The sequence below is a fragment of the Aptenodytes patagonicus genome, chromosome 14 (genome assembly GCF_965638725.1).
Source record: "Aptenodytes patagonicus chromosome 14, bAptPat1.pri.cur, whole genome shotgun sequence".
Classification (NCBI taxonomy): domain Eukaryota; kingdom Metazoa; phylum Chordata; class Aves; order Sphenisciformes; family Spheniscidae; genus Aptenodytes; species Aptenodytes patagonicus.
Genome location: NC_134962.1, coordinates 12,044,857 through 12,161,283, shown reverse-complemented (window position 1 = coordinate 12,161,283; position 116,427 = coordinate 12,044,857). Strand labels below are relative to the sequence as shown.

The following is a 116,427-nucleotide window of genomic DNA, read 5'->3' as shown; positions in this document are numbered from 1 at the left end:
AAATTCCTGGGCAGAGGGGTAATATTGGCCCGGAGGTAACCCTGGCAAACCTGTTCACTGGAGGCAACAGTGCTGAGCTTGATTAGCCTAAACAAAACGCAGGCTGCTCCTTTAGTCAGTGTGCTTGGGGAGAGGGGGGACTGGACCGAAATACGTCCCTTCGGGAGGGCTGAACTGCTGCTGTGTCGAGAGGAGCCCCCCACCGCTGCTCAGCGAGGCGCCTACACAGCTCTGAGCACCCGCTTCGGTGGAAGGTGCGGTGGACTTGAGCTGTGTGTGTCTGCCCTCCGTTAGACGCCTGCGGTGCTTCGCGTCCTGGGGCTGGCTGAAGTGCTGTGAATGACTCAGGACAGAGTCATCTGAGGTCACGCACCCCCGGGAGCTGAATGCGATGCTTTTGTCATTGGAAGCGAGGGACAGTAGGAAGGTATTTCAGTGAATGCTCTTCCTGAGTTTTGACTGAAAACAATTGATCTTTTGCTCAAAAAAGATTCTTTAAGAATGCAGATAGAAATCTTTAAAATACCGAGTTTCCCTGTTCCCTGTCTTATTTTACACAAGAAAAGAGCAGAAAGATGTTTGATCTCCATAAGAGAAAAAAACACTCTAGAATTATTTTTTAAAAAACCTTTCGAATGTATAACAATACTTTGTTGCATGTTCTGATGGGAAGCATCAGCAGTGAGCTCTGTTCATCTGCTCGGACGTAGCTGTCCACTCTTCTGAAAGGGGGGAAGGCTTATTAAGGACTGGTGCTCATGCAAGTGGATCCGATCGTGATACCATGGAAGTTAATAACAGTGGCAGTGTCAGAAGCTCATGGACAGACATGGGCAAGGTAGTGCACTAAGAAATAGGGTTTCTTATCACAAACTCATTCTCAGCCCGGTCCCTGTTTCCAGCTGCTCGTGCTCCCAGCCGGGGGACCAGCAGCTTCCCCTGGGAGCAGCACCGTTGCTCCTGGCTGCAGCAGAGCTTCTTGCAAACACATGGGTGGCATCCCCTACCTCCGATACCTGGTCTCATACAGCACCACTCTGGTCCCTCAGAGAGCCAAGGAATGCTCAGAAGCAGCAAAAAAGTGACTTTGAGAGAGACTTACAGGGCTCCTGGTTTTAGGGCAAATTTCCTGCTGGTTTTTTTTTTTTTTTCTTCTTCTTTTTCATTTGAACTTGAAAAGGCATGCCTCTTCCCCTAAATATCTCCAAGACAAATCCCAAATCAGAACTCTAGAAGTGATCTGAAGCATCTGCCAGGGGGTACCAGGAGACTGTGGCACCAGCATTTATAGAAAGTGCCAACCAGGAGATTTAATCAGTACCAGGAAAGCTGCTATGTGAGCTGAGAAGTGAAATATCAATGTAAATTAAAAGAAAACCTAGTCCAATGTTGTCTGCTTCCCTTTTTTCTTCCTAGGATATGGCCCTTATTACCACTTTCTTTCTGTATCTGGTTTCTCTTCCTTGAATGCTGGATTTTCCTCCAGAATCACTTTTTGTCCCTTTGAGATTTTTTTCCTCTTCTCTGCTCTTAGTTTCTTTCTGATAATTTTTTTTTTTTAAGTTTCTGGTTTTGCCTTTCTTCCCCTGTCTTGCTTTGTCTTCTCTCCCTTCACTACAGTCTGCTGTTTGGGTATCTCTGTCTCCCTTTTTCCCTCGGGAAGGAGCCTGAAGTGAAAGTCCTACACCCCTTCCCCGAAGCGTCTACTATTTCAGAGGAGAAGCCAGGGAATTGAAGTGTCACCCTGCGTACACACAGCTTGACAGCTCTGCAAAACCTTGTCACCTTCGAAATTCTCCTGAGGTGAGGGACACCTTACTTTCCATTCTGGCAGCATGTGAAAAAATGATTAATAAATAAATTCCCCTTAAGATGAAGAGCTTTTAGCGCCATTCCAGCAGATAAAGCATAATAGCTTCATTCCATCCTGTGCACCGCTAACAGCAGCATTGTGACAATGATGTTGGAGAGATGGGGTAACTGTCTCTTAGTGTTTCTGAAACCTTAACCTGATCAGTCTTAAAAATACCACTACGTAGATGCAACAAAGCTTTTACTGTGCCTGCAGTTTTATAAAGTTCAGACTTTTATACTATGAAATACTACATTAGAAAAGCAGAAATCCTTTTAAGGATTACTCTGCCTCGCCGTAGCTGACTTCGCGTTACCCGTAACACACTGTTGCGTTTCTCCTCGCACTTTGGTTTGGCTCAAACACAGGTTTACTGATGGGTGGGTAAAACAGCATTCATTTTCCAGGGTAAAAGGAACTCGCATCAGTATAGCAAAAGAGGAAAACTGTGCTATGGCTAGTAAATGTCTGACATGTTTTTGCAAGGCTCATCTATAGTATTATTCTATTGATTTGCACTTATCCTATAGTTCAATTATTGTTTCATTCTATAACTTGGTACAAAAAATCTTGTATGGTACAAAGGATATTGCACCTGGCAAAGCTAATTACTGATGCCAGCTTTGATTGCATTTCAGTGTACTTTAATTGTCTCCAGTTTCCAAATAGACGTTATCTTGTTAAATGCACGTACAGAGACTGACACTTACCGTTCCCTTGGAAAACAAGCTCTTCCAAGACCGGCTCCTGCTCAGGTGTTTCCTTCCCCTGTTGCAAACACAACTTCTTCTTCTCTAGAGCTGCCTCTGTGAACCCTGCTGGGTCTGTCCCCTCCGCGCGGTGCCTGGGCAGGACCCGGGACGCGTGCTGAGCAGGGAGGACACTCTCGGATCTGCCCCCAGCTGTCCTCTGGCTGCCAGGGAGGTGCATCTCCTCTTTTTATACCTGTGCTCCCTCAGGAGTCCTGTGGGCTTCTACGCGTCAGAGAATCAATTATCCTCCTGAATTTCAAAGGCTGTGTTTAGCATCCTCTTTTTTGTGTGTGCAAGGATGCAGGCAGGGAGGTTGCTGGGAGAGAGTTATGCCTGTAGTCGAGGGTCATTTGCATGCTTTCTCTTTATCGTTCAGAGAGTGAAGAGCAAATAATAACAACGATAATCTGGCAGAGTGAATGACAAATTTGCTTTGCAAGGTAAACTTCTCTTTCCCTTTGCAATTGCGTTTTTTCCTTCTACTCCACAATGAGAGAGAGTTAACCATTAATACTTTCTCACACTGCCTGCTCAGGAGGGTTTATCTTTTTGCTGTTTTTTTTTTTCTTTGATTATCAGCCTTTTCCTCCTTCTCCTTTGTTACTCACACCTGCTAGCGTTAGCAGGGCAGTTCATGCTTCAGTCCCTCGCAAACATCACAGCTTCACATCAAGCACACAAAGCAGCTGGAGAGCCCTGCTCCGTTCATGTGCTCTGGAAAAAGGCAAGGGTCTTTCCTGGGGTGCTGCATGCGCTGGCAGCTGTTTTCATTCCTGGAACAAGGTTTATGAAAGCCCCATTAAAAAGAACACATAGCCTTGGTGCCAAGGAGACCATGACAGTTCAGAGGAGTTAAAAATGAGGTGCCAGCATGAGGTCCACCTGCCAGATTTTTAGTATTGACTTTATAATGCCCAGAATTGATGGGGACCCAGACCTTCCTGTCTCGGGGCTTGTGTGACTCGATGTTGGGAAGAAGTTTCAGCAGGTGAGATGACTCATATCTGCCTGCTGCAGAATACCTTCACCTTGCACCAGAGCGCTCGTCGCAGCTATCAGTGGCAGAGATGGATTGCAGGGAAGGACAGTGCATCTGGTGTGCATGTGGGTGCCTGCGTGTGCAGGTGGTCAAAAGCATTCAGCGCTGGTCTAATTCTCTGCCGTTGCCCCTTTGCTTCCTGCCAAGGTGAGAAATCAGCACTGTGATTATGGCTCACTTCTTGGTGAAGCAGTATCCTCCTTCCAAACCGTGGGCTCTCAGTAAGCAGTAACCCAACAGTCGGAAAGGCTCGAGTGAGCTCAGCATACCAAATGACTCCGTGGAGTTAAATAACAGTCGCTCTGTACCTAGACGGATGTGTACCGACGCCTTTGGGCTCTCCCTGCTTTGAGTGCTCCAAGGGCGCACGTTCCCTTTAGTATCAAATCAGGACCAGGACACTTCACAGAGAAATCATGAAAAAGGATTGAATGGGCCAAAGCAGGAGCTCGAGCTGACCCTGAACTGAGCAGCTGACCTTCTAGCGTAATCCAGAAACAGAACAACAGTGTGAAGAGAAGCAACAACTACTGCCTTCCTCCAGCTGTAAAAAGAAACGGCACCAGCCTGTTCAGGGGGAGAGGAGCTGCCGTGCAGATCAGGCAGGTATATCACGTGTATCATCTACCTGTGAACACTGGAGAAGGGGATTTCTGGGTAGTGCAGAGCAGGTTTTCCAAAATCCCTGCACTGGTGCACACAGCTGCACACCGTCTCTGCAAACTGGAAAGGGATTTTTGTTTGCTTTTTTGAAACAATCTGTTCGTGTTCTCTCATGTGTGAGGCTGGTTGCACCAATTTTTCAGCATGACTTATTTTTCTTCCACCGTCTTGGTGCTACACTGGCTGAACAGATGAATCAGACCATGTTGTTAGACCAGTTGAGAGCCAACACTATTTTGAGGTATTATCCTATAGCATGGTTTTGAGCTAATTCTCTATCCGCCTGGCCCATTGCCTTACACAGAGCTGCTGTAAGATACCAGGCAATATCTCTCAGATCAAGGGGAAGAATCAGTCTATAATTGACTTGTTTATAGCTGCCTGCTGCCCAGCTCAGATTAGGAGGGCTGTGATCTGCATTCGTATCTCAAGTGAGCTGCTTTCAAAGAAGGCTATATAAAGTCCTAGGGATTTCCTTGTGCCGCCTGGTTTGGGTTCCTGTCATGCACAGCTGGACCCAGCAAGACTCACACAACAAGAAGCTCTCTTTATGACTTCAGATTAATTGCGGGAGGCAGCAGAAATTTCTAAAAACCCTCCAGGCTCTGTTGGGTGTATACAGCTTAGGAGTTCTGAAATAGCATAAATAGAGCAGCTTTTCTGTCCCCGGGATTTCCTGTCCCAGCTTTAGTCAAAACCTTCATCTCTTCCCAGGACCCAGAAGGGTCATTTTTGGAGCTCCTCCACCAGACTCCTTGAGCTCTCCCTCTGGCTAGTGAGGCTACTTCTGCTGCAGCAGAAACGGCTGTGATCCTCGCTGCTGCCAGCAGTTCAGCCTCGGCTTGAGTCCCACGATGGGTGTTCTGGCTGCTGATGTCTCTGGACAAAGATGCTACAGACTGTGATAGGATCCGGTGTTGTTTGGGGCCAGTTTTGCATCCATCCGTGTTGCAGTGTATATTTGAGCTGGCAACTATGGTCTTTGTTCTCGTGGTCACTTTTTTCAGTAGGGTAGTCACGCCGATAGGGCTGGTGGCTGGCTTTAGCTGCAGTTCTGCCCTCCTCACAGCCCGAGAGCTGCTCTGTGCGTATCAGTGGCATTCAAAGTCTAAATGTACTAGATGTGTGACAGCATGCCTCATGGGGACTTCATTTTAGGGGTAGTATCAGTAATAATTTGGCACAACAGATGACAAACTTGTCTTGCAAAATGAACAGCTTTTTCTCTTTAGAATCTCTCTTGATTTGTCCCTAGGACCTTCCCAGTTTCTCCCCACCTCTCCTCCCTACCGCAGCTAGTGGTGTCAGCATCCACTGGCTCCCAAAACATGAGGAATCTAACACTCAAATTACCTCCCACAGATCATCACTTCAGGTTAGCAACATGCAGTGGGTATCTGCCTATTTGCCCTCTAAACCCAAGCCTACACCAGTGCAAGCCCGATGGAGTCTACGGCCAGGTACGAGCTGCCACAGGTACCTTCTGCAGCTGGAACTGCCGGATTTCAGAGTCACATCCACGCAGACCTAACCTCCCTAGGGTCCTTGGATGAAGCACGTGCCAGCTAGTTTTATTTCAGTGCCAATCCTTTGCTGACAAAGGACACAGTGTTAGGATCCTGCAGCAATTTCCCAGATATTGATTTCCTCTTAGCTTTACCTCCTCTGGTCTCCATGCCATGCTTTAAAAAATTGCCCGTCTGTTCCAGGTGCACAACATATAGCTTCAGATAAGCTGAGCAGCATGTGAAATGGTCCTGCTCACCTTGTGAGGTTGAAACTAATGACAGTAAGAAGTAACTCATCAAATGGCAAAAAAACCCCCATCCCGTATTCTCAGCTATCAAAAGCTTTTCTGCATTTCTCCAAAATGGCACAGACGGTGGCTGTTGGTCCCCAGCTTCTCCAATCCCCACCGCTCCTAAGAGAGCCCCACACAACTGTTCTCTCTGCTTTTCTTTTACTTGAGAGATGTGGTGGTGACTAGCTTATCGCAAATGCCCTAATGCTAAATTAAACAGAACTGCCTAAGATTAGAAGTTACATTTTTTGCCTAGGTTTGCCAATGTAGAGGTAGGATGGGACACATTTTGGTTCAAATGTCTTATCCCCAGTGGCAGAACTAAGGCACATTATAAATAAGTTGAGTATCAATCGCTTAATTACATTGTCCATTACTGATGCGTACACAGTAACTTTCATTCCTAAGTTCTTCGCAAAAATGCAATCATTTCTGTGGAAGGCAAGCGAACAAAAAGGAGATGAGAAAGACAAGATTTGGCCCATGTTGCCAGTTTCTTCTAAGGAAGAAACAGAGGACCCGAAACTTAAACCCAGCAGGTGTGGTGAGACTTGCGATTAGAAAATCATATGAGACTTGGTTTCGCCACCTCAGAAGGATAAAGTGCTGGGATTTGGATCTTCAGATCCTCCAGATTCAATCCTTTGAACATCAATAGACTTCCTGGGGAGAATTTTCCCTTGAGAAATTCAGATTGGTAGGAAGCTGAATACAAACATTTATCAAAATAATCTCAAGGAAGGAGTCCCTCTGGATGAGAGCACAGTCTGCACTATGAGTCTGAAGCAAGGGATCAGATTAAGAATAGACAAAATAAATCAGTAATTCAAAATGTGAAAGGAAGTGCTATCAGAAAAGACTGTCTCATAGAGTTAAAAGCCTGCTTGAAAAGCCTACTTAATCTTCAAACATTAATGCATCACTGAGACTACAACAGAACAAATGGCACCAGCCTGCGAGATGTGTATCTGTCAGGAGGCCTGATGAGCTCTGCGGGTGAGATCCATTTATAGAGCCCGTACCTGTCTGGCTCTGGTTATTTCCTAGCATAGCTGCTGGAGTGTTTCAGCATCGCCCAAGTGAACTGCCAAGAGTTTCAGCCAGATGTCAGCATGTTACACTCAGCTGTAGGCTTGAGAGTTACCGGTTCCTGAATTTCTGGCTCTCTAAATACCACCTCCTTCCTCTTCCAACCCTGGCAGACAGAGCTCAGATGCCAGCAGTGAATCTCAGTAATTAAGGAGTTCGTCTTTGGTCTTACCACTCTCGTTTCAGTTTGGACAGGAGCCTTGGCTAGGTTACACAGCACGTTACAGCCAGAATCAACGAACAGGGACAGCCGGCTTCAATCCTAACCCTGCCACCGACTCGCAGTGACTGGGCTCACAGAGGTCCTTCGGCTGCCGATTCTTGGGTGCCGGTGCCCCGCTTGAGGACCCTGCTCCTAATTTTTGGAAGCACTGAGACCTTCATACTCTGGGTTGGAGAGGCAGCGTAGGAAAGGGTCTGTGAACACCCACCCTCTGCGCAGAGGGCTCTAGGGACCACCCCGACGACATCCCTTCCCATCAGGGCAGGCTGGGTGTTGGTCTATGTATTTTCCGTGACTTGGTTTCCCATCAGAATCCAAACGCTGCTATTACTGCTCACCTTGGGAAAGTGCTTTGAAAGCTTCTGCTATAAAACACAATTTGAGTGCGATGTGTTACCACACATGGAGAGGGAGTGAGGAAGGCCACGTTTCCGGTAAGGGCTGAAAAATGAAAGCAGTTACTACTAATTTTTTCCTGGCTGAATAATAACATGCAACCTGAGGATGAAAAGACCTTGGTGCACAAGGATATGGTACATGTGCAGTGAATGGTAATAAATAGGTCTCACTGCAAAGACATGCAGGAAATACTGCAGTGCAAACCAAAGAAGAAATGTAGAAAGAACTAAAAAAGCTAAGGATGATTTGGATTTGGAGAAAGACTTCATGCCTGAGCTCTGGCTCTACTTAGAATTGGGTGCTGACAAAATTGCTGTTTCCGCTTGTTGAACCGATTTTAGCTTTGGAATCCACTCACATCTCATAGGCTTTGGAAAAATCTTCCCTTTTTTTAGAAATAGCTTTCTTTTTTATCATTTCACAATCGGCTGAAGCAAATGGGTCAGTGTGGTGCTGGCGAGAGGCACGCAGCCAGAGCGGGCTAATGGCACCACCTGCTTGCGGCTCAAAGGCTGAGTTTCTCCTGTGCAGAGCCGGGCATTGCTGTGAAAGTGTTTGAAAGTCGCGGGGCGGGGGGGGGGGCCTAGCGGTCCCCCATCTGCCTATTTCTACTTAGAATAAGTAGTGCCATTTCTGTTGGGGGAGAGGAGGAGAAAGGAAGAAAACGTACAGTGTTGGTTGCAATCCGAGTGTGTATTTTCCCCTTCGCCTGCAAACGTCGAACTAGAAGGATCAGAGCCCATGAGAAGGTGTGTGTGGACAGCGGCACCACCAAATTCAGTGTACTGGTAGTATTGGGAAGAATTTAATCTGGCCGTTCAATCCATACTGATAGGATTTCTCCTGACATTCACAAGAATTATTTCTCCCTCCTCAGTGTTTTTGTGTCTTAAATAGTCAGTGTGTGGGAGCTGAAAGGGCAGAATTTACTGCCTTTCCTGAGCTCTGGGTTTATCCCTTAGCCAGTACAGCCACTCACCAGGGGCAGTGAAAGCTCTGGTAATTATTTAAGAGTAATTTTTTTCTTAGGATTTTTTATGCTAGAAGAATTTCTTTGTACAAGTGTCTCTGGTCTCCGCAACTCACAGCCGTGCACATTCTTCAGTTGTCTGTAAAGTCTTCTGCACTAAAAAAGATGAAAGGTTTTTAATCCAATTGCTCGAAACCTTTGAAATTGTTTTCATTAATACCCATTTAATTCAAATGCTTGGTAACAGCCTAGAAAATCCTTTTATTACAAATGCCATACCTTACTCCCTCAGTAGATAAGTAACCGATTAGATTTTCCCCAAAGTATTTAGGCTCTCCGATAATAAAGCTCTGCAGCAAAACTAACCTGGCACTACGGGTATTTTAGGGTTAGGAAAAGGGCAAAACAAATCAGATTCTTTAAATACCACAAACGAGCAAAACAGAGCACAAGCTGGTTTTCCCTTTGTAGGTCACCTTATCGAGACATCTCCACTTCAGAGCTGGATACTGAATCAGGACATTAAAAATAATAAAAAATCCCTGGCAAGCCAGACGTGCGAGTCTTAATTGTTGCTGCCGGAGCACTTCAAGGAGCAGATCAAAACCTCGCAGATAAAGAGAAACCCGCCAGGACTGAGTGGCCACGCTGTTGATGGCGGGGATTAAAATGCTCGCGCTGGTTTAGGGGGCGAGTACATTAACCCTGAGGCGTAAAGCCCCGGGGCGCTTCGCTGCCAGAGGGGCCGACCCGGGCCCGGCCGTGGGGACCCACCGTGGGGTCGGCACCCACAGACGCCCACAGCCGGAGCGGGACCCGCGGCAGCGTGAAGCCGAGCGGCCTCAGGAGCCCTCCCGCCCGCCGGGCCGCCCGCCCGGCCCCGCAGGCCCCCGAGCCGCCCGCAGGCCGCCCTTAGCAACGCGGCGCCCCGGGCGGTTGCTAGGGGCGGGGCGGGGTGCACTTCCTGCCGGGCGGGAATCGCTTCCGGGGCGGCGAGGCCTGGCCGAGAGGGGCGGTGAGCGGGCCGGGCGGCCGTGAGGGGAGGGCCGGGGGGGGGCTCTCGGGGGGGGACCGGGGGCTGCAGGAGGGGTCCGGAGCGGCGCGGGGATCTGCCGGAAAGGCCTCTGTTGGGAGGGGTGGAGCGGCGGCTTCAGCATCGCCCTGCCCCGCCCCGGGAAGCGGGTGGGAGAGCCTCGGGTGCGGGGGAGCCTCGCCGGCTCCGTGACGGCCCGCTCCTCCTGCGGCAGCCAGGGCTGGCCGCCGCTGCTTGCAGGAAGAAACGGCACAGAGCTGGTCTCTCGAGAAGGGAGGAGGAGCTCTGGGTGTCCCCTGCCCTGAGGCGGCACGGCTGCTCCTCCTTACGGCCCCGGGCGCGGCTGGCGAACCCGGCGGCCCGGTGTCGGGCCGCAAGCCAGCAGGCGGGCTCCTCGGCCTCGCTAATGGCCGTGTTTTCGGCGGTGCGAAGCACACGCAGATCCCCCTGAAGCCAGTATGAATTGGGCAGTCTGTGTCCCGGCACCTACTAAGTCGTTTCAGAAATCCAGCGCGAGCTGGTTTTGCCTCATCCTTCAACAGAAGCTTTCATGTTCTGCACCGACACTGCTGCTCTTTATTCCCACCCCAAGAGGAAGCTCATATATATCACTTGAAGTGCTCCTGTGGCTTTGTCCTATGCTAATTATTTATATAGCGCTAGGTCTGGAAGATGCCAGCTGGGAAACGCAGGACAGCAGAAAGAAGGGTTTGAGTCTGGCTCTATTGAGATGGCCAGTTCATGGCCCTGATCCTGAAAACACATGGGTACTTATCGTAGGGCCTGATCCTGCGCCCAGGGGGACAGCCGCATCGTCTTCCAGTGGTGTCACTGAGCAAAAGCACAAGCCCGCAGCCCTGAGTGGCCCCTCGCTGGTTCTGTGGTACAGCTCCGACCTTGCTGCAGGACCAAGTCCTTTTGTGTGGGGGTAGCTAGCTTGCTGTAAAACCCTAATAGAGGCAAGACTGAATATTTTTAAGCAGATAGTCAAAATCAATTCCCATCATGCAGCGCAGCTGTTTGTGCCCTATTTCTGCTGTTATGTTCCAGTGAGATGGCCAGGCTTGTGGGGAGAGGTGGTTGCTGCTGTTGGACCAAATGAGTAAGCTGGAGGGGGGAAGCTTCCTCTCAGGGTCTGAAACAGGAGTACCAATCTTTAAATGCAACTTAAGAACAATTACTTTAAGTGTAGCCATGTTAATAGGTGAGGCGGTCTGAGGAAAAAGGTGGTGGATAACCTGTGGAGAAGAAGAGATGTTAGCTGAGGAAGAGGTGGTGAAACTGTTAGCTTCTCAGGAACAGGGAGGAAGACTCCATTATCCAGGGACCTATTGGATTAGCTGCAAGGCAAAGTGTAAGGAGGTAGCGCTCTTGGTGAGAAAACTCACGTTGCAAGTTTTGCCTTCAGTGCGGAAGGCGGCGTGCCTGGCGCTGAGCCCTGGTTCCCCACCGTTCAGCTCTGGCCTGCTCATTTGCATAAGGTTTAGCCTCCTTGCATGTGCTGGTTTGGGCTTTGTGTTAACCACAGGAGTTTTAAAAAACAGGGAAGAATTTTCCTAATATTAGTTCAGCTCCACTGATAGCAGGAAAGCTAATGGTCCGAACGTGGGCTGCCTGCTGTGGCTACTGTGCAAGCAAGGGCGCTCTACTATGGCTAGTTGGAGCATGATGCCAGGTCTTCTCTGAGCGTATTTCTTGGGGTAGTGCTTAAAATGGTAGTGGCAGCTGCTGCCAGCCTGCGTGAGAGCTCTTGATGCTGGTCATGTCGCCTGGGATTTGTTAGAAAATTACTAATACCCTCAGGGGAGGTGAAATAGAAAAGGGGAAAGGAGGGGAGACTTGTGGAGGATGAGGATGGATATTTTTTGTTTTCATTGCATCAGTTTCCTTTTCTGGTTTATTTTTGTGTGTTGTGTTTCAGGTGTATGAATCAGGATTATCAGCAGGAGTTTGTCCTGAGAAATTCCGGGTGAGGAATGAAGCAACATCCCTTCCTGCTCTGTTTGAGGAAGGGGGTGGGCAAGAATAACGTTTTCAAAAGATATCCCAACAAATAAAGTCGAGATAAAATGCAACTCAGGGGTGAAGTTTCCCATGATTCTGTTTCTTGCTTAGGAACTGCTTCTTGCCTTAGTGGATTGGGGGAGAGGGCGTTTTAAAAGTTAAAAGCAGTGAGGGATGAGCCACTTTTATGCATGCTTTGATGACACCGTTTTATGTCCGATGCAGCCTTTGGGTCTGCGTTGGGACTTGCTGAGCCTGAGTGGCCCAGCGTGTATTCCAGCTTCATGTTCAGGTCCCATGCAGCCCTTGCTTGTTGAATTTTAATCAGAATTTGAAAAATTTTCTTTCACTGAAGTACAGACCTGGAAGGGACTGCAAGAGGTCACCTATTCTTATCTCCTGATTCAAAGGCAGGATTATATATACTCACACCCCATCCCAGGCAAATGCTTATCTGATCTGCTCTTCTCAATCGCCAGTAACAGGGATTCCACAGTCTCTGTACTCCAGTGACTGGCAGTCTGTGCAGTTGGGGATTTTTTTCCTATCTTCTAAAATTCAGAATAATATCCCATACTTCAGCCGAATTAAAACAAAAGAATTATTTCTTGTAATTTATATACTACTCCTTTTAGTACATCCCCAAATGACATTTGCCTCTTATGCAATGGCATTGAGTTGTTGACTGATTCTCAAATTCATCAACTATAACTTTACTCAAATTATACTCTTAAGTTTACCATCTTTCTGAACTGGGTCACACCTGCAGATTGTAGAAATCTCCTCCTAGCCTGAGAAATACAGAGCCTGCTTTGGAGATAATTTCTAGGAGGCAGGTTACTACCATTCAACTGAAATGCGCATGCAGCACAATCTCACACCCAAGCTTTAGTAATATAGAGAATTGTAAGTATCAATAAGTAGTGCTGATTCAAAAAGTACACACCAGGATCACACAGGTCAGGAAAACTGAGTAAGACAGTAATCACAACTGAGTTCTGATGGCATCTCAGGCTAATTGAATTTCCCTTTCGGGACTTTCTGTGGCGTAGTCCAGCAATTCTGGCAGGAGAGTTCTGCGTTATCGTAGAAAGCCATTAGCCATTCATAGAATGAATTGACAGCTCCATTAGCGAAAGATAAAGGAAGGAAGAAAGGATGGTCTCGTGGCTGAGAAACTAGCTTGGGACCCAGGAGATCAATATTTAACTGTGCCACAAACTACCTGTGTGACCCTCGCAAGGTATATAGGGCTTAGTGTAACCAGCCACTAAAGCCATGCTTAACTTTATTCCTCTGTCATAACTCATTCCTCTGTCTTCAACGGATCTGCCTTCTGTGTGGTTTATTTAAGTAGTAGTTGGTTTTGTACACCATCTAAAACAACAAGGCTGTGACCACGTATACGATGTAAGTGAAAATGAGTAACAGTCATCTCGCATGCATGATCGATTTCAGGGAGAAGTATAGTATTGCTTATTAAGCTTTTCCCTTATTGTTTCATGAATATTGTTCATATTTTGTTTGTCTTCCCCTCACCTGCAAATGGACTAATACTAGCATTTGAGGACTATTTTCTTAGGCGGGTGGTAAAAGACAATCATCCAAATAAAATGCAAGTTTCATTTCCCTCTTTGTTATTGGGTCTGTAGATCAAGGGTGTCTTCAAAAAACCTGCATGAGGTAGTCTGTCATTTTTTCACAATGGAAAGTGAATACCAGAAGGCATGATGGAAATAATTGCTCTTTATTTTTTTTCCCCTTGTAGTAACCAGTCTTCCTGAGAGCATTAGAGGAGCGGAAGGGTGCATTCACGATGGCTGCAGAGTTGGATTTTTCCCCACCTGAAATCCCTGAGCCCACGTTCATGGAGAACGTGCTACGCTACGGACTCTTCATTGGAGCCATTTTCCAGCTTATCTGTGTGCTAGCCATAATCCTGCCAGTTTCAAAGTCCCATAAGACAGTAAGCAGTGCTCTTTAATATTGATATAGATGGGCAGAGTCAGAGAAAATAGGATGGGAGGGAACTTTGAGTAGCTAATGGAGACACAGCGGTCTGCCCCTGGGATTGATGACAGTTTCATTGTTCATTCTCTTTCCTTCCTTCTAGCTTTCCCACCTCCAGCTTTTGTCTTGTGATTTACCCCCAGATTAGAAAGTCGGGAACAAACACCTGAGCCAGGGGCTCTCTGAATATCAGTGGAAAAAGTGACCTGAAGCACTGGCAAGGTCTGCTAAATGTACATGCTGTCCCTGACCGCACACGAGAAGGCTTTAGTCCCGACCCTGTCTTGTCATCCTGCTGCTGATTTGCTTTATTAATTGCCAGGCAGGGCGTCCCCTTTGCAGGACCTGCCTCTCAGAAAGTGACTTTGGGCTCTAGTTTGTCTGTGATTTTTGGAAACAAGATACAGGTGAAATTTCTACTATATTCTAACGTGAGGAAGGCAGTTTTCAGTACTGACACCCAATCCTGTGCTGGCAAGTGGAGGGTCCTTTAATGCAGTTAGTACAGGAGAAGGTTAAAGCGAAAGGTTGAGGTGAGCTACAGGATTGAGCTAGTCCGGTTCCTCTAGACTGGGCCACAGCGGGATGACCTGCACCTACCTGGCTTTTCTGATAAAAGAGCTCCATGTGCTCGGTAGTGCCTGTGGTGCTGGGGACAGATATTTCAGTGTTGGTGATCAGGTGGCAAGTTTGGTGGTTTGATACAGATTTTGTCTAAATGTGTATGGTCTGTTTTCAGTAACAGCTCGGCATGGGAAGTTTTGTTTTCAGGCTATCTTTATTGCCATGTTTGCTCCCTCTTGTACAGAGGAAGCATGGAAATTTTCAGCCTGTCTGGGGAAGGGAATGCCTGAGGGTGAGGTACAGTGTGAAGGATACAGTTCATGACCCGACTCTTTCCCCTTTAACTGTTGGTGTGATGTGAAGTTGTGTTGATGTACTGGATTAGTGACTCTGCCCTGGCATGGGTGCATGCTCCCTCCTGCTAGTCCTGCCGCAGGAGCTGCAGCTCCCAGCAGGGAGATGAAGCAGGCGGCTGCCGGTCACGATGCAGTGCCATTGCAAGTCTTGCACCGTTACTCTGCAGCCACCAGCACCCGTCTGTCAGCGTCCGTGGTTTGCCCTGATAAATTTTTGAGACATACCGAGTAGCCTGATTCTTGAAAGCTGAAAAAGAGTGAGAGCTTTAGTTTGAAGTGGGAAACTGAAGACCAGCCCCCCAATTAAAATGATAAAGCTCAAGGACCTGTTACTGTTTAAGTTTGCAAGCATGCTTTGATGTTTGCATGCTCTACTTTTTATTTTCTCCATATGTATACTGTCCTCTTGATTTACTGTCCATATGACTAATTTACAAGACCGTAACACCAGAGGCTACCCCTCCAGATCTTGGGAATGATGCTTGAGCCTGGGTAGGATATTGAGGAACTTCTCTGTCTTGGAGGCTTCAGGCTTTGAAGTCTACCTTGGTTTGAACATTAGAAGGCAGCAGTGTTCACTTTACAGCAGCAGCACACTGCATCCCTGAGTAATAACTGCATGTTGCTCCATTTCTCCAGAGCCTGCCAGCTCCCCATGCGCCGATTACAGCCTTTGGAAAGCCAGCCAAGTCTCCTTCCTTGGAAAGCCACACAGATGTGAACTGTAATAGCCCAGTAACTTGAGAGACGTTTGAACCGAGCTCCTTGATTAAAAGGATACTGTCAGATGCTTGCCTCCCCCTCCATTATCTGGAGCGCTGTCTTGGAAGCTTGAAACTAGCACGTCTTGCTCAGCCATTTTTTGTGTGTCCTTTTCCAGTTGGCACGCTCTGACTGATAGAAACCAAGATGCTAAAGCAATATTTATACTCAAACGCATTTAATGAAAGGAGGCAATCTGCATGTGTGCGCTTTCTCAGATGGGACTGGCGCTGTTCCCTTGTGTTTTTACAAGATAACTAAACTTTATTTCCCATGGCTGAAATATTATCTGTCATCTCCCCTGAAGAAAACAAGCAGGATATCTAAGCATTCCTTTTTAGTCCAGGTGAAGAAAGCTTTGCTTGCAATTCCCTCCCTGGATTTTGGGCTTGGTTTAGAGGCTCTGAACTTCACATTCTTACTACTGTTTGGGGGATTTTTTGTCTTGTGCATGTTAATGATTAACACTTGGCAGAAACACCTACTGAATGTTTCCACGCACACTGGTGATTATATGGTATCTTCTCCTTTTCCTAATTTGAATAGTTTTCATTTAGTGTTGATTTTCTTCTTGCCTTTAAAGTTGGTTTTGTTTTTCTTCTCCAAAGCCTGTTTTAGACACTTAAGCTTTTAACGGCTTCTCTGGTAAGAAGCTGTTTCTGTGCATAAACTCACAGGCATCAGAAAGCACATGCGGAAGGAGCAGAGATGGTGCTGCTCAAGTCTCATTAAATGTGGACTCATAGATGTGTTCCAACAGAGATACCCAGCATTTGCTTCCTTTGGCTTATACTCAAATTCCCAAAGTGAGCTGTCAGCAAATTGTAAAAAAAATGTTACTGACTGTTTCTTAATTGATTCTTGTAGGACTCGGACAGTTTTGAGCCCAAGAATTCAGAGACAGTGAAGAAGCCAAAGGCAACTGCTCCACAGATAAGCAAGAAACCCAAGAAGGAAACCAAAAAGAAACGATAAAGCCATGACCGATGAGCCTCAAAAGACAAAATAATCAGCTATAATCATGCTTCCTCAGAGATGACATCAAAGGCAACTAACTATATTACATGGTTCTCTGGCATTGCCATGCTTTACCTTTCAGGGACAAGGGAGAAGGAACTTATAAGAGTGGAAGGGGCAGGGTTCTGCCATAGATTTCTTACAAGCAAAGAGGACTTCACATGTCCAGGACTTCATTTGATAGGATTAATGCATCAGTCACCATTAAAGTGACTTCTGTCATTTCTGATGGGTAGAGAGGCCTGTTGTCCTAGCTCCTCCATGCTGGCTAGGATTTGTGGTAAAGTCCCTGTGGAAGGTGGAGCATGGGTTTGCTACTTTGGATACCGGTTTGTGTTGTATTTTTTGAAGGCAGAGGGATCAAATGGATCAAGGATACCACACTACACAGCTTTGTATTCATCTCTGTTGTCATCTAGTCTGAAATACATAGCTGCATTTTATGGCTTAATAATAATGTCTTTGTCATATTCTTTAATTCTTTAGGTAATAACTCATCAGATTCCAGACTGCTGTAGATGAAAGCTTTCATTTCCCCAGCGTCGCTACCTCTTTCTCATTCCCCACCCATGCACTTTTCCTTTCTATTCCCACCCTTGAAAGCAGGTACATTTCAGGGAATTGAGGCTGTGGTGGGGACTGCAAGGACTACAAGGATCAGGGAACAATTTGATTCTGGAAGGTGCAGAATTTAATGCCTGTGCTAATGGGGTGTTCTTGGAAACTTGGGAAGACCAGGTACTGCATGTTGGAGAAAAGCTGCTCTGAGGCAGGAGTCTCGTAGTGCTGCATCGGTCGTGTGTCAAACAGCACTGCCTAGCTGTGCTGTTGATAAAGCCCCCTGTCAGCTAGCTGAGTCCTAACCGTGTGCTCCGTTTCAACACAGCTGGGGTTTGCTGCATTTCCAAACTCCCTCCCAGCCTTACCTGCTGTAGTCTGCTGCATCTCCTCTTGCTGAATTCTTCCTGAAGTTAAATATGGTCTCAGCCTGAGGACATGTGGTATTTTAAGATCCAAGGGGGGGCAAGCTGGCTGTGTAGCATGACTATATGGCAAGAGACATATACGCTATGTTCCTTCAGGCTCTGGCTCTCCAGGTCCAGGGGCAATCTAGTATTAGATTTAAATATGGCTAGACAGGACTGGAAAGAGATAGGTGGTGACGTAGCCACAGAGTCTCTGTAGGGCAGCTCGAGCTTCCTGATGCCAGCTCACATCTTGGTTTGTTTGATCACAAATGAGTCAATGGGAGGAGAACCTGCTCTTTTAGGCGCACCCAGGGTTCAGAGCGGCTTTGAAGGAAAGGGTTCTCTGGCAGGGCTGCAAGTCTGCGATCCTTTTTGCATACATAGACTCCCATCCTCAATTCACAAATGCCTTGTGAGCCCAGATACGTAGCAGTGTTGTGCTGTTGTTCTTCAACAGGAGTTGAACAACACGTTTACAGAAACCATCAGTGTTGAGAACAGCCACGTTCTCTGCTCACTTTGGCTTTTGGTGGGTGAAACAGATGGATCCCAGTACCAGTTTGATTCTAACCTCTCACTGCTTCCCTGCTCCAGGCTCTCTGCTTCTCTTAACCAGAATGCTGACACCAAGTTGCACTGCTTAAAATCCAGGTTAGAGTTCTGCTTTAAATTCAGCATTTTCTTTTTCTTCTTTTTTTTTTGAGCTACATGAAGGCGATACTAGGAGGACGGAACAAAGCACGGGAGACACAAGCACTCTAAAGTTGCTTTGAGTTCTCAGTACAAAGAAACATTACAAAAATTTCCCACGCAAATAACAAAGAACAATATTGTGCTATGAGTTTCCATTACGGACCTGTGTTCCTGTCTGTGATCTGCAGGGGAAAGAAAAGCATTGCCGCTGCTCTGGATAGGTACTGCAGATCACTTCTTCCATTTTAATAAATGAGGATGGTGGTTGTTTTATCTAACAACTCTGGCCTTCTGCAGGTTACCTAAAGGGGGGGGTTTCATGCTTTAACGGAATTGCGAGTATTGAAAGAGTAGCACACACGTTACCCGAAATATAGAAGCGCTTCCACAGCTAAGAACCAGTTAGCAATGAGCACTGTGTGGTTGTTACCTGAAATAGCAGGCTACTACATCAACGTCTACATCTAGCTATTTGCAGGCTGGCTTACTCATTGCTAGGTAGAAATCATGGATATTGGGGTTTGGTTTTGTTGGGGGGAAGAGGGATTAAGATAAATTTCCCACTCTGTTCCTAACAGCTTTATACCTATTTGAATGCTCTTGTTGGCTGAACTTATAGTGTGTTTTTAGAGATTACCAATATCCTATGTATTTTAGTTTCTCTTGAAATGTGTAATAAATACAATCAGAATCTCTCTGTTTAAAAAGAAATCTCTTTTTAAAGTTGTGCTGCCTTTTCCCATGCATTCATTGCAAAAGCTGCCAGAACTCTCAGACTGTAGGAACACCGGGACATAAATAACCTATTCATGAAACTGATCCATTAAGGGAAAGCCTTTCAGATCCTTTAATCTGTGAGCAATTGGTTAGTTAATAGTCAGGCATGTGTGTATCTGTGTTTGACTTGGAAATAGCAAACTATCTCCCAGTACAGCTTCAACTTCCTGGAAGGAAGGAGGAAGTGAGGCGGTGACTAAATTAATTTGCCTCTCATGAGAGATTTTGGCTCCAAGAGCCCCCATGAAGGTAGCAATAATAAAGGCATCATTTGTTAATAATATGAGCAGGGGATTAGATGGGGATTCAGTAGACTGATAACAGGGGTGTCCAGCAGCCCCTCGGTGTGTGATTGTGGCTGGAGCGCGGAGCTGTCTGGTGGCTCTTCTTGGCTGCAGTAAGACCAGCGTGGTAGCCAAGCTCTGGCGAGCGTCTGTTGGTTCCCTCGCCAGAAAACCAAAACGAGAGAAGGACTAGTGTGGTGACTCCTTTAATTCCCAAGCACTTTTCTCCAGGCTGTTTTGTAATTAACATCCCAAAGGGAGCTGAAGACCTCATTAAGTCACTTTTATTGAAGGGGAGGTTTTCAAAGGTCTGCCTCCAGATACCAGCCAGTAGGCAGCACCTCGGTGAACAGCACCTTGCTCTGCCACCCAAAGCCCAGGAGCTGGGCTGAGAGCTGGGTTTCCTCTGCTACTGTTTGTTACGAAGTTCCTTCCCCTCAACAGGCCAAGCCTCAGCTCTGAAGAAACATGGCTGGGAGCTGAGAATTCCTTGCTTTCTTTTTGATGGTGTTCAAGCAGCTCTGCCTTTCTGGCCGCTCACCTCGAGAGCTGTGGCCATCGCCGTCCCCTCGAGCTGTCCCACACTCACAATGCATCCTTGTGCTCCTCCAGTGCAAGCAGCACAATCCCTTGAGACCGGCCAATAAGTAGCTCGTGACTGGAGTTCCAGTTCACATAGTTCAATTAAATCCCTGTTAATCTTGTTCAGACCTAATTTACTTTCATTCTCATACACACGCTTCTCTCCGCTTCAGAGAGATTCTGGTGAGGTTCCCTGCTGACGGGAACCGAGGAGCCCGAGGCCATCTTTGAAGAGGACTGATGTCTGCAGAGCAGCCCCCTTGTTGAGTCAATAAGCTAAGATTATTTCCCAGCCTGTCATGAAGACTGTGAAAATACTCCTTCGGTGCCTGGATTTCAGGGAGGGTCAAGGCTGGATCTGATGATGCTCGAGGAGAAAACCAGGAAGCTGTAGGAGGGGAGGACCTGCTCAGTATCTCTGTTTCCCAGGGCACTGCTGAACTGTTCCCCTGTGTGCGTGTGCTAATTTTTGGACAGCTGAGAGCTGGGGTGCTGGACTTCTCTCTTGGGAGCCTCTTTTACACGCTGATACTTCTTTCAGGCGGAAGTTATGTTGTTCACAGCCTGTGGCCTGCAGGGATCGAGATGACTGTATTGATTTAGTTGTTTGTTTATTAATCTCATGAGGCATCAGAGACTGACTGCAGCGAGAAAACGGGATGATGAATGGAGAGTGCCGGAGTACAGAGCATGGCTGCTTGTTTGGTAATTAGGTTGATTGCCAGCTTTGGCGCTGGGAAGGGATCTGACCCTCCTCCTCTTCCTCATCCAGCCAGAAGGGATGATTTGGCTGGGGAGCATTCCCTTTCTCTCTGGCAAGAGACATGGGCTATAATCAATGTTTGCATTTCTTCTTAAATTGGCAGTTACTGCAGGTCCAAGCTCCTGCTCTTCTCCTCTGGTAGTTTGTGGCTTCTGAGCGGTTGTTGGTGGGGGTGTTTTCTGGCTTTTGGTACCCGGGCCAGCGTGCAGTAGCTGGTCTAAACGTCTCTTGCTTGGGGCTGGCAATTGCCAAGCAATGAACTCGGCTCCCTGCCTCTCCCTTGAAATTCAGCTGATTTTCCCATTTCATGTTGATTCTTCCCAATTTGTGGCTTTTCTGTCACCGTAATTCACCCCTCTTGTTGCTTCCACCCTGTAGACTCATGTCCATTGCAATTCTTCTGTCCCTGCAGCCAAATTTTACCTGCCAGTGACAGACAGCGGGTATCACCCGCTGTTACAAGGACTGATACAAAGAAAGAACACGTGGAGAAGCATCCAGGATGGAGAATTGTGTCCCCTCGTAATCAGACCCGCCAGCATGTTTCTCTTCCCTGATGATTTTTTCAACCAGCAGATATAACTGCTGGGGAAGGACAGCTCTCCGTCTTGGGAGCCCCAGGTATACCCGGGAAGCTGTGCTGTGCACATCAGCCTACCCCTGAGCCATGAAGCGTTAAAATGATTAAATACTACACTTCCAAACTCTTGCGAGAAGTGAGCACTGCGGCGCTGTGCGTGCTTCACACCACCCGTTCAGATCCTGCTCCTCGCCAGCACACGCAGATTTGTCTTGTGCAATCCCAAACCTCTCACAGTGCTCGCTTCCCTCCTCCCAGCTTCCCTGGTTTCATTTAGTGCCTGGAGGCCCCGGTGTGGCTCTGATGCTCCTTGCACCCTGCTTTGCTGGAGGCGTGACCAGCCATGCACTGGGAAACCGCAGTCCCACCGAGGACTGCAGTGACGCAGAGCAGGTGGTTGGAGCAGAGAGGCTGACGACAGGTTCCTCCATGGCTCGAGTCCAGCCTTTTTGGCTGGTAGGTACAAGGTAAACCTGCTTTGGATCACATCTTTGCTTTTTAAAAACATCTGTTGCCTGGCTGATGTCTCTTGTCGCACTTGAAGAGCTCGGCTCCCAAAGGAGGGGTGCTGTGGGTGGAGGGGGTTGAAGGGCTCTCACTTCTTCCTATCTTCAGTTCTAGGCAAGGAGCTGTGTCCCTAGTGCCATGCTCTACTGGAAGCCGTATTTACATGCTAAATGCAGCATTCCTTATTTGTGAAACCTGCACTCTGTCCCCTTGTTTCTTGCCAGAACGCTGTCGGAGCCTCTCATGTGCCGCCCCTGTAAGTGTCAAGTTCAGCCAGACCCACTTCATGGACTGGGGCCACGGAAGGCATCAGCACTGGCCTGAGACGGCTCATAGGCAGTTCCTACTGCCTTCCCTTTGGCTGCTGCTTCTGCAAAAGCCATCCCAAGCTTGTAAATTCACCTCGCCAAAAGCCAAAGTCCGGAGTACGACAGGCACTGGCGAGCTCTCGCAGGTCAAAGCCGCTCCCTCCGGTCAGGGAACCGACTCCAGACGCTTCCTGCTGTTATTTGTGCCTCTGCTCCGGCAGCGCGGGCAGGAGCCGTGCTGGAGCCGTGCTGCCGACGTGGGGCTTGTGGGGTCACGTCCCTCCTGCTCCCCGAGGGCAGCTCTTGCACATCGGCGTGTGCTGGGTGGGCCCAAGCTGTAGTCGAACGGCTGGACCACGGCTGCTGGGGTCTGCGCAGGAGAGGGTCGTCGTGCTGCGGCAGCTCCTTTGGGTGGCTGAAGCAGGTGTCCCCGAGTGTCAGCCTCTGCGGTGAAGGGAATCGCGGGGGGATCAGTTTTTGAGAGAAGGGGAGAAGCTGCAACCATTTCTGCTCCCTACCTCCCCCCTTATTTAGTTCACTTTAAACTGAGCGTGGATCCAAACGTCATATGGTTTAAATTTTTCAGATCCAGACTTTGGCCTCCCTAGCCCATCCCTCGCTCGAAGGACCAAGACTGGATGATTAAGGGGAAACACCCTTGTGTCTGCTCCGGCTCCGCTTGGCGCAGGCTGCAGCCGCTTGCGGGCCGGTGAGCAGCTGGGTGCTGGCAGGGAGGCTGCCTGGGACTCCTCCGCTGCCTGGGGAATGCCACGGCCCCCAGGGCAGGGTCGCCTGGATGTGGCTACCAGAGCTCTGCACTAGCCAGCCATCCCACTGCTGCTCTGTTAGCAAAGCAAGCCGGAACGAGGGCTATAAATCTCATCTGGATGAGTTTCCGTGGGCTTTTCTGAACCTCTCTTTTCTATTGATACTAAGACTGGCCAAAACGCAGAATTTCCACCGCTGGGAAATGCTAACATTTTGTGTGCGGCTTTTCTGCTGAGCTGAGGCAAGATGCAGAAAGCATCGGATTTTTGCCTGAATGAGCTATTCCAAGATACCTAATTCGGATTGTATCGAAACATCGTATTTTATCAGTCAGAAACCTGATGGGAAATGTTGTGTCTCCATTGAACATGCAGATAATTTCCCCCCACAGCTGTTGAACTCGATACCTCCTTATGAAAGATTTGCACGTCACCGAGTCAGTGGTTTCCCCGCGGTCCTTTCCCCCAGGGAATTCTGCAGTGACGCTTCTTGGCTGGGGCCACCTCGGTGCTGGGGTTAAGGGCCCCTTTTGCATGGCAGATTGTCACGGCACTGAGGGACACAACGGGTCCTGAGCTGTCCTGAGCCCTCCTGGTGACTTCTTCTCGGCCTCCCCTTTTTATCCTACAACCTGTGGGACGCTGGTGTTTGCCGCTCGGCTCCTGCAGCCCTGATGCTCAGTGTGGGAGAGAATGGCCAGAATTAGCATTTCTACCGTGAAATATTGCCAAATGGCTCGTACCAGGAGTTATTCTGGTCAATCCCCCTTTAGTAAATCAGCTCCTGAGCTCGTAACTGTGGCTTCCCTAACGGGGCTGGTGCTGCCGATCGGTTGCCATCACGCACTCACTATTTGCAGGGCTGTAAAGCTCAATGATCGTAAAACCTCAGGGCGAGAGCCGTGTCTGCTTCTGTGTCTGTCCAGCATCTCAAACATAACCATTATATTATTAATAGTAATAATTCGTGCAAATATATTTGGGATTTGCAGTGAACAAAATGCAGCTAGCCTCAGGAACAGAATCCATTAGACAAAACTTCTTCACGCTTGCCAAGGGGATGCTTAAAAACAAATCTGGCTGGAGATGAATAGATGTTTTGTTGTAAATCCACAGCTACGCTGGAGAGGTCAGGACTCAGATCAGTTGCTGGACCCAAAAAGCACCCTCTTACTTCGCAGGAAGATTTCAGGAGCCCCGTGGGGCAGTTTGATCTGCACACCCAGAGGGGGAAGGAGCCACGTACTTACTCATGAGTGTGACAGCGCTTTGCCCGTCGTAACTCTCATTCTTCTTTTTCCTGATGAAACTTGCATAAAGGTCAGCAAGAAAGCACAGAAATACCTGAGCACGTCTTGATTTCTTGTTAGAATATCATTTCAAGACGTGCTGCAATAACTGAGCCACCAGAAAGAGTCAGTGCTACTTTTTTTTAATTTGAAAGTACCTGGTTTTCAGTTTCTGTAACCGTCTTCCTCTCCCCGGGGCAGGTTTTATCGGTGCTATTTAAAAGTGAAGAGAAAGAATCATCCCAAGAAAATAACTTTCAGGTAAGAGACTGAAATCCCTAGTTGGGGAAAAAAAAAATAATTGTGGATTCGACTGTTTAAAGATAAATACTTGGAGTGGGGCAGGAGGGAAAGGAAAGCGGGCGGCTGGGGGGTGTCTGCCAGGCTCAGGACCTCACGGCTGAGGTGTGCTGGGTTGCTTAAACTTAAATGGTCTTAAATCACATTATCGCCAGCACTGCATGTTTAATGTCAGGGTCCTGTGAGGGCACATTCCTGAATCCGAGCCCAAAAGATAAGAGGCTGGTTTTAGAGAGCGTCTATTTGCCATTTGAAATTTGCATGTTGGCATCTCCTTCGAAGAAGAGATTATGTCGTGGACTTGGTCTGGCGTGTTAAAAGGCACAGTGCCTTTGCTGTTTGCCTTCCAGCAAGAGGCCAGCACCACCGGAGATGAAAACCACGATTGTAGGACAGCCTGTAGAAAAGGAGTTGATTGCAAAAGAGGAAAACAAAATTCAAATATTTACAAGTCATAATTGCGTCTTGGATTTGGCTCTGGATCCAGTAGAGGCTGAGTCATCCTAACCGGCTCACCCGGGGCTGGGGCCGGGTCCCCGCTCCCCCGGGGCGCTCTCCCCTCCAGCAGTGGCTCCTCATGCTGGCTCAGGGACTGTGGAGGGGGTACTCCTGGGGTCAGGAGGGAGAGGGGAACGTCGCTGTTTCCCTGTGCAGGCACAGCGGGGAGAAGGCGTGGGGGACCCCAGGCATCGACGTGCCCCACTCTTTGCCCTACGGTATGACCTAAGTATTAACGTGTGAGCGATCAGAGCGGTACCCCGGGGCTGCCCCACGCCGCACGGTTAATTCCTTAATCCCACGTCGGACATTAGGTCGAGGAATCCCTCCCTACACATCCCCACGCCAGCCGGATAGCGAAGGGGGTGGCTATGAATTAACACCCCCAAAAAGCCTCAGTATGCTCCGGGCTGCGGTTTGATGCTCCGGCAAGGAGCAAGCAGGGCCGCGACCCCCAGCCCAGCCGCTCTCCAGCACCAGCCACCCCACGGGTGTGCAGGGAGCCCGGCCGCCCTCTCCCAGCCCTGGGAGGGAGGCGAGAGGCAGGAGGGAAAGCGTCGGCTCTGCCCGGCTCAGCCCGGCTGTAGGGACCTTATCAGCAGGCGGCTCCTCCCAGGGAAGGGCCCCTCCGCGATGTGCTGGCCAGGGGTGATGGATCGGTGTGTGCGTGACTCCTTGTTCCTGGTGACTCATGGATTCGCTGGCCTTCGCCAGTGTCATGGGAAATATTTTTTTAATAACTCAAAAGAACAAGGCGGGGAGGGGGGGTGGGGGGGTGGGAAACAGAAAGAAAAACTCCGCCACATAGTTCTCTGAGACTTAACTTCCTGAACTGTTTCTGAAGTGTCAGGTCTTGCTCAGAGTAATGGGGTTTTCAGAAATCCCCGCTGAGTGGCTGCAAGGGTTGGTCCGAGGGGTGGGCAGGGGATGACGGAGGCGGTGCTGGCTGTGGAAATACAGCCCACGGGTCACTGGAGCCGGCCAGCAGCCAAGCGTGCCTCGTAAACCAGCTAAATGGGGGTTTAAGGAGCGGACTGCTTCACCCCGTTTCTTCCTGGAGGATAAAGTGACGGTGAACACCTTAGTGGATCGCTAATGGGGGAGGCGGGAGGGCTGCCAGCGCCGCTGAGCTGGTCGGGCAGCCCCGACGGGCTCAGTGCAGGCGTCGGGGCACCCGGCTGAGCCCTGAGCCCACGTGTGTGCTCCAGCACTGCTCTGCGCCAGGGGAGAGCTGGGCATTTCCCACCTCCTCCCGGCGCTGGAAGGGGAAGGTGCTGAGGAGCGAGGGGAGGGACGGCTGGAACTGTCCCTGTGTGCCCACCTGCCCGAGCAGGACTCAGGGGGACCTGCACCTCACCTGGCCCTGCACAGGGTGATGCCGCCAGCCGGGGACCGGGCACCCCAGGAACACCCACAGCTCCATTCTGCCTCATTTTGGAGGCTGGCACCGGCTGCAGGGGTGACCTGGGGGTGTATTAACCCCCCCAGGTGTTTGTCACAGCACAGGTGAGTGAGGGACACAGCAAAGACGGGGCAGATGCCCCAGCGGGACACGGCCACTGCTGCCCATCAGCGCTGCCTCCAAAGGGCCTCACAGCTACCCGGGGCTCCCCAGGGAGGCCCAGGACATGGTTTATTTTTCCCCACTTTTCCCCTACACCTAAGTTTTGCCTCCTTCTGACTTCAGAGATGGGGGAACGTGGATTGCAGCCTCCCGGGACGGCGAGCTGTCCCTCCTGGGGATGAAGATACACAGATTCAACGCGCAGAGTCTGACAAAACAGCGTTTCTCCCTGCCGTTCGCTGTCTGTTAGAACCGTTTAATAAAGCAAACCCCAAACCAGCCAGGCGTCGACCTCCTGAAAATCACTTCTCCGGCTTCCAGGCAAACACAACAACGCAGCCCGCCGGGGCGAGGAGCGCTGGGCTCGGGTGGGAGAACCCCACCGCCGCGGGGAGCCCGGAGCGCCCCCCCCCCCAGCCCCAGCCCCAGCCCCAGCCCCTCACCCGCGGGGCCGCGCACAGAGGACCCAGGCCGCCGACTCCCACGCGTGTCTCCGGCGCGACCAGGCGGTTCCCTCCGCCGCGGGCCTGGGCGCGCCGGCAGAGCCCGCGGCGGGGGCGGCCCCCCGCCCGCTGCGCGCCCCGCGGAGCCCGGCTGCCCGGAGCCTTCTCCCTTAAAAAAAAACCGACCCAGGGAGGGGAGGGGCGGCTCCGCTCTCCCCCAGCCGCCGTTTCCGGTTTGCTGCCATATTCCTCTTTTTTTTCCCCTCCCCGTGGGTTGCCCCCCCCGCCCCCCCCCCCCCCCCCGCCCCGGAGAAGGGGTGAGCAGGGGCGGGCGCGGCAGCAGCAGCGCGCCGGATCCGCGGCGCTGCGCGATGCTGCTGCTGCTGCTGCTGCTGCCGGCGGCGCAGCCCTGAGCGCTCGGCTCGGCTCGGCTCGGCTCGGCTTGGCACGGCCCGGTGCGGGCACCCAGCGCGGCGGCGGCGGCGGCGGCGGCGGCGGCGGGGGGCGGCGGCCGCGCCCCCGGCGCGGAGACAAAGCCGGGGCCGAGCGCTGGAGGCGAGCGGCGGGGCCGGCCCCGCTGCGCGCACAGGCGGGAGGTGAGCGGGCGGCGGCGGGGGGCAGCTGTGGGGCCGGCTGTGGGGCCGGCGGAGGATGTCCCGCTATGGGGCCGGCGGGGGACGCCCGGGGTCCGCCCGTGGGGTCCGGCAGGGGGATGCTCGCAGAAGGCTGAGCTCGCTGTGGGTCTGATCGGGGATGCTGGCAGTTTGGCAAGGAGGCTATGGGTCCAGCCGAGAATGCCCAGGCTCCGGTGGGGCAGCTGTGGGTCCGGCAGCGGGGGATGCCCGCAGTCCAGTGAGCTGGCTATGGGTCCAGACAGGGATGCTCGCCGTCTGGCTATAGGTTTCGGTGGGGCGGCTGTGGGTCCAGCGGCGGATGCTCCTGGTCTGGTGGGTCAGCTGTGGGTCTGCCTGGGGTTGCCACTGATCTAGCGGGGCAGATATAGGCCCAACCGGGGATGCTGAGGGTCCGGGGAAGCGGCCGTGAGGTCCGGCGGGGCGGCACTGCCTGCCTGCAACTCCCCTTTGTTGTGATCAGGGGCTGCGGGGGACCCCCGGGAGCGCAGGGCGGGGAGAGCCGGGCTGTATGTAGGCCAGGACATGAAATATTCATCGCCCCCCTGCTTTGATGTCTCCTGATCCGCTTCCCGTGTCGTGTTTGCTCACCCGTAATTCTGGGGCTCGTGTCCAGCCCCGGTGGGCCTGGAGAGCTGCGTCCAGCCAGGCTCCTCGCTGTGCTCCTCGCAGGGGCTGGCTGGCTCCAGCCTGCGGGGCAGCTGCAGAGCCCCGGGTTGCCCGATTAAAGGCTTTCTGTGGCCGGGAAGTTCCCCCATCGCAGCCTGGACGATCCAGCCCCCGTGCATGGCTGCAAACGGCGACAGTGGTGTGTCCCCACCGTCCCCGTCACAGCCCCTGGTGCCACGGAAGAGCATTGTGGGTTTTGCCCTGAGCCAGACTGGGGTCGGGGTGGGCTTTTATCCCTGCTCGCTGCCCCGGGGGAGCGTGCTGCCAGCACTGCTGTGTCCCGGTGCCATTTGGGACGGGCACGGGGGGGCAGCCTGCGAGGATGGGGCCCACCGCACAGGGCCGTGTGTGTGATGGGGACGGGGGCTGGAGGGGGGGGTGGCGTCTCATGGCGCTGACCCTGACGTGCTCCTGTCTGGTGCCGAGCATTGTCTCGGGGAGCTGCGCAGGCTGCTGCGAGACTCGCTGGAAATGTGTGGGGTTCTGCCGCATCTCCCCACGTTTTGCTGGCCCCGCACAGTGCACGGCTTCCCCGGCCCTCCCCCACCCCGGCCGCCGTGTGTGTCTGCGATGCAAAGGAAGGGACATGATGTGGTTGCTCAGTGTAGCCAGGGGAGCCCCCCAAGACAGGTCCCACCGTCCCGTGGCATGAGGAGCTGGGGGCAGTGGAGGGATGCAGCGCCCGGGGGGTTCCTGGGGCGAGCTCCTGCCTCTAGGGCTGGCACTGCCTGCGCAGCGGGGACAGGGACAGGACAGCACATACCCAGCAGTGCTGTATGCAAACTGAGCTGCGGGAAGGTGGCAACAAAAGACTTGATTTTTCTTCCTCCTGCCTGGCCGGTGCTCCCCAGAGGAGGAGGTGTACGGCGGTAGGGAGCTGGAGGGCTTTTCGAGCTCCTCTCAGCCAAGGAGGTACCCACTGCCAGCAGTGACCGGTGCATGGGTGGGAGAACAGTCATGACAAACCTCTCCCAAGGTCCAGCCACTAATGGTGGGAAGCCGTTCGTCCCCGCCAGGCTCAGAGACCCCCCTCAGCACCCAGTGGCTCAACATGCGCCCAAGCCCCCCGTGCAGCACGTGTTTGTCAAACAAGGGTGGGGGCTGGCAGGGCTCTCCAGGGAGGCGTGAGGATGGGGAAGTGCAGGGGGACATCAGCAGTCTTGCACTTTAAAGCAATATCCTTGTTGTTATTTCCACTGTGGGGCTGCTCCCAACACTTTTGCAGCCGGGCAGGCTGATCCTGGGCTGCCCAGTGCTAAGCCGGCTGTTTTGTGCCACTTGGTGCTGGCTCAGGATCCGGCCCATAGCAAAACCTCAGCCGTTTGGCGTCTGAGATGAGGCTCGCGTGCTGGCTCCCCAGGGAGCTGTGTCTCTGTAATCATTAGCCAGTTAGTGCTCGTTTGTCAGAGAGGGCACCTTTGCTTGAAAGATCGAGGTTCGGTTCTCAGTTCCAAGCTTTGACCCGGGAGCAGCAGGGCAGAGGCTCATCCGAAAGCACCTCGCCTTGGTGGCTCTGCCAAAACGCAGCCTGATGATTTTTTGGAGATGGTTATTTATGGGCTGGTGCAGCAGCAGCTAAGGGAAGTCCAATGTTCCCTGTTTCGATCGTTGGTGGCCTTGCAGTGCTCCCTGTGTGATGGAGATGCCCTAACGATAGCTCTGCCCTTTAATGACTTCGTGCCAGAGTGATGGAAAATCATGGAGGTAGGGTGGGGAGGCAGAAAGGGCCGTCCCAGCACCCGGCTGGGGAGCTGGGGCACGAGACGAGGAAAAGAGCTGCGGTTTGTGGTGACCGACCTGTGCAGAGACTCTGCTGCCGAGACAAGAGGCTCCTTTGCTGCCTTGGTGGCACGGAGGGGACATCAGCGGTCCTGAGGCGGAGATGGCCTTTAGCAGCGTACACAGCTCCCGGGAAGCAGCATTGTTTCCCCGGGCTCACCGAGGCGAGGAGGGGGCGGACTGTGGGGCTTCCGTGCCTCCGAAGTCCCGTCCGCCTCTCTCTGTCGCTGGTGCTGGGATCATCACAGAGCTAAAACTCTTATCTAATGAGACCCGAAGGACTTGGCCCATAACATCTCATTTTAACGACCAGCAAACATCTTGAAAGAGAAAAGGTAGGAGTGAGCGAACAGTCTGCACCTCCTCCCGGCATGTCTAAAGGGGGAGAGAACCCCCGAGCATCACTCGCTGTGTTCTTGGCATCGCTGGGGGAAATTTGAAAGCCTATCTGAAGCGCTATTGTTTCCTGTACTGTCTATTTTGCAGCTCGGTTCCCAACTTGTTCCTTTATCTCTCGGAACAATTTCCCATCTGAGCTCACTTCCGCAGCGCTCCGCATCTCGCCCCGGAGCCCGCCTGGAGACGCGTCCAGCGTGCATCCCTTCGGCTGCGGGAAACGGCCTTGGCAGACAGCGGCATGTCCCCGTGCTGCTCCGTGTGGGAGAGATCCCTTTAATCCGATGCCCGGAGAGCAGCTCGGACCTCTGGATGGAAATAACCATCCTTGCAGGGCTCTTCCTGGGACAGGAACGGGTATTGTTGCTGTTTCCAGTCCAAACTCCTCTTTTCGACCGCCTGTAGCTGCGGGTGGTGCGGACTAACTCCCCCGGGGCTCGCATCTTGCTGAAGTTTCCACCCATCAGTAAAAAATGTGCAGTGTGTCGTGGGGCTATTTTAAAGCGGGCCTCAGGAAAATAGTAATGCTTTTGGTCCTTCATCTTTTAAGTGGGCAGCAAGCTGTGAGATAGTCCAGTATATTGTGTGCTTAGGAGGGAAAAAAAATAATATAATTAATTGGCTGAGCATGGCTACGTCAGCGTGGGCTGCAGTCGGTGCTCAGGTGCACCCAGGCCCCCGACTTGGCCCTGTGTTGGCACAGGCGACCTCGGCGCTGGCTGCCGCGGGAACCGGTGCTGCTTTGCACATGCCTCTGCACACGCATGCTTTGAAAATAAAGCCCTGAAACAGATTTCAGGAACAAATGTGGTTTGAACCTGGGCCAGGAACCAGGACCTGCGGATCTGCGTCTTGCACTGACTTCCCTTCAGGCTACGGATCTCCCGGCTGCCCTCGCTGCAGAGCGGGGAGGTGTTTGGGAGGGCTGGGGGCTGGCGGGGCTGCCGCGGGGCATCAGCCGCTGGGCAAGGGGGGGCCGGTCGTTGATTTTAATTCAGACCTTAAAGAAATCTGCCTGAGCCCCTTGGCTCCAGGTGATCTCAGTGGAGATGCAGCATTTGAAATATCCGTGGGCTGGCGTGCGGGATCAGTGGGCTTGTCTGGGGGAATCTGGTGAACAGAACCACCTGGGCATTTAAGGCAAAAATATAAGAAATGGGGCCCGTGCGTAGCAAGCCTGCCCTCACCTCGCAGCCGGGGAACCGGCGGAGGTTTGGGCAAGGTGTGCAGCCTGGCACACGTGGGCCCCCACGCCAGGAAGGCACCGGGATGGCTTTGGGGTCCGCAGCGAAGGGCGAGCGGGCTTTACTGGGTCAGCGCCTCTGCCCACGCGTGACGTGGGGACACTTGTGACTTGGGCTGTGCTGCGCTTCCTTCCCCACGCTGCAAGTCCGGGAGGCCGGCCCCGAGTTTCCCAGCACCGTCCCATGCTTGATTTGTTGTGGACTCGCTCCTGTGACCGTGAGGTTTCGGCTGGCCCCGAGCCCGCTGTGTTAGGGCTGGATGGATGGAGGAAAACCTGGCTGCGTGCTGCAAAAATTGCTTCCACCCAGCGTGGCTGCTCCCATCCTTCCTGGCCGTGTTTGGCAATCTCGGCCACTAAAAACCTGGGCAATGAGGGTAAAAGCTCACTGCTGCCTTGCCCCCTCCACCGTGGGTGAGGTTAACAAGTCCAGCCTGTCCCGAGCCACGTGCCCCCTTCCCGTGCAGCGTCCCCCTTCCCATGCCGTGCCTGGTTTGGGGGCAGCATGATGGGGTCGGGTCAATGCTAAATCGATACTAAAAATGTCTCACCTTGGGGCACCTTTTAGCAGGTATTTGGGGTTGGAGGTGCAGCACTGTGTCTGGGTTTCAGGGCTCCACCTTGCTTCCCCACCTGGTAAGGAGCATTGCGTGCCTCAGTTTCCCCCGGGAGCACCTGGGAAGCTGCCGTCGGAGGTTGGTGAGGCTTTACACTGAGTGCGTGCCTCAGTTTCCCTCTCTCCCGCCCCTACTTCACCAGCCCCAGCTGCACTGCCCTACACCATGCACGCACCATGGGCAAAGCTCTTCCTTAGGCAGGGCAAATATAATCTGGTCTCCATGAAGTGCCGCCGCCTTCCTCACCCGCTCGGCTGCAGCCTCTCAGACGGTGTTTTTGAGGGCTTCCTCCCCAGACCGTGGCCCGTCTGGGCACTGACTTCCCTGGCCAAAACCAGCTCTTGCAGCTTGGTGGTTTTGCGGTGCCACCGGGCTGCAGCCAGTGCCGGCGGCAGCAGGGTCGGGTGGTGCCATCCTGGGCTCAGGATTCTCCCGGGGTGGAAGCGTGCGCTTGGTGGCTTCTGCAAAAAAAAAAAACAACACAACATGAAAAGGCTGTCGGAGTCGCTCCCTGCTCAACTGGGCCCTTTCCTTCCCCTGCCCATTTGGGCAGGCGTTGGCAGGGCCCTGCTGTGCTGGGGAAGGGATCGGGAAGCCTCAGCATGGCTGAGGGGGAGCTGCCGGTGAGCACCCTGCTGCGCCGGGCAGGGAGGGTGTCGTGGGATGAGGAAGGGTGTCGTGGGACGAGGAAGGGTGCATATGTAGCTGCAAAAGTCACTGCGACCAGCATGAGTTTCATGCTCCAACATCACAGACAATTGGGTTTGGAGGTGTGGAGGGTGGAAAGGCTCAGGGTGCTGGGACCCGCGTGTGTGGCTGGGGCCGGGCAAGGAGAGCAGCATGTGGGGGCAGCTACAGGGAGCTGCCTGCCCACCCCGGCTGCCTGCACACGTGCACAGCCCGTGTGTGGATGTGCATGCACGTGTGTGTACATACACTAATCCGAGCCCTTCTTGGTGCTTTGGGGATGGGAGTAGCTCTCGTGCCGTGGTCTGGGTGGGCTGGGCTGAAGCCACCATGAGCCACAGGTGATGGAAAGCAGAGGAGATGCCCTTCGTCCCTTTGCCCCTTCATCCCGTCCCTGCAGGCTCTGCCCGAGGGCAGGGAGGGGGGCAGCTCCAGCTCAGGGTGGTTATTTCGGGTAGGAAGAGCAGCACGAGCCAGGGCTGGAGAGGTGCCATGGGAGGGTGCGAGGTCCACGTGCAGCTCGTCCCACGCCACTGGCTGCTGTCGGCAGCTCAGGGCTGGTCCCATCCACCTCACCCGTAGTCCGTCTCTGCTCCCCACCACCGCTGCAGCGAGCGGTGCAGGGCCGGGAGGTGTGCGGAGCCCGCCTCTCCCCTCCAGGAGTGGCAGGGATAAAAGACACCAACTCAGCGTTTTTCTTTGTTTTTCATCTGCTCGGGCTGTTTAGAACAAGCACTGTCTGGGGCTGCATCTCCTGGCCGACTTCTCTCCCGGCGGCTCCGGCGGAGCTGCTGAGCATCCCGCTCACCCCAGGAGCGGCTGGGGAATCTGACGCAGCTTTTTGGGTATGGAAATGCTGTCCGGGGCTGGCTGACCTTCTCCGTTTGTGCCTCAAGACGCTCGCTGGTTGCTTCCTCTGACGCATCCTGAGCAAGTTGCTTTGTTTTGGTGGTGCAGATAGGAGTGGCTGTGGGAACCAGCATCTCTCGGGGCTCTGCCACCAGCGAAGTCCAGGCTCCCCAGGCAGGCCTCGGCGTGGGGTCTGACGGTGCCGAGACCAGAGCCACGGTCCCGGGCTGTGCCCACTGCTGCGGGAGCTGCTCCCAGTCCCATCCATGCCCATGGAGATGAAAGCAGGAGTCAAGCGTGCATTGCTGGAGGCTGATCCTGATCACCCAGCCTTGACCCGCAGCCACCCGCTGCCCCCATACCATGTGTGGTTAGGGCTGGTGGCCCCACAGTTCCTTGGAGCATGTGGCTTGTGTCGGGCAGATGCCCCAGAGTCCCAAAGTAACCCGGGAAAATAAGCCAATAATCAGCATAAATTTGCTGCGTGGGATCCTGCTTATTCGTTTGAAACTGTTCAGGGGTCTGCAAAGTGGGAAGTGTTGGAAAGCGGTGATGGAAGGCCCTTGGCCTCTGCTTGGCTTCTCCTTCATACCCTCCCGTTGCAGTGAACCCCGGCACATGTCCTGCCATGTCCCCATGGCTCCCGGCCGGGAGCAGCGCGATGCCCGGCCCCATGGGGTTTGTGTTGCATTTTCCCTTTTTTACCAGCGAGTGTTTCGGTTCCTGTTCTGTGTCAGGAGGGTTGCTGGGAGGTTTTCTGCCATGGGGGTCCTGCAGGACCCCTTTGCAGGGCTGGTGGGGCTGCAGCTCCAGCTCCGGAGGGCCGGTGGAGCCCCGGGGAGCTCCTCTCCTCGCTGGACTGGATGGGCTGGTTTCTCTGAAAGTGGAAATGTTTTTGCAGTGACGCTAGCGTGGCCAGGGGTGGTTGTAACTTGCTCAGATCCGGAGCTTTTCTGCCTCCTGCGTGTTCCTTGCCCCCTTCCTCCCCCTGCCCTGGAGATTTGCCGCCTGCCTGCGCTGCCGTCCTCGCCCAGGGGTGAAATTACTGCGGCGCTGACGGGTGCGGCAGCCCTCGAGCTGGGGCACGCGCGGGTGGCAGCACCGTTTTGGCCGGATCTGAGCCGCCGGTGAGTCACATCAGCCTCTTGCCGCCACCTGCCCCTTCGCCAGGAGCCAGGCGCGGGGCGGGCTGGGTGCTGTGCCACGGCCATCCCCGGGGAGCACCCAGGGCGGATGTCGTCTTCCAGAAAGCAGAAGCAAACTCCGTTTCCTGGAGCCCGAGGCTGGCCATGCTGGGAGAGGTGCTACAGAAATGGGGAACAGAAATCCTCCCTCCTCCTCAAGAGGCCAGCTCATGTCACTGCATCTCTGTCACCCCCTCCAGCAGGGACGGTCCCTCGTCCCGGTGCTTCACCTGGAGGAGGACGGGAACAGCGTTGATGTGATGGGGCTGTGGGAAACTGGAGAATTAGGTGGTGGGCGCTGGGAGCCCGTGGATGCCAGCATGCCCAGGGGCTAATATTAAAAATGTACATTTTGGGGGGCACTGAATCCTCTGTGCTGAGCTAGAGGGCTGTTTTGGGGAAGCATTGCCCTGTGGCTCCTCCAGGCAGTCCCGGTGGCCAGGAGCTCCGGCTCCTAGTGCCAGCCCGGCTCAATACCAGCGCTTCCCCGCCCCGCGGGCACTCCCGCCCTTGGAAGCATTTCCTTTCTGTTTCCTTTCCCTGGACTTGGCAGGAGGAGAGCATTGCCCTCATCACCTGTCTGGGAGAAGCCGGCTTCAGGTTAACGCAGGCCAAAGGCTTTGTGTGCCTTTGGAAAGCGTTTGGTGGAACTGGTTGGGCAATTCCTGGCTTTGGCTGGTGTCCTGGTGGGAATGCTGGAAGTGCAGACTGAGTCAGGCTGAGAGGCACCAGTAGGCATCCCTGCTCTGACCCCGAGCCGTGCCAGCAAGGTCAGGCTGCACAGCACCCAGCCAGCTTTGGGCATCTCCTGCCAGAGATCCCACCACCTCTCCAGCCCCTGTTCCTGTGCTGAACCACCGTCGTGGTGAAAAAGCTTATTTTTCCATCTCTAATTGCCAGGATGCCCTTGCAGTGCAGAACGGGATGGGGGATGCGTGCTGGCCGGGAAGCGAGGTGCTCTCCTCTCCCCCGTGGCTCCCCTTTCCTCTGTGTGTGCAAGCAGTAGACTCGAGCTGGGTTTGCAGGAACCTTGTGCTTGTTCTCTGCCTGTCCCAAAGGTCTCCCAAAGCGCTCATGCATGGGTAACGGGGGACAGTGGGGCTCCAGGAGCCTCTGATTGACTTTCGTTTCCTCCCTGACCCCAAACACTTCCTAGCAGTGCCCTGAACCCGGGGGGGGTCTCCTTTGGACCAGGGCACGGGGCTGGTGGAGCTGCGGGAGCCCTGATTTTTGGGGAGGCTTTGTTGCTGCACGGGGGTGGAAAGGGCTGCACGGGGCACCGCTGGCTGCCCATGCTCTGTCGGTGCAGCAGCGGCTCCCCGTACAGCCCTTTGCAAGGGGCTGCAGCTCCCAGCACCCACCACACAGCACGGCTCTGTGTGTGATGCCGGGGACCTGTGCTCCAGGAGCTCCTGCAAGCTTCGCTCGGTGGCGTGCTGCTCAGGAAAGGTGGCTGCCAGCTCTCTCCAGAGCCCTCCGTGCCGCTCGGCGATGAAACCCACTGCCTCGGAGGAAGCTTTGAGTGTGCAAAGCTTTGCCAGCTCCCAGGGACCTGGTGTGCAGGGCTGTGGGTGAGCACCGCGGTGGGTCAGGCCAGGCTGCCCGCATCCGCACGCCGGGGGGATCTGAAGACGTGGCCCCGTCGGTACCCAGGTCTGCTGCAGCGTGGTGATGGGGATGTGTCATGGCGTGGCAATGGCCACCTTCCCTTCTCCCATCCCTTGGGGGAGAGAAAGTCTTAAAACTGAGTGCTCGGCGGCTCGGCGCCAGCAAGCACAACTTGCCGCACGTCCCGCTCGCTCCAGGCAGCCGCTTGCATTATTTCGGGGAGATAAGGCCTGCAACTTTTTCTTGCCAGCCTTATGCAAGACAATGCTTGTGGGGGGCCTGCCGTTGGGCTTCCCCTGCCCTCGCCCACCTTTGGGGTGCTGGGGGGGTGGCGGGAGGCACTGCAGCTGTGTGCAGCTCCTGGTGTTGGCAGAGCCCCTGCCCATTGCCCCGGCAAGCCAAAAACTGCCTGTCGAGGGGCTGGCCCCGCAACGGTGGGGAGAGCTCGAGCTCCTTGCACGGCTCCCTGTGTGTGTGCTTGGTGTTTCCCAGTTTCTTGGCCAGATAAACATCCAGAACCTGCTTTTGTGCTTCTCAGGGGTTTGTTCTGGTCTTTTAAACTCCCTGTTTTGACACGTCTTTTCAGAGGCATTTTGCATCGCTCCCGACTGTGATTCTTCCCCATGCTTGGGGGGGTGAATTTGGATGATTGATTTAATTAGCCTTTCCCCTTTCGTGACCCACTGGCCCCTGCTAGCTTGGGCTGTGGAGCTTTAATTAAGATGGTTTTAAATTTAATGGGAGTTGACAGGGTTGGATGGGAGAGGCTGAGACTTACGTATGTGGGGAGCGTGTAGCCGGGCCCCTGCGCAGCAGCCGTGCTGCCCTCCCCTCTCCTCAGCCAGCGATTCCTTTCATCTGGGAGAGTTTTCCATCGGCCGGGGGGGGGCAGGGGAGGTCTGGGGTGCCTTAACTCAGGTGCCTTCGACATGCAGTCGCTGGGCAAAGCGGGGGTCCCAGGTTGGCATCGGGGGTACCTACCCATGGAAGTGGCTCCCCTCGTCCCCAGATTGGAGCCGAGAGATGAAGTGAGCATCTCCGCATCTCTCCTTTTGTTTTGGGAATCAGTGCAGGTGAGAAATGAGTGTCCTTGCGGAGGAGAAGGGCTGGAGGCGTGACCCAGGCGTGCCTTCACGGCGTCAGCCAGACAGGGAGAGGATCTGCAGCATCAAACCCTGGTTTACAGGGCCAGGGGAGCAGCTCCCCCTTTTTCACCGGCCCTTGGGACTCATTGCAGCGGGGCTGGTCCCAGCCTGGCAGAGACGTGCCTCTGTGTTCCCCATCTTGTACCGAGCAAAGCCCGATGGCATGGGACAGGGGATGGGAATCGCTTTTTCTGTGGGGGACACATTGACCTGCCATATTTGGGTGGCAGGAGGGGGTGGTGGGCTGAGCTGGGGCAGCAAGGCTTTCCCCAAAGCACCAGGGGCTGTGCTGCCGTTCGCTGGCCCCCAGCCCTGGGAAAAGGCAAAACGTCAATAGCATCCCCTGGGACCAAGGGGGAAACCGCTGTGCGTGCGTGTCTGGGATTGCCTTTCCTACCAAAATCCTGGAGGGCAGTGCAGGGAGGGAGATGGGGTGCTGGCTGTTTGGGTACCACCCTCACAGTGGTTACGGCAGCGCCGACCTAGCAGCAATTCATCACCCCCGGCGCGGAGGCCGCCGTCTCCCCGCGGCGCGGTGCTGCAGCACTGACCCCGCTGTCTGGGTGCCGCGATCGCAGGGGCAGCACTGCCGCCTCTTTGTGCTGCCTGCGCAGGGGAACGCGGGGGACGGCGAAGTGCCCTTTGGCTCTTGCCTGCCTGGCTGCCTCCAACCTGGGATCTCTGTTTTTAATGGCACACTTCGTAAGCGGCTTCTGTTTGTCCTGCACGAATCTGCCCCGGCTGGACCCCACTGCTGCTGGGAGGGGGTCGGTTGTGTGCAAAGGGGGATGGAGCGGGTCAGGGTGGGTTTGGGATCGCCGCTCTCTGCTCCTTTCCGTCCCCGGTGCTTGCTGCCGTGGGCTGCAAGGCTGCTTTGTCTCGCCCGCCATCCTGCATGCTTCATTTGTCAGTCTGGCGTGAGACAGGTGCCGTTATTAATCTCGCTGGGGCTTCGCAAGCCGGGGACGTGGCTCGGCTGCCTCCGGCAGCGGGTGGGCGCTGGTGCTTCTGGCCCCTCGCCCACCTCTCCCCCAGCACCCGCCCCATCCCATCTGCCGGCGGTGCGGCTCGGCACCCACCCGGCTCCTTAGCAGCCCCAAGGACGGAGCCTGTTTTGCTGGAGATGTCTCCCTCCCCAAGGCTCAGTGTCTGGTGTTGGGCCCCAGCCTGTCGCGGCGTTTCCCAAGGTTTCTGCTTCTGCCTCGCAGAAGCCGTACTGCTGTGTTTTGTCTGCTCCCAATCAGTGTCTTTTGTTAGTGTCTTTGAAAAGAAGATAAGATCGCTTCCCCCTCCGCCGCCAGCCCTGCTATCAGCCTGGCGTTACCACGGCCATTGTATCCTTGAGCGATCCGGGCACAGCGGAAAACAGCCAGAGCGGGACCTGCTGGAGAGCAGCGGCTCCCCTCGCTGTTGTCTTTCCAAGAGCATCTCTGCCGTGGGGAGGTAGGGCAGAGGATCAAGCCTTTTCCCGCATCCCAACTTGCCAGTTAATTTGGGGGGGGGGAGAATCCCTGGGGATGCAGGTGTCAGAGGAGCGGGGATGCTGGGCAGGTCAGGCGGCATTTCCAGCGCCGGCGGGGGAGGACGGGGACACCGCTGTCTCGCGTGCAGTGATCTGATCCAAGCTGAGTTGTGCAGCTGAGTGTGCTTCATTTTTAATTGCTTTTGGAGAAGGGAGGGTGGGGGTGGCCTCTTGCTGCAGCTCTCTCCTTGCTGCAGCCTCTGCCCCGGGCAGGGTGTGCGGCTGGGCTCAGCCCTGGCACCCTCCCCTCCGGCTGCGGCTGAGCCCAGCCGCTGCCTGGGGAGGGGGACTGGGGGGCTGGGAAGACCCCAAATGCAGAACCCAGCAGCACATGGGGGTCGCACTGCTGGAGGGTGCCCGAGCCCAGCCGTGGCCGTGCTGGCAATGTGCCGGCTGGGATCGCAGCCCTGCTACGGAGCCGACAGCAGGGCTGTGCCGGGCTGCTGCTGGGGCAGCCGCTTTCAGCCACCAAATACCCAAACCTGGGAGCATGAGGGATGCAAGTGCATCCATCCACCTGGCAGCGGCGCGGGGACCTGTCCCTTTCCCTTCGGAAGACCTTGCACCTTGCCACCCCGGTGCATGGCTGACCCCAGGCTGAGGCATATTTGGGTTTCCCTGCTCGCTTTTTTGGTCCTATTTTGTCTAAACACAGCCGTGGCCTCGCAGCATGTACCCGGGAGCCCAAGTGGCACAGCGTGCGCGGGCGGCGGGGACAGGGGCACCACATGCGTACGCGGCACAGCCTTATTTGTATGTGCTGCAGCCTGGAGTTGAGACTGCAGCTTCCCCCACCTTCCATCCCGCGGTGCAATTATTGCCAGCGAATATTAGTCAAGTACAAATTACAAACCATTCAAAGTCTTAAAGAGCTGTCAGTCAGCTGCTGCTTATTATCCTAATCAAATGCACTAAAAATAGTGACAAAACTTATTAGCAGGGGGAAGGGGAGGCCGTCAAAATAAACCTGCGGCGTGGCACATCCTCTGTGTGGCAGCCGCCGCCCCAGGCGCCCACCCAGCGAGAGGGATGCAGGCGGCTGCCTGGCATTACACCGACCCCACCGAGGTTTGCTCGGTGGTTTCCACCGTCACGCCATGGTGTTTGCAACGTAACAAGCCCGGTGTGTGTGCCATGGGGCGGCGTGCCATGATCCGGGTAATACACAGGCTGAGTGGGTCGGGGCAGCTGGGGCAGGGGAGGCTGCGATGGCAGCCAGCAGTGCTGGGGGAGCAGCAGCTCTTTCTCCTTTGCTGCCGTCTCCATGCAAGCCCTCCCCTTGCTATGCCTTGGTGGCCAAGGGCACAAAGGCAGGAGGCTGCGGCTGGTCTCCCTTCCAGGCTTGCTCCCAGCAGGGTTAGATGGCAGCGCAGCAAAAAACCTGCCTGCGCCCCATCCCCATCCGTCTGGGATGTTCCCCCTGGATGAGATGTGAAACCTGGGCTCCAGCCAGGACAGGAGCCCGTTGGGATGCTCCTCAGGGCCGTGAAGCTGGGGGTGCCACGGGGGCTGAATCCCCTCCATGCTGGGCAAGCTGGAGCCCCTCGGGCGCAGCTGAAGCCTCTGCGCGGCACTGGGTGAGCAGGGCTGGCTGGAGAGAGATTTCTTTTTCAGTATGAGAGGGGGGAGAAGTGGCAGTTCCTGCAGGATTTGGGGGCTGGAAGGGGTTGGCAGAGCTAGGCAAGGTGACTGCCCCGGCTCTGCAGGGCCCTGCCCTGCTCTGCTTTTGACTCAAAGCTCTGCCCTGAGCCACTGCTGCTGACAAGTGTCCCCCCATCACACACGCTTGCAGCAGGAAACTGTCCTTTTTGAAAAATTTGGCCAAAATGTGCTTTTCTGGCTGAATCAGGGCTTGAGCAGCATGAGGTGCTCCCAGACCTTGTGTGTGGTTCATGCCATGGCATCTGTCTTTGCTGCTGGGGATGGAGAAGGTGACTCTCATCCCTGGGGACAAGGTCCCCACTTGGTGGCCGACCCTCCCTGTCACCGGTCCTGGCTGTCTGGAGACAGAGTGGCAGGGCTGGGAATGCTGGTGTGTCCGGACGAACTGGCTTCGCTTCTCCCCCAAAAAATCCTTCGGTGGGCTGGGGGTGCCTGTGCTCCCCTCTTGCCCCGGGGCCTCGCTTGGGGCGGCTCCAGCCGCCTCCGCTCCTGTCCCTGGGTGGGTTTGATGAAGTGGAGCAGAGAATTGTCCCTTCTTCACACATGAGAGATCAGAGCGAGCGGGTGTGAGCTGCTGGCCCCGTGCTGGAGGGATGGTGAGGAGGAGGAGGAGGAAGAGGAAGGCAGCGGCAGCCCTGGGCGCCAGACTGTGGCGTGGGGGGGAGAGGGCAGCGGGGCGCGGGGACGGCGGCGGCTGCTGCTGCTGCGGATGCTGACGTCCCCTCTGTCTCGCAGGCTGCGTCGGGAGCTGAGCTGACTTCGCCGGCGGCCCCTCCCCACCCCGCGGTGAGGCTGTAGCCAGAAAGCACTGGTAAGGCATCTCCGACGGCCCCGGGGAGGGGGGACCAGGCTGCTTTGCTGAGTGAACCCACCCGGGAAAAGGGAAACCCTCCCAAGCTCCTGGGGGGGCTCAGATCTGGGGTACCAGGTGCTCTGCAACAGCCAGATTTGGCCCTTGAGCATCCGTGGGTGGGTCGGGTGCTGGGTGCAAGAGCAAAAGGCAGAACCCTCCCTTCATCCTTCCCATCCCTTGGTGCTCCCCGCGGCGTAGCCAGCCCGTGGGGGCAGAACTGAGGCCTCGCCACTCGGCACCGCGGTGGTTTGCAATTTACCACTGGTGCTGACCCCCCGGAGCAGAAACCAGGGGAGTTCCTGCAGGCTGCGACGTGCCCGGGGTGTTAATCCCCGCCGCAGGAAAGCTGCCTCCGTACGCCGCCTCGCATCAGTCGGAGGCGAGCACCGGGAATGCTGGCTGCCCTCCAACCCGCCGCCGCCTCACAAGCCTTGGGAGGGGAAGCCCTGCCGAAAGCCGAGGCACCAGCTGGGATGGGGAGCGGCGCTGAGCCCCCCCATCCCGGCACTGTTAGCTGCAAAAAGCACGGGAGTGGGGAAATATCCCGCCGGGCATCGGCTGGGCTGCCCTGGCTGAACGCTGGCGGCTCTGAGCATGCCTGCAGCCTGTACACGTAGAAATACCGTATGTTAGACATAAATACAGCATAGCTGCTGGCGGTGGGTATTTTTTGCAATCTGGCCGCTGTGATGCTCTCCCACAGCTCCCAGTGATGCTGCTGGGGTGTGCTGGGAGCTGCCGCGGCCGGGCAGTGGGTTCACCCACTGCCTTCTCTGCCCCTTGGCTCCGGGGGAGTTTTGTCGCCGGCTCTGCCGGAGGCGGGGGGGGGGGGGGGGTCTGTCCCCGCCAGCGGGGCTGGTGCGTGGCCCCTCTTCCCCTGGGGACCTGAGTGCACAGCACATTCCTGCCGTCATTAATAACTCCTCTGCCAGGCTCTTGCACAACCCCCTGCATCCTCCTGGGGGAATTTGCACCCTTTCCTTGCCGGCTGCCAAGGCAGCGATGTGGGGACTGCAGGGGATTTCTCAGACTCCCCCCTCCCCATCTCTTCCCTGGGGGCGGGTGGGGAACATCATTCCCGGGGCGGCCGCAGGGCTAAAGCTGCACGCTCACATTGGCTGAGTTACCTGGGACTCGGAGTGGGGATGGTGCGAGGCTGCCAGTGCCTCGGGGCACATTTTGGGGTTGCCAGCCTACAATTAACACTAGCCAAATCGAAACTAGTGTGTGCAGGTGTTTAGGTGCAAAGGTGTTTGCAACAGGAGAGCTTGGAGCGGGGCTCACTGCTCTGCAGCCCCTCCCGTAGAGGACAGGAGGCTCGTGCCTCCTCCTCCTCCTCTGCTCCCATCTTCGGCTCTTGCAGCCGAAGCCCTGACGGCTGGATTGGGCCCCGTCAAAGCAGCACGTCCCGTGAGCAGCACAGACCGGCAAAGCCCTTGCCAAGGAGGGTTAGCACCCAGGCGCAAGCTGGGATCTTGTGATGTGTGTTGGAGAGCTCTCCCTCCCCAAAACCACTGTGCAAGGAGGGCTGAACTCACCGTCCACGGTGCCGCTGGCCGGGACATGCCTGGAAGATGCACGTCCTGTGTCCGTGGGCTAATGGGTGTGAAGGCAAGGACCCCCCCGTGCTTTGGGGACATTGGGGAAGTGCCTGAGGCATCCACTCTCCCCTTTCTGTGCTCTGCTCCTGGCTAATATCTAGGCATATTGACTATTTTATACTCTGATTTTTCTCAGCACACTGATAAATCAGTTGCTGACCCAGGCTGGCAGCCCCGCTGGGTGCACTCAGGGGACACTTGTGTCCCCACGGTGCTGCTAAATCTGCCGCCCTGGCCGGGGTGTTTTCCTGCCTGGGGAAGTGCTGCTTCCAGGGGAAACTCTGAGCGGCTGTGCCCCTTGCTCACAGCCGCGTGGGCAGTCACAAGCCGCGCGGTCACAGCCCCGCCGTGCCCCTGCTTTTCTCCCCGCGCTGCCGCTGCCATCCCGGGAGCGCCAGCGGGTGCCGGAGCCCCGGGCGGAGGTGAGCAAAGGGCTGGCCGGGGGGACGGGGAGGTTCACTTTCCTTAGCGGTGGGGGCTTTTTCTTGTCGTTTCTAAGGTCCTGTTTCCCCCCACAGTTCTGCTTTAGCATCTTCTGCACCAGGCTTTTAAAAGCGCATTTATTTATGGGACAGACCCCTCCCCTTCGCCACGGGCTCTGCCTCCAGATTGTTGCCCGTGACAGTTTGCAAGCGCAAAGCTTATATTTGACCTTCCTTTGCTCCGAGGCCCCAAAGCCTGGCACAGATATGCATGGGCCGAGTCCCGTGGCAGATAGAGGCATCGGTCCCTCCTCGTAGCCTGCACACATAGGAGGAAGGACAGCTCCGCTCCCTGCTGGAGTGGCTGCCATAGCTGTACCCAGCCCGAAAAATCAGTTTATTCCAGTTCCCAAACCCTGGCAGGGTCTGATCCCGCTAGCACGGTTGCAGCTGAAGCAAATCTGCGTGGAAGCGGGACAGGGGACGCTGCCGGTCATCTGTGCAATTTGAGAGCTGGAAAATGGTAGATGGAAGTTGGGTCTTTTGGAAAATAAGCCCCGATCATCAGGCAAAGCCCTCACCGTGGGGAGGGGAGCTGGGAGGGGAGCAGAGCTTGTGCCTGGCACCCCTAAACTTCCCTGCGGCAGGAGCCGAGGGGCTCTGCCCCACTGACACTGGGGCTGTGCAGGCTGCTGGAGCTGCCCCGTGGCTCTGGCCCTGCTTGTGGGGGCTTGGCCCGAGCTTCTTGCAAAAGCTGGGTTAGAAAAACCGTCTGTTGGGTGAGGCTGAGCCCTCGGCAAAGTCTCCTGGGCGGCTGCCTCCAGGTCCACAGGCAGCGGCTGCCTCCTCTGCTCCTTCCCTGCTTGTTTTTTCTTATTCAAGATCTTCTCCTCCCCGGTTGTCTCTTCCTCCCTTTTCCCTCCTGCCATGTGTGATCTAGCCTAAATATTTCCTTCCATAGCTTCAGGACACTGCTGGATATCCTGCCATCTTTGGAGACTGCGAATAATTCCCTTCTTTCATTTTTATCATTACCTTGAAGGTATTTATAGAGCATGATCTTGAGCAGAAAGGAAGGCATGACTATATATAAAGCCGAGATCCCTTGGTCTTTAGCTGCTAACTGCCTGGAACTGCTCCTGATTTAAACTTTTCTCCCATTTGCTGCACGTTTTGGGCTTCACAGGAACATCCTCAGCATTTAAATCCCCATCCTGAGCAAGGAGAGTGATGCAGCTATGGGTTCTCCAAATTTCTGCTGTCAGAGTAATTCAAACTCGTGAATATTTGTCTGGGTCTTGTCTTCTCCTGTCCGTGCACTGATAGAAACCCTCGTGTAGGAGGAAACGTGGCTGTACGGAGTGCTGAGCTACACCCCATGGCAGGCACCTGGCCCCGGGGCATCCGCAGTCGCCCTCCCGAGCACCGGTCCAGGCTCCGTGCTCGGCATCCTAGCTCTGCTATCCCGTGGCTAAGCGTGCTTCCCTCCGCTCCCAAAGCGTGCTTCCCTCCGCTCCCAAAGCGTGCTTCCCTCCGCTCCCAAAGCGTGCCCTGGCACCTCCGCTCCCGGCGTTTCGCTGGCTGCTGCAGCGAGGCGGGAGGTGGCTCGGCATTAATGAGGGGCGATGCTATCCCAGGGCAAGGGCAGGATGGCCAGACTTTCCGGCAGCTGATGCTTGAAAAGGCTCCGGGGGTTGTTTCGTTTCCTAGTGGGCAGGCATCTGTCACGCAAGCCCTGGGAAGCAGCTTAATAATAATAATAATAATAATAATAATAATAATAATTAAAAAAAAAGAAGCCTTCTGCATGCGTGTCTGTCTCCTCCAGCCCGGGACCATGGGGAGCAGCAAGAGCAAACCCAAAGACCCCAGCCAGCGCCGGCGCAGCCTGGAGCCCACCGACAACGCCCATCACGGGGGCTACCCAGCCTCGCAGACGCCCAGCAAGGCGGCCGCTCCCGACGCCCATCGCACCCCCAGCCGCTCCTTCGGGACCGTGGCCCCCGAGTCCAAGCTCTTTGGAGGCTTCAACACCTCCGACACGGTCACCTCGCCGCAGCGTGCCGGGGCACTGGCTGGTTGGTGTGGGCTGGGGCTCGGCGGGGCAGGGAGGGTCTCAGTCGGGTCTTCGTGGGTTTGGTTCCATCTTCTTGTGATGATGGGCTCTCCGGCTTTTGAGGGACTCTGTCTTTGAGCTGGAGGGGGAGCAGATCTGTGTCTTACCGGCTGGTGGGAGGATGGTGGGAGAGGAGGGTCCCCGGCGAGGGTCGCCCAGCGCCATGCTGCGGCAGTGCCGGTGGCTGTGCCCGTCCTGAGCGGTCTCTGTTGCAGGTGGAGTCACCACTTTCGTGGCCCTCTATGATTACGAGTCCCGGACCGAAACGGACTTGTCCTTCAAGAAAGGAGAGCGCCTGCAAATCGTCAACAACACGTGAGTGTCCCTGTCCCTGCAGCCAAGCCCACAGGGGTGGGCTGTCACCTTCATCCCTCCTGCGGAGCCCCCAAGCCCAGCTCTCCCTGGGGATGGGTGCTTGAGGAGGGATGCTCCGGGTGATCACTGCCTGATCGCCAGCGGTGCCGCCCTTGGAGCCGCTCTGCCAAGACACACACGGACGCAGTGACTTGTCTGAGGACACCCAGCATTGGAGGCGATCATTTGCCTGCTCCTGCATCCTCCCGGCCCTGTTGCTGGTCACCGTTGCCTTGCAGCCTTGTCACCAAGCCACCTCCTCTGCTTGCTGGCCAGTCCGTGCCCTCCAATGTGGGGCCGTGTCCCCGCCAGTCCCCTGTCCCCATCAGCGCTCAGCTCCCTCTCGTTTGCCTGGACACATCTCAACTTCACGGGTGCTTTCCCCTGTGCTTGCACGGTGTCTCTGATCTCAGCTTCTCTCTTGACTCTTTTTTCTCTCCTCTGTGCCATGCTGTCGTTTAGGAGAAAAGTGGACGTCAGGTGTGTATTGCAGATTATTACTATTATTATTGTTAATGATCTTAAATGATAAAAGCCCGTCCGCTGCCCATGTTAGGGCAAGGTTGGGTGGAGCGGGGCTGGGAGGGGAGAGGGTTGCCTGATGGTTTTGCAGTTGGTTGGGTTTGTCCTCCCTGAGTGATGGGGGCGGAGCGGGGAGCGCCTTCCGTGCCAAGGAACTGCTCCATCCAGAGCTGTGCCTGCACCCAGGAGCTCTGAACCTGGCCCGCCTTCCTTGTCTGCCCCTGGCACCCCCCTGCAGTCCCTTTTCAGTTGGCTCTCCGCTCCCTCCTGGCCATTTTTGCATTTATTTTTGCATTTTTTTAATTTTATTTTTATTTTTTGTGAGTGGCTCAGGGGACTCAAGCACTTCCTTAGGGGTCTGGCTCCTGCTTGTTTGCTTTCCATGCTGGTCGTAGCAGCGCACCCATCGCTTGCCATGTGGAGCAGGGCAGCGTGACGAGCTGGAAGATGGTCCTAAACATGATCCTGTATTAAACCCACGTGTGGCCTGCCCTGACACACAGCACGCATGGTCTGCAGCATCCTTCGGCTGCGCCACCGGAGGCCTGGCTGGCAGAGCCGCTGTCCCTAGCGCTGCCGTGGGGTCCCTGGGGTCCGCAGCTCCCACTGGCCCCTCCGCTGCTGCCTTCCAACGGGGACACCCAAAATAGATTTGCAAAGTTGAAAGGTGGAAAGTACGAGGAAACATCCCAGGGCTGATATTTCTCCTGCAGTGGTCAGGCAGCGTTGCATAAATGCATTTTCAATCTGATCCTTGTTCTCCTTGTTCCAACGCTGTTTATTAATGATGATTCATTTAATCCATGAAGTGCAGGAAGTGCAGGGCTTCGATGCTGCAAGAAAAGCCTGAATTTGGGGGGGGTTTGGTGCTTCTTGCTTTCACAGCCTCAGCAGCATGCTAGCCCCAGGCTTGGGCTCTGGTTTGGGCTGTTACGAAGTGAGCTCTGCGCATTGGGGGTCCAAACTGGGCCCATAAGTGAGGGTTTTTTCTTTATGCCTTATATCACTTCTGGGCTTTCCATACTTTTTTCCTCTGCTGCTGTTTGTCAAGGGCTCGGTCAGAGGGAAGGGTCCCTGTGTGATGGGCTCTGCAGCATCCTGGGGGGCAAAAGGGCTTTTTTTGGCGATGCAGCCCATCGGTGGAGGGTGCAGGATCTAGCTGCCGACCTTCCCAGTGTCTGCTGCGGCTGCGTGGGTGGGATGTCCACAGGGAGAGAGGTGGTGGAGAAAGCTGTGCAGTTTGTGCCGTGCTCAGGGGGGTAAATCTCTCTTCTCACTGAGTGCCCGGAGATGCTCAGATGGTCCGGGAGCAGCTCAGGCTGCCACGCTTTGGGGACAGCAAAAGGCAGGCATGCGATGTCCCCTTCCTCTGGGCTCCCTGGGAGGGCACAGTCGGTGCCCTGGGGCTGTGGGGAGGGTGCTTGGCATCAGCCCAGGAAGGGCTGGCAGGTCCTGGGCACGGCGGGAGCCCGCGGGCACGGGGCCGACCGGCCACCAGCAGCTTTGCAGGGTGGCTGCAGGTTTTGGCTGCTCTAACGGGGCTGGGGTTGCGCAGGGCGAGAGGAGAAGCCTCCATGTCACTCACCTCCCTGCTCCTGCGTCCCAGCAAAGCCCAGGCTGTCTGCGGTGACCCTCGGCCTCCCGAATGGGCCAAATCAATCCACCCTGGTGCAGAAAGGCTCTCGTGGTACCATTTCCAGTGGGAGGAGGTCTCCTCCCAGCCAGCTGGCAGCCAGCAGGGATGTGGTGGGGTATTTTGGGTAAGATTGTGCAGGGAATTGTTGAAATGCTTTGTTTTGATGATGATGATTATTATTATTTTTTTTTCCCTGCTGAGACATTTTTGGAATAGTTTGTTTTTGCCGAATTCCCAGCTTGTAGCCTTGCAGCCCAAGCTGGAATAAAGCCACAAGTCAAAAGCTGGGCATTTCTCAAGCAGATGTTTTCTCCAGTCCTGTGGGAAAGGAGCCCAACCAGCCTCCTGTCCCCTTTGGAGCCACCCCAGTAAAGGTGACTGGGGCAGCGGCTCCGGCTGGGGAGCCCCAAGCTACCTGCCACGAGATGCGCTGGGACCGGCAGAAGTTAAAATACCAGCCGGGGCTGCTGCGAGGCTGGGGATGGGCTCTGGGCGGGCAGAAGAGCCTGGCTGTGTGGTTGGGAGGAGATGCCCTGAGGGTCCCTGCTTTCCCCGGCCCTGTTGGCACCAGTGCGGGGAGCCAGGGGCTGTGTCCGGCTTCTCCCAGCCGCTTCGAAGCATCGCTGGTTTAGCTGGGACAAGCAAAAGTCACAAGCTGCTGGTGTGTCTGGAGCAAGGATGGAGGTTTACATGTCTGCAGGGGTCAGGGACGGGTCTGGATGTGGTCTGATGGGTCTTTTAGTGGCGATTGAGGTTATTAAGGTTTTTCTGTAAAGTGTTTGTGGAGATCGTCCTGCCAAGTTCTTGCATCCTTGCGGTGCTGTCCCCACAAATCTGCAGTTTTCCCATAGCCTCGTCTCCCTCGTGGTCAGGATAAATTAGGTGACTCCGTCTTTGATGGGCGAGAAGATGCAGGTGGTGGGAGGAAGCCCTGCTGTCTGCAGGGAAGGGGAAGCCGCCTCCCACCGTCCTGTTGTTCTTCTCTATTTATTGTCCTTTCCTGCCCCGTCCCGTGCAGGAGCCTGCGGGGAGGAGGGCAGAGCAGTGAGAAGGCTCCCGCTCCCTGCCAGATCCTGGGGACGTGCTTGGGGCCGCTCTGCCTGGGGCAGGTGGGATGGTGGGTCAGCCCCGGGTTTTTGGGGATGGCACAGGGGCTCCCGTAGGGCAGAGCCGTGCTCGGGGCCGTGGGGCCAGCACAGTGCGTGTGTGTGGCTCCGTGCGAGCCGCACTCATGGTCGTGCAGGCGCAGCCCTCGCTGGGGCTGCAGGGAAGCTCGCGGTCAGGGGCTGCAGCCGTGCAGCCTGCCCGTCCTGGAGCTGCAAGCGGGGCACCCGAGCTGGATGGAGCCCGCTGCATCCAGGCTGGGCATCACTGCGGGGCAGGTCTCACCCCCCCCCGCCCAAACCTCAGCCCCGTCCTGTTGCTTTTCTGCAGCCTGTGTTTAACGAACTCTCTTGGGTTTTCCTCGTGCCTTTTTTAATCACTGCCATCATTCTGTTGCTGGAAAAGATGTTTCCTCTCCTTCCCCCTTGCCTGTCGCTCCTCGCTACCCTGCTGCCTTGGATCCCCAGTGCCCCTCAACCTCCAGCCAGACCCCGTTTGCATTCAGGTGGCTCCAAAGGTATTTTGACTCGCTGGCTGCCCTGCCCGATTTAAGTTTAAAGCATCCCGTATGCAGGTGGATGGCCCCAATACCCAGAGCTCACCCAAACGGAGCCACGGGCAGGGGCTGGCAGCAGGAGCCTTCCTGGCCAGGGTCTGGCTGCGGGGCTGGGGACTGCGGGGGCTGCACCCCTTCCTGGCGGGGCTCTGCGCTGGCTCGCCCCCCCCGGCCCCGGCGCCTGCGGGCGGGAGAGGGGCCGGCGGTGGGGGGGCTCCTGGCTTCACACTGAGTGTGTTTTGGTTCTCTTGCAGGGAAGGTGACTGGTGGCTGGCTCATTCCCTCACTACAGGACAGACGGGCTACATCCCCAGTAACTATGTCGCGCCCTCAGACTCCATCCAGGCTGAAGAGTAATTGCCATCTTTTAGACAGTTTAAAGACGAGCGATAGCAAATGCACCCTGAGTGCTCCTCCCTCCCCCTGCCCCTTTCCTGGGCAAAGCCTGCAAGGCCTCCGGGTTTTTCCTTTTTGTTATTTTCCCCCTTTGAATTTGCAAACCCCTTATATGTTTTCCAGCCTTTCTTTAAGGCCCATAAAGTGCAGAGGTGCGGCGTGCTTGCGCGGTGGAGGGATGAGCTGTGGCGTAGCAGGGGCCGTGGTGGACCTGATGTTTTTGGTCTGGTTTTTACTCTTCCGATGGACACGCATCCGTGTGTGAGGATGCTGCCGGCTCCGCCAGTGCAGATCAGGCTGAGCGCAGAGGCTACCGTCACACGAGGAGAGCAGGCAGGGGCAAAGCCGGCCCTAAGTCCCAGAGCTACATCCCTGCAGCTCGTCCCCAGCCAGCAGCACAGCGTCCCCTCCAGAAAGAGCTCGAGGGGCTTCAGGGCGCCCCAGAGCCCCTCATGTGGGGGGGCGTTTAGAGTGAAGGCGTTTCGTGGTCCGTGGTGCAGGGTTGCTCCTTGGATGATGCCCAGCCCGGGCTGTATGGGGGGCACGGCACACCCCAGGGTGCCCGAGCCCAGAGGCACAGCCCGTGGGCTCCGAAACCTGCAGCGGGGAGGAGCCGGGGCTGAGCCCACTGCTTGGACAGGCAGTGGAGGGGGCGAGCGAGTGCCCGGCACTGAGCCGCTGCCTTGCTCTTGCAGGTGGTATTTTGGGAAGATCACTCGCCGGGAGTCCGAGCGGCTGCTGCTCAACCCTGAAAACCCCCGAGGGACCTTCCTGGTCCGGGAGAGCGAGACCACGAAAGGTGAGCGGGGCCAGGGGGGGCCATCCTGGGGGAGCCCCTCTCCGGGGGGCAGGGGAGCATCCGCGCAGGGACCCCGGTCCCCCTGGTCACTCTGCACGGTCCCGGTTCCCCCAGCTTAGGCGCAGGGAGAGGGAGAAGGAGAAAAGTTTCGTACCTTGTAGACAGGAGCCAATGTTCAGAGTCGCTGAGCGATGCCCCTCAGCACGGGCAGCCTCCTGGAGTCTCCCCTGCCGGTGCTGGTCCCTAGAGAGCAGGTGCTGACGCACCCGTTAAATCACCGGTGACATCTCTGTGCCGAACACACCGTTACACCAACAAGCCTCCCCCTCCATGGAGGGACGCGGCTGCTTCTCTCCCGTGCTGCCTGCCCAGTGGTCACCCTTCAAAGAGATGGTTCAGCTCGTGGCAGGGTGGGAGCCGGGTGCCCCACCAGCTCTGGCAGGACCACCAGGCAGGATGCTCTTTTTTCCTCTTTTTTTTTTTTTTTTAATTACACCCCCGAGTAGGTGTGTTTTGTTTTTTCCTGGTCCCTATATAGTGGCAAAATCTTGAACACGTGCTTCCTGGGCAACCAGGCAGAGGTAGTGATGAATCTTTAGGTCCTTCTTTCAAGTCTAACAACTCTTTATACTTGTTTTGTGCCTCCCAAAAGTGCGAGCTGTGATCTTCACAGTTCGGCTGCCTGAGGATGCTGTTTCTCACCTGGAAATGCGGTTTAGTTTAGCTCCAAATGCACCTTTGGGAAAAGCTCCTTGATGTTCCTTTCTGTTTTGATGCCTTGAACTTGCCACTACTTATTTTATTCTGGTGGAAACAGCTCATTCAAGCAGCGGCATGAATCTTCCTTTCTGTTATTTGTGGCCCCAGCAGTGTGGTGTTGCTCTCGTGTGGGTAGAAGAGAAACAAGCTCCAAAACGATGCCCACGGTGGGATTTGTGGAGGAGGGAACCGGGCCCACCAGCCCCTCGGTTCCCCTCTGAGATGCCAAGGTGTTGGGGTTGTGGGTCAGCAGCTCCCCCAGCCTGCTTCCCGTCCAGTCCTCTCCCCTGCTTCAATGTCCCCTCTTTGCCATCAGAGCCATGTTCATCCCTGTGCCCCCAGGGCTGCTCGCCCTCCCGCCCACTGGGCCCCCCCAAACCCAGTGGGCTCTCTTCCTCGGTGCCAGCCTCGGGGGCACGGTCCATCCCCGTGGTGCTGGCTCCTCTGAGCTGCAGTGGCCCCTGGGTGTCCCGGCCAAGAGCAGCCTTCGTTGCATAGGAAGCAGCAGCGGTGCTGTGCACCATGCGTTGCCGGAGAGAAGGACCTGGCAGGGCTGGGGGGCCGGAGGGGGTGGTGCCCCTTGTTACCGCATCCTGTGGGGATGCTGAGCCGGCTCTTGGCTGCCGGGGCTGGAGGAGCAGTGGGAATCACCCGTGCCCAGATGACTGACCCGACAGCCGCCTCCTTCCGCAGTGGGAGGGGTCTCCTGGCTGGTGGCAGGGCTTGGCAGAGCTGCCATGCAAGTGGGGGCAGCTGGAGATTGTGATTACTTGGCGTGGCTGTAGCCGGGGGTATCTGCCATCCCTCCCTGGCACGAGGTGCCAGCTCGTGCAGCCAGGAGCTGCTCCCCATCCTCTGCTTTTGGGTGAAAGCAGCAGCCTGCATGCCCAATCCTGCTCCCCCGCGCCCACCCCCCCCCCCGGTGGGACCCCGTGGGGAGCACCCGTCTGTGGCGCACCTCCCCCCCAGCCCCTCGGTCCTGCCCGCAGGTGCCTACTGCCTCTCCGTCTCTGACTTCGACAACGCCAAGGGGCTCAACGTGAAGCACTACAAAATCCGCAAGCTGGACAGTGGCGGCTTCTACATCACCTCCCGCACCCAGTTCAACAGCCTGCAGCAGCTGGTGGCCTATTACTCCAGTGGGTAGCCGCTTGGGGTCCCCTTGGGGTCTGGGTGACACCCTGGGTGCTGTGCCTGCCCTCGCTGCAGGATGGGTGCTGCTGGGAAGCCAGTGTGGGGCTGGGGGACCCCAAACCAGTTGGGGGGAGACCCTGGTGAAAAACTGCTTGGGTTTTAGGGAAGAGGGTGAGGGTTTGGGTATGGGTCCCCAAGGTGTTTTGCGGGGAAGATGTGGGTTAAAGACATCACGTGCCTAAATGCCCAAGTGTCACCCTGGTGTTGTCCCCTCCTGTGCTAGAACACGCCGACGGCTTGTGCCACCGTCTCACCAACGTCTGCCCCACTTCCAAGCCCCAGACCCAAGGCCTCGCCAAGGATGCCTGGGAAATCCCCCGGGAATCGTTGCGGCTGGAGGTCAAGCTGGGGCAGGGCTGCTTTGGAGAGGTGTGGATGGGTAAGGACAGCTCCCACCCCGCTGTCCCCCCTGTGTCACCACCTGCATCCACTCCCCAGCCATCTGCAGGTGCCCGGAGCCTGCAGTGGCGTGGGGGAGCAGGCAAGGGGCACGGCTCCCTGCCCTGTAAATGTGTCCTGAGCAGCCTGTCCTGTGCCATAGGGACCTGGAACGGCACCACCCGGGTGGCGATCAAGACTCTGAAGCCTGGCACCATGTCCCCAGAGGCTTTCCTGCAGGAAGCCCAGGTCATGAAGAAGCTCCGGCATGAGAAGCTGGTTCAGCTCTACGCCGTGGTTTCAGAGGAACCCATTTACATCGTCACCGAGTACATGAGCAAGGGTGAGCGCGGGAGGGATGCTGGGGGGGCGGCCGAGGGGCTCTGCTCCTCCAGATCGCCGTGACTGTGGTCTTCCTCGCAGGGAGCCTCCTGGACTTCCTGAAGGGCGAGATGGGCAAGTACCTGCGGCTGCCCCAGCTCGTGGATATGGCGGCTCAGGTGGGTTTGTGCATCCCCAGGCCTCCCGCATCCCTCTCCAAGGGCACTGGCTGCCCGAGCACCTCGCTGGGCTGTCGTGGCTGTCGCCTGTCAGGTGGTGGGGTTCTCTGCAGCCTCACTTGGCTCGGGTTGGGTGCTGCCGTCCCCGCTGGGTGCTCAGCTCAGAGCTGGGTTGCAGTCAGGGACCATCATTTTGCCCGTTCCCGTTGCTGCCAGCTCTCCCTGGCCAGCAAACCTGCGTCTGCGTGGGTTTTCTTGAGCAACCAGCTGCTCCCATACCCTGGGTTGGGTCCCGCTGTGGAGCCATTCCCCTCGGCAGTGCCAGGTGCTCCCTGGGGACCCTCGTGTTACCCCGCCAGCCTCGGTGCCCCATGTCCTGGTCCCCACAGATCGCGTCTGGCATGGCCTACGTGGAGAGGATGAACTACGTCCACCGGGACCTCCGGGCAGCCAACATCCTCGTGGGGGAGAACCTGGTGTGCAAAGTGGCTGACTTCGGCTTGGCACGCCTCATCGAGGACAATGAGTACACTGCTCGGCAAGGTGCGTGCCCGGGGCTGCCGGCACCGTGCCCAGGCAGGTGGCACCGGAGCAATGGCCACTGTGTGGTCCCCTGTCCCCAGGGGTGTGCGTTGCATCTTGAGCCAGCACATGGCCCTGGCTGCGCGGGGGTCCTGGAAGCACTCACAGCCCGTGTGCCCTCGGGCACTGTGGGGCAGGGAGCAGCCCCTCACCCTGCCTCTCCATCCAGGCGCAAAGTTCCCCATCAAGTGGACGGCCCCCGAAGCGGCTCTGTACGGCAGGTTTACCATCAAGTCGGACGTCTGGTCCTTCGGCATCCTCTTGACTGAGCTGACTACCAAGGGCAGAGTGCCATACCCAGGTGAGGGCTGGCACCCACCAGCAGAAACCCCATCCCCGTCGTGGTGCCCTGACACCAGCCGCCTTCGCCCAGCGCTCGCCCCTGGCACTCCGTGGTCCCCAGAGCCATCTTTGCAGAGGAGCAAACTGATGTAAAGTTTCTCCTGCAGTTTGGGCAGGGAGGGTGGGCTCGGGGGAGAGCTGCCCCTGCCCAGGTCAAACCCTGCCCTGCTGGAGCAGGGCGAGCAGAGCCCAGCTGGAATGCAGGGTCACAGCCGCCTCGTCCTGCTCCGGTCTCCGAGCAAGGTGACAGGCTGACAGGGACGAGTGCTGTTGGGCTGGGGGTCCCTCTTTCCCTGGGTCCAGTCACTGGGGTTGCCTGTAAGGCTCGTCCCAGCACGATGCCCTCGGTGTCCCCTCTGGGAAAGGCACAGTGCAGGATCTGGCCCATCTCTCACTTGGCGCTGTGTCTCTGGCCGCATGCAGGGATGGTGAACCGGGAGGTGCTGGACCAGGTGGAGCGGGGGTACCGCATGCCCTGCCCACCCGAGTGCCCCGAGTCCCTGCACGACCTCATGTGCCAGTGCTGGCGGAAGGACCCGGAGGAGCGACCCACCTTTGAGTACCTGCAGGCTTTCCTGGAGGACTACTTCACCTCGACAGAGCCCCAGTACCAGCCCGGCGAGAACCTATAGACCCGGAGCTCCTCCTGGCACCAGGGACGCTGCTGTCCTCACAGCGGGGCGCCGAGGGCTAGCCTCCTCGCCGAGGGGCCGGTTTTTTGTGGAGCAGCCCCGGAGCGGGACGGGGCATCGTCTCCAGATGCAGCCAGGGGAGGTGCTGGGTTCCCCCGTCGTTCATTAAGACTTCTGGCCTGTGTTTAATGAAGCGGTGCCGTCCCGCTGGTGAGAAGAGCCTGAGGGTGCTGGCAGAGCCGGCTCAGGAGAGCCAGCGGAGCATCTCCCTCCAAGAGACTTGGCTTTCGGGAGACCTTTCCCACCCAGCAACTCTGGGGTGAGCCCGGAGGAATTGGGGGACGGCATCACCCCACCTCGGACACACAGCCCCGGTCTCCTGCACCCCCTTTCTAAATCAGCACAAATTCCCCTGCCCCTTTGCCCTCCCCGCCACCCCCCCGCCCTTGGCTCCGGTTCTCCTGAGGGTGCTGGCAGAGACGGTTCGCCACGGGGAAGGCACAATCCCTGGCTGGTTCGGACGGGGCGATGCGCCAGGGCAGTGGTGCCGGTGTGGGGGGGCAGCGGAACGCTGGTGGTGCCCCTTCCTCGGGCATCCCTCTGGCCTCACTGCAGCCTCGCCGGCTAGCGGGTGCCAGGAGCATGAAATGTGGCTGCTCGTGGCTCTGGTGACCGACACTGTCCCATGGGAGCACCTGGGCGCACGTTCGAGTCTTCCAGCTGCGTCTGTCCCCCCAAGGGACTCATCTCGTCTCTCCTGGGAGCAGCACCGGGGGTGTGCCGGCAGACCCCTCGCCCTGCCTGCGGCCAGACCCGCCGCCCTGGCTGCGCTTTCTCCCACCGAGCGCTCCCAGTCTTCCAGCCGGCCCCCTGGGAAGGGAAGTGCACCACAGTCCCCCAGCCGCCCTCCCCGGCTCCGCCACCAGCTCTCCCACTGGCAGAGTCCCCCGGCCTGGCCCTGCCACCAAATCCGGTGCCACCGTGGGGCTTGGGTGCATGGCACGTGTGGCTGTTCACGGTGTGGGAGTGTTTTGGGGGAAATATTTATCTTTCACAGATGTTTTTGTCCACCCGGTACATTTTTAGCTGCCTCCCCCCACCCCTCGCATCTCAACTGCTGGGCTGCAGTCCCCATGCAGTGGGAGCATCCCCAGCCATGGGCCACCATCCTGGAGGAAAGTCCTGGGAAGCACTGTGCCGCACGGGAGACATTTGCATCCTCATCTCCCCCCTGCTCACTCTGAAAGGCCTCAGCCATGTTTCGGCAGTGGGTGGCTATCCGTGCCCAGTTTTGCCCCCCCCCATCCCGTGGGGCTGAACCCCGAGGGTGGCACCCAGCCCCTGCGCTCTCCCGCCCAGCGCCTGCTTGTACATAGCCCTCGAGCGGTCCCCACGCCCTCCCAGACGTTGACTTAGTTGCATGTGTTGGTTTTTTCCCCCTCCTGCAGCTGTACCCAGCTGGAAACCCTTCACCATGGTGGCTTGCAAGGCTTTGCTCCCTCACCTCTCAGGTCCCAGGCACGTTCACTCAGGAAGACCTGGGGGCTCTTCGGATGCTCTCCTGGACCAGGGGTGGGATGGGGGCTCGAGGGGGTGCTGTGGGGCGGGGGTGCTGGCACGCACTGGTGGGAAGGACCCAGAGAGGGGAGCCAGTGGCTTTCCCTGCCTCTCAGGTCCTTGGGCGGTGGGCTTTCTTTGCCTCCCCATCGCTTGTGGGATGGGGTTTCCCTCCAGCACAGCCTCCTTGCAGCCAGCAGACCCAAACCGCCTCTCGCCAGCCCCCACCTGCGGTGCCAGTGTCCCATGAAAGCTGGGTGGGAGCCAAGCGTGGGCAGGGGGGCGGCCAAAACCCCCTTCCCTCCCCAAACCCAAACCCCCACCAGAGCAGGGCCTGAGCACGCCACTGCCTCTCGCTCGCTCCTGCAGCTCCCCAGCCGCTTATTTATGAACCAAGTGCTCGCTTGGTTGGTTGGTGGCTCCTTTTCAATGAGTAAAACCTTCAGAATCAGCTTGAATGGGCTCTTCAGCGATACAGAGATCCTGCCTTTGCTGGCTTGGAGAACAGCGACTGGCTTAACGGATTTTTTTTTTTCTCCCCCCCTTCCTAGCAGATTTGCTGGGCCTGCATTTCTGCATTTGGGCAGGGACTCTCCAAACCTCGACGTTCTGGGTCTTTCCGTGTTTGCATCCCTGGGATGAGCGGCTGCCACATCCCCGTCGGTGCTGCCAGAGAAGCCCCATCCCACAGCAGCCGGTCTGAGGGGTGGCCTGTGCCATAGCTCTGCCTAAATTATACAAAATCCCCATCCCCGGGAGAAACCTCTTAAAACTGTAACGTGCGGAAGCCAGATTTGATCTGAAAGCTGGGGAGAGAGAAGGCAAGACCACATGTTAAGGTTTGGCCTTTGGTTGTCTGCAGCATGTACAGGGTCTTCCATGAGCCCAGCGGGACGGGAACGGGCTTAACCCGGCGGTTTCATTTTCTGGCTCTTTCTGGCAAGTGGCAGAGCCGGAACGCACCCTCGGCACAAGAAGCACTCTGGGCTGGCTTAATTCTCCATGGCTTTTGGCAAGCTCTGATGAAGGAGACGTGCTGGGGACATTTCGGGGCAGAAGACAATAAAGCGATCCCGGAGGAACCTCCCTGCACGGGACTGGGGCTGTGTGTCTGCATGTCCGTGTGTCCATCCGTGTTTCTGTGCAGCAGTTTCGGCGGGACCCAGCATCTCCGGACTCACCGCTGCAGCTGGCACGACCCGGAGATCGAGAGCCTCTCCTCTATCACCATTGTTGTCTGCCAATTTATTTTTTAAGCCAATAAACTCTAGAGGGGAACCCCCACCTAAGGATGCTCTTTGGCTTCCCGGGGTCAGTAACGCCCTACAAGTTATGCTCCTCTGCTGTTACCATTTTTTTTAAACAGTGTTTTGTAAGATCTCCAACCAACTATGCAGAGAACATGTGGATCTGTGTCTCTCTCTCCCCAGCTCCCCTCTCCCCCCACCTGCCTTTTTCAGTGTCGAAGTAAAATATTTAGCTTTTTTTTTTTTTTTGGATAATAATAAAACTTTGGAAAAAAACCAGAAAAGGTCCAGCTTTGTGGGTGGTGGTGGGTGGAGATGCTTTGAAACTCTAATGTTGATGTAAATACTTTGCAATTTGATAATTAAATACAAACAGACCTCACAAAAAAAAAGTGTAGCTAGTGTATGAGAGGACTTCTTAGCATCCCTGTTACAGGAGTCGGTGCTTCCTGGAGCACGTGCAACACCCATGCGTGGCTCCTGGTGCTTCAGGGGCTCTTTCTGGCCGATGCTTCTGGGATCTGGTGCCACTTCTGTGCTGCTGGAGCCATTCCCGTCCTCCCCACATGGGCTCGTGGTCCAGCGCAGTCCCAGTGCCTGCTCCTGCAAGAGGAGCCTCATCCATCGTGTCCCTCCTGCTCCAAGGGCCGGGGACAGCCGGCTGGCGGTGATGGGCGAACTCCCCATGCCCAGACCTCTCTGGCGGGAAATCACTGCCATGGTGGGCGCAGAATAAGGCCAACGTGCTCCGAGCTGAGCTGGGACGCAGCCTGCATCGCCGGTGGGATCCCAGCTGCAGCCATCAAGGCTGAGCAGAGGGCTGTGGCACGTGCTGCCGGCATGCAGCGTTAGCCGTGAGGGACCCCAGGGGCTCCTCCGCTGCGTCCATCGGTGCTTCCCAGCCTCTGCATGCTGGGACATCTGGGACCCTGCCCACATGCAGGGAGCACTGGCCCCCCCGGGGCTGCGAGTGACATGGTGACCCTGGTGCGCACATTGATCTGGCCAAAGCCAGGGCCGGCGGAGCTGCCCCAAGCCCAACAGGCAGGAGACCTGACTGCCAACCCCCATCAGTTGGGCTGGGGGGGGGACAGGACGGGGGGCAGCCCTCCCTTCATAGCAGAATCTGCTTCATCAGCAACTACAAAAAGCAGGCCTGCTTTGTTAGGATAATTAGTGGGTGCTGATTGGGATTCCTCACTCGGTGATTAATTGATATATAGGCACAGCACTGGGGAGGAGCAGGCTTTCTGAAAGCAGGGTGGTGGTTGCTGCTCCTGCTCCTCTTCCTGATGCTCCTTCACCACTACCACAGTCTGGGGTGGCTTTAGTGCCCCGAGCCCCTGGGTCTGGCTGCTCAGCACTGGCATGCAGCTACTCCCTCCTCCTCGGGCTGGTAAGTGACTCAGTCTTATCACCTGAAATGTTTAATGCTTTATGTTCTGCTTCTCTTTAAAGCAATTAAGTGATTGAGGGATTATCTCTTGTTGGCAAGTCCCTTGGTCCATGTGGGATGTGTGGGCTGGGGGTGGATTGGCAAGGTCACCCCTGGGAGGGGAGCTGGGGCCGAGGCTCCTCCAGCCCTTGGTTTTGCACCTTCGGCATTGCTGCTTGGGAGCAGGGAGGCCAGGGTGCTGTGGTCTACTCCGAGCCCTGGGGCAGTGTGGGTGCCTGTGGTGGGTGGTGCCCAGGGGATGAGGGGACCGGATTTCGGTACTTCCAGCCCTGCCTATGGCACTGCTTGCTTCCTCCTCTCTCTGTCCCCTTCGCTGTGTCTGGTCGTCAGCCTCGGTGGCAGCCGAAGTGTCTTAAAAGGATGGTCAGGGCAGTTGACCCCCCTCGGTGACACCCCTCTCGACTCCCAAGTCCTTTGTAGAGGCCAGCCATGGGAAGGAGATGACGTTAGTCTGGAGGGGCAGAGGCTTGCTGGCCCAGGAGGTGTGAGATGGGAATCGCTGCCGGGATCTGCTCGGACCAGCGAGAGCCCCTGCCAGGCATCCCCAGCCTGAGCCGGGCAGATGCGCCTGGGGATTACACCACGTGCCTCCTTTAATGGACTTAACCTTGCTGTTTGCTTCACACTCGTGTTGCGCCCTGTAAGCCTGGGAGAGGATTTGGGTGTTAGGGTGGTGAGGGGGTGGGGGTCCTGTGCTAGGCAGTTTGTGCTGGCAATGGGTTTCTAAAATTGCAAGGATGAGTTGTTGTTTGGCCTGAACATCCCCTACACTTTCCCCAAAGCTCAGTGGTAGCACCCCCAAAGCGCAGTAAGTTCTGGCTCTTCATCCAGGCTGCCAGAGGATAAAGGGGGAAAAATGCTTGTGAGTATGCGGGGGGCAGCCCTGAACTGCTCCACGCGTTGAGAATTCCCCCAGAGCAAATCCTGGGCAGTGCTGCAGGTCTGGGGTCTCTCCCACAACCCAGACCCAGCAGAAGGGCTCTTGAGGCAGGAGCAGGGCTGTGCCCTGGTGCCAGGCTCTCAGGTCTTGCTGGCCGTGCTGCTCCAGCCCCCGCTGTGCCTGCTGCTCGCTGGTAGCAAGGGGTGAACGGGAGGCTGCCGGCACGCATCAATTCAGAGGACAAAGCCTGTCTCTGTCCCCTGTGGACTCTGCCACTCAGATCTCATTCCCCCCCTCCCAGCAGCAGGTCTGGGTGGCACCCGAGCCATACGTCCTCCCTTGCCCCGCTACCAGAGGATTTGCCTTTGCTCGGAGGAGTAGCAAAACCCTCTTGCCAAGGGTTAATCTCCAAGCTCCCAAGGGAAGGGCTAAAGTCCTTACCTGACGTGTAGCTTACCTCCCTCGGTGGCTGAGGGCTAGGAAACTGCTCCAGTGCAAGGAGCGAGAGACAGGCAAGACCAAAGGGTGCTGGCAGGGCTCTCTGTGGCCCTGAGTGATGTTTGCGGCTTCCCTGGCTTGGGGGGGGGGGGGGGGGGGGGTTTGGCTGGACCAGCCCCAGGGTAACAGCACAAGGGGATGAGGTTGGAGGCCGTGGGAGCCCGGCGCTATTGGCAGCAGGGCTGCACCTCTGGACTTAGCTGCCTCTGAGCTGGCCCGTGGGTGCTTCCAGCCCAAACAGCTTCTCAGTGGGATCAACCTCTCTTCTCCGTCTGCTGCTAAGTTAATAAGGCCATGTTGTGGGCTTGTCTCAGGGTAAGCAGGGAGAGCATCCAGGCAGGAGGCACTAATCGCCCAGCAAGATCCAGGGATGGACGGGCAGGCACTGGGAGAGCGGCTGGTGGCAGTGGTGGCCCCAGACAGCTGGTTCCCTACTTGCACCCCGAGTGGTGCCGGGGATCTCGACTGCCAAACATCAGCCCCTGAGATGAGATGCACCAACGTGGATATCCAGCAGTTCTAGGGTTCCAAAAGCCATACCAGCCTGGCAGTCATGGCCAAACCTTCTCCATGGGAAGCCTTGTGGTGTCCCAGTTGTTCATCTTGGGATACTGCCTCTCCCTGACCAGTGGTGAGGAGGGGAGTGAGAAGCCCCCAGACCCTGAGGCTGCAGTGAGGAGCCCGAGGTCTGCCTGAGCTGTGCTGCATCTCTGTTTCTAGGGATCTGAGCCTGGGCTTGGCTTTTTTTTTCCTTTCCTGACCCTGCTTTGTCACTGATCTGTTATGTGACCTAGAAAAGAAAATGATCTCTCCTTCAAATGGAAAGACAAAGGAACAGCTTAAGGCTCCTGCTCCCTGTATCCAGGGAGCACCAGGCAGATGGACACTTTATAATAGGTGATGAGACTTGCTCTGCGCCAAAGCCCTTGAGGGCAGTGTCCAGGCTCGATGGGACCTGGCACAACACAGCAGTTGTGTTTTAGACCCCACTGCTTTTGGAGTCACTGGTGTAGCTATCCCCCGGACTGACTGCCCGCCGGTGTGGTCCCCACGCAGAGACCCCTTGGTGCCTCCAGGATACCAGGGGACAGAGCCCACTGCTCTCCTGGCAGAGCAGCTCTTTGAGACCAGGGCGAAACATCTCTGAGCTTTCTTCCGTGCAGCCAGCAAACGCCTGCCCGAGAGCACAGGTGCTGCGTCTGTACGGGCTCAGTCCAATTTGTGGTGCACAAGCAGGGAAGCTGTGATGATGCTTTTCAAAAGCCATCGGGTTTGACCTGTTCTGCAGTCGCAGGCTGGTTTTTCATGGTCTCTTTACAGAGAAGGACGAGCAGGGCATTAGCATGGGATGCGAGACCTGGTTGGGTTCCTCACTCTGCCTGAGGCTTTCTGTCTGACCATGATGAAGTTGCTTTAATTTTCTATCTTTAAAATGAAGATGGTATCTCAGTGCCCTAAAGAGGGTAAGACAGTGTGCTGGTGAGGGCTGCGTGCATATCAAAGACTGCTCTTTAACTACGGTTGGGGTGGAAGGGCTGTAAAAAGTAGGTTTCTTACACATCAGTTTGCCGAGATCTCTCCTGTCGCTACACCAGCAGCCTCCCTCTTTTGAAGTAGTTTTTCCTCCAAGCTGGGTCTCGCAGAAGGGAAAGCCTGCAGCAGTGTCGTGTCTTGAACCCCATGTACAAAGCCAGGGCTTGCTCTCATCCAAAGGACTGTCTGGCTTCGTGGCTAGGATTTATTTAAATTGCTGTAGAGTGCAACTTGGCTAGTTAGCAACAAAAACGTACTCTTAAGAGAACCGACTGCATTAGCTTAAATAAATTTGAACTTAAAAGTTGCTCAGAGCGCAGACAAGTCTTGCCATAGCTTGCAAATGAGAGACCTTCCCCTATTTGTTTTTTATGCTGCAGCTGATGTGACAGCTACCAGGATTTCCCTCAGCCTGACAGGTGACAGAGCTGTCATATCTATTCTTGGTGGTGGCGCACACTTTTTCTTTTTTTAAACACGTAAACACTGATATGCCCTGAACCCTTTCCAGCTTGGACTTGGTCTTCAGGGCTTCGGAGCAAAGGTAGAGGAAGCTGGTTTTGGCTCCAGCAGCATGGCTCCTACACCCTTTAACTCCCTGAGGTGCTCCTGGGTGCCATGATCCGATAGTCCCGTGTCTGGCTGCAGCGCGTGTTCCCCTTCTGCCCCCGGTACTACACAGGGTCAGGGCCAAAGCTGGGGAAGGGCCGACACAACTGAATCTCCCCCCTGGATGGCTCATGGTAGTCGGGTTGCGGCCCGGTCTCTGCCCGCAGCAGGGGGACAGGTTGGGAAGATGTGGTGTCGTGGGACGGGCTTACACCGCCTAGGCCCCTGGCAGATAACACTTTTACTGCTGGCGTTGGGGATTAGCGGCTTTCGGGACATGGCTCTGCGGTTTAATTTTGTAAGTGGTAAGGAAAGGAGGAATCTGTCACATAAGTGCAGACACAACCAGAAGCGACCTCCTGTGTTGTGTGTAAAAATGAGTCTGTTAGGAATTGCCAGTATGGTTCTCAGTCTGCCCACAGTCAGGTTAAACAGTTAACGAGAAGAGTCAGTACCAGGAGCTACAGGGCAAACGGGCCCTGCCTCTTGCTGGAGACTCTTTGGGGTTACTGTGCTGGGAACAGAACAATACAGACACATGATTGCTGGGCTAAGGCATCCGCGATGAACAGCCAATGCGTCATGCTGGGCAGGAGGCCACAGACCAAAGTTTATAAAGCTTTATTAAACTTTTTGAACAGCTGTGCAATGAACAAACAATACTCTGGGAGTTTCACAACCTCATAGCTTGAACTTCCTCGGGACAGCAACAGCCACTTCTCCTGCTCTCCCCAATGAGACTGAAGTAAAGACAAACAGATGGCAAAGGGGAAGGAACCCTTTAAAGTTTAGAGACAGTATTTTGTGTGAACCTCTAAGGCATCTCACAAACTTCTGCCCCAGGTTGGGCTCCCCAGGAGCCACGGCTGCAGAGAGTCACGTATGCAGCGTGGAGCTCTGTACAGCTGTGGCTGTAGGACCGACCCACCACCACCTAGGCTTCTTGACATCCTTCTGCTAGGGGAGATGGAGACACCAGGTGCTCCTCTAGCCTCCTCCCTTCACCAGTCAGTAGCACCAGCACCTTCTGTCACCCCTGGCCCGAAAACATTATGACTGAAAATGGCTGAAGCATCTACTGCTTCAAGCCATGCCTCCACCTCGGGATCCTCTCCTGCCCTGCTCACACCTGGCTTTTTGGGCTACCATGAGTTTTATAGGGTGAGGTTCACAGTGGCTTTCAAAACCCTGCATCTTGCAGCATACTGGTTCTTTATCCCAACAGTCAATACCTCGGTAAACCCTGGAAACCCCTAGAAGAGGGGAAGAGACAGTCGCTACTACCTGTGAGGCTTTATAAAAGCAGCAGCACAACTGAGGCTTTCAGGCTATGATCTCGGAGCGTAAGTAGTTCGGAAAGCACTTCGGCAGTGCACGCATCTCTTTGGCAGGCTGAGGAGGAGGAGATGACTCAACTGCCTCTGGCTCCAGCAGCTTTTGGCCAAGTGCATCTGTGAGCTGTCGAGCTTGCCCTTGATCAGCAAGGCGGGAAGGCTGGCTCCCCACAAAGAGAAAGATGGAGAGAATCTTGTAGCTACTTGAGCAGAATCAGTGGGCCGAAAGCCCTGAGTTAGACCACCGTGGCCTAATGCAGACAAGTGAGTGACACACAACTCCACCACCATGCAACAGCTGGGCAGAGGCCAGCAGCTCGGTCCTCCACCAGTTCTCAGTTAGGAGGGCTGGTGTCCGTTCCCGGTGATACGGGAAGGGGGGGAAAAAAAAACCAAAAGGATTTCTGCTTCTAAAAAAGCAGGTGGTGCTGCCAGAGTTCACACAGTAAACAAGTCGAATTTCACAGGCAGAGTGGGAGGAATTTACCACTCTAGTCCACAAACAGTTACAGGAAACAGGCTGTTTTTACTCCAGTCACATGCCTAACACCCCCCCCTCCTCCCTAGCCCACCCCCTTTTTAAAAGCAAAACAAGAGCCCTCAGCAGACTGGAAGATTATTGTTTTCTAGGTGCCCACTATGCTGGGATCGTGAGCCGATTCTGGCAACTGGGATCCTGTGCAGTGATACAAGAAGCAGTTCCCCCAGCAGCTGTAGCAGATGAGGAACAGAGCTGCCAGGAAGACCAAGGCACAAATTGTGCAAGGTTTCCGTTCCAGGAGGAAACTGAGCAGGTAGAAGCCCATGAACATTGAGTGACTGAACCACAACGCTGGGTTGAGGGGCTTGGGTATGAGCAGGACAGGTAGCAACCACTGAAGGCAGTACATTGTGTCTGGCTGGCGGGGCCTTGTGGCAGCAATAATCAGATGTGCTCCAGAACAGTCTCCAGCAACTCCTCTGGCAGGCAGGCGGTCAGGCTGTTCTGTAGGGAAGGGTAAAATGTCAGACTGTCAGAGAAACACAGCAAAAAGATCAACAGACGTTCTTCCCGTACAGCTTCATTTACTCCCAAGCATCGTATGCTGATGCTCGAACTCCTAACACTAAATTCTGGTGTGTCTCAGAGCTGGTGGAAACTTTCCTGCCTTCTGAACCACTGGGGACATGATTATCTATTGCTGGTGTAGAAGTATATCCCGTAGGTGCTCTGTATCTCAGGCTTTTACCAGGCTAACAGTTATGAGACCCTTTTCTTTAGCACAGTGCAGGAACAGAAAGGGAGAGGGGAAAACAGAAAGGAAAACAAGCTGCTGCAGCCTTCCCTACACACGTATTTATCCAAGACAGTCCAAAGACTTCAGTGATGGTATAAAGAAATGCAAGTGAGGGGTAAACTATTAGGTGCTACAAAGAAACGTTAAGCAAGTGTTGTCTAGGAAGTGTTAAGCGCACAAACTGCTTCCTCCCCAGGCACAGACCCATTATAAAGTCTTCCAGCAGGACAGCGTAAAATTCAAGCTATACACGTAGCCACCCAGGAAAGCCCCGACAGCGTCCAGGCTGCAAAACAAAGGGGAGGACAGTCCCTGCTTAAGGGATATATAATCCTTGCCAATCAGCTAAAGTCAGATAAGACAAAGTATGTGAATAGATCAAAGAGGGGAGAGTCTCAAAATGGCAATTTTCATAAGTGCTGTAAACACAGGATTTCTTCACTTGGATTATTGTAAAACCCCGTGGAAACAGTGAGCTTTAAGGGCTTCTCTAAGCAGGGATGGCATCACACTACAAGTCCAGAAAACAAGCTGCTACCTTTAGCAACCACATCAACTACACTAAGTGTGTGTGGGTTTTTTTTTTTCTTTCTAAGCAGTTCAAACATCTTCATCCAAGAATTTCAGATGGTTTTAAAAATAATAAATGCCTTACAGGTGTTTTTACAGAGCCAGAACTGTTGAAAGGGGACCGAAGAATGAAGTTTAGCAGTCTGGGATAGCAATAGCAGGTCAGATTAGAAGATATGAATACTGTTGGGAGGGAGTAACTGGAAGACTTCCTTCAGTTCACGCAGTAGGGAAACTATGAGAAGCGGGTACATCGAGACTCCTAGCTTATTACCCCAAAAAGGGAAAACCACGCAGGGCAACGCTGGAAAAGGGAAGAACTTGGGAAGCGTGCTCTTCCCTGCTATCCTGTAGCACATCATGATGACATGCAGCAATACTGAACAAAGCAGCTGCCAGCCAGGGCACAGAAAGACAGGCGAGAGGACAGCCCCAGCCTTGCAGAATGCCACGGCCTCACCCACGCTAAGCAGACCCTGGTCAGAACAGCTTCTTGCAGCAATCCTTTTATCTGAAAATACTCAACTGAGTAGTGCTCTGTCAGAAGGATGAAAGACTGAACCGAGCCTGTTAGGATTACAACTGGGGGGCGGGAAGGTTAGTAGGATGAAGGAGTGAGAAGGTAAACAAACAGCACATTCCTCTGGCTCCTGTTGGCAGGAGAAGGGATTTCCTGGTGAAGGGAAGGAGAATGAGGGATTGCACAGAAAAGCCAAGAGAAAACCACACATGGTTCTCTTCCAAAAAAACACTGAGGTCAGACTTGTCTTACAGCTCTATAAGCTCGTAGGTACCAACCGGCTCTGTCAGAAGCAGGAAGCACGCTGCCATCCCCTGTGTTCTTAGCAGCAGGATCTATTTTAATGTTAGTGATAGAAAATGCAGGCCAAAATCTCCACAGGGGCAAACAAATTAAGAGTATTTGGGGAAAGCATGTTGTGCTGGCGCTCCTGCAAGAGTGCTCTCCAGCAGAGAGGGCAGTTGGGGTTCAATTAGTAAAACTAAGCTGCAGTTAGGCAGCCAAAGAATAAGGAAGAAGTTATTTTACATTGCAATATGGATAAAGTCAAGTGAAAGGAATAAAACTCCCAACGTTAGTCCTGTTTTATGCAGGTCACTCACTCGTATCTTTAAGGGCAAGTCTAGTCCCAAGCCTGTTTTCCCTGTCTATAAACTGGAAATAAGGATTACTTATTTCATAACAAAACATGCTGTCTGCTAGCCTTTGTGAATCGCTTAGATGTTTCTGGAGTAAAAGTACTGCAGAAGTATTAGATGACTTTTTCCCAAGGGGAAGAATGGAGAGAAAAGATTTAACAACAAATATTTGAACAGACGGGTAATTAAACCCCACCACCCAACTTTTTAGTCCAGATTGTATTGAATACAACAAAGTTGTACCAAATCAATGATCTGCAGCTGCCTTAATCCTCCTGAAATGTTCCTTCCTGGAAGTTTCCTATGGTCTTTCTCTCCCAAGTGCTCCCAACATTGAGCAGTACAAATCACTGCATAAACATCATGTCATACTTTTGCTAGATCCAGCCCTGAAATCACATCAGCTTGACTTCTGTAGCTGGACATGTGCCACAGTCTTTGGGTCACCCCTTCCTGAAGCTTTTAAGTGCCTACAGACAATTGCTTTGGGCTTTCTGCCTCTAGAGTAAAGAAATGGATAAAAAACAACCTAAGATGATGTGCCTGTCAGAAGAGCACAAGGCTGGAACAAAGCTCTAGAATCTTCCAGGACTAATGTCAAATCTTTCAGCTTTAATAAGGCCACATGTCGCTATTGAGCCTTTAGCCCCCCCAACTTTACAACTGACTACAGTTTAAGAGTGTAATTATAATTCATGATGTACCTGCATTTCACTCTGAGGTCTGGCCTCCTCACCACAGCACAGACTTAAGCAATAATGCTCTAAACAGTGAGTTGATTCTAAGTGCGTAAGCATTACCTAAACACTTCCTACGAACACAAATCCACCTCAGAACAAGTTACCCATTTTTAAATACTGGTATTTCCTGGAAGAGCCAGTTCCTTGTAGCAATCAATGCAACCACTCTGCAGAATAAAGAACCATTTAATAGTGGTTATTTTTACTATGAAGTTTCAATGTCAATGCCCTTCAATCTGCAAACCTCTTGGACTTCTAACAAATGCAGACGTTTGAACCATTAGTCTTGTATCTGTAGTCAATTTGCTTGTATTTTCATGTGCCCCTTTGCTATCCACCAGTTGAAGGTTGAAGACTCTTTGCTGTATCCCACAGCTGATCCTAGATAAGGTACCTACTACTAGAGACTTCTGCAGCTCTATCTTCCTCAGGGGACTTCCCATTAGGAAGATACATACTCTTCCTAGCTCTTCACTGGAGATTCCTTTATACAGCTGGCAATGAGACTGAGTTCTCTTTCCACGCTACTGATCAAAGAGAAACAGCGTCTCCTGCTACCAACTCTTTACTGAGCAGGGAACTACCACTCTCCTTGGTGCCCAGGATAGGCAGTCCCTTCCTGAAGCCATAACAATATTCAGTTTTGCCTAGATTCTCAAGCAAGGTGAAACTTGCAAATGAAAAATTCCTACCTTGTCTTTGTCCCCTCCTCACGATCCAAGCTAAAGACTACCACGTCCCAGAGCAAATAAGAACCTGTCACCCAACAGTATTTCTACCAGCTCCCTGTTTCACAACCGCATCCTGCTTTTCCTCAACCAGTTGCTCTTGTTCTCCCCTGCCTGACTCATCTCTATCCTTAGCCAGCCTGGTGTCCTCCTATCCTCAAGACTGCTCTCGTGCTCCCGCTCAAGTCATCTGACTTGGCGGCCACTCATGTTTACCAGGTGGCTCCTTTTCATCGCACCACCACTGCCTCCTCTTGCTCCTCCGCAGCTCTTAGAGCCACTTGAACTTGCTTCAGACCCCTCAGCAGCGGAGAGCAGGCGATGCTCCCGCTGCTCTCCCCACAGTCAGCACTCCGTCTGATCTCCATGTGCTGCCAAAGCCTCCTCCCTGCCGGTTCCTGCAGGCAGAGGAGCAGCCTGGGGAGATTCCCTGCGCACCTCATTAGTAAGCAAACAACAATACTTTTCCATGTGCTTATTAATCGGCTTCCATCGTGTTCACAGCCCTTCCTTCTGTCATCTTCCCTCCCAAGACCATTCAAAACCAGCAGGTCCTACTGGCACATGTTTGTGGGGAGGATTTTCAAATTCCAGTGCAAGGGTAGCGGCACACCTTTCCCAGCCAGAAACAAAATTTTAATTATGACAAGTCAAAATTGAGTAGCACAGCACAAGTCTGTAGTGCCTTGCAATCGATCAGTCACGTTTTAGAATAAATCCATCTGAGGAGCTAGGAAGCTGTTCCTTGATATTCTGCAAGCTAATTCAGCAATTAAGAGGCCGAGAGGTGTTCCTACACCATAGGTTTTATACATCAGTATGCCAACACGACATCTGTACCTTTCTCAAGAATGTCTTAATTCCTTAACAGTCCATTTACCCTGACAGGGGACAATAATCAGCCAGCTTTCACTAAGCACTTAAAAGGTAAGCTTGTTCAGACCCTACTAAGGCAACTATTAAGCCAGTGCTGTCTGCAAGGAACTTCCCCAGCAGATGCTACAGAAACAGTCACCCAGGCTGGCAGCTAAAAGGTCTGCAATAAAAAGACTGAGTAACCTTTTTATTGGGGGGTGCTGGTGCCAATCTCCCCCTTTCCCAAAGCCAAAGTTTCTGCTTGGGAATGAAAAGCCACATTGTCTAGATAAAAATCTCTCAAGTTACACAGTGCACATAAACTTAGAGTAAGCCTCAGGGACTTGCACCGAGTTTCTTGCCTATAAGGCTCACCTGTAATACAGTCTGCTTAAAATTGTTTAAATCAAAAACCCTGTCACAGCCATGTAACTTGAACTGATGTGTGTGGGCGGTGCTTCATGCTGCCAGCATGAGTTCAAAACCAACTCTCAAATACCACGTAGCACCCAAAACAGCTGCTAAAAACACACAATATCCAAAGCATTGGGGGAAAAAAAAGAGGTGAAAGAGCTATTGAGTGACAAGTTTGAGGAGTTCAGCTAAGAAAAGCAACAGCAGACCAGCTTTCTAGATGCCAACCCTCTCTCTTAAAAAACCCAAGAACCACTGTTCAAACTTTAAGACCTATTTGCAGTATCAGGGATTTAACTTCTTCAGGGTTTTTTTTTTGGCCTTGCTGCTATTTTTTCTGTTTTTTTTAAAGCTTTATCTACTGGTATGACTCAACTGGAAAAAGTGAGTCTTCAATTTTTGGCAAAGGCCTTACCCCAGTCTTTGGTAAGTTCATGCCTTGAACACTTGACATAGACTCAGAAATGCTGCAATATAATTGGGAACAGTTTCCAAAAGAGCAGCAAATCCTTGACTGACCAAGCCTCAGGGTTACGAAGTGTTCTGATTTCTCAAGCTAGAGACAAGCTGAAGCAACTAATTTCATGAAAAATGGAGGCCCTCTGTTGAGCCACTCTTTTCACCGCTTCCATAGCTGCTCTCCGAGCTTCGTTACTGATTGGGGAATTGATTAGCCTGTATCCAGAGGTAGTGCAGTGCACTCACAGCACCAGGGCCAACAAACCTCCCACCTGTGAGCAGGAAGGCAGCAGTATGATCCGTGTTTCTCTGCTAAATCACAGTAGCAGAACCTTAAGGTTCCTACCTTAAGGTAACCCACCCCCCCCCCCGTGGTGGGTAGAGATGTCAACATCGACAGTTGTCATCTGAAGTATCGCTACTTTCATTCGTACCAATTTATTAATTCTCAGTGGTCCTCATTCCCACCCTCTGCCTTTGTTTAACTGCCAAAGATCAGGAATTCCAGGCCCATTCCAAGTTCCCTGAAAAACATAATTATTTTTAGTTTTAATTTGGATCTCTTCTCTACCTTTTTGTGCCTTTGACAGGCTTCAGAAGTCTGAATGCAGCCTGATAAAGGCCATTTTTCTGTGTCTCAGGTAAAGAGAAGCAGAAATGCAGTATTGGTAAGGGGTTCTGGGGAGTTATGACATATAGGTTGGGCAAAAGTTACCCCACCATGACAGTACTTGTGAGATCAATTATAATGTTTCAGTACAGGGATAATGAAGTATAGGAGAGTTCAGTGCATTGTGAACTGCATTTAAGAGCTTTGTATTTCATCTTCTCTTGCACTTGCGTGTTTGGGGTGTAATGAGCAACGTTCATACAACAGAACGGCTTGTAAACTCGCTTTGCAACTGGCTCAAAGCGTCCGCAGGGTCACAGGGAGGGTGCCTGGCTGGGCGCAGCACCACTGCGGAGTGCCGTATTCTCTGCTGGACAAAAGGATGGCCGAGAGTTGTCTTGCTCCGGGGAGAAATGGGCCTGGGTTTGCTTTTGGAAGGTACTAGAGCGAGCTATGAGATGTTCCTGACTCTGAGAGCAGAGGTATGGAGGGGAGGAAAAACAGACTGGGGGGGTGGGGTGGGGAGCGGAGCATACAGTGTTGTTATTTCCATGTTAGGTTGGCAGTAGTCTAAGCACGCTCACGGGAGGCTGAAGTCGGCTCTTTTATAACCCACGCACGCTCGGCTACGAGAGCGCGGCTCTCCCGCCGTCACGGCGCTGGGAAAACCTCCCCGAGCGCTTCCTCCCGGTCCCCGAAGTCAGCGAATTGTCACCTCCGGCTCCGGCAGGCCTCCGCTTGCCCGCTGACAGGGCGGACGCCGCGCCGAGGCCGGGCGGGATGCGGATCGCTTCAAGGGGGCTCCTCTTCCCCCCCCCCCCCCCCCCCCGCCGGCCCGGAGGCAGGCTCGGCCTCCGGCCCCCTCCGCTCCCCCACCCCCGGCCCGTACTCACGTCGCGGTGCCGCCGCCTCACGCCGCCATCCCGGGGCCGCCTCCGCCGCGGGCCCGTCCGCGCCGCGCCCTGAGGAGGGAAGGGAGAGGCCGACCTCGCAGCCGGCCGCGCCGCCCGGGGGACGCCCCCCGTCGTCGCCTGCGCGCCCCGACAGGGCGCCGCCGTCCCACCAGGACCCCGCCGCCGCTGCCCGCCGCCCGCCTGTCCCGGGCCCGGCCCGGCCCCGTTGGGCAGCAGCTCCGCCGCGGGCCCGCGCTCCGGCGGGGGCGGGGGCTGGGGGGGGGGGGGGGGGGGGCGCGCGCCGCTCCGCTCCGTCAGGCGGCGCCGCGGGCAGCCCCGCGGGGCGGGCAGTGCGCCTGCGCGGCGGATGGGGGGGGCAGTGCGCCTGCGCGGCGGATGGGAGACCATGCGCCTGCGCGGGGGGGGGTCTCGGCTGCTAGTTTTTTGCGTTTCCTTGCTTTTTAAGAAATTATATGTATTTTTTTAAAATCTGAAGTACCGTTTGCACGCTTCTTTGCGCCGCGTGGCATGCTTCTTGCAGGCTTGTTTTGCGTGGCGTTGCACGGGGTTCGCATGCAGCGAGCACGCCGTCGCAGGCTGCTTGCAGGCTGCAGCGCGCTCCTGGCGCGCTTTGCTGCAGGGCACGCCGCTCACAGAGGTGGTGGGGTTTTTTTGCATGCTCTTTGCACGCTGCTTCGCACTGTGCGGCACGCTGTTCGCCTGCTTTCTTGCATGTTGCAGGGCACTGCGTTTTTGCGTGCAGCTCGCATGAGTCTCTGCAGGGTGGCCCGCTTTTTGCATGCTTTCTTACGCGTGGCTGCATGCTGTGTGCAGGCTTTTCTTCGCATGCAGTCGGCACGAGTCCTTGCACACCATTGCACGCTGTTCACATGCTCGCAGTGTTTGCACTGTGTGGCACGCTGACATGCTGTGTGCAGGCTTTTCTTCGCATGCAGTCGGCACGAGTCCTTGCACACCATTGCACGCTGTTCACATGCTCGCAGCGTTTGCACTGTGTGGCACGCTGAGTCCATGCTTTCTTGCGTTCCTTTGCATGCTATTTCTAGACTTGCTTACATGCTACTTCCTTGTCACGCACGGCAGTGCACTTTTGTTGCTGACTGAGCCCCATCCAGCCCCAAAGGGCCCTAGTTTTCCGTGCTGTAGTAGGGTGGGCACTTGCACCCTTCCTGGTGGTACGTCTCAAAGAGAGGTAGAGCGGAGATGGCTCCGTGGCCTCTCCCCTTACTTTATTTGCGACACCGCTTGCTGGCAGCCCTCTGGCCGAGCGTCACTGGGCTGGCAGCTAAGCCCGGACTGTTAGAACGCCCTCCAGCTCCGGCCCTTCTCTCTGCAGACAGCCAGCAGCAGGTTACCAAGCACAGCCCAGCCGTGCCCAGCTCCGGCTGGGCTCCCAAGGAGGCCATGCAGGGAAGGGAGAGAAACAGCACAGGGAAAAAAAAAACCCCAAGCACTAATAATTCAGGTTTTCCCAGCTGTTTAAAACCCACCCAGCCGTGGTTGCAGGGCCGCCCGCGTTTCCTGCAGGGTTTTCTGCTTGGCTGGCCCATGCATTTGATGGATGCGATAAGACAGACTCCCTCGATGGCCTGGCAGGCGTGAATCCAGCCGGGGACGGTTTCCCTCCTCCACTGCCGTTTTTCCAGGCTGACCTCTGTATGGGCCATTTAAATTCCTGGTTTATGGCACTGCATGGGAATGGCTCTGAAGCCTTTGGCTGATGCCAGCTCCAGCACCCTTTGCCCGTGGCGGCTCCCGGCTGGCCCCGGCACAGGGACCTTTTTCTCTTGCAAAAGTGACAGCCGGGTTTGCAGCAGTGCCGTGTTTCTTGCACTATTTTCGGCTGGTTTGGCTTGCCAGCTGCATCCATGGGTGCTGGCCTCGGTGCTCGGGGCGCTTTGCTGGATCCCACCTAATGCCCGCAGCACACAGGCTTCACCCGGGGAGCTGGGCTGGGGGGATCTTGGGCACTCTGAGCTGCTCCGGCACATGCTGATGGTTCCAGTTTGCGGGATTTATCCTGGACCCAACCTGAAACAACTCGAGCTCTCCAAATCCTTTTGCAAACTGCAACGTGGACCCTTATGCCCGAGGCTCCTGGCCGTGTCCCTCTGCCCCTGCGCTGCTGCAGGAGCTGCGCGCTCGCTTGGGTTTCGTTTGGTTGTAGTTCTAGTTTTCTGTAAAGAAACTCAGTTTTGCGCTTGAAGCCTGGCTGACGGAGCTGCAGCAGCAGTCCTGTGGCTGGAAGCAGCGTGAGCTCCCAGCCCTGTGGCGTCCTTCTCAGCAAGCGGAAAGAGAGAGGGATAGTCCCAAACTCACGCAGCTCTGCAGGCTGCATGGAGCCATCCAGTGGAATGGATCCGTAAGGAGCTGCAAAGAGAAGGGCATCTCCAGTAGGGAAGGGAAAGGTAATCCCAGGCCAGCAGGAACAGACTGTCCTGTGCAGGACAGGAGGCAACGGGGTTTTTATGGTCTTTCTGTTCAAGCGGAAGCTTTTAAAGGACCTCTGGCTGTGCTTTGCTTTGATTCTAGGGAGTATTTCTTCTAATGATTTCCTTGTGCTTTGTTTAGCTGCTTGTAGGCAGTTGTCTGTTCTATCACGATAGCCACATCCAAGATGCAAAGGACGTACCCCTGAAAACAGCACCGTCAGAGGCCGAGCAGCACCACCAGCGTCCTCTCGCTGCTCTGTGTGAACCGCAGCGAGGCGGTACCTTGTATTTTATGAAAGTAACCAAAGACCGCAGTGGTGCTGGTGTTCCTGCATTCCCAGCCCAGGGCTCTGGGAGGGCTGAGGCTGCTGCCCACCAGCAGAGCCCGGCTGGCCACAGCTCAGCGCTTGGGGTCTGCTGAGCCCAGAGGCCCCCCGAAGCTTTGGGGACACCGTGGGTGCAGGGGAGCTGTTGGGCAGACATGCAGAAATGATACCGAGGAGGCAGAGGAGGATCTTGTGCTGCAGCAGAGGGGTGAGCGGGTGGAGGGGCTTCAAAACGCTGCAAATAGAAGCTGGGAGCAAGAGCAGCTTTTTCCTGAGAAAGAAAATAAACCCTTGCCATGGCTGAGGGGACAGACATACACCATGGCCAACAATTAATTTGCAAACTGGCTCAACTGTGGTGAAGCATGGCAGGAGGGAGCTGTGAAACGTGGCAGCTGTGGAAGGTGAGATGGTAGTGCAGATAGATGAACCCATCTCTTCGCTGCAGATCACCCCCCCTCCCCTTACCGCATCTGCACCTCCTCCCAGCTGACTCGGGTAGTGTGCTAGAGACTTAGCAGCTCAGAGTCTTACAGGGCCAATTCTGCCTGTGGGGTTGAGAAAATAAAACCAACCAGGAGCAGCACAACTGTACAAAACTCCTCAAGTTTACTTCCAGCATCGTTCCCAGCACATAAGTTACCCCTCTCCCAAACAGAAGTCTTATACCTTTCCCAATGCCGTAGCAGTGCAGTTCAGTAGTCAATGGGCTTAGAGCCATTTCCCATCCTAACAATGGAAGCAATCTCTCAAGCTTGGTGGACCTCAAAGAGAGACCCAGGCAGCAAAATGGAGCAGGTTGCTTCCAGCAAAGACAAGAAGCAGCAGCGCTCTGTTCCCTGGGTCTCCCCAAGGAGCCCCGCGGCCAGCGCCGACCGCCCTGGTTTCTCTCAGAGGGGGGGCACGCCCCTGAATTTGCGGATGATGTTGGCCAGCCGCTTGGCCAGCCCACCCCGGCTCGGCTCTTCCACGTGAAACGTTCTGGTCAGCAGGTTGTAGAAGGAGCCGTAGCACACTGCCACCACGGTGCAGGTCAGGCAGATGACGTTATAGGGCATGCTGAAGTCTGGCGTCGGCAAGTTTACCAGCAGCGGCTCCGTGTACAGGCGCACAAAATAGCTGGAGCCATCAGAGGAAGGAAACCTGGAGAGCAGAAGCAGGAAAGGGAGTGTCAGCCCGCACAGGACCGCTGCTTCATGCTCACCAGATGGGATGACAGCGGCCGGCAGCCCGCAGGCGCCGCGCTACGGCCCCGCTCCCCAGCACAGGCACACTCACAGCGAGGTGAAGAGAGGGCTCTGCTCCACATCCACGTCCTTCATCGCAATGACACTGGGCACCAGGGCACTAAGCACAGATGAACTAAGGAGACAAAGGACATGCTAGTGTCAGTCCTGCCAGCAGAGACGGCAAGAGTTTTTCCCGTCCCCAGAGACCTGGGCAGCAAGTCCTACACGAGGCCCAGAAGGGGATGAGGAGCTGAGGTATATGTCGTTACCTGACGTAAAAGCCGTGATTGGGGTCAGGCGTGTACTCTGTCCACTTCAATAAGGCCCTCTCAAACTGGATTGTGATTTTGGTGACAGAGCTGGCTGGCAGCTGGATCAGCATTTCCAAGAGGTGAGGCCGCCTCCGGTCCTGGGCTGGCTGGTAGTGGATATAACCTAATGCCAAAGAGACGCGTCAGTGGCACCAGGGGGACCTTGTCCAATCTCACATGGTCTGGACATCTCCCATGGGGTGGGTGCTCCTGCTTCCACTGTCCTGGGAGAGGTTTTCTGGGCAAGTGAAGATGCACAGGTAGCAAAAAGCATGTGCTAAAGCTAAATCTGGCTGGTCTTTACAGCTGATGACCCATGAAAGTCGGGTGTTTGTAAGGAAAGGTACAAATGCAAAAGAAGACCCAGTCATCAATTTTAAATCGAGCCTCCTTTACTACAAAAATCAGTTCACTTTGGTTTAGACCCTTGTTGGATTATGAAACACTGTCCACGTGCCTCTTATAAAACAAACTTAATAAAGTCTCATCTGCTGTGAGTGTTGAACTGAAGGCTAGGAAAATATCCTAAGATGTTTTGTTTCCCAGTCCAGTTTCCCAGTGATCACTGGGGCCCGAGGGAGGGACTAAACCATCTCTGGAATGAGCTGCTTGTGCCAAGGGAACCGGGTGGCATGTGTTCCCGGGAGGGTTTACTTACTTGGCTTGTTTTCCTTCCCCTTCGTGATGATAGTCAGAGTGTGCACATAGAGTCGCAGATACCACGGCACAGTCTCCAGCAGGATCACGGGGAAGGCCCGGTACGGGTGAGTGTTGTAGATGAGAGTGCTGATCTCTCCGGTCTGCAGCCCGTATCCACTCACGTAGCGCTGAGCATGGAGTATGGGTGTCGGCAGTTCCGCTGCAAAAGAGAAAAGGACACAAGGAATGGGGGGCCGTGCCAGGTGATTTTTAGGCCTGGAGCCCTGACCAGCGGTGCAGGTGGAATGAAGTTCTGGTCACTCACAGCTGTCTTGGGGCCGCTTCCACTTCAGCTGCACATTGAGGCTGCGAGATGTATTGAAGAGTGAGGGGCTTAGCAGGTCATAGACGGCATAGGTTCTCTTGTCTCCCTGGACAATAGCTTCGTATACAGATGCCGGAGGGGGGGTCACTTCCAGTAACTCCTTTTCCTGAGAAAGCAAATAGACCATGAAAGGAAAAGTGCCCCTTGAAGTAACTGGCAGTGCTGGGCAAAGCCCCTCCGGCTGGTCCTGGGCTTTCCCACCCAACAGCCAGCTCAGTGCTCTTACTAACACCATCACGCTCATCCCCACAGCCCTGCTCAGAGGAAGGAAACCACCTCCCTTCGTTAGCCCCGGAGGGCTCCTGGGGGGCCTGGCCATGCAGGGGATGGAGGCGAGCATGTTTCAGAGCCGCACAAAGTGGCTGAACTGAGGGAGCAGGGGGTGTTCTCTGGTCCGTGAGCATTACCTTGTTCTTAGGGGAGATGTCAACATAGACTTTGCTCTGCGATGCCAGAGGACACGCGTCAGTAAGTGTGCGAGAGAACATCTTGAAGAGGGACCAGCCTGCGGGGAAGCAAAGTCAGTGGCAGGTGGAGTGAAGTGCGGCAGGCTGGGGGCACTCGAGGACCACAGCGCACTGCCGCCGAGCTTACCTTTCTTTCCTTGGCCGCTGGAAAAGGTGTCAAAGACCACAGTGAGGGTCTGTCTGAGCTCCCAGGACACAGCCAAGCAGGAGGCATCCTGGACAAGAGAAAGAGAGGCAGCTCTGATCACACCTTCTGGAGGGGCAGGACACCAGGAGGGTGCTGGAACTCCACCAGGACTGCAAGAATCCCATCGGGACCCAGGTGAGACCAGATAAGCAGGACGACAGCTGTGTTAGACACAGTGAACCCACCGCAGGGGAGCTTGGCAAACCGGCGTGTCACCTTGCAGTGTCACAAGAAGGCTTTGGGTTTTCTCTTGGGCCTGTTAAAGGAGGGAGTCCTGAGCCTCGGCGCTTACCCTGCAGATGGGGCGGATGTGCACTGCCTGCGAGTGGTAGCTGCTGTGGAACAAGCGCTCGGCCTTCAGCAGCACAGCAAGCCCGGCCTGCAGGGAGAAAAGGAGAAACTCAGCCCCAGGTCTGTTCTCTGCTCCCACTGAGAGAAAGGCCTTGCTAAGACTTCCCAGTGCATGCTCCCGGATTGCTGTCGGGAACCCAGCTCCATCAGGAGAGGCCCAGTGAGGCAGCAGGACTTGCCGTTACCTTTGAGCCACATGGCAGCAGCTTCTTCCAAGGCGTGAGGTTCTCTGTGCAGACGACCTCCCGGGGCAGGACAGCGTATCGCAGGAGATGGTGATCTGTCCCTGGGCAGGGAGGTGGAGTGTCAACAGGCTGGTACTACTAGAGGCATGACAGCAGAAGCAGACCTGTTCCACCCCACAGCCCACCACCCTCTCAACATGCCCGAAATGCCACGAGCTCACTGAGGAATAGATCCCACTCTGTTCAGAGTGATTTGGATAGAATCAAATAGGTAAGGGTATATTCTAGCAGATTTTTTTAATGAGTGCCTTAAATCCTCTAGTCCTCACTGTTTCATAACATACTTTTCAGAGAGACAGATGAGGGCCTGGCAGCATCTGCCACATACTGCTTGTGGGTTTCCTCTGTTCAAATCCAAGCCTCATTTGCAAGGAGAGGAAATCATAGAAATCATAGAATCATTGCTTCCAGGAGGAGGTTAACAGACCCTGTTGTACACACCCAGACCCAGAGTCGTTGCAGGACCTGTGCCCGGACTCCCTGGAGTGGCACAGGGCGGAACTAAAGCTAGAAGCAAGAGTGAGAGGGCAGAGCTGGGCAGCCAAGCGCAGGCCGGGCTCACCGTTGGCTAAGCCCAGGGGTTTGAAGGACGCCGTTGGAGTGACTGTGTTGGTCGAGTCAATGAAGTTGAGAGAAGCACAGAATATTCCAGAGAGGATGTTACTCAGTTCTTTCCAGGCTTTGTCAACACTGTGTGAGAACAGATACCAGAGATTACTCAGCAGCTTGAATCCTCGGAACAAGCAGCGTTAAGTCAGTAACATTCAATAAATACACCGACGTGACCACGCTGGCTTTCAGAAGCTGCAAGGAGCATGCAGGCAGAGGCTGCTGGTCGTGCACTCTTCAGCTCTCTTGGTATTTTATTCTAACGCATGAGATCTGGGGGACATTCACTGCAGGGGCAGCCCCTGGGCTGGCAGGGCTTCACACAGCCAGAGACCCGATGGTGGGTGCAGCTGGTATGTGAGGAGAGAGGCTGGGGGAGCAGGGAGCGTGTGGGAGGTGACATACGGTGTACAGGGAAGGGGCTGTGAGACCTAAAGCAACACCGTGGTGCGGCTCTGAAGGCTGACCCGACCAGCAGACCTGGCATGGGCCACTTGTAGGGAGGGGCGAGCTCTGTGAGTCCACGCAGAGCTGCGGTGGCTTGAAGAGGGGCTGTGTGCTAAGGGAGATGGTGACAGGTGTTAGATGGGAGTCAAAGGAAGTGAGTCACAGATGAGAGGTCAAGATATAACCCCATCTTATTAGCACAGTGAGGGGTTTGTCATCACAGAGCCCATAAGGGAATGACTTGTCCCTTTAGTGAACAAGGGTTTGCCCTCAGCACCACGTCCTGCCCTGTGCACTGAGCGGGGCTACGTTCTGCTTTTCCTTAGAGCTGCTCCTGGGGTTGCAGGCTCTTATTCCAGCGGACATCTTCCAACCCAGGAGGCCTCTGCACACGCCGTGGCTGCCTCATGTGAGAAGGGCAACAGCTCCTGGGAGCGGTGGCCGCGGGGGGGACCCACAGGGGCACTGTGGGCTGGGGTACCTACTCGGTGACGGTGGGCTGGAACCAGACCCAGAGCTCGGCACCGGCGGGTGCCTGGAGCGGCGGCTGCCCCCAGGCCCGGGTGCGCCAGAAGCCCTGGGTGAGGGCGAGGTGGAGCTCCTGCACGCCCAGCGCCGCCACCAGCTGCCCCAGCGCCTTCGGGAAGAGCCTGTAGTGAGAGACTGTGGGCAGCGTTAGCCCCTGCCCGTTTCACCCCCCCCCCCCCGGCCCCTTCCCCTGACGTCACACCAGGGCCTGGCCAAACACGACGTCATCCCCTGGCGCTACCCCCTGCTTGCGTCGTCACACGCAGCCCGCCTGTATCACCGCACCGAGCCCCCTCGTGCTGATGTCACCGCAGCCCCCATAGCCTCGCTCTGGCCTGTTCCTGCTCACCTCAGCGCTCCCCCCCCCGGGCAGCAACGTCACCCAGCCTCTGACGTCACTCGCCGCCGCTAACGTCATCACCCCAACGCAATCCACCACGTCGCGTCGTCACCCCGCGAAACAGCTCTGCCCCGCCCCCTGCGCCGCGCCCCAGCCAATAGCGGCCCGTCCGGCCCCGCCCCGCCCTACCCGCGCCCCGCTGCAGGTCGGCGTCCCATCGCGTGCGGAACTGGAAGGTGGCGGCCACGTCGCCGGCGGGCAGCGGGCTCAGCAGCAGCTCCTCCCGCAGCGCGTCCCGCCGCGCCCGCCCGGGCCCGGGCCCCGGCCCCGCCGCCAGCAGCAGCAGCAGCAGCGCCGCCGCCGCCATCCCGCCGCTCCCGCCCCTCCGCCGACTTCCGCTTCCGGCCAATGGCGGCCGCTTCCGGGGTCGCCATGGAGACGCGGCGCGGCAGCCCCGGCCTCGCTTCTTCCCTCACGGTGAGGGCCCGGCCCGGGGCCGGAGGGTCTTCCTGCCGCATGGGCCTCGGAGCCGGCCGGGGAGCCGAGGAGCTGCTGCAAGGAGCAAGCCTGGAGCCTGCCCCGGCTCGGGGGCGGGCGGGAAAGAGCCTGCCTGGCTGTGCGTGCGCCCGGCCGAGGGAGAGCGCCCGGCAGCGGCTGCCCCCGGCCTAGGAGCGAGGGCGCCCATTTTGTGGGGTGCTCCCCGAAGGCTCCCTCCCCCGGCTCTTAAAACTGGGGAAGCTCTTGTGCGGCCCGAGCTTGGGTGGTTCGCTGCAAGGCTTTGCTGCGCACGAGGACTCCGCAAGGACTGTGCCCGTCCCCGGGGTGACTTCCTCTTCTCGGCTCTTCCTGCTGTTGTCTGCTCTCCCTCTCTCCTTGACGTCTCCTTTCCGGAGGGCAGCGTCTATCTCTGGGCACAGAGCCATCCGGAAGCACCCTGCTTCCACCGGCTGCCAGCCCCGGCCAGCCTGGGGCCGCCCCAGGAGGAAGCAAACTGCAGCCGCAGCAAGGCAGCGCCGGGAGTGGGAGTCCGATGGAGCTCACAACGCCTCCAGCTCTGGCCGGTCGTTCCCGGATAATTGGGGAGCTCCAGCCGGTCTCACGAAGGGTTGGCTGACACAGGAGGGAGCACAGCAAGGTCTGAACACCCCCTGGGAAGCAGGCAGGATGCGGAGCGTGCCCTGGCTCCTGTTGCTTATCTCCCAGGCTCCTTTCCTCATGGGGGTGACCGTGCTTGTGCTGACGCAGCCCAAGCAGGGACAGCGCTTTCCTGGCCTGCAACCACTGATAGCGGCAGCGGGCTTCTGGCCGGCTTTGTGCCCGACTCCTCTTGACCTGTCCCGCAGGCAGCAAGCGTAGCGGGCTGCAAAGTGGCTTCATTTTGATGGCTCTTCCTTCGTGCTTCTAAAGGAGCCTCCAGCCAGGGCTGCTGCCATCATGCTGTGCTAGGGGAGCAGCAGCAGCAGCTGCTGCTGCTGCATGTGCTGGTGTTCTCCACTCAGCCCATTTGTGTGGGAAATCCCCCAGTGTACTCGTGGCGGGCAGTTGCAGGTCACCAGCAACCCTGCCTAGGTCTGCTGTGATTAGCTGTGTCCGCACTGCAGCTGCTGGCTCTCTCCCTCCTGGAGGCAGCACCCGAGCTGTTTGGGAAGATGACCTGCTCCACTAACAGCCGCCCTTCTCTGCCGAGGTCTGCGCTGTCTGCTCCCACCTTGGGCGCAAGAACCGTCCCTGGGCTGGAGCTGGGCTGTGCAACAGGAGGCTTCATTTGCTTCTGCGTTGCACTCTCGGCATACTGGCTTTACGCCGCTCTCCCTCCTGCAATCCCCACCTAACCCTCATCCCCAGTGCTGTTTTCTCCCAATAACACACACACCCACTGCTTGTTTAGATCAGAGTGTTATTTCTCTGTATGCCATCATTAAATGCTTGTCTGGACAGGACCCTTGTCAGTAGGATGGGGGCAGCCGGGATCCCAAGGGATGGCTTTCTGGGAATGGTGGGGCTGTGGGATGCTGAGCATTTTGGGGGAGTGAAGCAGGGAGTGTTAGCAGCAAAGCCTGAAGAGTTAATTTCGGGAACCTACAATACCCCTTTCCTTCTCCCTTGGCTGCCAGGAGAACCTGAGGAGGGAGAGGAGGGGAAAACCATCTCTACCTTCCTGCAGGGCAGCAGTCCAGGATGGGGTTTACTGAGCGCCAGCAGCTTTCCTTCCTCCGGGCTGGCAGGTCCGTATGGAGGAGGCTTGGAGCAGGGCAGAGCTGGCTGCTAGCTTCTTGCCTCCTGCTCTTTGGGACTGTCCTCCTGCAGGTCCTCCTCCTCCGACTGTACCACGGGGGTCTCGGCCCCCTCCTCGCTGGTGTCCAGGCTGTTCAGATCCGTGGAGACAGAGGACGTGGAGGAAATGCGTGACTTGCTCTCGGCTGTGTTGGGCACTTGCAGGGTGATTTCCTCTGGGCACTGGCCAGCATCTGCCCCTGGAGGAGAGAGCAGTAAGAGAAGGAAGAAAAAGGCTTCTGGAGGTTTCTTCCTCCCCGAGCTTCATGGATAGCCCCCCAACACTTATTCTTCAGCAGGCTGTGCTTCCCCAGCAGCTTCCGGCTGCTCCCCATGCGGCTGCTGTGGCTGTTCCCCACCTCACACCCCCGGCTTGGCTCTGGGCAATGCTGCACATTCCTTCCCCGTTTTTGGCAGTGGAGCCTCTTCTGTCTTGCATGAAACATGGCTCAGAGCCGTGCTGCATGAGGCTTCCTTCCGCGTGCGTGGGGAGGAAGGTGCTGGCACCCCGGGCTTTCCCTGTGGCACCCAAGCTCAGCTCCCTGGGGTCTGGCTTGGGAGGTGGAGGGGTCCTGCAGCCTTCCCGCTCGGTGCAGCGAGCTCTGCAGCGCGGTGGGGACCTGGGAAATTGTGACAAGACACTGGCTGCTCCAGAGGGGCTTCAGGACAAGAGAAATTTGCCCCACAGACTCTAGAAAGTGCCTGGGCTCTCCTGTCTCCTGCAGTGTATATACACAAGGGTCTGTACCTCTGGGCTGTGGAGGTGGATACTGGCACGGTCCCTCCAACCTCACAGACCCCAGCACCAAGTGTCTGTCTTTGTATGGGTGTGCGTGGATCTGCACACAGGGTGGCCAGGGCTGAGGAACAAGGCAGTGTGGGCACTGGGGGCAGGAAGGGCTCCCAGCCTGGCCCGCAAAAGGCTTGGACTGCACGTACCTAGCAGGGGCCCAGTAACGCTGCTCTCCTCTGTCCCACAGCCCAGAAACACGTCCATGGTGTCCTGGTCTGACAGGTCCATCATGTCCATCTGCTCCAGCATGTCCACGTTGACCTCCATGGAGGAAATGCTGCCTAAGGGGGCTGCAGAGACAGAGGCCAGTGGAAAGGTAAGTGCTAGGGCCAGGCAAAGGGCACCGTGAGCCCTGTGCAGGCAGGACCCCGAGGAGGGGGCCAGCCTTGCTGTGGGGAACTGAATTCCACTTGCTGGTAAGAGTCCCCCAGGAAAATCACGTTTCCTTAAAACACCCCCCTGGGAGCTCCTGCTGCCTCACTGCAGTCCTTGTTCCTGCTCCAAACTGCTGTCTGGAGGAGCCTGTCTGAAGCCAGTGACTATGCAGGGCGCCAGCCTGGGTACCCATGTGCAGTGACTTCAGTTAAGTAGTGTGAGTAATCCACAGCACACCCACAGGCAGCGTGTGTGGTCCTGTCTCAGTGCAGGACATGCATGTCCCCAGCCGCCTTTAGACTGGGGATGTCCCACTGATCTCTGATCTCTAACGCCCGTGTCATTGTTCCCTGAAACACCTCCAGCCCCGTGCCGGTGCCTGCAGCACTTACGTCTACGATGCTCTATCTGCAGGTGAGACATCGGGAAGAAGAAATCCACGTCATGCTGGAAAACCTCCTCAAAGAACTTCTGCCGGTCTCGTAGTTTCAGCTGCTGCTGCTGCATCTGCTCTGCATCCAGGCTCCGCTGCGCCTGCTCCATGTCGGCTGGGGAGAAAGGTGAGGAGGGTCAGACGAGGCAGGGCTGTCCGAGCCCTTCTGCCTGTCCCAGCTCACGCAGTACGGCCATGCTTTACCAGTGCACATTGATTTAGTCATCGTGAATAGATGTTACACACCAGAACGGCAGCGTCACCAGCACTTGCTGTGCTGGAGCTTCAGAGCTTGCTTCCGAGACACAGGGCAACCAGGAGTTGGGAGCTCATATGCTATGTTTGCGGCTGCTGAAGTGAATTATCGAGAGGGGAAAGGGTGTTGTTATGAGAGCAGCCATGGTTTGCACATGTTCAAGTTTCAGTTTCCTTGCTACAAAACAGAGGGTTGTCTGTGAACACTAACAAGCAGAGGAAACTCCCAGAGACAAGAACTGGTGTTTGTGCTCCAGGCTTTCTGGGCTGAGGGATGCATAAGGAATAAAAGGCATCAGCAACCCTGTCACCCCTGCACACGCGCACCCCTGCTGCCACCGTCGCTATAAATACAGCCGCACCCACGCTCGCAGGCTCCCCCGTTCACATCCCCTGCTTGCACAGCCAGCTTGGCTTCTGCCTGCACAAACATTTTCATTCCTGTAATTCCTCTCGCAGTTCAACGCCAGTGCCTGTGTCCCAGGCTCGCACAGGAGGGAGTAATGGGAGCCCTTGGGCTGTTGCTGAAGGAGCTTGTTGCTGCATCCCTGGGCCTGGTACCTCCCTTTTGGGTTGGGTACCTGCAACGGCAAGGACCCAAATGGCACAGAGGGGCTGTGGCTGGTGGCCCTGGCTGTTCCCAGGCTGGTGTTTGACCTCAGCCATTCCAGATTTCCTCTCTGCTGCTCTTGGCCCAGCCAGCACAAGGAAAATGTGATTACTGGAGCAGGCAGTGCAGTAACCAAGGAAACCAAACAAACATCCTCTGCTCTGCCTGAGCACAGCCCAAACCCTCTGCTCCTCCGGGCTGGGGAGGAGGGAACAGAGCAAGCAGCATCCCCACCCTGTCTGGCAGGAGCGGGGGCGAGGACGGCAGGGGGGCTGGCTGTCAGCAATATATAGCGGCATAGGACCCAAACGGGAGAGCGGTGGTGGGCCTGGTGAGATGTCCTGGAGATCAATGTCACATCTTCCTGAGCGCCCTTCCAGGGGTCCTCTGCACCCCATTTCTGGGGCATCCTTCATCTAAACCCCATCATCTGCAGGTGCCTGCCCAGGGAGGCCGGGTTCTGCCTGCAGCACAGTGTGGCAGAAGGCTCTGGTCCTCTTCCAGCTGCTCAGCGCCTTCCTGCGATGCCCAGAGCGGCAATCCTGGCTGCCTGAAGGGGCCTTTGCCTTGGTATGTCTGACCTAAGCACTGGGTGCCTGCTCTGCCACAGAGGCTCAACGTGCTGTGCAGCGCCCGGGCTAACAGCTGCGGTGGCGGATGTGCTGTGCCGGTGAAGGTTTCCTCACGAGGCTGACCGGCGGCTGCAGCCCAGTGCTGCTGGGGTAAGGCAAAAACCTCCTGCCTCCCCTGCGCTATCTGCAAAAAAGAATGGAGCCAGGGACAAGGAGGTGACTGGGGCACTGATTATGGAGCTGGCTCCCTTCAGCAGCTGGAGCCAGCCCTGCCCTGTCTGTCCCAGGCAGAGCTCTGCCCCCCAGCCCAGCTGTGCCACATCCACGGCAAACTGCCGCGGTTCACCAGGCCGAGGAGAGCCCATCAGGCTCCAGCTGTAGGGAAGCTGGGCTCGGGGCAGAGGCTTTGATGGGTCCCAGATTCAGGGTGGCAGGCAGGCTCTCTGTGAGGCATCTTGCCAAAGGGACCCCAGTTTGGAGGTAAGGAGGAGGGTCTCTAAATCCTCCTGCAGTGCAAACACAAAATAAACCAAAATGCCAGCGGGCGCTGTGCTGAGTGCTGTGAGCGTGGCTGATCTGTGCCATTAATGTTCTCACTGCCCATCTCTGCTCCGGCACGTGACCGATACTCGGGGTAAGGGTGCTTGGAGAGAGTCAGGACGGGTGCTGGTGGCAGCATTCCTGTGGGCGCCGGGATTTCTCTCGCGGGAGAAATTAGCAGGACCTGTTTATGAACTTGTTTTCAAGCTCTCGCCAGGGAGTCGGGCACGAGCACTGAGGTCCCATTATGTACGGAACGCCGGCAGCAGGAGACGACAGCTGGGCTGTGCTCGGCCCTGCCTGACCCATGACCATGGTGAGAGTCGGGGACGGAGCCTTCCCCTCTCCCGGGGCTCTTCCGGGCCCGGGGGGAGCGAACAGCCCTGCTAGTGTAGCCGCCCCTCAGCAACCCTCGCTGGGGAAATAAAGGAGACCGGCATTCCCTGCCGCGGCCCTTCCCCATGTGACGGCCGGTCACACTCCCCGGCTGTCAGTCGCCGGGATTGTCTCATCCGGCTGGCATGTTCCCACCGCGAGACACGTTCGCACACACAATGCGGCCCCTGTGCACCATGGGGGATCTGTGGTACCTGCTGGTGGCCTGGCTTTTATTACTATTGTCATGGTTATTACTACAGCCTGCTCAGCCAAGGGGCCGGAGGCTTCTCAGCATTCAGAGCCAGGCTCTTCCCCACTGGCTGAACCGCCCAGTGCGACTACGATGGCACTGAGTGCCCCACTGCCTTCAAATCCTTCCGGCTCTCACGGCTTATTAGCCAGCACAGCTCGGAGAGGAGCCGGGGCCAAACGCTGGTGCGGAGGTTGGGTGGGCAGGGCAGGGCAGGATCCCCCCCAGGAGATGCAGGCAGGGATTTCCTTCTCGCCTGCTCCTGGGCAGCTGCCCACAGGGTGGGCTGTGGGCGAGGACGCTGGCCCCACTGGTCCCTCTGCCCTGCCAGGGCACGCCGAGGAGCCAACCCTCGCATGATGCGGGCTCACAGCCACCGCCGTGGTGGGGAAAGGCGCGGGAGGGCTGGCTGTGAAGCAAAACCCTGCGAGCTCTCCCATCCACACCCTCACCGAAGCGGGCTGGGAGGGGAGCAATTCCTGGAGTGCAGTTAGCATGGGGTGAGGGCCAGATGGGGCTTGAGGGTGCTGGAAGCACCAGCTAAGGGTGCTCTCCAGCCAGCATCCGGGCTGGGAGCGGAGCACGGTTCAATTATCTGGCTGCGTTTCCGCTGGGAGGGGATGTGTTTTTCATTCCTCCTTGGCCCATGGGATCCCGGTACAAGCCCCACTCTGTGCCGGTGAATAGGAGGGGTGTATTTGGGGGTGGGAAAAGGCTTGTTAGTGGAGGCACAAGGCCAAGGGAGGATGGGGATGGCCTTTTCTTGAGACCACGGCTCTGCAATACCTTGCAGAGATTTCGAGGGATTTAAAGAAGGTCGTGAAAAATAATCTGGGCTGTGGAAAGGGACAGGGGGTGATGGGGAGGTGAGCAGAGTTTAAGCGAGGGCTTGCTCCAAGCATGGGCCAGTTCCCTGGTGAACGAAAGAGCTGGGGCAGGCTGGCCCAGCCAGCTTTTGCCCTTCTCCGTACAGTTTCCCAGAGCCCAATCCCCTGACCCTGCTCCTCCAGAGAGGCCCGGGGCACCCCACCGCTGCCCGGCTTGCCGGACAGCACCTTGTGCTCCCTGTGCAGTGCTGCGAGGAGATCGGGTTGGGGGAAGATGCAGCTCCTCAGCTGCCACAGCATCTTCCAGGAAGCCCTGCAGAGATCGCAAGCCTTTCCCTATCACCCTGCCCCCGCAAAACTGCTGCGGGACAAGGGTAGATCCCAAGGGCTTTCGGCTCCTTTAGCCTTGGGAGAAGCAGCTGGTGTGGAGAGCTGGGAATGCCCCGGAGAATCGTGCAGGCTCAGGCCGTGCGGAGACGGGATGCCTGGACACGCCAGCTGCCTGAGCGTGAGTTCCCTGCACGGTTTCTTCTCGATCGGCACATCTGACCTTGTGTTGCAGCACAGCGAAAAATAACCGTAGCCCCGGTGAGAGGAAGTGCACCAGGCGAGTGCGAGGGAGGCAGCGGTTTTGGCAGAGCCGCTTCCTGGGAAAAGCGGGAGGGGGGAACTAGAGAGGGAGGACATGGCACCTTGTAACCCCCATCTGTGCCGCGGTTTCATCGCCTGCACTCCTCCGAGCGATCTCCAAATCCCCTGCGTCTCAGCACTAAAAATATCCCTGCCGCCCAGAGCTCCTTCCCCAGCAGAGGCTGTGTCATGAGACCCTGCTATTTACGGGGCCCTGCTTCGATTCGCGCAGAAAGAAGCGTGAGGACAAGAAAGCCAGGAGGGCAGCGCGGTGTCCGAGGCACGGCGTGCAAGCCCCGGGCAGGGATCCGCGGCAGGCTGTCCCCCCGCAAGCTCCCTGTCACCCCGGCTGCCGCTCACCCTGCCGCGCTCGCTGGTGTGTTTGCTCTGCTCAGCCTCCTCTTCCCCTAAACCTCGCGGGTGCGGGGGGATCCGCTCCTCCCGGGGACCTCGGGGCTCCGAGGGATACCGATGCCACTCCGCAAGGAGCCCGTGGTCCAACAGGTCCCCGAGCCCAGCCGCTTCCCCGGCAGGTGCCCCCCCCCCCCCCCCCGAGCATCCCCATCCCACGCACGGAGCTTCCCGGGCGGCCCCTGCCCAAAGCAGCCCGGGGAGCGGTGCCGGCGCAGCAGGTTGGTGCAGCGGGGGCTGGGGGGCGGCTGGGGGCTCCCGGCGTCGAAGGGGGGGCATGGCTGCTTTTGCAAGGGGCGTCGGGTGGGTGTTGCGGGGAGGACGCGAGGGGATGCGGGCAGCCCGAGCCCTGCCCGCCCGGTGCGGTACGGTGCGGTGCTCCGCTCCCCTCCCGCCAAGCACACCCCGCGGCCGGCACTTACCGGGCGGCCGCCGGCTGCGGCTCTGCGCCCCGGGCCCCGACATGCGGCGGGCGGCTGCTGCGACCGGGTCGGGATGGGGTCGGGCCGGGCCGGGGCGGCTGGGCTCAGCTCGGGGCGGCCGCCCCCCCCGCCGCCGGCCGCCGCTCGCCCATGCTGCGCGCTGCGGGGCGGTGCTCGGCGCTGCGCGGGGCGGTGCCAGCGCGCCCAGCCCCGCGGCGTCGCGGCGGCGCCTACCGGCCGCTGCCCTGCCGGGGTCCCGGCCCGCGGCTGCCCGCCGCTGCTAGGGGTCTCCGGGACGGGGAGCCGGGCTGCGGGAGTCCTGCGGCGGGGATGGGCGCGGGGGGCGGGGGGGAGGGTGCTGGTGTCCCCGTGCGGGGTGCCCGGTCCACAGGGAGGGTCCTTGCAGAGGGTCCCCGTGCAGGGTCCCTGGCTCCCGTGGAGAGCAGGATCCCCATGCGCGGTTCCCGGTCCTCACGGTGGGTCTCTGCGTTCCCGGGACCCACAGAGAGTCCCCGTGCGTGGTCCCTGGTTCCCCAGGAGGGTCCCTGCAGGGGGTCCCCCCATCCACAGCTGCCCCAGGCAGAGGTCTGCGCCCCGCCGTGCCTGGCCGCAGGTGCTCTGCTCCGGCAGGGGCTCTGCCACGCATGGCAGGGGGTGGGCAGGGCTGGAGGCAGGGGTCTCTGTGCCTGGGCAGTGAGCAGAGTTACCAGTCATGCTTGCTTTTTTTTTGCTTTTCTTCTCTAAATGGCCAGCTCACGCGATCGCGCGGGAGAGATGACAGCACACTGCATGGCTGGGCCGTGGGCTCCCTCCCCAGCTCACCCCTGGCCTTCTGAGACCCTCATCCCCCAGCAGATCCCACTCTGGGGTGTTTTCTCCCACGTTCAGCCCTGCACATCAGGGCTGCTCCTTGGCAGAGAAGCGGACTTGGCCGCCTGCCTCCTTCCTGTATCTCAGCAGGGTGAGTCAGTGCCTCGCCGTGCCCAGCGCCAGCTCTGCCCACAGCCTGGTCACCGCCGAGCCGGGAGGGGGGAGCATCCACTCTGCCCTTTTCTCTGGCTGAAAGGGAGTTTCCAGCGTCTGTGGCGTGTCCCGCCTGCCCCGTTCTCAGTGTGTTTGTCTCACTGTCTGGATGAGTAAAGATAACTGGGTATTGTTTGTGTCCCAGCTCTGTTTTGGCTACTGTTGCTTTGCTGTCACCCCCTTGTCTCCTGGGAGCTCCTGCTGCCAAAAAATGGCTTTGTGCCGGGGAGCCGGCCCACACCCTGTGCACTTGCCCGTAGCTGCCGGCTTCAGCTCACACACATGGCAGTGGTTCTGAGGGATGAGCTTTGCCGACGTGAATGTTTATCCTTATCCAAAAAGCACCCTCAGTCCTGCCTGACAGTTTCCACCTGAGCGTAGGATGCCAAGCACTGTGGCTTGGCCCTGGAGGACTGGGGGGGCCAGTCTGGTGTAGCAGGAGGGGGGCTCTTGGTCTCTGAGGAGCTGTGGGAGCAAATCTCTGGTGGGTACCTGCCGGCTCTGGCTTGCTCACAGCTCCGTGTGGTCTGTCATGGCCTCTGGGCAGCATCAGCTGTTCGCCACCATCCCTGCTGACCCCCTGCCCTGCCCTGCCAGTGGGGAGGCGAGGATGCAGGGCCAGGGAATTAGCTCAGGTCTCTGCTATGTGACACGTCTGTGTCAATTGGCACCGGTTACTACTGCAAGGCGTGGAGACTGTTTCTGTGCACATGAGTCCCCCGGAGTACCCTGAGTTCCCTAGGACTCACTGCAGCCCGAGTCCCCGCTGCGGGGTCAGTGTGTGGGTGCTGCCCGCGCAGAGTGACATGCACCCAGGCCCCCTGCTGCTGCAGCCCCTCTGTCCTGCCTTGCTGAGAGGGGGTTTGAAAAGCAGCAATATCATCAGCACGGAGCCTGACTCATCCCGGCTCTTCAGCACAAGCCATGCTGCTCAGCAGGGCACCCTTTTTATTCCAATTAAACCAATGCAGGCAAGCCAGCTCCACATAATGATTTTTTTTTTGCTCATGGCCAAGCGTGCCTGCCCCTGGCCAAAAGGCGAGAGGGGACAGAGGTGATGCTGAAGTTGGTGGAGAGTCTCCGCTTCTGGTAGGGACCCCTAAGAATAAACCTTGCCAGATACCTGCAGGGTCTGGCTCGGCCGCTGCAGCATCCCTGCCTCCCTTGTGCCTCCAGCGCAGGCTGACGGCACCGTCTTGTGTCAACAGCCCTCACCCTAACCGCAAATGCCCACGTCCTTGGGAGGTGTCCCCTGGAGATCCGGGTCACAAGCTCAGGTAGGAATGATGCCTCTTCTCCTCTCAGCGACACAGAGCTCAGCTCCTGCCAAAAGTCCCCAGGGGAGCCAGCATCAAAGTGCACCCGTCATCAGGAGAAAATGTAACGTGACTTGTTCCTCCTGCCCTTCCTGCTCAGGTTTCTCCCATCTATTAGAGGTTTGGGAGGTGAATCAGGGAGCTGCGGGCAGTGGATGGAGCTGGGGAGGAGTCGGCTGCTAAGGAAAAGGTGAACCAGTGCCAGGCAGGTGAATCACTCACTGGTGAAAATAGATCTTATTCTCTAGGAAGCGTGCGTGGATGGGGCTGGGAGTGAGCCGCAGCTTGACTTGATCAGTAAATTGTGGAGCCAAGAGAAAAACAAGGCAAGGCTGCTTTCCCAGTAAACGAGGCGATACATTGCAAGGGAGCAGCCTTTGCCAGCGAAGCTCCAGTGACCAGCGGTCCTGTGGCTCCCTTAAAAGGGGCGATTTTAGCCTGGGACAGCAGGGAGACAGAAAAGCCATAAACACCCTCGAAGGAATGTGGCTGCTGAGAAATGAGCATCTCTGCAGGGCCAGGGGGGGCGAGGCGAGGCGGGGGGAGCTGGGCTGCACTGAGGTGCCGCCTGGCTGGGGTTTGCAGCACCGCTCCATGCCAGGAGCCGGCCGGCTCCTTGGCCGTGTCCTGCCCCGAGGGAGGGGAGCCCGGTTCCAGCACTAGCGGTCCCTGCACGGTGCCCGTGGAGGCTCCTGCCAAGCCCCAGGGATGTCATGTCCCCATGTCCTCCGGCTCCACACCGTGCAGACGTCCCCGATGGCCAGCTGCTGGCATGTGAGCTGGTAGAGCTGGGAGGTCGTGTGTGGGCAGCAGGACACCCAGCCCTGGCCCCAGGAGAAGAAGGGGTATTCCTGGAGCACCTCGGCAGACACCTGGGCAGAGCGAGGAGAGGTCCCACGTCAGGCTGGGGCAGGGGCAGTCCCCTGGCCATCCACTCTTGCCTGCTTGCCCTGCAATTTGGGCAGGCTGGGTCCTTCCCAGCCATGCTGGCAGCCGTGCTCAGCCATGGTGTGTTTGTCCCTGGTAAACCCACCAGCCCCGCCGGACCCCACAGCTCCTTTTTATGCTCACACATCAAGCGAGATGACTGAGGCCATGCAGCATGTCAGTGGCAGAGCCGGGGTTCACCTGCTCCGGCCCCCCCTGGCCACTGACTCCACTGAAGGGACTGGGCCAGCCTGGCCTTGAGAAACTGCACTGATCCAGCCGTCAGGAGGCCAGGATCCGCTCAGGGCTGGCCGGTCCCGCAATGTAAAAACATTTGCAGAGCCCGTAGAGTTGCTTTGGGTAACAAGAGCTGTGGGAGCGCAAAGGACAGTTGCTTGTGTTGGTGACTGCCATGTACCCTGCATGATTGGGCAGGGTGGGCAGGGGGTTCCCGGCTCCCCCGGTGTTCCCTTTTCTCCGTAGGATGGCACCTTACGCACCTGCCTGTCCTGATCCCCAAGGTAGACCTGCAGGTAGGCGAAGCCGGCGTGCGGGCTCCTCCGGATGCCCTGCACCAGACAGGGGCTGAGGTGCAGCTCTGCACTTGCCGTGCACCCCAGGAAATCCTCCGCCTGCAGCTCCTCCACCCTCTTCTGCCAGCCCCGGGCAGCGCTGTCAGGGAGCCCCGCTGGAAGTGGGGCAGCGCAAAGGCTGTGTTCACCGTCGGCAGCAGCAGGGACCAGAGCCCACCGGCGCGGGACGGGGCTCGGTGCTGCCAGTATGCAACCGCGGGGCAGAGCGGCTGGGAATAGACCAACGCAGAGGATGGTCCTGTGGGAGACAGCATGCCGGAGGCAGGAAGGTGGGTAGGGACGGATGTGGGCATCGTGGGGATGTCCCTTGTGTCAGCAGGTGGCTTCTCCTTGCCCTTCTCGTGTGGGGAAGCAGCGCCGGGAGGTGGCTGCAGAGGGGCAGCACCAGCTGAAGGCAGAGGTGAGGGGTTGGGGGGCTCCGAGGGGCTGGGGGGGGGACGCCTGGCTGCCGAGGAGGGCATGGGCAGCGTGGCGGGGACAGTCCCAGGATCCTGCAGGCTGGCCCCCTCCCTGCCCTGCTCGTTTGGACCCACTGCCAAGCCGGGGACAGGCAGTCTGTAATACACCTGCGCCTGTGTAATATAGGCTGCGGGCAGCAGTGCGGCTGGGGGCAGGCCCCTGTCCGGCTCTGCCCCCCCCCCCACAGGCTCAGCCCCTGCCGATGCAATAGGGCTGTCTGGAGACCAGTGCCCTGGCAGGGCCACCACCGTCCCCAGCTCTCTGGCCTGCCTGCCTGCGTGCTGCCTGCTGAGCGACGTCCGGGCCACGGCGTGCAGGCAGCTCCCGGCTCCGTGATAGTTTTGGGGGGTGCCCTTGGGGTCAGAGGTACCCTAGCCCCTTCCACAGGCAGCCGCGGTGCCCAGAGGCTGCCCGCAGCCTGGTGCTGCCCCGTTGGCAGTGCCCGCCATGCTGTCAGCATCCCTTGCATGCCTTGGCAGAGTGGATCTCGCCCAGGGCTGCCAGATCCCTGCAGAAGCCACTGGCTTCACCCAGCTGGGCGAGAGCCAGGCAGCCCAGGGCAGCACCTGGGCAGTTGCCTGCTGTCCCCCAGGCACGCAGGGCTGGCGGAGGGTGGCTGGCAGGGCACTGCCGGAGCCCGGCTGCCCGGGGCTGCCCTCAGCCAGCAGGGCTTTCCTCTCCGTCAGCTGCTGCTTCTTCAGAGGCAGGCTGAGCAGGCTGAGCCGTCCTGCGCGGGGTCTGTTCTCGCTGCCGTCGGGCAGCCCCATGTCCTGGGGCATTGCGTGGGCTGTGGGCAGGTCCCAGCAACGCTGCTTCACCCATCCAGCCCTGAGAGCAGCGGCATCTAGGAGAGCACCAAGCAGAGGGTTCCAGAGGATGGGGAACACCGCGTGGTCAGTGGCTGAGATGCCGGCAGGGATCCCAGGCCAGCAGCATCATTCCCTGAGCCAGGAGAGCATTAGGCACTATGGCACTGGAGGGAAGCGCCCTCGGGGCTGGCTTGTCCCTGCAGCCTTTGGGGGTTGCAGATGCTGTGGGGATGCGGTGGCACCTCGGGGCCAGGCTGGTGCCTATCCACGGGGGAAGGGGAGCAGGACCAGGCTGGGCTGGCTCCCATCCCCATCTCACTGTGACAGCTCAGGGCCACCGTGGGGAAAGTGGGGAGGGCTAATGAGGGGTAAGGGAAACCCCTCCTAGGAGTTGGGGCTGATGTGACCCATGGCCAGGTGTCCTGGTTTCAGCTGGGATAGAGTTAATTGTCTTCCTAGTAGCTGGTACAGTGCTGTGTTTTGGATTTAGGATGAGAACAAAGTTGATAACACACCGATGTTTTAGTTGTTGCTAGGTAATGCTTACACTAGCCAAGGACTTTTCAGCTTCCCATGCTCTGCCGACTGAGAAGGCTGGAGGTGCACAAGAAGCCGGGAGGGGGCACAGCCAAACTGCCCAAAGGGACATTCCATACCATGGGACGTCATGCTCAGTACATAAACTGGGGGAAAGCTGGCGGGGGGGCCGCTGCTCGGGGACTGGCTGGGCATCGGTCAGCGGGTGGTGAGCAATTGCATCGTGCATCACTTCCTTTGTATATTCTTCTCCTTATTATTACTATTATCAGTAGTATTTTATTTTAATGATTAAACTCTTTTTGTCTCAACCCACGAGTTTTCTCACTTTCACTCTTCTGATTCACTCCCCCATCCCACTGGGGCGGGGGGGTGTGGGGGAGCAGCTGTGTGGTGCTCAGTTGCCGACTGAGGTTAAACCACGACAGCAGGTCAGGCAAGAGCACCAGGAGGCAGAACGGACATAGGGACAAGGGGTTGAACCCCCATGCATCCCCACAGGGGTATGGGGAGGGGTGATCACGGAGAGGAGACGTGAGGCCGTGGCTGCTCCCCGCAGCCGTGGGACGTGGGTGAAGGGGTGGTGTGGCAGGGAGGTCCGGGCTGCTGCGGAGCCTTGCCAGGTGCAGTGTTACCCGTCTGGATTTCTGAGCTTCAGCTGCAGTGCCCACCAACCCCACGGGTTTCACCTTCCATCTCTTTGCGATGAGCTCCCGGCCCTGGCTGCCATACGGATGCTCCCCACGCCGGGGAAAGCCCGACAGCTCTTTTTACTGCCACAGGGGCTACAAACGCAGCGAGGGTGAGTGCTGGAGCCCTGCCACGCGGGATGCTTTTTTCTGCCATAGTCATGCTTTTTTCACCTCCATCCGCTTTAAAACTCAGGTGGCTTTAAGGGAAAGGCAGGGTGAGCCAGCCCTGAGCAGGGCTGTGCCATGGCCCCGCTCTGCAGCACCCTCCTGGCTGTGCAGAATCAGCCCTCGAATGGGGTCTGCTACCTCCCTGCTTGTCTCCAGGGGTCTCTGAAGAGAGAGATCCCTTCCCCGCGGAACGGGAGCTTTGCATCCCTGGCCCTGGCGAAGCCTGGAGCCGGGACAGCCACCCTGGGCACTCAAATCGGTGCAAAGCCACACGCCCAAGCCCGCTGCAGATGCGGTGGCATTGCCTCTCCCCCCAGCTCTCCCCTGGCACGGGCCTGCTGAGCTCCGGGTGTTCCCCAAACACACATTATTCCCTCCCGCAGGACAGACACGCCATCGCCTCCCAACTCGGTGAGCAAGGAGCTGAGCCGTGTGCTCCCTGCACCCTGCCCCACCCCTGGGGCCCCTCACCAGCATGGCCAGACCCTTCCCACCTGGGCAAGGGGACGGTGCAGCCCTTGCCTCCTCGCTGGGCTGAGCCGGAGGGTGCGGGAGCTCACCCCGTCTCCTGCGCTGCGTCGCGCCGCAGGCACTGAGCACCAGTGGAGAAGGTCACCCCGCGGGGCGGCATGGGAAGCTGCTCGCACACGCGCTGCCGCTCTCCCCGCCGCCTTTCGAAGCAGCCGCAGGAGAGGAGGGGGGCAGCCCGCCCAGGTACGCGCTGCAGCCCCGCGCCCTGGGAAACGGAGCCCGTGGTGTGGGAAGAGGGTCTGGGGCCAGAGGTGGCTGGGGGGGACACAGGGACCGGTGGGCTGCAGCCCTCCCCAAGGTGACCCCACCGGCGCTGCCATGCGGGGATCCGGTGAGACAGAGGGTGGCCCTGGGAAATTGCCCATGGAGCTGGTGCTGCACAAGCACGGGGCATCCCGGCGTGGCCTCAGCCCCGCGGCTGTGCCGGCAGCCCGGGGTGCCAAGACCCCCCTGGGTCCTGCTCACCCACAGGGGAGGTGGGAGAAGGAGCAGAGCCAAAACCACCTCCTCCAGCCCCTGACATTTAAGGCACACGCTCTGCCTCTGTTGTGTGGTGAAGCCCTGCTGGGTGAAAACCACTTCCCTGGCTTGGCAAAGTGCTGCTCACAGTTGTCTCGGTAAGGTGAGCAGGGGACGGCGGTGGGGAAGCACACTGAGAGAGTGATGTGGGACAGGCTGCTAGAGCGGGGGGAAGCGTGGCTGGCAGCGAGCACCCTGGTGAGGTCCTACAGCCTCAGCTCGAAGGCGCCGAGAGATATGCAGCACAGTGCTGAGGACAAGACAGGGCTGTGAGAGATGCCCAGGGCCAGAAGCACCACGGAGGAGGAGAGGAGGTGCTGACCCACCACGCAATGTAGGGACAACCGCTCACTTCTGCCACGCTGCTTCTTGCCAGCCTGTTAGCCCTGCAGCAGGGCCAGCTTGGTTTTCCTCCTCTCCGAGAGCAGCAGGAAGGTGCTGCCATTGGGAACATCCTCCACCCCCCTTCCCCGGGGATCCCGCTGGTGGGAGCGGGGTGGCTGGCTCCCAGGGACGGTTCCCCAGGGACGCAGCCGGCAGCGCTCCCCCCACCACCGCCCCTGCGGCAAATGCACTCGCTGGCCTTTCCTCCCACCGCCCCGAGAGCCATCGGCCGCTGGCGTGAGTCACCGGGGCCACATCCCAGTGCGAGAGGTGGCAGGGGGAGCCGGGGCAGGTGGAGAGGGAGAGGGACCTTTCAGTAGGCAAATGCCGGCAGGGACAGAGGGGGGGTGCTGCTGCATGCAGCAAGTGCGTGCGCACACACACACACACAGAGGGGTGCCTGGGTTCAAGCATCATGAGCTTTTTTAGCTCACACTTAACCCGGGGAGTCCTCAGCCCATGCTGACGGCAGCACATCTTGTCCTTTCCTCAGCAGCCTTCAGTGTGCATTGGGTGCAGGTCCTCGCACGGGATCACCCCATGACGTGCCCAGCTGGAGCAGGTGGCAGCGCAGCCGTGTCCTACCGCCACCTGCATCCAGAGGTGGGACAGGGATGAATTCCACCCCTCGTGGCCGTATCCGAACTGGAGGACGTGAGCAGTGCTCGGGTCGACTCGCTGGCTGTTCCTGGGACAAGGAAAGAGCAAAGGAGATGGTCCTCGCCCCACGGAGCTGGCCCTACGCCCTGGCCCTTCTGCAGCTTGGGCCTCCTCCGTGCACCTGCGCTGCCGCCGAGACGAGGTGGTGGGGAGTGGCTGGCGGGCTGGCAGGTCCCCTCTGCCCACCCCAGTGTCCTCGGCTGCCCCCTTCCCCGGGCCCGGCCAGGCGCAGGGGGGTGCCGGGAGCTCAGGAGAAGGGGAAGCCCGGAGCTGCCCCCTCAGGGCTGCAGGGCAGGGTGCTGGGCTCAGGAGGGGGAACCCTATTCACAGTGAGCCTCCGGCTGTGTCACCCTCCCAGGCTGATCCCGGAAGGGGAAATTCAGATTGTAACTGTTCAGCAGTGGGAATTTGTGACCAGGGAATGAGCTGGCATGGAGGGCAAGACGGCCCAGCTGCAGAAGGGGTTGAGCTGTCTGGCAGCAGGGATGCCAGAGCCAGCAGGGCTCCCTGCAAGGGAGCGGAGTTTGCCTTGAGGACGAGCGCAGAAGCAGCCCCAGCATTGCACTGCAGCCGTCCTGGGCTGGGAGCTCTCAGGGGGCACCTTTGGGCAGCAGAGCTGGGCTGGGGGCTGGACCCGCGGCTGGGCTGAGGTGCCCCATGCAACCGCTCAGGGATCGGTGCTGGGCTGAGTGGATATAAGGGATCTGCTCGTGATGCATCTCTGCAGACTCCTTGAAGAACCGCTGATGGCGGCAGGACGCTGCCCAAGCAGCGTTCGTTCATTTTACTTTCTATTGAAGCAAAAAAGTGTGTTTAATTCACCTCGAGGGAGAACACAGAAATTCCCCAGCGTTCCCCATGAAGCTGCCCCCCCACTCCAGGGTCGTCCCCATCCCCCACAGAGGTGTGAACACGGGTCCTGGCCCGTGTTCCAGCTGCAGCTGCCAGTGCCCAGCAACGAGCACAACACAGCCCTTCTCCCCTGCTCCCGACGCAGCCCTTCTCCCCTGCTCCCGGTGCCTCGGACGCCTGACCCAGCCCTTCTCGCTTGCTCCCAGCACCTTGGTCCCCGTCTCAGTGCTGCCACCTCTGGCGTCATGAAGGCCCAGAGGAAGAGGACGCTTGTGCGGCCAGAGGTACGGCCCTGCTCCACGGAGGTGGGCACCCTCCCACTGCCCGGGCAGGCTGGAGCAGGCACCACCAGGAGGGCTCGGGGTGGGGACCCCGCTCTGGGGAGCTGGGGGGGCCGGGAGCTTGGCTCGCGCTCTCCACCCACCCACCCACCCTGCAAGGCCACGGGCTGGGAGAAGCCCTTCTGGGCTGCTCATCCCCTGCTGAAATGGAGCATCCCTGCCCGGGGGGAACACGTCCCCGGGGGAGCCCGGAGCGCCCTGTGCTCGTGCCGGAGGGATGCTTGCCGGGAGCAGCTGGGTCCTGCCCGGAGCCTGAGCCGGTGCCTCCTCTGCCCCTTTCCAGGCTGGAGCCATGGGAGCTCAGCCCTGCCTGGGGAGCCGCCTGGAGCCGCAAAGCCGCCTGCGCAGAGTAAGAAGCTTCTGGGTGCCGAGGCAGGCAGGGGGCCGGTGTCTCCGCACGGCGGTGCCGGGCTCTGTCCCCGGGGCCCCGCGGGGCAGGGAGCAGGGCCGCTCACCCCTGCCCTCTCTGCTCCTTCAGGTCCACAAGACCTTGCCGTCGCCCAAGCTGCTGAAGCACGCGAAGCGCAGGATCCTCCGGCTGCAGGCGCTGGCCCGTCAGTGGTGGTGGGTGCTGGTGGCGAAGGAGCCCCCCGGCCTCCAGCCAACTCCTGCTGGGGATGTGCCCAGGGGCCCCATCGCCCCACGGCTCTCCCCAGGCAGCGAGAGGGGGCAGGGGTGCCGAGACCCCCCGGCCCACAGGTGCGCTCGGCTGGCCAGGGAAGGACCAATGCCCTTTTCTGCTTGGCTTTCGGCTTAGGATATGCCTGCTCATGCTGGGGGCTGGGGAGGCTGCTGCCAGCTGTGTGAATGTGGAGATGAAGGTGGATGTGGATGGTGAGATGGAGATGGAGGTGGAGGTGGAGGTGGAGGTGGCGATGGAGGTGGAAGTGGAGGTGGAGGTGGAGGTGAAGATGGAGGTAGAGATGGAGGTTGAGATGGAGATGGAGATAGACCCACCAGCAGCAGGACAGGTACGTGCTCCCCATCCACTGCCTGCAGTCCCGGTGGGTTGCCTGCTGCCGGGCTGGGGCTGGGGCTGGTGGGCCCTGCTGCAGGGCTACGGCGCCCGGTCGGTCCCCTCATCCTGGCGGCACAACCACCACCACCGCACTGCCCTGAGCACCCGTCCGCTCTGGGAAGGGAGCGATTTCCTAGGGCCGGGCAAGCCAAGCCTAACCCTAAGCCCAGCCGGGGCTTAGCGCTGGTGGCAGAGTCCTGCTCTCCGCAGCGTGTCCCAGGGCTGTGGCAAATGCAATGCCCATCAGGACGAACCCCAACCCGAAGCAGCTGCTGCCGCTGAGCCGGCTCGGGAACCCCCAGCTCTGCTCGGCGAGGCACTGCTCGTTAGCCAAAGGGCCATGCCGCTTGCTTTTTTTCTTCCAGGGCTGACGGAGATGCGGGGCTTGGCGGCTCGGCAGCGGGGTTTCCAAGAAGAAGATTTGTAGGATGTTCTATGGAGTTGTTTTTCTGTATATAAAGATATTTATTTATGTTTGTTCAGACCCAAGCTCTCTTTGCATTTGCTTTGGGCACACGCAGTGTTTGCAGCGTTGCGGTTTCCACTTGCTCTGGGTTCCCGGGGCTGGAGGCGGCTGGGGGTGCTGGCAGGGCCGCCCCGGGGGCAGGGGGTACCTGTGCACAGAGGGGGTCCCGCTTATGGAGGTCATGGCACGGGGCACCAGCAGGGTTCATGGGCTGCTGGAGAGTGGTGTCCCCAACAGCAAAGCTGTCACCAGCAAAGAGTGAGCTCTGATGCGCCTGACCCCTGCAGTGATGCCATCAAAGCAGCCAGGAAACCTTCTGGGTTCCCTGCCTGCTGGAGGACAAGAAAAGGGACTCGTGGGGCAAGAGCCAGGATCAGGCCGTAAAGGTGCAATATGCCAACTAATCCCCTGAAGGCCATGACAGCCTGGGGAACGGCTGGTGCCGGGATCAGGGGACGGAGTTTTGTAGCTGTAGTTGCTGATGTCCAAGGCTCTGAACGTGCCCAGGCTGAGGGCTTTGCTTCACGTCCTGCATTGCTCTACCCTGTGCCATGGCAAGAGACTAATCCCGAAGCGAAGCAACCCTTGCCCTGCCCGGATTCCTGCTGCTGGCAGCGGCCCCGGCCCCTGTTCCCCACGCGGGGTGACACGCCGAGTGGGCAGCGCAGGCTGCGGGGCTGAGGGTGCGGGGGGCTTTTGGGAGAGGGTGCTGGTGAAGATGTGCCACGGGGCCCGTGGGTGCAGGGTCCCTGTGTTGTAAATAGTTGTAAGATAAAATGCTGGACTCATCAAGCGTGCGTCAAACATACAAGGCCACAGCTAACGAGCACATCGTGAGAGACAGAGAAGTACTAGCAGAAACTGGACGAGGACAACCAAAACTGTGGGAAATGGCAGTGCTGAGCCAATTTGTGACCATATAAGGAGAAGGGCCCAGAGGTTCAAGAAAAGCTCACCTCCTGCAAGGACCACAAGAGACCTCCAGAGACCACCTAAGACACCTGAAGATGCTCCTGAGGACTCATAACGCATGCGTGAAGGACTATGCAGACATTATAATTAGTTCTGAGAAATATAATGAATATGCATGACTTTTCCAAGCAATTATTATGAATATGTATATCGCAGAACCCTATAAGGGACAGTTGATGCAACAGACAGCGTGCATGCTAGGAGGAGAGATCCCCCGTGCACCCGGCCGAATAAAGTAATGCCTGCTCTTTAATACACCCAGTCCTAAGGAGTTTTATTCCCGATTTTTGGTGACACCTGGATGTGGTGTGCGGGGTGTGGGGAGCCGTGGGTGCTGGCAGAGAGTCCCGAGGGGATGCGATGCTGTGAGGTCCAGGGGTGCAGGATCCAGGGAGCCTGGAGATCCCTTCCCCGCGGAACGGGAGCTTTGCATCCCTGGCCCTGGCGAAGCCTGGAGCCGGGACAGCCACCCTGGGCACTCAAATTGGTGCAAAGCCACACGCCCAAGCCCGCTGCAGATGCGGTGGCATCGCCTCTCCCCCCAGCTTGCCCCTGGCACGGGCCTGCTGAGCTCTGGGCGTTCCCCAAACACACGTTATTCCCTCCCGCAGGACAGACACGCCATCGCCTCCCAACTCGGTGAGCAAGGAGCTCAGCCGTGTGCTCCCTGCACCCTGCCCCACCCCTGGGGCCCCTCACCAGCATGGCCAGACCCTTCCCACCTGGGCAAGGGGACGGTGCAGCCCTTGCCTCCTCGCTGGGCTGAGCCGGAGGGTGCGGGAGCTCACCCCGTCTCCTGCGCTGCGCTGCGCCGCAGGCACTGAGCACCAGTGGAGAAGGTCACCCCGCGGGGCGGCATGGGAAGCTGCTCGCACACGCGCTGCCGCTCTCCCCGTCGCTTTTCTAAGCAGCCGCAGGGGAGGAGGGGGGGAGCCCACCCAGGTACACGCTGCAGCCCCGCGCCCTGGGAAACGGAGCCCGTGGTGTGGGAAGAGGGTCTGGGGCCAGAGGTGGCTGGGGGGGACACAGGGACCGGTGGGCTGCAGCCCTCCCCAAGGTGACCCCACCGGCGCTGCCATGCGGGGATCCGGTGAGACAGAGGGTGGCCCTGGGAAATTGCCCACGGAGCTGGTGCTGCACAAGCACGGGGCATCCCGGCGTGGCCTCAGCCCCGCGGCTGTGCCGGCAGCCCGGGGTGCCGAGACCCCCCTGGGTCCTGATCACCCACAGGGGAGGTGGGAGAAGGAGCAGAGCCAAAACCGCCTCCTCCAGCCCCTGACATTTAAGGCACACGCTCTGCCTCTGTTTTGTGGTGAAGCCCTGCTGGGTGAAAACGACTTCCCTGGCTTGGCAAAGTGCTGCTCACAGTCATCTCGGTACGGCGAGCAGGGGACGGCGGCGGGGAAGCACACCGAGAGAGTGACGTGGGACAGGCTGCTAGAGCGGGGGGAAGCGTGGCTGGCAGCGAGCACCCTGGTGAGGTCCTACAGCCTCAGCTCGAAGGCGCCGAGAGATATGCAGCACAGTGCTGAGGACAAGACAGGGCTGTGAGAGATGCCCAGGGCCAGAATCACAGAATCATTAAGGTTGGAAGAGACCTCTAAGATCATCGAGTCCAACCATCGACCCAACACCACCATGCCCACTAAACCATGTCCCTAAGCACCTCATCTACACGTCGTTTAAATATTTCCAGGGATAGGGACGCAACCACTTCCCTGGGCAGCCTGTTCCAATGTTTAACCACTCTTTCAGTAAAGAAATTTTTCCTCACGTCCAATCTAAACCTCCCCTGGCGCAACTCGAGGCCGTTTCCTCTCGTCCTATCGCTTGTTACTTGGGAGAAGAGACCGACCCCCACCTCACTACAACCTCATTTCAGGTAGTTGTAGAGAGCGATGAGGTCTCCCCTCAGCCTCCTTTTCTCCAGGCTAAACAACCCCAGTTCCCTCAGCCGCTCCTCATAAGGCTTGTGCTCTAGACCCTTCACCAGCCTCGTTGCCCTTCTCTGGACACGCTCCAGCACCTCGACGTCCTTCTTGTAGTGAGGGGCCCAAAACTGAACACAGTATTCGAGGTGCGGCCTCACCAGTGCCGAGTACAGGGGCACGATCACTTCCCTACTCCTGCTGGCCACACTGTTTCTGATCCAGGCCAGGATGCCCTTGGCCTTCTTGGCTGCCTGGGCACACTGCCGGCTCATGTTCAGCCGGCTGTCGACCAGCACCCCCAGGTCCTTTTCCGCCAGGCAGCTTTTCAGCCACTCTTCCCCAAGCCTGTAGCGCTGCATGGGGTTGTTGTGGCCGAAGTGCAGGACCCGGCACTTGGCCTTGTTGAACCTCATACAGTTGGCCTCGGCCCATCGATCCAGCCTGTCCAGGTCTCTCTGCAGAGCCTTCCTACCCTCGAGCAGATCAACACTCCCGCCCAACTTGGTGTCGTCTGCAAACTCACTGAGGGTGCACTCGATCCCCTCATCAGATCATTGATAAAGATATTGAACAAGACTGGCCCCAAAACTGAGCCCTGGGGAACACCGCTCGTGACCGGCCGCCAACTGGATTTGACTCCATTCACCACAACTCTCTGGGCCCGGCCGTCCAGCCAGGTTTTTACCCAGCGCAGAGTAGACCTGTCTAAGCCGTGAGCCGCCAGCTTCTCTAGGAGAATGCTGTGGGAGACGGTGTCAAAGGCCTTGCTGAAGTCCAGGTAGACCACATCCACAGCCTTTCCCTCATCCACTAGGCAGGTCACCTCGTCATAGAAGGAGATCAGGTTGGTCAAGCAGGACCTGCCTCTCATGAACCCGTGCTGGCTGGGCCTGATCCCCTGGTTGTCCCGCTCATGCCTTGTGAGCATCCTCAAGATGAACCGCTCCATCATCTTCCCCGGCACCGAGGTCAGGCTGACAGGCCTGTAGTTCCCCGGATCCTCCTTCCGGCCCTTCTTGTAGATGGGCGTCACATTGGCAAGCCTCCAGTCGTCCGGGACCTCCCCCGTTAACCAGGACTGCCGATAAATGATGGAGAGCGGCTTGGCGAGCTCCTCCGCCAGCTCCCTCAGCACTCTCGGGTGGATCCCATCCGGCCCCATAGACTTGTGAGCGTCCAGGTGGTGTAGCAGGTCATTGACTGCTTCCTCTTGGATTATGGGGGTTCATCCTGTTCGCCGTCCCTGTCTTCCAGCTCAGGGGGCCGAGTACCCTGAGGATAACTGGTCTGCCTGTTAAAGACTGAGGCAAAGAAGGCATTGAGTACCTCAGCCTTTTCCTCATCCTCGGTGACAATGTTCCCCCCCGCATCCAATAAAGGATGGAGATTCTCCTTGGCTCTCTTCTTGGCATTAATATATTTGTAAAAACTTTTTTTGTTGTCTTTAAGGACAGCAGCCAGATTGCGTTCTAGCAGGGCTTTTGCCTTTCTCATTTCCTCTCTGCACGACCTAACGAGATCCCTGTACTCTTCTTGAGTCGCCTGCCCCTTCTTCCACAAGCGGCAAACTCTCCTTTTTTTCATGAGTCCCAGCAAGAGCTCCCCGTTCAGCCAGGCCGGTCGTCTTCCCCGCCCGTTCTTCTTACGGCGTATGGGGACAGCCTGCTCCTGCGCCTTTAAGACTTCCTTCTTGAAGATCGTCCAGCCTTCCTGGACCCCTTTGCCCTTCAGGACTGTCTCCCAAGGGACTCTCTCCACCAGCGTCCTGAACAGGCCAAAGTCCACCCTCCGGAAGTCCACGGTTGCGGTTTTGCTGGCCCCCCTCCTTACTTCCCCAAGAATCGAGAATTCTACCGTTTCATGGTCGCTAAGCCCAAGACGGCCTCCGACCACCACATCTCCCACCAGTCCTTCTCTGTTAGTAAACAGCAGGTCGAGCGAGGCACCTCCCCTGGTAGGCTCACTTACCAGCTGTGTCAGGAAGGTGTCTTCCACGCACTCCAGGAACCTCCTAGACTGCTTCCTCTCTGCCGTGTTGTGTTTCCAGCAGACGTCCGGGAAGTTGAAGTCCCCCACGAGAACAAGGGCTAGCGATTGAGAGACTTCTGCCAGCCGCTTGTAGAACGCTTCATCCGCCCCTTCATCCTGGTTGGGTGGTCTATAACAGACTCCCAGCAGGATATCTGCCTCGTTGGCCTTCCTCCTCACCCTTACCCATAAACACTCAACCGTATCATCATCACAATCGTTGAGCTCTAGACAATCGAAACACTCCCTAACATACAGGGCCACCCCACCGCCTCTCCTTCCTCACCTGTCCCTTCTGAAGAGTCTAGAGCCATCCATTGCAGCACTCCAATCCTGAGAATCACCCCACCGTGTTTCTGTGATGGCAACTAAGTCCTATCTCTCCCGCTGCACAATGGCTTCCAGCTCCCTGCGTGCATTGGTGTAGATGCACTTGAGCTGGGCTATCGATTTCGCCCCCAGCATCGGCATGCCACCCCTAGGCTCAACTCTAGTGAGCCTGGTTTTATCCCCTTCCCCCTTCGGACCCAGTTTAAAGCCCTCTCAATGAGCCCTGCCACTTCATGAGCAACGATCCTTTTCCCCCTGTGAGACAGCTGGACTCCATCTGTCGCGAGCAGGCCCGGTGCCGTGTAAACCTCTCCATGATCAAAAAAGCCAACATTCCTCCGATGGCACCAGCCCCTGAGCCACGGCAACCGGGAAGGTGAGGGAGGCCGGGCGGGGGTTCGCCTGGCACCCCAAGCAGGGACCTGTTTCCATTCACCCCCATCACTTAGGTCCCCTCTTTCTACCTGGTGGCAAGAAGGCAGGGGATCCTCTGCTTCTCGTGGAGCCTCCATCTGCTGCCTTTGCCTCAGGGATGGTAGGGTGTGGCTCCACCAATCTATCCACCTCAAAGCACCACGGAGGAGGAGAGGAGGTGCTGACCCACCACGCAATGTAGGGACAACCGCTCACTTCTGCCACGCTGCTTCTTGCCAGCCTGTTAGCCCTGCAGCAGGGCCAGCTTGGTTTTCCTCCTCTCCGAGAGAAGCAGGAAGGTGCTGCCATTGGGAACATCCTCCACCCCCATTCCCCGGGGATCCCGCTGGTGGGAGCGGGGTGGCTGGCTCCCAGGGACGGTTCCCCAGGGACGCAGCTGGCAGCGCTCCCCCCACCCCCGCCTCTGCGGCAAATGCACTCGCTGGCCTTTCCTCCCACCGCCCCGAGAGCCATCGGCCGCTGGCGTGAGTCACCGGGGCCACATCCCAGTGCGAGAGGTGGCAGGGGGAGCCGGGGCAGGTGGAGAGGGAGAGGGACCTTTCAGTAGGCAAACGCCGGCAGGGACAGAGGCACGCATGCACACACACACACAGGGGGGTGCCTGGTTTCAAGCATCCTGAGCTTTTTTAGCTCATGCTTAGCCCGGGGAGTCCTCAGCACATGCTGACGGCAGCACATCTTGTCCTTTCCTCGGCAGCCTTCAGTGCGCATTGGGTGCAGGTCCTCGCACGGGATCACCCCATGACGTGCCCAGCTGGAGCAGGTGGCAGCGCAGCCGTGTCCTACCGCCACCTGCATCCAGAGGTGGGACAGGGATGAATTCCACCCCTCGTGGCCGTATCCGAACTGGAGGACGTGAGCAGTGCTCGGGTCGACTCGCTGGCTGTTCCTGGAACAAGGAAAGAGCAAAGGAGATGGTCCTCGCCCCACGGAGCTGGCCCTATGCCCTGGCCCTTCTGCAGCTTGGGCCTCCTCCGTGCACCTGCGCTGCCGCCGAGACGAGGTGGTGGGGAGTGACTGGCGGGCTGGCAGGTCCCCTCTGCCCACCCCAGTGTCCTCGGCTGCCCCCTTCCCCGGGCCCGGCCAGGCGCAGGGGGGTGCCGGGAGCTCAGGAGAAGGGGAAGCCCGGAGCTGCCCCCTCAGGGCTGCAGGGCAGGGTGCTGGGCTCAGGAGGGGGAACCCCACTCACAGTGAGCCTCCAGCTGTGTCACCCTCCCGGGCTGATCCCGGAAGGGGAAATTCAGATTGTAACCGTTCGGCAGTGGGAATTTGTGACCGGGGAATGAGCTGGCATGGAGGGCAAGACGGCCCAGCTGCAGAAGGGGTTGAGCTGTCTGGCAGCAGGGATGCCAGAGCCAGCAGGGCTCCCTGCAAGGGAGCGGAGTTTGCCTTGAGGACGAGCGCAGAAGCAGCCACAGCATTGCACTGCAGCCGTCCTGGGCTGGGAGCTCTCAGGGGGCACCTTTGGGCAGCAGAGCTGGGCTGGGGGCTGGACCCGCGGCTGGGCTGAGGTGCCCCATGCAACCGCTCAGGGATCGGTGCTGGGCTGAGTGGATATAAGGGATCTGCTCGTGATGCATCTCTGCAGACTCCTTGAAGAACCGCTGATGGCGGCAGGACGCTGCCCAAGCAGCGTTGGTTCGTTTTACTTTCTATTGAAGCAAAAAAGTGTGTTTAATTCACCTCGAGGGAGAACACAGAAATTCCCCAGCGTTCCCCATGAAGCTGCCCCCCCACTCCAGGGTCGTCCCCATCCCCCACAGAGGTGTGAACACGGGTCCTGGCCCGTGTTCCAGCTGCAGCTGCCAGTGCCCGGCAACGAGCACAACACAGCCCTTCTCCCCTGCTCCCGACGCAGCCCTTCTCCCCTGCTCCCGGTGCCTCGGACGCCTGACCCAGCCCTTCTCGCTTGCTCCCAGCACCTTGGTCCCCGTCTCAGTGCTGCCACCTCTGGCGTCATGAAGGCCCAGAGGAAGAGGACGCTTGTGCGGCCAGAGGTACGGCCCTGCTCCACGGAGGTGGGCACCCTCCCACTGCCCGGGCAGGCTGGAGCAGGCACCACCAGGAGGGCTCGGGGTGGGGACCCCGCTCTGGGGAGCTGGGGGGGCCGGGAGCTTGGCTCGCGCTCTCCACCCACCCACCCACCCTGCAAGGCCACGGGCTGGGAGAAGCCCTTCTGGGCTGCTCATCCCCTGCTGAAATGGAGCATCCCTGCCCGGGGGGAACACGTCCCCGGGGGAGCCCTGAGCGCCCTGTGCTCGTGCCGGAGGGATGCTTGCCGGGAGCAGCTGGGTCCTGCCCGGAGCCTGAGCCGGTGCCTCCTCTGCCCCTTTCCAGGCTGGAGCCATGGGAGCTCAGCCCTGCCTGGGGAGCCGCCTGGAGCCGCAAAGCCGCCTGCGCAGAGTAAGAAGCTTCTGGGTGCCGAGGCAGGCAGGGGGCCGGTGTCTCCGCACGGCGGTGCTGGGCTCTGTCCCCGGGGCCCCGTGGGGCAGGGAGCAGGGCCGCTCACCCCTGCCCTCTCTGCTCCTTCAGGTCCACAAGACCTTGCCGTCGCCCAAGCTGCTGAAGCACGCGAAGCGCAGGATCCTCCGGCTGCAGGCGCTGGCCCGTCAGTGGTGGTGGGTGCTGGTGGCGAAGGAGCCCCCCGGCCTCCAGCCAACTCCTGCTGGGGATGTGCCCAGGGGCCCCATCGCCCCACGGCTCTCCCCAGGCAGCGAGAGGGGGCAGGGGTGCCGAGACCCCCGGCCCACAGGTGCGCTCGGCTGGCCAGGGAAGGACCAATGCCCTTTTCTGCTTGGCTTTCGGCTTAGGATATGCCTGCTCATGCTGGGGGCTGGGGAGGCTGCTGCCAGCTGCGTGGATGTGGAGATGAAGGTGGATGTGGATGGTGAGATGGAGATGGAAGTGGAGGTGGAGGTGGAGGTGGCGATGGAGGTGGAAGTGGAGGTTGAGGTGGAGGTGAAGATGGAGGTAGACATGGAGTTTGAGATGGAGATGGAGATAGACCCACCAGCAGCAGGACAGGTACGTGCTCCCCATCCACTGCCTGCAGTCCCGGTGGGTTGCCTGCTGCCGGGCTGGGGCTGGGGCTGGTGGGCCCCGCTGCAGGGCTACGGCGCCCGGTCGGTCCCCTCATCCTGGCGGCACAACCACCACCACCGCACTGCCCTGAGCACCCGTCCGCTCTGGGAAGGGAGCGATTTCCTAGGGCCGGGCAAGCCAAGCCTAACCCTAAGCCCAGCCGGGGCTTAGCGCTGGTGGCAGAGTCCTGCTCTCCGCAGTGTGTCCCAGGGCTGTGGCAAATGTAATGCCCATCAGGACGAACCCCAACCCGAAGCAGCTGCTGCCGCTGAGCCGGCTCGGGAACCCCCAGCTCTGCTCGGCGAGGCACTGCTCGTTAGCCAAAGGGCCATGCCGCTTGCTTTTTTTCTTCCAGGGCTGACGGAGGTGCGGGGCTTGGCGGGTCGGCAGCGGGGTTTCCTCAGGAAGAAGATTTGTAGGATGTTCTATGGAGTTGTTTTTATGTACATAAAGCGATTTATTTATGTTTGTTCAGACCCAAGCTCTCTTTGCATTTGCTTTGGGCACATGCAGCGTTTCCAGCGTTGCGGTTTCCACTTGCTCTGGGTTCCCGGGGCTGGAGGCGGCTGGGGGTGCTGGCACGGCCGCCCCGGGGGCAGGGGGTACCTGTGCACAGAGGGGGTCCCACTTATGGAGGTCACGGCACAGGGCACCAGCGGGGTTCATGGGCTGCTGGAGAGTGATGTCCCCAACAGCAAAGAGTGAGCTCTGACGCGACTGACCCCTGCAGTGATGCCATCAAAGCAGCCAGGAAACCTTCTGCTTCCCTGCCTGCTGGAGGACAGGAAAAGGGACTCGTGAGGCAAGAGCCAGGATCAGGCCGTAAAGGTGCAATATGCCAACTAATCCCCTGAAGGCCATGACAGCCTGGGGAACGGCTGGTGCCGGGATCAGGGGACGGAGTTTTGTAGCTGTAGTTGCTGATGTCCAAGGCTCTGAACCTGCCCAGGCTGAGGGCTTTGCTTCACGTCCTGCATTGCTCTACCCTGTGCCATGGCAAGAGACTAATCCCGAAGCGAAGCAACCCTTGCCCTGCCCAGATTCCTGCTGCTGGCAGCGGCCCCGGCCCCTGTTCCCCACGCGGGGTGACACGCCTAGTGGGCAGCGCAGGCTGCGGGGCTGAGGGTGCGGGGGGCTTTTGGGAGAGGGTGCTGGTGAAGATGTGCCACGGGGCCCGTGGGTGCAGGGTCCCTGGATGTGGTGTGCGGGGAGCCGTGGGTGCTGGCCGAGCGTCCCGAGGGGATGCGATGCTGCGAGGTCCAGGGGTGCAGGATCCAGGGAGGCGCGGGGCGCGCTGGGGCCGGGGCTGCGGGGGGCAGGGGCCGGGGCTGCGGGCTACAGGCACGGGGCTGCCCTCGGGCGCTCGTTAGCCGCGGCCCAGCCCCCTCCTTAATTAGCCGCGGCCAAAGCCGCTCATTAGCGGAGGCGGGCGGGAGCGGGCGGGGAGCGCTGCCGGCCATGGGGGTGCGAGCAGCGGTGCAGGCACCGGCAGCCGCCGCAGCCGCCGCCGGGCTGGAGCCGGAGCCCGAGCCCGAGGCCGAGCCCGGGCGGAGCCGGCGGCGGGATGGGGCAGCGGCGGGGCCCGGCCGCGCTGCTCCTCGCTCCTGGGTAAGGCTGCCCGGGCGGGGGTCGGGGTGGGGGTGCCCGGGCTGGGGAGCGGCCGGTTTCCAGGTGGCGCCTGGGGTGTGGAGGCGGGGGGCGACGCGGGGTCCCTTCCCTGCTCCGTGGGTCGGTGCCGTGCGTCTCTCCCCGGTGGGTCCTGGCTGCCGGTGCTGAGCTGGCCGTGCACCCCCGCCTGTGGCTGCCCTCCCCCCCGGGCCGGGGCTGCTGGTGCTGCTGGTGCTGGGCGCGGGTGAGCAGCCAGGGCAGGCTGGGAGCGGGGCGCCCCGACTGCCCCCGCATCGGCTCCCTGCCCTGGCAGAGCGGCTCTTTCAGGCTCTCTGCAAATGCAGGCAGGGCTGGGCATGGGCGAGGGACAGCGCGTGGTTCGTGTGCGTCCTGCGTGGAAGGGGGAGCTCGCCCTGCCTGGGTGGCACCGGCACTGTGGCGGCCCAGGGCTGGTCACCACGCAAAGGTCTGGGTGCTCACGCCGACCCCCTCGGCGGCTGGCAGGGCACCTGGCCGGGCTGCTGGCATCGGGCACCGCCTGTGCCAACGTTTACCAAGGCTTCTCGGACTGCGTCCTCAAGCTGGGGGAAAACATGGCCACAGACGAGGAGGTGGCCGGCATCGAGCTGCAGGGGTTGCACCGAGTCTGTGGGTGAGTACGGCCTTGCGCCAGGACCCCCTGCATGTCCCACCCTGTGGGGCCGGTCCCCAGATGAGGGGGGTGGGGTGGTGGTGGGGTATCTGTGGTGCACGGCCAGTGTGGCTTTTTGGCATTGCCCCTGTGCTGCTGTCTGAACTCTTCTCCTGCCCTCCTGGATCCCGCCGGTATGTGCCAATGCACACGTGCTCGCCACCTTGCTCCAATTTCAGACAGACCCAGTGAACTCCCTGCATCCATCCATCCGTCCGTCCATCTGCCACGCGGCTCCAGCCAGAGTTTGCATCCCTGGCCCTTAGCAATAGCTCCAGCCCCAGGACTCTTCCTGCGACCCCCTGCATGCCCGCTGGCAGGACCCGACCCCCTTTGTCCCCTGGGAAAGGCTCCCCTGGACACCTGGGTTTCAGACAGGGACTTCTATGTGCCCGGGCTGTCCCAAGGTCCAGCGCTGCAGGGGGCAACCTGCAACCGGCCTCGAGTTAGATCCTGCTGCCCAAACCGAGCCTTCTCCCTCCCTCCGTCCCTCCGTCCGTCCCTGCTGAGACTCTTCGTCCTTCTGGCTTGACTTTGCCCCGCCCCTGGTTTTCGTGAGTGTGTAGCAAGTGGGCCGAGATCAGGGTTTTGGGAGGCGCTTAACTTTAGCAGGGCTGAAACAATAGTAAAAGAGTTGGGGAACGAGGGGTGGTGCTGGGCGGGTTTGGGGAAAGGTCTGCTTAAGAAGCAAACCAGCAGAAGCAGCGAGGGGGAGCAAGGGAAAGGTGGAAATAAAATGTTTGTGGGGATAAATGGAGGCAGCTCTGTGTCCCCAGCAGCGAGTTGTGGGGAGTGAAAAGGAGTTATGAGGAAGCGCAGGCAGCAATTAAGGGAAAACTCGCGTGCCTTGGGGGGGTGGAAACCTGCTAGGGCAAGGCGGAGGGCTGCGTGCCCTGCGGGTCAGGCTTTCCAAGCTGCTGAAAACCACCCCGCGGGCTGGGAGGGGAAGGCATCGCCCTCAGTGGTGGGGTGGAGGCTCTGGGACCTGCTCGGTGGTGCCAGCACAGCTGGCTGGCATCTGTGGGGGCTGCGGCAGGGCAGGGGGCAGCGCGGGACGGGGCAGTCGCCATTGGTGCAGGCAGGTTGGGCTCTGAGCAAGCTGGGACGAGATGCTGGTGCTGATGCCGAGGCAAGCGGAGGGTCCCTAGTCCTCGCGCCTGCCCCAGCCGAAATATCGAACTTTGGTTGTTGCCAGAAGTTGAAAACACTTCAACAAAACTCTCCTGCTCAGGGAGAACAGAAAACTGACTAGCCCCCATTTAAAAAAACCCAATTATCTCTTCGTTTTGTCTGTGCCATTCCCCTGCCAGCAAACCTGGCGATGGGAGGTTGGCTGTGACTTGCCCTTTTTTCTGCCTTTTCCAGGGGACAGCCTAGCTCAGGATGAAAATCCTCCCTGGGATGTGGCTGAAGGCTGAGTTGAGACGGGAACGGCTCTGCCTTGGGCTGTAATATATACTTTTTTGAACATGGGGCTTCTTGGTATTAGAGGAAAAAAACCGAGCACGCAGCCCAGCGCGTGCTGTGGTTGACTGCTGGAGGAGTGATTCCTCTGCTGAAACTCACATGAAATGTGTGAGATGAGGTTTCTTCACAGGCTCTGGGGCTCGGCACGTTCAGGGATATGCCAGCTTCTCCTGCCGGTCCCGGTGCACGGCTAGCCGGGCTTGCCATGGCTGGAGGAAGAAGGTGATGATGTCCCAGCTTCCTGCCAGGAAATATTTCTGAATTATTGGTCTTTAACCCTCAGCCTTCTCCGCTGCCATGTGCTTTCCTGGTGCCGCGGTCCCCTCTCCAGGAGCGCAGGTGAGGGATGGATGCGGAGCTGGGAGCCGGCATGGGGCTGGTGGCGTCTTGGCCCTGCGTGCGCAGTGCTGCCCCAGAGCCGGCCGGCCTGGCTGAGCAGATGGAGGCTGTGCAGGGTGAAGGATTGGGAATTTCCATCCCGGCTGAAAGCAGAACCAGGCAGGAGCTGTCATCCCCCTCAGCCTTCCCCCAGCTGTCCTTTGCCCGAAGACACAGGCCAGGTTTAACCCTCACCTGGCAGAGCTGCCTTCTGCTGCTGCAGCTCGGGAGTGAGCGCAGGAGGTTCCCTGGTTGGCACCAGCTTTTCTCGTTATCTGGGGACACTTATTCTGCCACAGTGACTCGGTTTAATGAACTCCCTCACAGCTGGCATTCTGACGTAAGCCTTGGTAGGGAAATCAAGTAAGTAGAGTGCTCAGGTCCACGTGTCTGTACAAGGTGTCGTCTCGAGCACAGGGCGCTTGGAGAAAGCCAAGCCCCCCCCTCCCCATGCGCAGGGTCCCTGCTTGGCCGGCTGGGCTGCTTCTCCTTCCCCAGGGGTGGCCCGTGTGCCTGGTGTCGCGGCGGGCACGGGGAAGGTGGCAAAGCAATTGCTCCTGTCCTCTAGGCAGTCCCCAGCTTGCAGCTCAATTACTGCCTGGAGGTGGTGCCCAGCCCCAGCTACCGTGGGACAGCAAACCTGAGGTGGAGGGGAGGGCAGGAGGGTGCCTTGGGGTGCGAGTCATTAGGTGCTGTGGGCTGGCAGAGGCCGGGGAGCCGGCTGGGACCCAGGGGGGTGCTGCCCCTGGGGGGCTGGTCCCTGCCTTGCCCCAGCGTCAGGTGCCAGGACACGCGTTGCTCCAAAGCAGCTGCCAGATGAAATGCTTTTGCAAAGCTCTTTTCAGGTAAAAGAAACTCTCTTTGAAAGAAGTCATGGGGGCGGGGGGGAAGGTTAGTGGCAAGCGTGGCATAGAGCCTTACCTGTCCCTTGGGGAAGTTTGTGTTTTGGAGAGGAACCGCTTCCAGAGGAGAGGATGGCCCGTGGCATTTGCTGAGCCTTTTAAGCTCCTGCTGTTTTATTTTGTGGGTTTGTACCTACAAAGCAGAGCCCTCGCCCGTGACTTCAGCTGTGTTGGGACTTACGGACACGCTAGTGTGCATGCAGCAACCTGCCAGGCCGTGGGTGCCCTCCCCGTCACAGAGCAGCACTTACAGCAGCCGTTGGGGAGTCCGGTAGGGAGTCCAATCCTCCTACACTCGGCAGCCAAAAAGCAAAAATCGGGCGGGGTGCCCGTTCTGGTCCTCCCCACACCATGCGGGGGGACATGGCCCAGCTTGGTACCTGCTGTCCTCACCCCTGGACAGCTGGAGCCCACCCCTCCCTGCTCAGCCTGACACCTGTGGGCAGGGGGCTGGTTGGAAACAGCTCAAAAGCAGCTTCTTCAGAGCCACCGTGCTGCTTCACCAGAGGTAAGGAAGGAGCTCAGGGAGGGGATAAAGCCTTGGCAGGCTGGATACCGCTCTGGATGAATGCAGCGCGGGGTCATCCCACGTGGCGCTGGCCCCAGCGTGCCGGACCGGTGGGCTGGTGCCCACTGTGCCCCTCTCCTGGGAGAGTCTTCTCGGGAGCTGTGGTTTTCAGCCCCGTTTCTGCCAGGGTTTTTCCCTGCCTGGTTCTAGCTCTGGATCTGAAGAAAAAAAAAACCCCAAACCCCAAGTTGCCGTGCTCAGGGGAGGCAGCCAAGGGGGTCTTCAGCGAGCAGCTCCCGGTTTAGTCCTGCAGGACCGCGGGTTACCTTTGCCTGTCTTGTTGTTTGTCCCTGGTGCTCCCCAAGAGCCTCTTTGCACTGACCGGCTTCTACTCGCGCAGGGTAATACCCAGCAGATAAATGGAGATGTGTCTAATGAGAACACAGTGAAGAACTCCTCCCGCCCCTGCCCGCACCTTGGCTCTAAAGCTGCGATGGTCTGTGGGAGACGTTGTCCTTCTCCTTGCTTTGTGCTCGCGTTTTGCCCTTGAGTCAGCTTGGAGGAAGCTGTGAATGAAACGCGCTGGGCCTTTGTTCGCAGCCCGGTTTAGATACTCGGGGTGCTTGGTGCCCAAGGGAAACATTTGTTGATGGAAAACAATGGATCTGATTGACTTGCAGAGGGTGTGTGGGGGGAACGTATTAAATAATTCCAGTGTGTTTTGAGGTTTGGAGTTTTAGCCAAGATGCTCTGGGAGGCGATGGAGGGAATGGCAAAATACCAAGGTTGTCGCTGCCCGGAGGGCGGGCTCGGGGCAGCAAGGCTCTGCCCGGCTCCTCGGGCGCTGTGCTACTGCAAAGGGACCGATGGTGCGGTGTCTCCCCTGGCTGCAGGTACTGGGATGAATTTCACAGGTGTGCCCTGGCAGCGCTCTGGGAGTGCCAGAAGGAAGCAGTGGCTGTCTGGGAGCTGCTGAGACGGGAGTCTCGAACAATTAAATTTCCAGGCAGCTTGTTGGACCTCTGCAGCCCCAGCATGGCCCAAAGCTTTGCCTGGATCCACGTTCCCAACGTTTCCGTCCTCGGCATCCCCCTCGTCGT

General features: G+C 57.4%; 5 protein-coding genes and 1 long non-coding RNA gene across 10 annotated transcripts; 3 read left to right on the top strand and 3 right to left on the bottom strand.

Annotated features, from left to right (window-relative positions):
• The first annotated feature begins 9,761 nt into the window (after positions 1 to 9,761).
• On the top strand, positions 9,762 to 18,889 carry MANBAL (mannosidase beta like). Of its 2 annotated transcripts, XM_076351864.1 has the most exons (4): positions 9,771 to 9,803; positions 11,743 to 11,790; positions 13,594 to 13,791; positions 16,385 to 18,889. In XM_076351864.1, exons 3-4 carry the CDS (start codon positions 13,642 to 13,644, stop codon positions 16,490 to 16,492), a joined length of 258 nt encoding a protein of 85 aa, XP_076207979.1. In that variant the 5' UTR covers positions 9,771 to 9,803; positions 11,743 to 11,790; positions 13,594 to 13,641; the 3' UTR covers positions 16,493 to 18,889. The 2 variants fall into 2 exon arrangements, with proteins under 2 accessions (XP_076207981.1, XP_076207979.1); XM_076351866.1 differs by lacking the exon at positions 11,743 to 11,790 and having other exon boundaries at positions 9,762 to 9,803.
• Positions 18,890 to 27,415: 8,526 nt separating this feature from the next.
• SRC (SRC proto-oncogene, non-receptor tyrosine kinase) lies at positions 27,416 to 57,154 on the top strand. Of its 3 annotated transcripts, XM_076351909.1 has the most exons (14): positions 27,416 to 27,453; positions 41,586 to 41,661; positions 45,555 to 45,804; positions 46,058 to 46,157; positions 46,659 to 46,676; positions 50,269 to 50,367; positions 51,106 to 51,209; positions 52,958 to 53,107; positions 53,386 to 53,541; positions 53,704 to 53,883; positions 53,964 to 54,040; positions 54,430 to 54,583; positions 54,792 to 54,923; positions 55,388 to 57,154. In XM_076351909.1, the coding sequence occupies exons 3-14, from the start codon at positions 45,564 to 45,566 to the stop codon at positions 55,594 to 55,596; spliced, it is 1,620 nt and encodes a 539-aa protein (XP_076208024.1). In that variant the 5' UTR covers positions 27,416 to 27,453; positions 41,586 to 41,661; positions 45,555 to 45,563; the 3' UTR covers positions 55,597 to 57,154. The 3 variants fall into 3 exon arrangements, with proteins under 3 accessions (XP_076208024.1, XP_076208025.1, XP_076208023.1); XM_076351910.1 differs by lacking the exon at positions 41,586 to 41,661 and having other exon boundaries at positions 27,425 to 27,453; XM_076351908.1 differs by lacking the exons at positions 27,416 to 27,453; positions 41,586 to 41,661; positions 46,659 to 46,676 and having other exon boundaries at positions 45,534 to 45,804.
• Positions 57,155 to 63,982: 6,828 nt separating this feature from the next.
• Positions 63,983 to 72,573, bottom strand: BLCAP (BLCAP apoptosis inducing factor). 2 transcript variants are annotated; one of them, XM_076351853.1, is made up of 2 exons: positions 72,415 to 72,573; positions 63,983 to 65,695 (listed from the first exon to the last, which is right to left on the bottom strand). In XM_076351853.1, exon 2 carries the CDS (start codon positions 65,598 to 65,600, stop codon positions 65,337 to 65,339), a length of 264 nt encoding a protein of 87 aa, XP_076207968.1. In that variant the 5' UTR covers positions 65,601 to 65,695; positions 72,415 to 72,573; the 3' UTR covers positions 63,983 to 65,336. The 2 variants fall into 2 exon arrangements, with proteins under 2 accessions (XP_076207968.1, XP_076207967.1); XM_076351852.1 differs by lacking the exon at positions 72,415 to 72,573 and adding an exon at positions 69,148 to 69,235.
• Positions 72,574 to 75,780: 3,207 nt separating this feature from the next.
• On the bottom strand, positions 75,781 to 81,313 carry PIGT (phosphatidylinositol glycan anchor biosynthesis class T). Its single transcript, XM_076351625.1, has 12 exons — positions 81,121 to 81,313; positions 80,549 to 80,726; positions 79,570 to 79,697; positions 78,948 to 79,048; positions 78,704 to 78,790; positions 78,352 to 78,439; positions 78,165 to 78,262; positions 77,698 to 77,863; positions 77,392 to 77,592; positions 76,692 to 76,857; positions 76,472 to 76,555; positions 75,781 to 76,336 (listed from the first exon to the last, which is right to left on the bottom strand). The coding sequence occupies exons 1-12, from the start codon at positions 81,296 to 81,298 to the stop codon at positions 76,084 to 76,086; spliced, it is 1,728 nt and encodes a 575-aa protein (XP_076207740.1). The 5' UTR covers positions 81,299 to 81,313; the 3' UTR covers positions 75,781 to 76,083.
• Positions 81,314 to 82,811: 1,498 nt separating this feature from the next.
• DBNDD2 (dysbindin domain containing 2) lies at positions 82,812 to 89,829 on the bottom strand. The gene is made up of 4 exons (XM_076351624.1): positions 89,702 to 89,829; positions 84,766 to 84,921; positions 84,145 to 84,288; positions 82,812 to 83,405 (listed from the first exon to the last, which is right to left on the bottom strand). The coding sequence occupies exons 1-4, from the start codon at positions 89,742 to 89,744 to the stop codon at positions 83,197 to 83,199; spliced, it is 552 nt and encodes a 183-aa protein (XP_076207739.1). The 5' UTR covers positions 89,745 to 89,829; the 3' UTR covers positions 82,812 to 83,196.
• On the top strand, positions 84,259 to 85,371 carry LOC143166838 (uncharacterized). The gene is made up of 2 exons (XR_012996458.1): positions 84,259 to 84,314; positions 84,788 to 85,371. It is a non-coding gene; the product is annotated as an uncharacterized LOC143166838 (long non-coding RNA).
• Positions 89,830 to 116,427: the final 26,598 nt, after the last annotated feature.

What these genes read in the sequence shown, in the direction of transcription:
- MANBAL (XM_076351866.1), top strand. Translation starts at nt 13,642, where the DNA reads ATGGCTGCAGAGTTGGATTTTTCCCCACCTGAAATCCCTGAGCCCACG. An exon ending in TTTCAAAGTCCCATAAGACA is followed by an intron (nt 13,792 to 16,384) that starts GTAAGCAGTGCT and finishes TGATTCTTGTAG; the next exon opens with GACTCGGACAGTTTTGAGCC.
- SRC (XM_076351908.1), top strand. Translation starts at nt 45,534, where the DNA reads ATGCGTGTCTGTCTCCTCCAGCCCGGGACCATGGGGAGCAGCAAGAGC. An exon ending in TCGTGGATATGGCGGCTCAG is followed by an intron (nt 54,041 to 54,429) that starts GTGGGTTTGTGC and finishes TGGTCCCCACAG; the next exon opens with ATCGCGTCTGGCATGGCCTA. An exon ending in GGGCAGAGTGCCATACCCAG is followed by an intron (nt 54,924 to 55,387) that starts GTGAGGGCTGGC and finishes GGCCGCATGCAG; the next exon opens with GGATGGTGAACCGGGAGGTG.
- BLCAP (XM_076351853.1), bottom strand. Translation starts at nt 65,600, where the DNA reads ATGTACTGCCTTCAGTGGTTGCTACCTGTCCTGCTCATACCCAAGCCC.
- PIGT (XM_076351625.1), bottom strand. Translation starts at nt 81,298, where the DNA reads ATGGCGGCGGCGGCGCTGCTGCTGCTGCTGCTGGCGGCGGGGCCGGGG. An exon ending in CGACCTGCAGCGGGGCGCGG is followed by an intron (nt 80,727 to 81,120) that starts GTAGGGCGGGGC and finishes CGCTGCCCACAG; the next exon opens with TCTCTCACTACAGGCTCTTC. An exon ending in CAGCGGCCAAGGAAAGAAAG is followed by an intron (nt 78,263 to 78,351) that starts GTAAGCTCGGCG and finishes GCTTCCCCGCAG; the next exon opens with GCTGGTCCCTCTTCAAGATG.
- DBNDD2 (XM_076351624.1), bottom strand. Translation starts at nt 89,744, where the DNA reads ATGTCGGGGCCCGGGGCGCAGAGCCGCAGCCGGCGGCCGCCCG. An exon ending in CCGCAGCCGGCGGCCGCCCG is followed by an intron (nt 84,922 to 89,701) that starts GTAAGTGCCGGC and finishes CTTTCTCCCCAG; the next exon opens with CCGACATGGAGCAGGCGCAG. An exon ending in CGTTACTGGGCCCCTGCTAG is followed by an intron (nt 83,406 to 84,144) that starts GTACGTGCAGTC and finishes TCTCTCCTCCAG; the next exon opens with GGGCAGATGCTGGCCAGTGC.